The sequence below is a fragment of the Salvelinus namaycush genome, unplaced genomic scaffold (assembly GCF_016432855.1).
Source record: "Salvelinus namaycush isolate Seneca unplaced genomic scaffold, SaNama_1.0 Scaffold237, whole genome shotgun sequence".
In the NCBI taxonomy this organism is placed as follows: Eukaryota; Metazoa; Chordata; class Actinopteri; order Salmoniformes; family Salmonidae; genus Salvelinus; species Salvelinus namaycush.
This window is the reverse complement of record NW_024059197.1, coordinates 39,861-184,039: the sequence shown is the minus strand read 5'-3', so window position 1 is coordinate 184,039 and position 144,179 is coordinate 39,861.

The following is a 144,179-nucleotide window of genomic DNA, read 5'->3' as shown; positions in this document are numbered from 1 at the left end:
AAGAGAAAGGCTGGGTAGTTTATTGCAGGAGAAGAGAAAGGTGGGGTAGTTCTATTGCAGAGAGAAGAGAAAGGCTGGGTAGTTCTATTGCAGAGAGAGAGAAAGGCTGGGTAGTTTATTGCAGAGAGAAGAGAAAGGCTGGGTAGTTCTATTGCAGAGAGAAGAGAAAGGCTGGTGCTGGGTAGTTCTATTGCAGAGAGAAGAGAAAGGCTGGGTAGTTCTATTGCAGAGAGAGAAGAGAAAGGCTGGGTAGTTCTATTGCAGGAGAGAGAGAAAGGCTGGGTAGTTCTATTGAGAGAGAGAGAAAGGCTGGGTAGTTCTATTGCAGAGAGAAGAGAAAGGCTGGGTAGTTCTATTGAGAGAGAGAGGAAAGGCTGGGTAGTTCTATTGAGAGAGAGAGAAAGTGGGTAGTTCTATTGCAGAGAGAAGAGAAGGCTGGGTAGTTCTATTAGAGAGAGAGAAAGGCTGGAGTTCTATTGCATAGAGAAGAGAAAGGCTGGGTAGTTCTATTGGAGAGAGGAGAAAGGCTGGGTAGTTCATTTTAGAGAGAAGAGAAAGGCGGGTAGTTCTATTGTAGAGAGAGAGAAAGGCTGGGTAGTTCTATGTAGAGGAAGAGAAAGGCTGGTAGTCTATTGTAGAGAGAGGAGAAAGGCTGGGTAGTTCTATTGAGAGAGAAGGGAAAGGCTGGGTAGTTCTATTTGAGAGAGAAGAGAAAGGCTGGGTAGTTCTATTGAGAGAGAAGAGAAAGGCTGGGTAGTGTTAGTTCTATTGAGGTGAGAGAAGAGAAAGGCTGGGTAGTTCTAGCAGAGAGAAGAGAAAGGCTGGGTAGTTCTATTGAGAGAGAAGAGAAAGGCTGGGTAGTTCTATTGAGAGAGAAGAGAAAGCTGGTAGTTTGTGTAGAGAGAGAGAAAGGCTGGGTAGTTTAGTGTAGGAGAAGAGAAAGGCTGGGTAGTTATTAGTGTAGAGAGAAGGAAAGGCTGGGTAGTTCTATTGCAGAGAGAAGAGAAAGGCTGGTAGTTCTATGTAGAGAGAAGAGAAAGCTGGGTAGTTCTATGCAGAGAGAAGAAAAGGCTGGGGAGTTCTAGTGTAGAGAGAGGAGAAAGGCGGGTAGTTCTATTGTAGAGAGAAGAGAAAGGCTGGGTAGTTATAGTGTAGAGAGAAGAGAAAGCTGGTGGTAGTTCTATTGTAGAGAGAAGAGAAAGGCTGGGTAGTTATATGTAGAGAGAAGAGAAAGGCTGGGTTAGTTGTTTAGTGTAGAGAGAAGAGAAAGGCTGGTAGTTCTATTGTCAGAGAGAAGAGAAAGGTGGGTAGTTCTATTGTAGAGAGAAGAGGAAAGGCTGGGTAGTTTATTGAGAAGAGAAGAGAAAGGCTGGTAGTTCTATTGTAGAGAGAAGAGAAAGGCTGGGGTAGTTCTATTGCAGAGAGAAGAGAAAGGCTGGGTAGTTATAGTGTAGAGAGAAGAGAAAGGCTGGGTAGTTCTATTGTAGAGAGAAGAGAAAGGCTGGGTAGTTATAGTGTAGAGAGAAGAGAAAGGCTGGGTAGTTCTATTGTAGAGAGAAGAGAAAGGCTGGGTAGTTATAGTGTAGAGAGAAGAGAAAGGCTGGGTAGTTGTAGTGTAGAGAGAAGAGAAAGGCTGGGTAGTTCTATTGCAGAGAGAAGAGAAAGGCTGGGTAGTTCTATTGTAGAGAGAAGAGAAAGGCTGGGTAGTTCTATTGCAGAGAGAAGAGAAAGGCTGGGTAGTTCTAGTGTAGAGAGAGGAGAAAGGCTGGGTAGTTCTATTGTAGAGAGAAGAGAAAGGCTGGTTAGTTCTATTGCAGAGAGAAGAGAAAGGCTGGGTAGTTATAGTGTAGAGAGAAGAGAAAGGCTGGGTAGTTCTATTGTAGAGAGAAGAGAAAGGCTGGGTAGTTCTAGTGTAGAGAGAGGAGGCTGGGTAGTTATAGTGTAGAGAGAGGAGGCTGGGTAGCTATAGTGTAGAGAGAGGAGGCTGGGTAGCTATAGTGTAGAGAGAGGAGGCTGGGTAGCTATAGTGTAGAGAGAGGAGGCTGGGTAGTTGTAGTGTAGAGAGAGGAGGCTGGGTAGCTATAGTGTAGAGAGAGGAGGCTGGGTAGCTATAGTGTAGAGAGAGGAGGCTGGGTAGCTATAGTGTAGAGAGAGGAGGCTGGGTAGTTGTAGTGTAGAGAGAGGAGGCTGGGTAGCTATAGTGTAGAGAGAGGAGGCTGGGTAGCTATAGTGTAGAGAGAGGAGGCTGGGTAGCTATAGTGTAGAGAGAGGAGGCTGGGTAGTTATAGTGTAGAAGAGGCTGGGTAATTATAGTGTAGAGGAGGCTGGGTAGTTGTAGTGTAAAGAGAGGAGGCTGGGTAGTTCTAGTGTAGAGTAGGCTGGGTAGTTGTAGTGTAGAGAGAAGAAAGGCTGGGTAGTTCTATTGTAGAGAGAGGTGAAAGGCTGGGTAGTTGTAGTGTAGAGAGAGGAGGCTGGGTAGTTGTAGTGTAGAGAGAGGAGGCTGGGTAGTTGTAGTGTAGAGAGAGGAGGCTGGGTAGTTCTAGTATAGAGAGAGGAGGCTGGGTAGTTCTAGTGTAGAGAGAGGAGACTGGGTAGTTCTAGTATAGAGAGAGGAGGCTGGGTAGTTACTGTATAGAGAGAGGAGGCTGGGTAGCTGTGTTATAGTGAATAGAAGCTGGGTAGTTATGGTATAGAGAGCGGAGGCTGGGTAGTTCTAGTGTAGAGTGATGAGGCAGGCTGGGTAGTTCTAGTATAGCGAGATGAGGTTTAAGACTGGATGGTTATAGTGTAGAGAGAGGATGTTGGGTAGTTCTATTGTAGAGATAGGAGACAGGCTGGGTAGTTTTAGTGTGGAGAGAGGAGGCTGGGTAGTTCTAGTGTAGAGAGAGGAGTCTGGGTAGTACTAGTGTAGAGAGAGGAGAACGGCTGTGTAGTTATAGTGTAGAGAGAGGAGTCTGGGTAGTTGTAGTGTAGAGAGAGGAGGCCGGGTTGTTCTAGTGTGGAGAGAGGAGGCTGTGTCGTTTTTTTGTAGAGATAGGAGAAAGGCTGGGTAGTTTTAGTGAAGAGGGAGGAGGCTCTGTAGTCCTAGTGTTGAGAGAGGAGGCTGGGTAGTTCTAGTGTAGAGAGAGGAATCTGGGTTGTTTTAGTGTAGAGAGAGGAGAAAGGCTGGTTAGTTTTAGTGAAGAGGGAGGAGGATCTGTAGTTCTAGTGTTGAGAGAGGAGGCTGGGTTGTTTTAGTTTAGAGAGAGGAGAAAGGCTGGGTAGTTGTAGTGTAGAGAGAGGAGGCTGGGTAGTTGTGGTGTTGAGAGATTATGCTGGGTAGTTATAGTGTAGAGATAAGAGAAAGACTGGGTAGTTTTAGTGTAGACAGAGGAGTCTGGGTAGTTCTAGTGTAGAGGGAGGAGGTTGGGTATATCTAGTGTAGAGAGAATAGGCTGGATAGTTCTAGTATAGAGAGAGGAGGCTTGGTAGTTGTAGTGTAGAGGAGGCTGGATAGTTCTAGTATAGAGAGAGGAGGCTTGGTAGTTGTAGTGTAGAGGAGGCTGGGTAGTTCTAATGCAGAGAGAGGAGAAAGGCTGGGTAGTTCTTTTGCAGAGAGAAGAGAAAGGCTGGGTAGTTCTATTACAGAGAGTAGAGAAAGGCTGGGAAGTTCTATTGTAGAGAGAAGAGAACGGCTGGGTAGTTCTATTACAGAGAGAAGAGAAAGGCTGGGTAGTTCTTTTGCAGAGAGAAGAGAAAGGCTGGGTAGTTCTATTGTAGAGAGAAGAGAAAGGCTGGGTAGTTCTATTGTAGAGAGAAGAGAAAGGCTGGGTAGTTCTATTGTAGAGAGAAGAGAAAGGCTGGGTAGTTCTATTGCAGAGAGAAGAGAAAGGCTGGGTAGTTCTATTGTAGAGAGAGGAGAAAGGCTGGGTAGTTCTATTGTAGAGAGAAGAGAAAGGCTGGGTAGTTCTATTGCAGAGAGAAGAAAAAGGCTGGGTAGTTCTATTGTAGAGAGAAGAGAAAGGCTGGGTAGTTCTATTGTAGAGAGAAGAGAAAGGCTGGGTAGTTCTATTGCAGAGAGAAGAGAAAGGCTGGGTAGTTCTATTGTAGAGAGAAGAGAAAGGCTGGGTAGTTCTATTGTAGAGAGAAGAGAAAGGCTGGGTAGTTCTATTGTAGAGAGAGGAGAAAGGCTGGGTAGTTCTATTGCAGAGAGAGGAGAAAGGCTGGGTAGTTCTTTTGCAGAGAGAAGAGAAAGGCTGGGCGTTCTATTACAGAGAGAAGAGAAAGGCTGGGAAGTTCTATTGCAGAGAGAAGAGAAAGGCTGGGTAGTTCTATTGCAGAGAGAAGAGAAAGGCTGGGTAGTTCTATTGTAGAGAGAAGAGAAAGGCTGGGTAGTTATATTGTAGAGAGAAGAGAAAGGCTGGGTAGTTCTATTGCAGAGAGAAGAAAAAGGCTGGGTAGTTCTATTGTAGAGAGAAGAGAAAGGCTGGGTAGTTCTATTGTAGAGAGAAGAGAAAGGCTGGGTAGTTCTATTGCAGAGAGAAGAAAAAGGCTGGGTAGTTCTATTGTAGAGAGAAGAGAAAGGCTGGGTAGTTCTATTGTAGAGAGAAGAGAAAGGCTGGGTAGTTCTATTGCAGAGAGAAGAGAAAGGCTGGGTAGTTCTATTGTAGAGAGAAGAGAAAGGCTGGGTAGTTCTATTGTAGAGAGAGGAGAAAGGCTGGGTAGTTCTTTTGCAGAGAGAGGAGAAAGGCTGGGTAGTTCTTTTGCAGAGAGAAGAGAAAGGCTGGGCGTTCTATTACAGAGAGAAGAGAAAGGCTGGGAAGTTCTATTGCAGAGAGAAGAGAAAGGCTGGGTAGTTCTATTGCAGAGAGAAGAGAAAGGCTGGGTAGTTCTATTGTAGAGAGAAGAGAAAGGCTGGGTAGTTATATTGTAGAGAGAAGAGAAAGGCTGGATAGTTCTATTGTAGAGAGAAAGGCTGGGTAGTTCTATTGTAGAGAGAAGAGAAAGGCTGGGTAGTTCTATTGCAGAGAGAAGAAAAAGGCTGGGTAGTTCTATTGTAGAGAGAAGAGAAAGGCTGGATAGTTCTATTGTAGAGAGAAAGGCTGGGTAGTTCTATTGCAGAGAGAAGAAAAAGGCTGGGTAGTTCTAGTATAGAGAGAGGAGGCTGGGTAGTTCTAGTGTAGAGAGAGGAGACTGGGTAGTTCTAGTATAGAGAGAGGGAGGCTGGGTAGTTACTGTATAGAGAGAGGAGGCTGGGTAGCTGTGTTATAGTGAATAGAAGCTGGGTAGTTATGGTATAGAGAGCGGAGGCTGGGTAGTTCTAGTGTAGAGTGATGAGGCAGGCTGGGTAGTTCTAGTATAGCGAGATGAGGTTTAAGACTGGATGGTTATAGTGTAGAGAGAGGATGTTGGGTAGTTCTATTGTAGAGATAGGAGACAGGCTGGGTAGTTTTAGTGTGGAGAGAGGAGGCTGGGTAGTTCTAGTGTAGAGAGAGGAGTCTGGGTAGTACTAGTGTAGAGAGAGGAGAACGGCTGTGTAGTTATAGTGTAGAGAGAGGAGTCTGGGTAGTTGTAGTGTAGAGAGAGGAGGCCGGGTTGTTCTAGTGTGGAGAGAGGAGGCTGTGTCGTTTTTTTGTAGAGATAGGAGAAAGGCTGGGTAGTTTTAGTGAAGAGGGAGGAGGCTCTGTAGTCCTAGTGTTGAGAGAGGAGGCTGGGTAGTTTTAGTGTAGAGAGAGGAATCTGGGTAGTTCTAGTGCAGAGAGAAGAGAAAGGCTGGGTAGTTCTATTGCAGAGAGAAGAGAAAGGCTGGGTAGTTCTATTGCAGAGAGAAGAGAAAGGCTGGTTAGTTCTGGTGTAGAGAGAGGAGAAAGGCTGGGTAGTTGTAGTGTAGAGAGAAGAGAAAGGCTGGGTAGTTATAGTGTAGAGAGAAGAGAAAGGCTGGGTAGTTATAGTGTAGAGAGAAGAGAAAGGCTGGGTAGTTATAGTGTAGAGAGAAGAGAAAGGCTGGGTAGTTATAGTGTAGAGAGAAGAGAAAGGCTGGGTAGTTCTAGTGTAGAGAGAAGAGAAAGGCTGGGTAGTTCTAGTGTAGAGAGAGGAGAAAGGCTGGGTAGTTCTAGTGTAAAGAGAGGAGGTTGGGTAGTTATAGTGTAGAGAGAAGAGAAAGGCTGGGTAGTTATAGTGTAGAGAGAAGAGAAAGGCTGGGTAGTTCTAGTGTAGAGGAGGCTACGTAGTTGTAGTGTAGAGAGAGGAGGTTGGGTGTTTATAGTTTAGAGAGTCGAGGCTGGGTAGTTATAGTGTAGAGAGAGGAGACTGGGTAATTATAGTGTAGAGAGAGGAGGCTGGGTAGTTATAGTGTAGAGAGAGGAGGCTGGGTAGCTATAGTGTAGAGAGAGGAGGCTGGGTAGTTATAGTGTAGAGAGAGGAGGCTGGGTAGCTATAGTGTAGAGAGAGGAGGCTGGGTAGCTATAGTGTAGAGAGAGGAGGCTGGGTAGCTATAGTGTAGAGAGAGGAGGCTGGGTAGTTATAGTGTAGAAGAGGCTGGGTAATTATAGTGTAGAGGAGGCTGGGTAGTTGTAGTGTAAAGAGAGGAGGCTGGGTAGTTCTAGTGTAGAGTAGGCTGGGTAGTTGTAGTGTAGAGAGAGGAGGCTGGGTAGCTATAGTGTAGAGAGAGGAGGCTGGGTAGCTATAGTGTAGAGAGAGGAGGCTGGGTAGCTATAGTGTAGAGAGAGGAGGCTGGGTAGTTATAGTGTAGAAGAGGCTGGGTAATTATAGTGTAGAGGAGGCTGGGTAGTTGTAGTGTAAAGAGAGGAGGCTGGGTAGTTCTAGTCTAGAGTAGGCTGGGTAGTTGTAGTGTAGAGAGAAGAAAGGCTGGGTAGTTCTATTGTAGAGAGAGGTGAAAGGCTGGGTAGTTGTAGTGTAGAGAGAGGAGGCTGGGTAGTTGTAGTGTAGAGAGAGGAGGCTGGGTAGTTCTAGTATAGAGAGAGGAGGCTGGGTAGTTCTAGTGTAGAGAGAGGAGACTGGGTAGTTCTAGTATAGAGAGAGGAGGCTGGGTAGCTGTGTTATAGTGAATAGAAGCTGGGTAGTTATGGTATAGAGAGCGGAGGCTGGGTAGTTCTAGTGTAGAGTGATGAGGCAGGCTGGGTAGTTCTAGTATAGCGAGATGAGGTTTAAGACTGGATGGTTATAGTGTAGAGAGAGGATGTTGGGTAGTTCTATTGTAGAGATAGGAGACAGGCTGGGTAGTTTTAGTGTGGAGAGAGGAGGCTGGGTAGTTCTAGTGTAGAGAGAGGAGTCTGGGTAGTACTAGTGTAGAGAGAGGAGAACGGCTGTGTAGTTATAGTGTAGAGAGAGGAGTCTGGGTAGTTGTAGTGTAGAGAGAGGAGGCCGGGTTGTTCTAGTGTGGAGAGAGGAAGCTGTGTCGTTTTTTTGTAGAGATAGGAGAAAGGCTGGGTAGTTTTAGTGAAGAGGGAGGAGGCTCTGTAGTCCTAGTGTTGAGAGAGGAGGCTGGGTAGTTCTAGTGTAGAGAGAGGAATCTGGGTTGTTTTCGTGTAGAGAGAGGAGAAAGGCTGGTTAGTTTTAGTGAAGAGGGAGGAGGATCTGTAGTTCTAGTGTTGAGAGAGGAGGCTGGGTTGTTTTAGTTTAGAGAGAGGAGAAAGGCTGGGTAGTTGTAGTGTAGAGAGAGGAGGCTGGGTAGTTGTGGTGTTGAGAGATTATGCTGAGTAGTTATAGTGTAGAGATAAGAGAAAGACTGGGTAGTTTTAGTGTAGACAGAGGAGTCTGGGTAGTTCTAGTGTAGAGGGAGGAGGTTGGGTATATCTAGTGTAGAGAGAATAGGCTGGATAGTTCTAGTATAGAGAGAGGAGGCTTGGTAGTTGTAGTGTAGAGGAGGCTGGATAGTTCTAGTATAGAGAGAGGAGGCTTGGTAGTTGTAGTGTAGAGGAGGCTGGGTAGTTGTAGTGCAGAGAGAGGAGACTGTGTAGTTATATCAAATCAAATGTATTTTTAAATCCCTTCTTACATCAGCTGATGTCTCAAAGTGTTGTACAGAAATCCAGCCTAAAACCCCAAACAGCAAGCAATGCAGGTGTAGAAGCATGTTGGCTAGGAAAAACTCCCTAGAAAGGCCAGAACCTAGGAAGAAACCTAGAGAGTAACCAGGCTCTGAGGGATTGCCAGTCCTCTTCTGGCTGTGCCGGGTGGAGATTATAACAGAACATGGCCAAGATGTTTACTACTTCCGGCGCCGACCAAGATGGCCGCCTCGCTTCGCGTTCCTTGGAAAATATGCAGTATTTTGTTTTTTTATGTGTTATTCCTTACATTGGTACCGCAGGTAATCTTAGGTTTCATTACATACAGTCGGGAGGAACTACTGAATATAAGAGCAACGTCAACTCACCATCGTTCCAACCAGGAATATGACTTTCCCGAAACGGATCCAGTGTTTTGCCTTCCACCCAATACAACGGATCTGATCCCAGCCGGCGACCCTATGCGACGCCGTAAAAGGGGCAAACGTAGCGGTCTCCTGGTCAGGCTTCGGAGACGGGCACATCGCGCTCCACTCCCTAGCATACTACTCGCCAATGTCCAGTCTCTTGACAATAAGGTTGATGAAATCCGAGCACGGGTAACATTCCAGAGGGACATCAGAGATTGTAACGTTCTCTGCTTCACGGAAACATGGCTAACTCAAGAGACGCTAACGGAGTCGGTGCAGCCAGCTGGTTTCTTCACGCATCGCGCCGACAGAAACATACATCTTTCTGGTAAGAAGAGGGGCGGGGGGGTATGCCTTATGATTAACGAGACGTGGTGTGATCATAACAACATACAGGAACTCAAGTCATTCTGTTCACCTGATCTAGAACTCCTCACAATCAAATGTCGACCGCATTATCTACCAAGGGAATTCTCTTCGATTATAATCACAGCCGTATATATCCCCCCCCAAGCAGACACAACGATGGCCCTGAACGAACTTTATCTGACTCTTTGTAAACTGGAAACCACACACCCTGAGGCTGCATTCATCGTAGCTGGGGATTTTAACAAGGCCAATCTGAAAACAAAACTCCCTAAATTCTATCAGCATATCGATTGGGTTGAGTGGGTTGAGTGGTCCTAGCGGTGGTCCTAGCGGTGGTCCTAGCGAAGGCATGGAAGAGCACCAGTAAGCCAGTGACTCAGCTCCTGTAATAGGGTTAGATGCAGAGAATCCCAATGGAGAGAGGGGAATCGGCCAGGCAGAGACAGCGGTTCGTTGCTCCAGTGCCTTTCCGTTCACCTTCACACCCCTGGGCCAGACTACACTTAATCATAGGACATACTGAAGAGACGAGTCTTCAATAAAGACTTAAAGGTTGAGACCGAGTCTGCGTCTCTCACATTGGTAGGCAGACCATTCCATAAAAATGGAGCTCTATAGGAGAATGCCCTGCCTCCAGCTGTTTGCTTAGAAATTCTAGGGACAGTTAGGAGGCCTGCATCTTGTGACCGTAGCGCACGTATAGGTATGTACGGCAGGACCAAATCGGAAAGATAGGTAGGAGCAAGCCCATGTTATGCTTTGTAGGTTAGCAGTAAAACCTTGAAATCAGCCCTTGCCTTAACAGGAAGCAAGTGTAGAGAGGCTAGCACTGGAGTAATATGATCACATTTTTTGGTTCTAGTCAAGATTCTAGCAGCCGTGTTTAGCACTAACTGAAGTTTATTTAGTGCTTTATCCGGGCAGCCGGAAAGTAGAGCATTGCAGTAGTCTAACCTAGTAATAACAAAAGCATGGATACAGTTTTCTGCAGAAGTTTTTGATTTTTGCAATGTTACTTAGATTGAAAAAAGCTGTCCTTGAAACAGTCTTGATATGTTCGTCAAAAGAGAGATCTGGGTCCAGAATAACGCCGAGGTCCTTCACAGTTTTATTTGAGACGACTGTACAACCATCAAGATTAATTGTCAGATTCAACAGAAGATCTCTTTGTTTCTTGGGACCTAGAACAAGCATCTCTGTTTTGAGTTTAAAAGTAGAACATTTGCAGCCATCCACTTCCTTATGTCTGAAACACAGGCTTCCAGCGAGGGCAATTTTGGGGCTTCACCATGTTTCATCGAAATGTACAGCTGTGTGTCATCCGCATAGCAGTGAAAGTTAACATTATGTTTCCGAATGACATCACCAAAAGGTAAAATATATAGTGAAAACAATAGTGGTCCTAAAAGGAACCTTGAGGAACACCGACATTTACAGTTGATTTCTCAGAGGATTAACCATCCACAGAGACAATATCTTTCCGACAGATAAGATCTAAACCAGGCCAGAACTTGTCCGTGTAGACCAATTTGGGTTTCCAATCTCTCCAAAGGAATGTGGTGATCGATGGTATCAAAAGCAGCACTAAGGTCTAGGAGCACGAGGACAGATGCAGAGCCTTGGTCTGACGCCATTAAAGGGTAATTTACCACCTTCACAAGTGCAGTCTCAGTGCTATGATGGGGTCTAAAACCAGACTGAAGCGTTTCGTATACATTGTTTGTCTTCAGGAAGTCAGTGAGTTGCTGCGCAACAGCTTTTTCGTTTTTTTGAGAGGAATGGAAGATTCAATATAGGCCGATAGTTTTTCATATTTTCTGGATCAAGGTTTGGATTTTTCAAGAGAGACTTTATTACTGCCACTTTTAGTGAGTTTGGTACACATCCGGTGGATAGAGCGCCATTTATTATGTTCAACATAGGAGGGCCAAGCACTGTGTCATGGCTGTCCTGATCAGGTCAGGTTACAGGAGACCACAACCCTACAGATGATCTCTAACCCCCAACAGAGGAGGAGAGATCTAGGGGTATGAAGATGTGAGGGGTTTATGACGCCCCACGGCCATTGTAAATCTTAGGCAACAGACAAAATTCCTTTGTCCTCTCACTATGGAGAACTGGCCTCAGAACATTAAACATTCAATAAATGGACTTTGGAACAATGGTTTCCGTCAGCCACAATGGTGTTAATGACGATAGATGGAATATGAAAATGAATGTCATTTTTGTTTTGTTATTAAAGGTTAAAGGACGACGTTATTATGAAAACATTGTAACTTTAAGAGTTTTCCTAGTATATGCTTGATGTTTATACATTGTACGTTGTGTGGAAATGTCCAAATCAAAGAGAATGTTTTGGTAAAGATGAAATGTGAAGTTAGTTGTCTAAAATTGGATTTGAGTAAAATCTAGATCTTGCCTCTTAACTTGGTACGCCCAGAGAATTGCCCTAAAGGCGGTTACGCACACTTCTGACCCAAGGATATAAGACATGTGAGTTAAGAATTAACATATCAGACTAAGTGACCCGAGCTGCAGCAAAGGTCTGAGTAGTCAACGAACCCAAAACGCAACACGAGGTTGAAGACAAAGGAACCTTATTCTATACATGCTACGGAGGAGTAGCTGCGTCTAAGCGTGTGAATTCAAGCCGGACCACCCGGCCTCCGATCCCCATTGAATCGTATCTACACTGTTTCATTCCTACGCTGGCTGTCCTCAGAAGACCCCTTTCAGAACGAGGGCGAGGAATCAGACTATTAAGCCAAAAGGACATTGACATTGTGAGGACAACCAGAGAGTTGCACCAGAGAAGTGCGCCATCCGAGAAGACGAAACGGTCCACGCAGAGACCCACAGTGGAGACCTTCAACACGTAATTACGTGTTGAAGGTTATATTCTGACCCATAAGAGCGGCAGTTCGGGGCAAGGTTAGGGTTAAAATAAGCATAGCTGACAAATGCACCCAAATGTATATTTCTCTCGTGTACTTTCTCTTTTTCTCTCTCTTTTAAATCCCCATTTTGGGTAACACGCATCATAGTGTGTTGGCCCGTTATACTAAGTTCTAATAAATAGCCTAGACTGTGTTTTTGTGTATGTGTACTTTTTATTATCATTTTAGCTTTCTAGTAAATAAATAATCAACTAAAATTGGTGTGGTACGAACTCATTGGTGGGACTCGGGTTTGTGCAGATTTCCGGATTATGCGACGTTCAGAATGAGACTGTAGAGGAAATTGATTAATTAGCGACTGTTGTAAAATAAATATTCTGATATTCTTTGAGATAATTTGGGAAATAGAAACTCAATAAAATGAAATTTCCCATGGTGCCCCAGGTTAATGAGTTAATAATTGCCTGGTTCATTTAATCACACAATTATAAATATTTAATCAATCGATGAACAGCAGTCGTCACATTAACTAATACAACGTCACGACAACAGGAAGCAGCACTTTCAGTAGTTTAGTTGGAATAGGGTCCAGTATGCAGCTTGAAGGTTTAGAGGCCATGATTATTTTCATCATTGTGTCAAGAGATATAGTACAAAAACACCTGAGTGTCTCCCTTGATCCTAGGTCCTGGCAGAGTTGTGCAGACTCAGGACAACTGAGCTTTGGAGGAATACGCAGATTTAAAGAGGAGTCCGTAATTTGCTTTCTAATGATCATGATCTCTTCCTCAAAGAAGTTCATGAATTTATCACTGCTGAAGTGAAAGCCATCCTCTCTTGGGGAATGCTGCTTTTTAGTTAGCTTTGCGACAGTATCAAAAAGAAATTTAGGATTGTTCTTATTTTCCTCAATTAAGTTGGAAAAATAGGATGATCGAGCAGCAGTGAGGGCTCTTTGATACTGCACGGTACTGTCTTTCCAAGCTAGTCGGAAGACTTCCAGTTTGGTGTGGCGCCATTTCCGTTCCAATTTTCTGGAAGCTTGTTTCAGAGCTTGGGTATTTTCTGTATACCAGGGAGCTAGTTTCTTATGACAAATGCTTTTTGTTTTTAGGGGTGCGACTGCATCTAGGGTATTGCGCAAGGTTAAATTGAGTTCCTCAGTTAGGTGATTGACTGATTTTTGTACTCTGACGTCCTTGGGTAGGCAGAGGGAGTCTGGAAGGGTATCTAGGAATCTTTGGGTTGTCCGAGAATTTATAGCACGACTTTTGATGATCCTTGGTTGGGGTCTGAGCAGATTATTTGTTGCGATTGCAAACATAATAAAATGGTGGTCCGATAGTCCAGGATTATGAGGAAAAACATTAAGATCCACAACATTTATTCCACGGGACAAAACTAGATCCAGAGTATGACTGTGGCAGTGAGTAGGTCCGGAGACATGTTGGACAAAACCCACTGAGTCGATGATGGCTCCGAAAGCCTTTTGGAGTGGGTCTGTGGATTTTTCCATGTGAATATTAAAGTCACCAAAAATTTGAATAATATCTGCCATGACTACAAGGTCCGATAGGAATTCAGGGAACTCAGTGAGGAACGCTGTATAATGGCCCAGGAGGCCTGTAAACAGTAGCTATAAAAAGTGATTGAGTAGGCTGCATAGATTTCATGACTAGAAGCTCAAAAGACGAAAACGTTTTTTTGTTGTTGTAAATTTAAATTTGTTATCATAAATGTTAGCAACACCTCCGCCTTTGCGGGATGCGCGGGGGATATGGTCAGTAATGTAACCAGGAGGTGAGGCCTCATTTAACAGAGTAAATTCATCAGGCTTAAGCCATGTTTCAGTCAGACAAGATTATGATCAGTGATTAGTTCATTGACTATAACTGCCTTGGAAGTGAGGGATCTAACATTAAGTAGCCCTATTTTGAGATGTGAGGTATCATAATCTCTTTCAATAATGGCAGGAATGGAGGAGGTCTTTATTTCAGTGAGATTGCTGAGGAGAACACCACCATATTTAGTTTTGCCCAACCTAGGTCGAGGCACAGACACGGTCTCAATGGGGATAGCTGAGCTGACTACACTGACTGCACTAAGCTGGCAGGCTGGCTAACACCCTATCTCATTGTGGAGCTACGGGAGTTAGAGCCCTGTCTATGTTTGTAGATAAAAGGAGAGCACCCCTCCAGCTAGGATGGAGTCTGTCACTCCTCAACAGGCCAGGCTTGCTCCTGTTTGTGGGTGAGTCCCAGAAAGAGGGCGATTTACTACAAATTCTATCTTTTGGGAGGGGCAGAAAACAGTTTTCAACCAGCGATTGAGTTGTGAGACTCTGCTGTAGAGCTCATCACTCCCCCTAACTGGGAGGGGGCCAGAGACAATTACTCGATGCCGACACATCTTTCTAACTGATTTACACGCTGAAGCTATGTAGCGCTTGGTGACCTCTGACTGTTTCATCCTAGCATCGTTGGTGCCGATGTGGATAACAATATCCCTGTACTCTCTACACTCGCCAGTTTTAGCTTTAGTCAGCACCATCTTCAGGTTAGCCTTAACGTCGGTAGCCCTGCCCCCTGGTAAACAGTGTATGATCGCTGGATGATTCGTTTTAAGTCTAATACTGCGGGTAATGGAGTCGCCAATGACTAGGGTTTTCAATTCGTCAGAGCTAATGGTGGGAGGCTTCGGCATCTCAGACCCCGTAACGGGACGAGTAGAGACCAGAGAAGGCTCGGCCTCTGACTCCAACTCGCTGCTTAATGGGGAGAACCGGTTGAAAGTTTCTGTCAGCTGAATGAGCGACACCGGTTGAGCATTCCTACAGCATTTCCCTCCAGAAGCCATGAGAAAGTTGTCCGGCTGCGGGGACTGTGCGAGGGGATTTATACAACTAGCTGTACTTATTGGTGTCACAGACGCTGTTTCATCCTTTCCTACACTGAAATTACCCTTGCCTAACGATTGCATCTGAAGCTGGGCAGTACAGCGACTGTACAGCGACTGCAATTAGAAGGCATCATGTTAACCTCACTAGTGTACGTGGGACGTTAGCGTCCCACCTGGCCAACATCCAGTGAAATTGCAGAGCGCCAAGTTCAAAGACAGAAATACTCATTATAATAATTCATAAAACATACAAGTGTTATACGTCGGTTTAAAGATTAACTTCTTGTTAATCCAACCACGGTGTCAGATTTCAAAAAGGCTTCACGGCGAAAGCATACCATGTGATTATCTGAGAACAGCGCCCAGCAGACAAATCATTACAAACAGTTACCAGCCAAGTAGAGGAGTTACACAAGTCAGAAATAACGATAAAATGAATCCCTTACCTTTGATGATCTTCATATGGTTGCACTCACAAGACTCCCATTTACTCAATAAATGTTTGTTTTGTTCGATAAAGTCCCTGTTTATATCCAAAAACCTCCGTTTTGTTCGCACATTTTGTTCAGTAATCCACAGGCTCAAACGCAGTCACAACAGGCAGACAAAAAATCCAAAGAGTATCCGTAAAGTTCGTAGAAACATGTCACACGATGTTTATAATCAATCCTCAGGTTGTTTTTAGCCTGAATAATCGATAATATTTCAACCGGACAATAACGTAGTCAATATAAAAGGTAAACAAGAAAGCCCCTCAGGTTATTTTTAGCCTAAATAATCGATAATATGTCAACCGGACAATAACGTAGTCAATATAAAAGGTAAACAAGAAAGGCGTGCTCTCGGTCGTGCGCATGAAAAACCTCTGGGACACTGTAGGGTCCACTCATTCAGAGTGGTCTTACTCTCTCATTTTTCAGAATACAAGCTTGAAACAATTTCTAAAGACTGTTGACATCTAGTGGAAGCCATAGGAAATGCAATTTGAGTCCTAAGTCAATGGATACTGTAATGGCATTCAATAGAAAACAACAAATATAAAAAAATCCCACTTCCTGGATGGATTTTTCTCAGGGTTTTGCCTGCCAAATCAGTTCTGTTATACTCACAGACATTATTTTAACAGGTTTGGAAACTTTAGAGTGTTTTCTATCCAAATCCACCAATTACATGCATATCCTAGCTTCTGGGCCTGAGTAGCAGGCAGTTTACTTTGGGCACGCTTTTCATACGGAAGTAAAAATAAGGGCCCCCTACTCTAGTGAAGTTAATGTTACTACTTAGGTTCTGTAACGGCTTTCCTCCTCCTCTTCATCCGAAAGAGGAGGAGCAAGGATTGAACCAAAATGCAGCTTCTTGAGATGACATGATTTATTAACAAAACGGAAAAAACACGAAAACACTTTAACAAACTACAAAACAACAAACGACGTAGACGCACCTGAACATAAGAACTTACATATAACGAAGAACGCATGAAACAGGAACAGACTACATAAACCGAACAAACGAACAAACAAACCGAAAACAGTCCCGTGTGGCGCAACGTACACAGACACAGGAGACAACCACCCACAAACAAACAATGTGACAACACCTACCTTAATATGATTCTCAATCAGAGGAGATGAAAACCACCTGCCTCTAATTGAGAACCATATTAGGTACCCATTAACCAACATAGAAACAGAAAACATAGACTGCCCACCCAAACTCACGTCCTGACCAACTAACACATACAAAAACTAACAGAAAACAGGTCAGGAACGTGACATAACCCCCCCCTTAAGGTGCGAACTCCGGGCGCACCAGCACAAAGTCTAGGGGAGGGTCAGGGTGGGCATCTGACCACGGTGGTGGCTCAGGCTCTGGGCGAGGTCCCCACCCCACCATAGTCAATCCCGGCTTACTTCTCCCCCTCAGAATGACCACCCTCTTATTCCACCCACCTAATATAAGAGGCAACACAAAAATAAGGGACAGCTCCGGGACAAGATAGCTCAGGACAGAGAGAGAGGTCAGGATAGAGAGGTAGCTCAAGATAGAGAGGTAGCTCAGGATAGAGAGGTAGCTCAGGATAGAGGGGCAACTCCGGACTGAAGGGCAGCTCCGGACAGAGAGACAGCTCTGGACTGAGGGGCAGTTCTGGATACATGGCAGCTCTGGACGCTCATGACTAGCTGACGGCTCTGGACGCTCATGGCTGGCTGACGGCTCTGGACGCTCATGGCTGGCTGACGGCTCTGGACGCTCATGGCTGGCTGACGGCTCTGGACGCTCATGGCTGGCTGACGGCTCTGGACGCTCATGGCTCGCTGACGGCTCTGGACGCTCATGGCTCGCTGACGGCTCTGGACGCTCATGGCTCTCTGACGGTTCTGGCTGCTCATGGCTGGCTGACGGCTCTAGACGCTCATGGCTGGCTGACGGCTCTGGACGCTCATGGCTCACTGGCGGCTCTAGCAGATCCTGTCTGGTTGGCGGCTCTGGCAGATCCTGTCTGGTTGGCGGCTCTGGCAGATCCTGTCTGGTTGGCGGCTCTGGGAGATCCTGTCTGGTTGGCGGCTCTGGTAGATCCTGTCTGGTTGGCGGCTCTGGCAGATCCTGTCTGACGAATGGCTCTAGCGGCTCCTGACTGACTATCGGCTCTGACGGCTCGGGACAGACGGGCGGCTCTAATGGCTCGGGACAGACGGATGGCTCAGACGGCACTGGGCAGACGGATGGCTCAGATGGCGCTGGGGAGACGGATGGCTCAGATGGCGCTGGGGAGACGGATGGCTCAGATGGCGCTGGGGAGACGGATGGCTCAGATGGCGCTGGGGAGACGGATGGCTCTGGCCGGATAAGGCGCACTGTAGACCTGGTGCGTGGTGCCGGAACTGGAGGCACCGGGCTAAGGACACGCACCTTCATGCTAGTGCGGGGAGCAGGGACAGGGCACACTGGACTCTCAAAGCGTACTATTTGCCTGGTGCGTGGTACCGGCACTGGTGGCACCGGGCTGAGGGCACGCACATCAGGACGAGTACGGGGAGAAGGAACAGTGTGTACAGGGCTCTGGAGACGCACAGGTGGCTTAGTGCGTGGTGCCGGAACTGGAGGCACTGGGCTGGAGACACGCACCATAGGAAGAGTGCGTGGAGGAGGAACAGGGCTCTGAAAACGCACTGGAAGCCTGGTGCGTGGTGTAGGCACTGGTGGTACTGGGCTGGGGCGGGAAGGTGGCGCCAGAAATACCGGACCGTGTAGGCGTACTGGCTCCCTTGAGCACTGAGCCTGCCCAACCTTACCTGGTTGTATGCTCCCCGTCGCCTGACCAGTGCGGGGAGGTGGAATAACCCGCACCGGGCTATGTAGGCGAACCGGGGACACCATGCGTAAGGCTGGTGCCATGTAAGCCGGCCCAAGAAGACGTACTGGTGGCCAGATATGTAGAGCGGGCTTCATGGCACTTGGCTCAATGCTCAATCTAGCCCTACCAGTGCGGGGAGGTGGAATAACCCGCACCGGGCTATGCACACGTACAGGAGACACCGTGCGCTCTACTGCGTAACACGGTGTCTGCCCGTACTCCCGCTCTCCACGGTTAGCCTGGGAAGTGGGCGCAGGTCTCCTACCTGCCCTAGACCCACTACCTCTTAGCCCCCCCCCCCAAGAAATTTTTGGGGTTTCTTCTCGGGCTTCCTTGCTAGCCGCGTACCTTCATATCTGCGGTTTTGAGCTTGATTCTCCGGCTTCCAGCCACGTCTCTTTGCTGCCTCCTCATACCACCGCTCCTGGGCTCTCGCTGCTTCCATCTCCTCACGAGCGCGGCGATATTCCCCAATATGAGCCCAGTGTCCTTTTCCCTCCAATATTTCATCCCATGTCCAGGATTCCTGTGTAGCAGGCCACTGCTCGAATTCACACCGCTTGGTTCTGGTGTGGTGGGTGGTTCTGTAACGGCTTTCCTCCTTTCCTGAACATAAGAACTTACATATAACGAAGAACGCATGAAACAGGAACAGACTACATAAACCGAACAAACGAACAAACAAACCGAAAACAGTCCCGTGTGGCGCAACGTACACAGACACAGGAGACAACCACCCACAAACAAACAATGTGACAACACCTACCTTAATATGATTCTCAATCAGAGGAGATGAAAACCACCTGCCTCTAATTGAGAACCATATTAGGTACCCATTAACCAACATAGAAACAGAAAACATAGACTGCCCACCCAAACTCACGTCCTGACCAACTAACACATACAAAAACTAACAGAAAACAAATCAGGAACGTGACAGCTTCGGCTGGTGGAGGTCCTGATGAACCACGTCCAGATAAAGCGTCCGGAGTGAAAAAGTTGAATGATAAAAAGTTGAGCGAGGGAAAAACAAAAAATATAAACGAAATTAAAAAGGAAAAACCGTAAACTTGTCAGGTAGAAAAGTAAGGTTAGTTGTGACCAGAAATTACGTGTAGAGAGAGGAGGCTGGGTAGTTATAGTGTAGAGAAAGGAGGCTGGGTAGTTCTCGTGTAGAGGAGGCTGGGTAGTTGTAGTGTAGAGAGAGGAGGCTGGGTAGTTCTAGTGTAGAGGAGGCTGGGAAGTTGTAGTGTAGAGAGAGGAGGCTGGGTAGTTCTCGTGTAGAGGAGGCTGGGTAGTTGTAGTGTAGAGAGAGGAGGCTGGGTAGTTCTAGTGTCGAGGAGGCTTGGTAGTTGTAGTGTAGAGAGAGGAGGCTGGGTAGTTATAGTGCAGAGAGAGGAGGCAGGCTGGGTAGTTCTAGTGTAGAGACAGGAGAATGGCTGGGTAGTTCTAGTATAGAGAGATGAGGAGAAAGGCTGGGTAGTTATATTGTTGAGAGAGGAGGCAGCTGGGTAGTTCCGTTCTAGAGAGAGTAGGCAGGCTGGGAAGTTCTAGTGTAGAGAGAGGAGGCTGGGTAGTTCTAGTGTAGAGAGAGGAGGCTGGGTAGGTATAGTGTAGAGTGAGGAGGCTGGGTAGTTATAGTGTAGAGTGAGGAGGCTGGGTAGTTATAGTGTAGAGGAGGCTGGGTAGTTATAGTGTAGAGTGAGGAAGCTGGGTAGTTATAGTGTCGAGGAGGCTTGGTAGTTGTAGTGTAGAGAGAGGCAGCTGGGTAGTTGTAGTGCAGAGAGAGGAGGCAGGCTGGGTAGTTCTAGTGTAGAGACAGGAGAATGGCTGGGTTGTTCTAGTATAGAGAGATGAGGAGAAAGGCTGGGTAGTTATATTGTTGAGAGAGGAGGCAGCTGGGTAGTTCCGTTGTAGAGAGAGTAGGCAGGCTGGGAAGTTCTAGTGTAGAGTGAGGAAGCTGGGTAGTTATAGTGTCGAGGAGGCTTGGTAGTTGTAGTGTAGAGAGAGGAGGCTTGGTAGTTGTAGTGTAGAGAGAGGAGGCTGGGTAGTTATAGTGTCGAGGAGGCTTGGTAGTTGTAGTGTAGAGTGAGGAGGCTGGGTAGTTATAGTGTAGAGTGAGGAAGCTGGGTAGTTATAGTGTAGAGTGAGGAGGCTGGGTAGTTATAGTGTCGAGGAGGCTTGGTAGTTGTAGTGTAGAGAGAGGAGGCTGGGTAGTTATAGTGTAGAGGAGGCTGGGTAGTTGTAGTGTAGAGAGAGGAGGCTGGGTAGTTATAGTGTAGAGTGAGGAAGCTGGGTAGTTATAGTGTAGAGGAGGCTGGGTAGTTGTAGTGTAGAGAGAGGCAGCTGGGTAGTTATAGTGTAGAGGAGGCTGGGTAGTTGTAGTGTAGAGTGAGGAGGCTGGGTAGTTATAGTGTAGAGGAGGCTGGGTAGTTGTAGTGTAGAGTGAGGAAGCTGGGTAGTTATAGTGTCGAGGAGGCTTGGTAGTTGTAGTGTAGAGAGAGGAGGCTGGGTAGTTATAGTGTAGAGTGAGGAGGCTGGGTGGTTATAGTGTCGAGGAGGCTGGGTAGTTGTAGTGTAGAGAGAGGAGGCTGGGTAGTTGTAGTGTCGAGGAGGCTTGGTAGTTGTCGTGTAGAGAGAGGAGGCTGGGTAGTTGTAGTGTCGAGGAGGCTTGGTAGTTGTAGTGTAGAGAGAGGAGGCTGGGTAGTTGTAGTGCAGAGTGAGGAAGCTGGGTAGTTATAGTGTCGAGGACGCTTGGTAGTTGTAGTGTAGAGAGAGGAGGCTGGGTAGTTATAGTGTAGAGAGAGGAGGCTGGGTAGTTGTAGTGTAGAGAGAGGAAGCTGGGTAGTTATAGTGTAGAGTGAGGAGGCTGGGTAGTTTTAGTGTAGAGGATGCTGGGTAATTTTAGTGTAGAGTGAGGAGGCTGGGTAGTTATAGTGTAGAGTGAGGAGGCTTGGTAGTTGTAGTGCAGAGAGAGGAGGCAGGCTGGGTAGTTCTAGTGTAGAGAGAGGAGGCTGGGTAGTTATTGTTTAGAGGAAGCTGGGTTGTTATAGTATCGAGGAGGCTTGGTAGTTGTAGTGTAGAGAGAGGCAGCTGGGTAGTTGTAGTGCAGAGAGAGGAGGCAGGCTGGGTAGTTCTAGTGTAGAGACAGGAGAATGGCTGGGTTGTTCTAGTATAGAGAGATGAGGAGAAAGGCTGGGTAGTTATATTGTTGAGAGAGGAGGCAGCTGGGTAGTTCCGTTGTAGAGAGAGTAGGCAGGCTGGGAAGTTCTAGTGTAGAGTGAGGAAGCTGGGTAGTTATAGTGTCGAGGAGGCTTGGTAGTTGTAGTGTAGAGTGAGGAGGCTGGGTAGTTATAGTGTAGAGTGAGGAGGCTGGGTAGGTATAGTGTAGAGTGAGGAAGCTGGGTAGTTATAGTGTAGAGTGAGGAGGCTGGGTAGTTATAGTGTCGAGGAGGCTTGGTAGTTGTAGTGTAGAGAGAGGAGGCTGGGTAGTTATAGTGTAGAGGAGGCTGGGTAGTTGTAGTGTAGAGAGAGGAGGCTGGGTAGTTATAGTGTAGAGTGAGGAAGCTGGGTAGTTATAGTGTAGAGGAGGCTGGGTAGTTGTAGTGTAGAGAGAGGAAGCTGGGTAGTTATAGTGTAGAGGAGGCTGGGTAGTTGTAGTGTAGAGTGAGGAGGCTGGGTAGTTATAGTGTAGAGGAGGCTGGGTAGTTGTAGTGTAGAGTGAGGAAGCTGGGTAGTTATAGTGTCGAGGAGGCTTGGTAGTTGTAGTGTAGAGAGAGGAGGCTGGGTAGTTATAGTGTAGAGTGAGGAGGCTGGGTGGTTATAGTGTCGAGGAGGCTGGGTAGTTGTAGTGTAGAGAGAGGAGGCTGGGTAGTTGTAGTGTCGAGGAGGCTTGGTAGTTGTCGTGTAGAGAGAGGAGGCTGGGTAGTTGTAGTGCAGAGTGAGGAAGCTGGGTAGTTATAGTGTCGAGGACGCTTGGTAGTTGTAGTGTAGAGAGAGGAGGCTGGGTAGTTGTAGTGTAGAGAGAGGAAGCTGGGTAGTTATAGTGTAGAGTGAGGAGGCTGGGTAGTTGTAGTGTAGAGGATGCTGGGTAATTTTAGTGTAGAGTGAGGAGGCTGGGTAGTTATAGTGTAGAGTGAGGAGGCTTGGTAGTTGTAGTGCAGAGAGAGGAGGCAGGCTGGGTAGTTCTAGTGTAGAGAGAGGAGGCTGGGTAGTTATTGTTTAGAGGAAGCTGGGTTGTTATAGTATCGAGGAGGCTTGGTAGTTGTAGTGTAGAGAGAGGCAGCTGGGTAGTTGTAGTGCAGAGAGAGGAGGCAGGCTGGGTAGTTCTAGTGTAGAGACAGGAGAATGGCTGGGTTGTTCTAGTATAGAGAGATGAGGAGAAAGGCTGGGTAGTTATATTGTTGAGAGAGGAGGCAGCTGGGTAGTTCCGTTGTAGAGAGAGTAGGCAGGCTGGGAAGTTCTAATGTAGAGTGAGGAAGCTGGGTAGTTATAGTGTCGAGGAGGCTTGGTAGTTGTAGTGTAGAGTGAGGAGGCTGGGTAGTTATAGTGTAGAGTGAGGAGGCTGGGTAGGTATAGTGTAGAGTGAGGAAGCTGGGTAGTTATAGTGTAGAGTGAGGAGGCTGGGTAGTTATAGTGTCGAGGAGGCTTGGTAGTTGTAGTGTAGAGAGAGGAGGCTGGGTAGTTATAGTGTAGAGGAGGCTGGGTAGTTGTAGTGTAGAGAGAGGAGGCTGGGTAGTTATAGTGTAGAGTGAGGAAGCTGGGTAGTTATAGTGTAGAGGAGGCTGGGTAGTTGTAGTGTAGAGAGAGGAAGCTGGGTAGTTATAGTGTAGAGGAGGCTGGGTAGTTGTAGTGTAGAGTGAGGAGGCTGGGTAGTTATAGTGTAGAGGAGGCTGGGTAGTTGTAGTGTAGAGTGAGGAAGCTGGGTAGTTATAGTGTCGAGGAGGCTTGGTAGTTGTAGTGTAGAGAGAGGAGGCTGGGTAGTTATAGTGTAGAGTGAGGAGGCTGGGTGGTTATAGTGTCGAGGAGGCTGGGTAGTTGTAGTGTAGAGAGAGGAGGCTGGGTAGTTGTAGTGTCGAGGAGGCTTGGTAGTTGTCGTGTAGAGAGAGGAGGCTGGGTAGTTGTAGTGCAGAGTGAGGAAGCTGGGTAGTTATAGTGTCGAGGACGCTTGGTAGTTGTAGTGTAGAGAGAGGAGGCTGGGTAGTTGTAGTGTAGAGAGAGGAAGCTGGGTAGTTATAGTGTAGAGTGAGGAGGCTGGGTAGTTGTAGTGTAGAGGATGCTGGGTAATTTTAGTGTAGAGTGAGGAGGCTGGGTAGTTATAGTGTAGAGTGAGGAGGCTTGGTAGTTGTAGTGCAGAGAGAGGAGGCAGGCTGGGTAGTTCTAGTGTAGAGAGAGGAGGCTGGGTAGTTATTGTTTAGAGGAAGCTGGGTTGTTATAGTATCGAGGAGGCTTGGTAGTTGTAGTGTAGAGAGAGGCAGCTGGGTAGTTGTAGTGCAGAGAGAGGAGGCAGGCTGGGTAGTTCTAGTGTAGAGACAGGAGAATGGCTGGGTTGTTCTAGTATAGAGAGATGAGGAGAAAGGCTGGGTAGTTATATTGTTGAGAGAGGAGGCAGCTGGGTAGTTCCGTTGTAGAGAGAGTAGGCAGGCTGGGAAGTTCTAGTGTAGAGTGAGGAAGCTGGGTAGTTATAGTGTAGAGTGAGGAGGCTGGGTAGTTATAGTGTCGAGGAGGCTTGGTAGTTGTAGTGTAGAGAGAGGAGGCTTGGTAGTTGTAGTGTAGAGTGAGGAGGCTGGGTAGTTATAGTGTAGAGTGAGGAGGCTGGGTAGTTATAGTGTCGAGGAGGCTTGGTAGTTGTAGTGTAGAGAGAGGAGGCTTGGTAGTTGTAGTGTAGAGAGAGGAAGCTGGGTAGTTATAGTGTCGAGGAGGCTTGGTAGTTGTAGTGTAGAGTGAGGAGGCTGGGTAGTTATAGTGTAGAGTGAGGAGGCTGGGTAGTTATAGTGTCGAGGAGGCTGGGTAGTTGTAGTGTAGAGAGAGGAGGCTGGGTAGTTATAGTGTAGAGTGAGGAAGCTGGGTAGTTATAGTGTAGAGGAGGCTGGGTAGTTGTAGTGTAGAGAGAGGAAGCTGGGTAGTTATAGTGTAGAGGAGGCTGGGTAGTTGTAGTGTAGAGTGAGGAGGCTGGGTAGTTATAGTGTAGAGGAGGCTGGGTAGTTGTAGTGTAGAGTGAGGAAGCTGGGTAGTTATAGTGTCGAGGAGGCTTGGTAGTTGTAGTGTAGAGAGAGGAGGCTGGGTAGTTATAGTGTAGAGTGAGGAGGCTGGGTGGTTATAGTGTCGAGGAGGCTGGGTAGTTGTAGTGTAGAGAGAGGAGGCTGGGTAGTTGTAGTGTCGAGGAGGCTTGGTAGTTGTCGTGTAGAGAGAGGAGGCTGGGTAGTTGTAGTGTCGAGGAGGCTTGGTAGTTGTAGTGTAGAGAGAGGAGGCTGGGTAGTTGTAGTGCAGAGTGAGGAAGCTGGGTAGTTATAGTGTCGAGGACGCTTGGTAGTTGTAGTGTAGAGAGAGGAGGCTGGGTAGTTATAGTGTAGAGAGAGGAGGCTGGGTAGTTGTAGTGTAGAGAGAGGAAGCTGGGTAGTTATAGTGTAGAGTGAGGAGGCTGGGTAGTTGTAGTGTAGAGGATGCTGGGTAATTTTAGTGTAGAGTGAGGAGGCTGGGTAGTTATAGTGTAGAGTGAGGAGGCTTGGTAGTTGTAGTGTAGAGAGAGGAGGCTGGGTAGTTGTAGTGTAGAGAGAGGAGGCTGGGTAGTTATTGTTTAGAGGAGGCTGGGTAGTTATAGTATAGAGGAGGCTGGTTATTAATAGTATAGAGGAGGCTGGGTAGTTGTAGTGTAGAGGAGGCTGGGTAGTTATAGTATAGAGGAGGCTGGGTAGTTATAGTGTAGAGGAGGCTGGATAGTTATAGTATAGAGAGTGGAGGCTGGGTAGTTATAGTTTAGAAGAGGCTTGGGAGTTGTAGTGTAGAGGAGGCTGGATAGTTATACTATAGAGAGAGGAGGCTTGGTAGTTGTAGTGTAGAGGAGGCTGGATAGTTATACTATAGAGAGAGGAGGCTTGGTAGTTGTAGTGTAGAGGAGGCTGGGTAGTTATTGTGTAGAGGAGGCTGGGTGGGAACAGCAGGAGACCTATCAAGGCTGTAGTAATACAGTAGTGTAGAGGAGGCTGGGTGTGAACAGCAGGAGACATATCAAGGCTGTAGTAATACAGTAGTGTGGAGGAGGCTGGGTGTGAACAGCAGGAGACATATCAAGGCTGTAGTAATACAGTAGTGTGGAGGAGGCTGGGTGTGAACAGCAGGAGACATATCAAGGCTGTAGTAATACAGTAGTGTAGAGGAGGGTGGGTGTGAACAGCAGGAGACATATCAAGGCTGTAGTAATACAGTAGTGTGGAGGAGGCTGGGTGTGAACAGCAGGAGACATATCAAGGCTGTAGTAATACAGTAGTGTAGAGGAGGCTGGGTGTGAACAGCAGGAGACATATCAAGGCTGTAGTAATACAGTAGTGTAGAGGAGGCTGGGTGTGAACAGCAGGAGACATATCAAGGCTGTAGTAATACAGTAGTGTGGAGGAGGCTGGGTGTGAACAGCAGGAGACATATCAAGGCTGTAGTAATACAGTAGTGTAGAGGAGGCTGGGTGTGAACAGCAGGAGACATATCAAGGCTGTATTAATACAGTAGTGTAGAGGAGGCTGGGTGGGAACAGCAGGAGACCTATCAAGGCTGTAGTAATACAGTAGTGTAGAGGAGGCTGGGTGTGAACAGCAGGAGACATATCAAGGCTGTAGTAATACAGTAGTGTAGATGAGGCTGGGTGAGAACAGCAGGAGACATATCAAGGCTGTAGTAATACAGTAGTGTGGAGGAGGCTGGGTGAGAACAGCAGGAGACATATCAAGGCTGTAGTAATACAGTAGTGTAGAGGAGGCTGGGTGTGAACAGCAGGAGACATATCAAGGCTGTAGTAATACAGTAGTGTGGAGGAGGCTGGGTGTGAACAGCAGGAGACATATCAAGGGTGTAGTAATACAGTAGTGTAGAGGAGGCTGGGTGTGAACAGCAGGAGACATATTAAGGCTGTAGTAATACAGTAGTGTGGAGGAGGCTGGGTGTGAACAGCAGGAGACATATCAAGGCTGTAGTAATACAGTAGTGTAGAGGAGGCTGGGTGAGAACAGCAGGAGACATATCAAGGCTGTAGTAATACAGTAGTGTGGAGGAGGCTGGGTGTGAACAGCAGGAGACATATCAAGGCTGTAGTAATACAGTAGTGTAGAGGAGGCTGGGTGTGAACAGCAGGAGACATATCAAGGCTGTAGTAATACAGTAGTGTAGAGGAGGCTGGGTGTGAACAGCAGGAGACATATCAAGGCTGTAATAATACAGTAGTGTAGAGGAGGCTGGGTGAGAACAGCAGGAGACATATCAAGGCTGTAGTAATACAGTAGTGTAGAGGAGGCTGGGTGTGAACAGCAGGAGACATATCAAGGCTGTAGTAATACAGTAGTGTAGAGGAGGCTGGGTGTGAACAGCAGGAGACATATCAAGGTTGTAGTAATACAGTAGTGTGGAGGAGGCTGGGTGTGAACAGCAGGAGACATATCAAGGCTGTAGTAATACAGTAGTGTAGAGGAGGCTGGGTGAGAACAGCAGGAGACATATCAAGGCTGTAGTAATACAGTAGTGTAGAGGAGGCTGGGTGAGAACAGCAGGAGACATATCAAGGCTGTAGTAATACAGTAGTGTAGAGGAGGCTGGGTGAGAACAGCAGGAGACATATCAAGGCTGTAGTAATACAGTAGTGTGGAGGAGGGTGGGTGTGAACAGCAGGAGACATATCAAGGCTGTAGTAATACAGTAGTGTGGAGGAGGCTGGGTGTGAACAGCAGGAGACATATCAAGGCTGTAGTAATACAGTAGTGTAGAGGAGGCTGGGTGTGAACAGCAGGAGACATATCAAGGCTGTATTAATACAGTAGTGTGGAGGAGGGTGGGTGTGAACAGCAGGAGACATATCAAGGCTGTAGTAATACAGTAGTGTGGAGGAGGCTGGGTGTGAACAGCAGGAGACATATCAAGGCTGTAGTAATACAGTAGTGTAGAGGAGGCTGGGTGTGAACAGCAGGAGACATATCAAGGCTGTAGTAATACAGTAGTGTAGAGGAGGCTGGGTGTGAACAGCAGGAGACATATCAAGCCTGTAGTAATACAGTAGTGTAGAGGAGGCTGGGTGAGAACAGCAGGAGACATATCAAGGCTGTAGTAATACAGTAGTGTAGAGGAGGCTGGGTGTGAACAGCAGGAGACATATCAAGGCTGTAGTAATACAGTAGTGTGGAGGAGGCTGGGTGAGAACAGCAGGAGACATATCAAGGCTGTAGTAATACAGTAGTGTAGAGGAGGCTGGGTGTGAACAGCAGGAGACATATCAAGGCTGTAGTAATACAGTAGTGTAGAGGAGGCTGGGTGAGAACAGCAGGAGACATATCAAGGCTGTAGTAATACAGTAGTGTGGAGGAGGCTGGGTAGTTGTAGTGTGGAGGAGGCTGGGTGAGGACAGCAGGAGACATATCAAGGCTGTAGTAATACAGTAGTGTGGAGGAGGCTGGGTGTGAACAGCAGGAGACATATCAAGGCTGTAGTAATACAGTAGTGTAGAGGAGGCTGGGTGTGAACAGCAGGAGACATATCAAGGCTGTAGTAATACAGTAGTGTAGAGGAGGCTGGGTGTGAACAGCAGGAGACATATCAAGGCTGTAGTAATACAGTAGTGTGGAGGAGGCTGGGTGTGAACAGCAGGAGACATATTAAGGCTGTAGTAATACAGTAGTGTGGAGGAGGCTGGGTGTGAACAGCAGGAGACATATCAAGGCTGTAGTAATACAGTAGTGTGGAGGAGGCTGGGTGTGAACAGCAGGAGACATATCAAGGCTGTAGTAATACAGTAGTGTAGAAGAGGCTGGGTGTGAACAGCAGGAGACATATCAAGGCTGTAGTAATACAGTAGTGTAGAGGAGGCTGGGTGTGAACAGCAGGAGACATATCAAGGCTGTAGTAATACAGTAGTGTAGAGGAGGCTGGGTGTGAACAGCAGGAGACATATTAAGGCTGTAGTAATACAGTAGTGTAGAAGAGGCTGGGTGTGAACAGCAGGAGACATATCAAGGCTGTAGTAATACAGTAGTGTAGAGGAGGCTGGGTGTGAACAGCAGGAGACATATCAAGGCTGTAGTAATACAGTAGTGTAGAGGAGGCTGGGTGTGAACAGCAGGAGACATATCAAGGCTGTAGTAATACAGTAGTGTAGAAGAGGCTGGGTGTGAACAGCAGGAGACATATCAAGGCTGTAGTAATACAGTAGTGTAGAGGAGGCTGGGTGTGAACAGCAGGAGACATATTAAGGCTGTAGTAATACAGTAGTGTAGAAGAGGCTGGGTGTGAACAGCAGGAGACATATCAAGGGTGTAGTAATACAGTAGTGTAGAGGAGGGTGGGTGTGAACAGCAGGAGACATATCAAGGCTGTAGTAATACAGTAGTGTAGAGGAGGCTGGGTGTGAACAGCAGGAGACATATCAAGGCTGTAGTAATACAGTAGTGTAGAGGAGGCTGGGTGAGAACAGCAGGAGACATATCAAGGCTGTAGTAATACAGTAGTGTAGAGGAGGCTGGGTGTGAACAGCAGGAGACATATCAAGGCTGTAGTAATACAGTAGTGTAGAAGAGGCTGGGTGTGAACAGCAGGAGACATATTAAGGCTGTAGTAATACAGTAGTGTAGAGGAGGCTGGGTGTGAACAGCAGGAGACATATTAAGGCTGTAGTAATACAGTAGTGTAGAAGAGGCTGGGTGTGAACAGCAGGAGACATATCAAGGCTGTAGTAATACAGTAGTGTAGAAGAGGCTGGGTGTGAACAGCAGGAGACATATCAAGGCTGTAGTAATACAGTAGTGTAGAAGAGGCTGGGTGTGAACAGCAGGAGACATATCAAGGCTGTAGTAATACAGTAGTGTAGATGAGGCTGGGTGAGAACAGCAGGAGACATATCAAGGCTGTAGTAATACAGTAGTGTAGAAGAGGCTGGGTGTGAACAGCAGGAGACATATCAAGGCTGTAGTAATACAGTAGTGTAGAAGAGGCTGGGTGAGAACAGCAGGAGACATATCAAGGCTGTAGTAATACAGTAGTGTAGATGAGGCTGGGTGTGAACAGCAGGAGACATATCAAGGCTGTAGTAATACAGTAGTGTAGAGGAGGCTGGGTGTGAACAGCAGGAGACATATCAAGGCTGTAGTAATACAGTAGTGTAGATGAGGCTGGGTCAGAACAGCAGGAGACATATCAAGGCTGTAGTAATACAGTAGTGTGGAGGAGGCTGGGTGAGAACAGCAGGAGACATATTAAGGCTGTATTAATACAGTAGTGTAGAGGAGGCTGGGTGAGAACAGCAGGAGACATATCAAGGCTGTAGTAATACAGTAGTGTGGAGGAGGCTGGGTGAGAACAGCAGGAGACATATTAAGGCTGTAGTAATACAGTAGTGTAGAGGAGGCTGGGTGTGAACAGCAGGAGACATATCAAGGCTGTAGTAATACAGTAGTGTAGAGGAGGCTGGGTGAGAACAGCAGGAGACATATCAAGGCTGTAGTAATACAGTAGTGTGGAGGAGGCTGGGTGTGAACAGCAGGAGACATATCAAGGCTGTAGTAATACAGTAGTGTGGAGGAGGCTGGGTGTGAACAGCAGGAGACATATCAAGGCTGTAATAATACAGTAGTGTGGAGGAGGCTGGGTGTGAACAGCAGGAGACATATCAAGGCTGTAGTAATACAGTAGTGTGGAGGAGGCTGGGTGTGAACAGCAGGAGACATATCAAGGCTGTAGTAATACAGTAGTGTGGAGGAGGCTGGGTGAGAACAGCAGGAGACATATCAAGGCTGTAGTAATACAGTAGTGTGGAGGAGGCTGGGTGAGAACAGCAGGAGACATATCAAGGCTGTAGTAATACAGTAGTGTGGAGGAGGCTGGGTGAGAACAGCAGGAGACCTATCAAGGCTGTAGTAATACAGTAGTGTAGAGGAGGCTGTGTGTGAACAGCAGGAGACATATCAAGGCTGTAGTAATACAGTAGTGTAGAGGAGGCTGGGTGTGAACAGCAGGAGACATATCAAGGCTGTAGTAATACAGTAGTGTAGAGGAGGCTGGGTGAGAACAGCAGGAGACATATCAAGGCTGTAGTAATACAGTAGTGTAGAGGAGGCTGGGTGAGAACAGCAGGAGACATATCAAGGCTGTAGTAATACAGTAGTGTAGAGGAGGCTGGGTGTGAACAGCAGGAGACATATCAAGGCTGTAGTAATACAGTAGTGTGGAGGAGGGTGGGTGTGAACAGCAGGAGACATATCAAGGCTGTAGTAATACAGTAGTGTGGAGGAGGCTGGGTGTGAACAGCAGGAGACATATCAAGGCTGTAGTAATACAGTAGTGTGGAGGAGGCTGGGTGAGAACAGCAGGAGACATATCAAGGCTGTAGTAATACAGTAGTGTAGAGGAGGCTGGGTGTGAACAGCAGGAGACATATCAAGGCTGTAGTAATACAGTAGTGTAGAGGAGGCTGGGTGTGAACAGCAGGAGACATATCAAGGCTGTAGTAATACAGTAGTGTAGAGGAGGCTGGGTGTGAACAGCAGGAGACATATCAAGGCTGTAGTAATACAGTAGTGTAGATGAGGCTGGGTGTGAACAGCAGGAGACATATCAAGGCTGTAGTAATACAGTAGTGTAGAGGAGGCTGGGTGTGAACAGCAGGAGACATATCAAGGCTGTAGTAATACAGTAGTGTAGAGGAGGCTGGGTGTGAACAGCAGGAGACATATCAAGGGTGTAGTAATACAGTAGTGTAGAGGAGGCTGGGTGTGAACAGCAGGAGACATATCAAGGCTGTAGTAATACAGTAGTGTAGAGGAGGCTGGGTGTGAACAGCAGGAGACATATCAAGGCTGTAGTAATACAGTAGTGTAGAGGAGGCTGGGTGTGAACAGCAGGAGACATATCAAGGCTGTAGTAATACAGTAGTGTAGAGGAGGCTGGGTGTGAACAGCAGGAGACATATCAAGGCTGTAGTAATACAGTAGTGTGGAGGAGGCTGGGTGAGAACAGCAGGAGACATATCAAGGCTGTAGTAATACAGTAGTGTAGAGGAGGCTGGGTGAGAACAGCAGGAGACATATCAAGGCTGTAGTAATACAGTAGTGTGGAGGAGGCTGGGTGTGAACAGCAGGAGACATATCAAGGCTGTAGTAATACAGTAGTGTAGAGGAGGCTGGGTGTGAACAGCAGGAGACATATCAAGGCTGTAGTAATACAGTAGTGTAGAAGAGGCTGGGTGTGAACAGCAGGAGACATATCAAGGCTGTAGTAATACAGTAGTGTGGAGGAGGCTGGGTGAGAACAGCAGGAGACATATCAAGGCTGTAGTAATACAGTAGTGTAGAGGAGGCTGGGTGTGAACAGCAGGAGACATATCAAGGCTGTAGTAATACAGTAGTGTGGAGGAGGCTGGGTGAGAACAGCAGGAGACATATCAAGGCTGTAGTAATACAGTAGTGTGGAGGAGGCTGGGTGAGAACAGCAGGAGACATATCAAGGCTGTAGTAATACAGTAGTGTGGAGGAGGCTGGGTGAGAACAGCAGGAGACATATCAAGGCTGTAGTAATACAGTAGTGTAGAGGAGGCTGGGTGTGAACAGCAGGAGACATATCAAGGCTGTAGTAATACAGTAGTGTAGAGGAGGCTGGGTGTGAACAGCAGGAGACATATCAAGGCTGTAGTAATACAGTAGTGTGGTTAATACTCACAACAACCCAACCATCTTAGTCAGCTCATCTCCTGGTGTTTCTACTGACACACTTACGGCTGTTTGTGTGCTCATAACCTAGACAGCACCAACAGCTATTGACTATTGTCATTTTTACAATTCATGGCACATAATAGATTTTTCTCACATTGCATATATTTTAATTTCTGCTTTATTTCACACCGTAAACCTTTAGTCATAAACCTTACCTGTCCGTAAGAAGAAAATTCCCAGGTGAATAGCTTTTGACTACATCAAATATTTGTTTTCTAGAACAGTGTTTCTATAATATAGATGGCATTATTTTTCCAGCTTATCTGAATCTTCCCTTACGAAGTGAACCAAGACAAACGTGTTCATTACATCTGTTAACGTGTTAAGTTTTGTCCAGAACAGACACACACACACACTGCTCCATCCTTTGGTCCTCTCTTAGTTTGCATAATGTTGGGTAGTTACAGCGAGCGCAGGGTGAATCATCCCTCTCTCTCTCCTTGAATGCCGATCAACCTGCTGATAGATGCATCAATCCCTCTCCAGTGAGAGCTGTGTGCGTGTGTCTGTGTGTGGGGTGTTTGTGTATGTTTCCTCCATGTGTGTGTGTGCACACATGCGTGTATGTTTGTGTGTGCCTCCTTCATGCAGACCCAGGCTGGCTGTGGTCAGGTCAGGGGGATGGAGTGGGTTTAACAGTTCTCCTATCTGACCTTGCCCCCCACCTTTAAACAGATCCATATATTACCCCAGCCATCCCTCAGGCAGCCCAGCCGCATTATGTCTCCACAGCAGTTTTAACCTTCACACCCCAGAGGTCCATATGGAGCATCATCAGGGCCATCACTGAACATGGCTTGGGGAAATATATAGCTGCTGGACTGGACGGGAGAGTGTGTGTGTGTGTGTGCACTGCCCTTTATGTTTTTGAAATCATTTGTATATCTCAATGTGTTTATGTAGTGTACGGTATGCGTGCATGCCTTATGGACATGTAGCTTTTGATATTTCTCTGTTAGTGCAAAGCAGTACCCACTCAATGAACTGTCTAATATCTCCTTTACTGACACATCCCTCCACTCAGACCTCCTCCCCCACTCCACTCCCTCTTCATGGAAATGTCTCTGGTCCTCCAGACTATGTTCTCTTCCCAAACACTGGTGATTATACACCCTGATACACATCACTCACAATCAGCCAGGACACTTCAACTTATATGTTTAAATGGCTCCCAACAGTATCCTTAATCTGACCAAAATCAATAGCGCTTTTACTGTCACGTCGTAAGGAGAGAGGGGAGGAGACTGGTATTGATGTTCACATGTCATTTCAGGAGGAGTTGATGCCTGGCTGCATCCCAAATGGCACCCTACTCTCTATAGAGTGCACTACTTTTGGCCCGGGCTCATAGGGCTCTGGTCAAAAGTAGTGGACTATTTAGACAATAGGGTGTCACTTGGGATGCAGACTCCATCCTCTGTCTGCTCTGAGGAGATGGTGTGATAGATCAACTGATGGTGTCCGGGTATTCAGCCAGGGTTAGTGAAACTTTGCGCTGGTTAGATTGAAAAAGACTGTTTACCTGAGCGACTAGAGAAACAGTGGCGCTGGAGAGAAGATGCTATTGATTGTCATTTCAAAGAAAAGCTCTTTGAATTAAAAACAGCCATCTTAATGGGTTATCACTGTAAGTTCCTGACACAAGCCGACGCCTGTAAAAACAACCATCTTAATGGGTTATCACTGTAAGTTCCTGACACAAGCCGACGCCTGTAAAAACAACCATCTTAATGGGTTATCACTGTAAGTTCCTGACACAAGCCGACACCTGTAAAAACAGCCATCTTAATGGGTTATCACTGTAAGTTCCTGACACAAGCCGACGCCTGTAAAAACAACCATCTTAATGGGTTATCACTGTAAGTTCCTGACAGAGGTGACCATGTAAAAACTACCATCTTAATGGGTTATCACTGTAAGTTCCTGACACAAACCGACGCCTGTAAAAACAACCATCTTAATGGGTTATCACTGTAAGTTCCTGACAGAGGTGACCATGTAAAAACAGCCATCTTAATGGGTTATCACTGTAAGTTCCTGACACAAACCGACGCCTGTAAAAACAACCAATTTAATGGGTTATCACTGTAAGTGTCACGTTCCTGACCTGTTTTCTGTTGTTTGGTATGTGTTTATTGGTCAGGGCGTGAGTTTTGGGTGGGCAGTCTATGTTTTCTGTTTCTATGTTGGTTTTGGGTTGCCTGGTATGGCTCTCAATTAGAGGCAGGTGTTTGACGTTTCCTCTGATTGAGAGTCATATTAAGGTAGGTTGTTCTCACTGTTTGTTTGTGGGTGATTGTCGTCCGTGTCTGTGTCTGCGCACCACACGGGACTGTAGCGTTTGTTCGTTCGTTTGTAATTAGTCTGTACCTGTTCCTACGTGCTTCGTGTTGTATGTAAGTTGTCATGGTTTAGGTCAGTCTACATTCGTTTTTGTTATTTTGTATTTCTAAGTGTTATTTCGTGTTTCGTCGTTTTTGTTTAATAAATCAGTATGAATTCACACCCCGCTGCACGTTGGTCCAATCCTTGCTACTCCTCTTCGGATGAAGAGAAGGAGGAAGCCCGTTACAGAATCACCCACCAAACCCAGATCAAGCAGCGGGTTAACGGACAGCAACGACAGCGCAAGAAGGAGGAATGGACATGGGAGGATGTTTTGGACGGTAAGGGTTGCTACACATGGGAGGAGATCCTGGCTGGAAAGGATCGCCTCCCATGGGAACAGCTGGAGGCAGCTCGGAGAGCGGAGGAAACCGGAGAGAGGAACCGGCGTTATGAGGGGACACGTCTAGCACGGAAGCCCGAAAAGCCCGTGAGTACTACCCAAAAATTTCTTGGGGGGGGGCTAAGAGGTAGTGGGCCGAGGGCAGGTAGGAGACCTGCGCCCACTTCCCAGGCTAACCGTGGAGAGCGGGAGTACGGGCAGACACCGTGTTACGCAGTAGAGCGCACGGTGTCTCCTGTACGTGTTCATAGCCCGGTGCGGGTTATTCCACCTCCCCGCACTGGTAGGGCTAGATTGGGCATTGAGCCAAATGTCATGAAGCCGGCCCTACATATCTGGCCACCAGTACATCTCCTCGGGCCGGCTTACATGGCACCAGCCTTACGCATGGTGTCCCCGGTTCGCCTACATAGCCCGGTGCGGGTTATTCCACCTCCCCGCACTGGTCAGGCGACGGGGAGCATACAACCAGGTAAGGTTGGGCAGGTTCAGTGCTCAAGGGAGCCAGTACGCCTACACGGTCCGGTATATCCGGCGCCACCTTCCCGCCCCAGCTCAGTACCACCAGTGCCTGCACCACGCACCAAGCCTCATGTGCGTCCTCAGAGCCCTGTACGCACTGTTCCTCCTCCACGCACTCTCCCTGTGGTGCGTGTCTCAAGCTCAGTGCCTCCAGTTTCGGCACCACGCAGCAAGCCTCCTGTGCGTCTCCAGAGCCCTGTACGCACTGTTCCTCCTCCACGCACTCTCCCTGTGGTGCGTGTCTCAAGCTCAGTGCCTCCAGTTTCGGCACCACGCAGCAAGCCTCCTGTGCGTCTCCAGAGCCCTGTACGCACTGTTCCTTCTCCCCGCACTCGCCCTGAGGTGCGTGCCCTCAGCCCGGTACCTCCAGTTCCGGTACCACGCACCAGGCCTATAGTGCGCATCGAGAGTCCAGTGTGCCCTGTTCCTGCTCCCCGCACTAGCCTTGAGGTGCGTGTCTCCAGTCCGGTACCACCAGTTCCGGCACCACGCACCAGGCCTACTGGGCGCCTCAGCGGGTCAGAGTCGGCCGTCTGCCCAACGCCTTCTGCACTGCCTGTCTGCCCAGCTCCGTCTGAGCCATCCGTCTGCCCAGTGCCATCTGAGCCATCTGTCTGCCCAGTGCCATCTGAGCCATCTGTCTGCCCAGCGCCGTCTGAGCCATCTGTCTGCCCAGCGCCTTCTGAGCCATCCGTCTGCCCAGCGCCTTCTGAGCCATCCGTCTGCCCAGCGCCTTCTGAGCCATCCGTCTGCCCAGCGCCTTCTGAGCCGCCCGTCTGTCCCGAGCCATTAGAGCCGTCCGTCAGTCAGGAGCCGCTAGAGCCGTCCGTCAGTCAGGAGCTGCCAGAGCCGCCAGCCAGTCAGGAGCTGCCAGAGCCGCCAGCCAGTCAGGAGCTGCCAGAGCCGCCAGCCAGTCAGGAGCTGCCAGAGCCGCCAGCCAGTCAGGAGCTGCCAGAGCCGCCAGCCAGTCAGGAGCTGCCAGAGCCGCCAGCCAGTCAGGAGCTGCCAGAGCTGCCCTACAGTCATGAGCTGCCCTACAGTCATGAGCTGCCCTTCAGTCATGAGCTGCCCTCCAGTCATGAGCTGCCCTCCAGTCATGAGCTGCCCTCCAGTCATGAGCTGCCCTCCAGTCATGAGCTGCCCTACAGTCATGAGCTGCCCTACAGTCATGAGCTGCCCTACAGTCATGAGCTGCCCTACAGTCATGAGCTGCCCTCCAGTCATGAGCTGCCCTCCAGTCATGAGCTGCCACTCAGTCCGGAGCTGCCACTCAGTCCGGAGCTGCCACTCAGTCCGGAGCTGCCACCCAGTCCGGAGCTGCCACCCAGTCCGGAGCTGCCACCCAGTCCGGAGCTGCCACCCAGTCCGGAGCTGCCACTCAGTCTGGAGCTGCCATTAGTACAGAGTTGTCCCTCTGTCCTAAGCTACCTCTCAGTCCGGAGCTACCTCTCTGTCCGGAGCTACCTCTCTGTCCTGAGCTACCTCTCTGTCCTGAGCTACCTCTCTGTCCTGAGCTACCTCTCTGTCCTGAGCTACCTCTCTGTCCTAAGCTGTCTCCTCTATGTAGGAGGGGCCTTAGTGAAGGTTCCTGGACCATGGTCGGGGGCGAGGGTCGCCACTCAAAGGACGCTAAGGAGGGGGACAAAGACAGTGGTGGAGTGGTGTCCTCGTCCACCGCCGGAGCCGCCACCGCGGACAGATGCCCACCCAGACCCTCCCCTTGAGTTGTAGGGGTGCGCCCGGAGTTCGCACCTTGAGGGGGGGGTTCTGTCACGTTCCTGACCTGTTTTCTGTTGTTTGGTATGTGTTTATTGGTCAGGGCGTGAGTTTTGGGTGGGCAGTCTATGTTTTCTGTTTCTATGTTGGTTTTGGGTTGCCTGGTATGGCTCTCAATTAGAGGCAGGTGTTTGACGTTTCCTCTGATTGAGAGTCATATTAAGGTAGGTTGTTCTCACTGTTTGTTTGTGGGTGATTGTCGTCCGTGTCTGTGTCTGCGCACCACACGGGACTGTAGCGTTTGTTCGTTCGTTTGTAATTAGTCTGTACCTGTTCCTACGTGCTTCGTGTTGTATGTAAGTTGTCATGGTTTAGGTCAGTCTACATTCGTTTTTGTTATTTTGTATTTCTAAGTGTTATTTCGTGTTTCGTCGTTTTTGTTTAATAAATCAGTATGAATTCACACCCCGCTGCACGTTGGTCCAATCCTTGCTACTCCTCTTCGGATGAAGAGAAGGAGGAAGCCCGTTACAGTAAGTTCCTGACACAAGCCGACGCCTGTAAAAACAACCAACTTAATGTGTTATCACTGTAAGTTCCTGACACAAGGTGACGCCTGTAAAAACTACCATCTTAATGGGTTATCACTGTAAGTGTCAGAAGGTGGGTGTAGCTGGTGCATGAAGTCAGACGCAGGAGAGCAGAATGAGTGAGCAACGTACTTTACTCAAAATAAAGGCACAAGGTAACAATAAACTTGACCAACAATAAACGGTAATCAATTACGCACGGGTGAAAACAGCACCCGTCGAAAACCAGCCATAACGTACCGAATGAACATAGAAACAATCACTCACAAAAACATGGGGGAAACAGAGGGTTAAATGAACATGTAATTGGGGAATGAAACCAGGTGTGTAGAAAACAAAGACAAAACAAATGAAAAATAAAAAGTGGATCAACGATGGCTAGAAGACCGGTGACGTCGACCACCGAACGCCGCCCGAACAAGGAGAGGGACCGACTTCGGCGGAAGTCGTGACAGTAAGTTCCTGACACAAGGCAACACCTCTGAAAACAACTATCTTAATGGGTTATCACTGTAAGTTCCAGACACAAGGCGACGCCTGTAAAAACAACCATCTCAAATCAAATCATATTTTATTTGTCACATACATATGGTTAGCAGATGTTAATGCGAGCGTAGCGAAATGCTTGTGCTTCTAGTTCCGACAATGCAGTAATATCCAACGAGTAATCTAACCTAACAATTTCACAACTACCTTATACACACAAGTGGAAAGGAATTAATAAGAATATGTACATAAAATATATGAATGAATGATGGTATAGAACGGCATAGGCAAGATGCAGTAGATGGTATAGAGTACAGTATATACATATGAGATGAGTAATGTAGGGTATGTAAACATTATGTGAAGTGGCATTGTTTAAAGTGGCTAGTGATACATTTATTACATCAATTTTTCCATTATTAAAGTGGCTGGAGTTGAGTCAGTATGTTGGCAGCACCCACTCAATGTTAATGATGGATGTTTAACAATCTGATGGCCTTGAGATCGAAGCAGGGTGAACAGGCAGTGGCTGGGGTGGTTGTTGACCTTGATTATCTTTTTGGTCTTCCTGTGACAATGGGTGGTGTAGGTGTCCTGGAGGGCAGGTAGTTTGCCCCCGGTGATGCGTTATGCAGACCTCACTACCCTCTGGAGAGCCTTACGGTTATGGGCGGTGCAGTTGGCGTACCAGGCGGTGATACAGCCCAACAGGATGCCCTCGATTGTGCATCTGTAAAAGGTTTTGAGTGTTTTTGGTGACAAGCCGAATATCTTCAGCCTCCTGAGGTTCTTCACCACGCTGTCTGTGTGGGTGGACCATTTCAGTTTGTCCGTGATGTGTACCCCGAGGAACTTAAAACTTTCTACCCTCTCCACTACTGTCTCGTCGATGTGGATAGGGGGGTGCTCACTCTGCTGTTTCCTGAAGTCCACAATCATCTTCTTTGTCAGGTTATTTTCCGGACACCACATTCCGAGGGCCCTCACCTCCTCCCTGTAGGCCGTCTCGTCGTTGTTGGTAATCAAACCTACCACTGTAGTGTCGTCTGCAAACTTGATGATTGAGTTGGAGGCGTGCATGGCCACGCAGTCGTGGGTGAACAGGGAGTACAGGAGAGGGCTGAGAAAGCACCCTTGTGGGGCCCCAGTGTTGAGGATCAGCGGGGTGGAGACGTTGTTACCTACCCTCACCACCTGGGGGCGGCCCGTCAGGAAGTCAAGGACCCAGTTGCACAGGGCGGGGTCGAGACCCAGGGTCTCGAGCTTGATGACGAGTTTGGAGGGCACTATGGTGTTAAATGCTGAGTTGTAGTTGATGAACAGCATTCTCACATAGGTATTGCTCTTGTCCAGATGGGATACGGCAGTGTGCAGTGTGATTGCGATCGCGTCATCTGTGAACCTATTGGGGCGGTAAGCAAATTGGAGTGGGACTAGGGTGTCAGGTAGGGTGGAGGTGATATGGTCCTTGACTAGTCTCTCAAAGCACTTCATGATGACGGAAGTGAGTGCTACGGGGCGGTAGTCATTTAGCTCAGTTACCTTAGCTTTCTTGAGAACAGGAACAATGGTGGCCCTCTTGAAGCATGTGGGAACAGCAGACTGGGATAAGGATTGATTGAATGTGTCCGTAAACACACCAGCCAGCTGGTCTGCGCATGCTCTGAGGACGCGGCTGGGGATGCCGTCTGGGCCTGCAGCATTGCGAGGGTTGACACGTTTAAATGTTTTACTCACGTCGGCTGCAGTGAAGGAGAGCCCGCAGGTTTTGGTAGCGGGCCGTGTCAGTGGCACTGTATTGTCCTCAAAGCGAGCAAAGAAGTTGTTTTGGCTGTCTTGGAGCAAGACATCCTGGTACGCGACGCGGCTGGTTTTCCTTTTATAGTCCGTGATTGACTGTAGACCCTACCACATACCTTTCGTGTCTGAGCCGTTGAATTGCGACTCTACTTTGTCTCTATACTGATGCGTAGCTTGTTTGATTGCCTTGCGGAGGGAATAGCTACACTGTTTGTATTCAGTCATGTTTCCGGTCACCTTGCTCTGATTAAAAGCAATGGTTCGCGCTTTCAGTTTTGCATGAATGCTGCTATCAATCCATGGTTTCTGGTTTGGGAATGTTTTAATAGACGCTGTGGGTACAACATCGCCGATGCACTTGCTAATAAACCCGCTCACCGAATCAGCGTATTCATCAATGTTGTTGTTCGACGCAGTGCGGAACATATCCCAGTCCACGTGGTCGAAGCAATCTTGGAGCGTGGAATCCGATTGGTCGGACCAGCATTGGTCTTAATGGGTTATCACTGTAAGTTCCTGACACAAGCCGACACCTGTAAAAACAACCATCTTAATGGGTTATCACTGTAAGGTCCTGACATAAGGCAAAACCTGTAAAAAACAACTATCTTAATGGGTTATCACTGTAAGTTCCTGACACAAGGCAAAACCTGTAAAAAACAACTATCTTAATGGGTTATCACTGTAAGTTCCTGACACAAGGCAAAACCTGTAAAAACAACCATCTTCATGGGTTATCACTGTAAGTTCCTGACACAAGGCAAAACCTGTAAAAACAGGTTACCGCCAACCCGGACCGGAGGGCGACTCTGGCTGCTCCGGACAGGAGAGCGACTCTGGCTGCTCCGGACAGGAGGGCGACTCTGGCTGCTCCGGACAGGAGGGAGACTCTGGCTGCTCCGGAAAGGAGGGTGACTCTGGCTGCTCTGGACAGGAGGGAGACTCTGGCTGCTCCAGACAGGAGGGCGAGGCTGGAGGCTCCGGACTAGAAGGGGTTGCTGGAGGCTCCGGACTGACGTCCTTCGTTGGAGGCCTCATGCCACAACTCCTCACTGGAGGTTTCGTGCCATGGATCCTCACTGGAGGCTTCGTGCCATGGATCCTCACTGGAGGCTTCGTGCCATGGATCCTCACTGGAGGCTTCGTGTTATGGATCCTCACTGGAGGCTTCGTGCCATGGATCCTCACTGGAGGCTTCGTGCCATGGATCCTCACTGGAGGCTTCGTGCCATGGATCATCACTGGAGGATTCGTGCCATGGACCATCACTGGAGGCTTCGTGCCATGGATCATCACTGGAGGCTTCTTGCCAGGGATCATCACTGGAGGCTTCTTGCCATGGATCATCACTGGAGGCTTCGTGCCATGGATCATCACTGGAGGCTTCATGCCATGGATCATCACTGGAAGCTTTGTGCCATGGATCATCACTGGAGGCTTCGTGCCATGGATCACCACTAGAGGCTTCTTGCCATGGATCATCACTGGAGGCTTCGTGCCATGGATCACCACTGGAGGCTTCGTGCCATGGATCATCACTGGAATGGAGAGACACACAGGAGGCCTGGCTCTGGGAGAAGGCACAGGACTCACCAGGCTGGGGAGACATGCAGGAGGGTTAGGGCTTAGCACAGGCACAGAACTCACCAGGCTGGGGAGACATGCAGGAGGCCTTGTCCTTGGCCGAGGCACCGGATGCTCTGGACCATCTTAATGGGTTATCACTGTAAGTTCCTGACACAAGGCAAAACCTGTAAAAAACAACTATCTTAATGGGTTATCACTGTAAGTTCCTGACACAAGGCAAAACCTGTAAAAAACAACTATCTTAATGGGTTATCACTGTAAGTTCCTGACACAAGGCAACACCTGTAAAAACAACCATCTTAATGGGTTATCACTCTAAGTTCCTGACACAAGGCAAAACCTGTAAAAACAGGTTACCGCCAACCCCGGACAGGAGGGCGACTCTGGCTGCTCCGGACAGGAGGGCGACTCTGGCTGCTCCGGACAGGAGGGAGACTCTGGCTGCTCCGGACAGGAGGGCGACTCTGGCTGCTCCGGACAGGAGGGAGACTCTGGCTGCTCCGGACAGGAGGGTGACTCTGGCTGCTCTGGACAGGAGGGAGACTCTGGCTGCTCCGGACAGGAGGGCGACGCTGGAGGCTCCGGACTAGAAGGCGTTGCTGGAGGCTCCGGACTGACGTCCTTCGTTGGAGGCCTCATGCCACAACTCCTCACTGGAGGTTTCGTGCCATGGATCCTCACTGGAGGCTTCGTGCCATGGATCCTCACTGGAGGCTTCGTGCCATGGATCCTCACTGGAGGCTTCGTGCCATGGATCCTCACTGGAGGCTTCGTGCCATGGATCATCACTGGAGGCTTCGTGCCATGGATCATCACTGGATGCTTCGGTCCATGGATCATCACTGGAGGCTTCGTGCCATGGATCATCACTGGAGGCTTCGTGCCATGGATCATCACTGGAGGCTTCATGCCATGGATCATCACTGGAGGCTTCTTGCCAGGGATCATCACTGGAGGCTTCTTGCCATGGATCATCACTGGAGGCTTCGTGCCATGGATCATCACTGGAGGCTTCGTGCCATGGATCATCACTGGAATGGAGAGACACACAGGAGGCCTGGCTCTGGGAGAAGGCACAGGACTCACCAGGCTGGGGAGACATGCAGGAGGGTTAGGGCTTAGCACAGGCACAGAACTCACCAGGCTGGGGAGACATGCAGGAGGCCTTGTCCTTGGCCGAGGCACCGGATGCTCTGGACCATCTTAATGGGTTATCACTGTAAGTTCCTGACACAAGGCAAAACCTGTAAAAAACAACTATCTTAATGGGTTATCACTGTAAGTTCCTGACACAAGGCGACACCTGTAAAAACAACAATCTTAATGGGTTATCACTGTAAGTTCCTGACACAAGGCGACGCCTGTAAAAACAACAATCTTAATGGGTTATCACTGTAAGTTCCTGACACAAGGTGACACCTGTAGAAACAACAATCTTAATGGGTTATCACTGTAAGTTCCTGACACAAGGCGACACCTGTAAAAACAGCCATCTTAATGGGTTATCACTGTAAGTTCCTGACACAAGGTGACACCTGGGAGAGCTTCCCACACACACACTTCAGATACTTTATCTACCATTCAATCAGTAGAGAGATAGTTGTCTGTAGCAGCTCTCTCTAGGAGATTCAAGAAGAGGATGAGGACGAGCTAGAGAGAGGCATAGAAACACTGCTGATGGGGGGTGAGGGGAACAGAGGAATGGGGAGAGAGAGACAAAGAGAGAGATGATGAGGTGGTTATAGAGGCCTAGTGTGACAGAGAGAGGTGGGGGGTCAGGCCTGCTGGAGGAGGAGGGGATGAACAGTCTAACAGGTGGAGGAGTGGAGGGGTGGGACTGTAGGGCTATGATGTGTCCTGTCCTCCTTTCATTCTCTCTGTCCCTCTCTATCTATCTATCTATCTATCTATCTATCTATCTATCTATCTATCTATCTATCTATCTATCTATCTATCTATCTATCTATCTATCTATCTATCTATCTATCTATCTATCTATCTATCTATCTATCTATCTATCTATCTATCTATCTATCTATCTATCTATCTATCTATCCCTCCCTCCCTCTCTCTCTGGAGTCATTCTCCCTCCACCCTAGCTGACAGCCCCGGAGCCTTAGAGTCACATTACAGGCCTGGGTGGTAGTTAAAGGCCCATAATCTGCCTGTGAGCGGCCTAGGCGCTGCTGCGCGGCCCAAGCGGAAGGAAGCACATTATTGGCTTTAAGGACTCCTGCTGCTGTGGGACCCAAGACTAGTGGCTGGTGCTGCCTGTGTGTGTGTGTGTGTTACACAGAGAGAGAAAGTGGAGCATTATTTATTTAGTTGTTAAGTGTTTAAAGCAGAGGAGTCTACTGGGATAAAGCACAGCTGATGAAAATATTCTGTGGATTATTCTGTAGGGAGAGGGACGTGAATGGAGATTCAGAGTGGTTTCATATCGCTGTGATGATATGGTAACCCGCTGCCTGTGATATCAGTATATATTGGACAGAAATATTCCCTCTTCATTCTGATGTGTGTCTGCGATTGTGTGTGCTTGCATGCGCCTGTCTGTATCACAGTAACAGACCAGTGGGAACAGTCCTAACATATTTGTTTTATGTGTGTGTGGAATGGGAGTTAGCTTTACCATTAATAAATTATCTTGGGGTGGCGGCCCCCTAAGATGAAGGACCAGGAGCAATTGGCCCCATTAATAACACCATTACTGGACTGGAGGGGCTGGTGGTGGCTCCTGGTCAGGTTTACCTCTGGGAGATGCTCTGTCTCTTCATGCCCTCAGCCCTGATCACAATAGAGAGATTGTCCATTTCACCACAGCATAGAGTAATGGAGAAAACACACAAGTCAGGGTAGGGTGGTATGTGGCTTGTAAGGCTACTGTGTGTGTGTGTTTGCATGAGCGTGTGCGAGTGTTTGTGAGTGTGTGTGAGTATGTGTGCGGGCGCATACAAGAGCCTGTGCATGTGTGTTTGCAAGAGTGTGTGATCCATTCCTGTAAAGAGACCAGAGAGAGAGAGAGAGAGAGAGAGAGAGAGAGAGAGAGATAGGTATACATATAAAATGAGAGAGAAAGAGGGAGAGAGAGATAGACAGACAGAGAGAGAGGTACAGAGAGGGGTATAGAAAGAGAGGGAGAGAAAGAGAGAAAGAGAGAGAGAACAGATCGAATGGCTAATGAAATGGGTACCTCCAGGCCTGAATAAATTCTCTGGTCTGGCGAGTAGAGCCCCCTGGATGCAGCCTGGCAGCCCTGGGAGATGAATGACCACTGGGCTCTGGCATAATGAGGTAGTGAAGCCTGTGTTTGTGTGTGTGTGTGTGTGTGTGTGTGTGTGTGTGTGTGTGTGTGTGTGTGTGTGTGTGTGTGTGTGTGTGTGTGTGTGTGTGTGTGTGTGTGTGTGTGTGTGTGTGTGTGTGTGTGTGTGTGTGTGCGTGTGCGTGTGCATGTGTGTGTCTTGGCATTGCACTTGTGAATACATCACTTTGTCCACAAGTGGGCTGGCCCGAGCAGAGCGTGACATCTTTATAAATCCCCCTCTTTCTCCACTCCTGCTGCTCTAGCTGATTTATGATTCCCCCCTCCCTCCCTACCTCTCTTCCTCCCCAGTTTGGCCCCTCTCTCTCTGGGCCCTACCCTGCCCCTCTTGTCCTGCCTGGCCAGCCCACACAGAGCACTAATCCAGGTCAGTGCACTGATGGAGGGGAAATGAGAAGCTAATTAGATAATGGGAGGTGAAAATGGGCAAGAGTAAGCTGGAATCTCTCATCTCTCATCTCTCTGTCTCTGTCTGACTCCTGCTCTCACACACACATAGGCAGGCAGGCAATGTGCTCACACATGCGCATACACTACAAGTACACACACATGCGCGCACACACACACACATAAACACACACACACACACACACTCTTTTACAGGTTGATTTATTTGATCACCCACAGTCACTTTTCTATGTGTGGGCACTGGTGGTCATTGTATGACTACAGAGGAGGAGCCACAGTTTCTGCTCACACCAAACAACCACCGACAAAAAGCTGAGTAACACACAATCACTGTCAATATAGTGCATCCGAATGGGGGCAGGGGACAGGGTTGGGGAGTAACCGATTACATGTAATCAGTTAAATGTAATCTGATTACAAAATCTGTAACTGGAATCAGTTACGATACCTGCATTAATATTGTAATCACATTACAGATACTTGGATTACTTTTAAAATCCGGGAATAATGTTTATAAAAAAAATATACATTATGACACCTTTCTGTTTTTCCAATTCAGCATTGAAAAAAGGTGCAAGTTTAAGGTCCACCTTTTCCACCTGTTCCACTTGTGAGAGTCTAACCGCAAGTCAAAGACCACTGTGATGACACACCACATGCGTGTGATGGATCCTTTTTGTCTTCTTCTAATGCCTCTTAAAGGAAAAGTAATCCAAAAGTAACTGAAGGTAATCAGATCATGTTACTGAGTCATGATTACAATTTTGGACAAGTACATTACATTTACATTTAAGTCATTTAGCAGACGCTCTTATCCAGAGCGACTTACAAATTGGTGCATTCACCTTATGATATCCAGTGGAACAACCACTTTACAATAGTGCATCTAAATCTTTTAAGGGGGGGGGGGGGGATTAGAAGGATTACTTTATCCTATCCTAGGTATTCCTTAAAGAGGTGGGGTTTCAGGTGTCTCCGGAAGGTGGTGATTGACTCCGCTGACCTGGCATCGTGAGGGAGTTTGTTCCACCATTGGGGTGCCAGAGCAGCGAACAGTTTTGACTGGGCTGAGCGGGAACTGTGCTTCCTCAGAGGTAGGGAGGCGAGCAGGCCAGAGGTGGATGAACGCAGTGCCCTTGTTTGGGTGTAGGGCCTGATCAGAGCCTGAAGGTACGGAGGTGCCGTTCCCCTCACAGCTCCGTAGGCAAGCACCATGGTCTTGTAGCGGATGCGAGCTTCAACTGGAAGCCAGTGGAGAGAGCGGAGGAGCGGGGTGACGTGAGAGAACTTGGGAAGGTTGTAGCTAGCAACTGGTTGTAGCTAGCAAGTAACTAGCAACTGTAACAGATTACATTTAGAAAGTAACCTAGCAACCCTGGCTGGGGACAACATCAAACAAAAACGCGTCCACATTCAGTAGGATTTCGGAGACACGTAAATATGTCTATACAACAGTTTTGTGTAAAATCACATGTGCCTTTTATATCACATCAAATGTGATGTAGCTTAACTGTGTTCCCACCAAATGCAGTTGCTAGTTACAGGTCTTCCGTAATCAGCTCTACCCCTGTTCCACTGCTAATGCACTACCACCACTGCCTTGTATAGCAGTGATAATACAGTAATACCCAGTGACTGATGAGGCCTGTACTGCTCTATTGAGCCCATACAGTCTGTCTAGTTTAGCTGATAACTGGGAGTCAGTCCATATGGAATAGAAGCTAGCTGGGAAATTACTCCCATTAAAGGCATTTAATGGGGTTCTCACTCAGTACACTCCATGTGTGTGTGTGTGTGTGTGTGTGTGTGTGTGTGTGTGTGTGTGTGTGTGTGTGTGTGTGTGTGTGTGTGTGTGTGTGTCTGTGTGTGTGTGTGTCTGTGTGTGTGTGTGTGTGTGTGTGTGTGTGTCTGTGTCTGTGTGTGTGTGTGTGTGTGTGTGTGTGTGTGTGTGTGTATGTGTGTGTGTGTGTGTGTGTGTGTGTGTGTGTGTGTGTGTGTGTGTGTGTGTGTGTGTGTGTGTGTGTGTGTGTGTGTGTGTGTGTGTGTGTGTGTGTGTGTGTAAAAGTTATCATGATGTGTCCATTCTCCTGGTGCCTCTCTATGCTAAGCTAAATTATGTTGTGCCAGGGACTTAATGTAACGTAACCTGGTAAAGATTATTAATGAGCTCAATATTAAAGCAACCAAATTATACAATGGGGAAGTTATGAAGAAGAAATAGCAGGAAGTCTAATGAGTATTTAGTTTGTTTACCTAGTGTGATTAGTCCTTGTCTGTTCTCTACTAGATATTTTGGCTAATTATCTAATGTCAAGACTGTCATTCTGATGAAGGCCATTGACGGCTGAAAAATCATGGTTTTAACTTGAATTAGATGAATAAAGCATCAATATTTTCCATTGTGAGCTAGAGTCACGTCTATTCCTTCCAAGAGGCTTGAATTTCTTTCCCTCATTCTTTAGGAATGTCTTATCTTAATCTTCAGTGTCTTATTTTCTTGGAAGAAGGGATGAGGGATGAGTTGAATAATTGTACAGTTGACATCAGCTTTGACAACATCATCCCCTTAGTTTCCTGCTAATCCTACACCAAGATAACAATAATGGGAAAAAGAGGGGAGATGGTTTATATAAAGGCAGATATGGACTTTAATTCATAATTAGCCACAGAGGTCAAAGAGTGGATCTGGTTGCTAGACGAGAGGATTTCATTTGAAGGTTATCCCTGCTTTCTTTTCTTATTTTTTCCCCTCTGTTTTCCTGTTGTGAACCTTGTGAGTCAGATTATGACCTTCCAGTCCGAAGTCAAACGTTATTAGAGAGAGAGAGAGAGGGGGGGGGGGGGGGTAAGGGAACCTCTGATATGTTACGCTCATGATTGCTTTGACAGGTCGAAAGGAAAGGTATATGTTTTGTGGTGATTGTAAGTGTAATTTATTTAGGGGGGTTATGCCCCCGGACCCCCTCCCATCTGTCCTCCCTAACTACCCCACCCCCCTTCAAAACCAGCCTTGGGTGCCTTGCAGTAGCAGGAGTAGCCCAACCACTCTCGCTCTCCCTCCCTCCCTCTTGCTGGTGTCTGTATTGATCCCTCCTCCCAGCCCATAATGAAGTGGAACTACAGCTCCATTACTGCCTGCTCTCTGATTGGCTAGAGGTAATATGAAATTAGCCAGCGTGCAGTGAGCCTGTCAGTATCGATTTCACCAGCCAGATTACTTGTTACAAAAGAATAGAGCTGTCTGTGCCATAATTGAACAAGTTAACTCCTTGTCTCATAAAATGTAAGCCCATATTGATTGTATTGTAAGGGGAGCTTGGTTATATGCAGAAAGAGAGAAAGTTGTATCGGTGTTAACTCTGGAGAGGTGCTGATGTTTTTCTTTTCTTCCTCCAGTGATGCGGGGTGACATATGAATCAAGGCATTCTTGCTGAATTGCACAGAAAGAACAACAAATTAGATGTTATCTTCTATCAGGTGGGTCTGTGTTACATTGTATGTCTTCAGAGCAAAATCAAGCAAACCCAGGTCCTTTTTCCCTTACAGTCTTTATTCTGGAATTGAATCCGAGTTGTATCTCAGATATTTTCCAATTTATTTGTCACTGATACATTTGTCAGTCCAGATATTGTGTGTGTGTTAGTGTGCATGCTGTTTGTCTCTGTGCTGTGAGTGAACTACAGTACCTACCTGTAAAGTAGGCCACCACCATGCCTCTGCTCTGCTCTGGGTGGGTTAGATGGATGATGAGAAATGATGGTTGATGATGATGGTGGCTGTACTGTAGCCCGGTTCTCTCCTTCTCTCTCCTGATGAATGGTAGCCTGCTGGCCTGGCTTCGCTTTAATCACTGTTGGCAGATCTGTGCCATGGAAAGAGAGGTGTTTAACAGGCGTCCTGCCTCATTCATTAGCGTCTCCTCAGAAACAAGATGGAAGGAGGAGAACTGTGGTTAATAATTTAGATGAGATAAAGGCAGGTGTAAGAGCCTGGACCAGAGAGTGGAGATGATCTCTGGTCTTAGTGGATAGAGGGAGAGAGTGGATATGATCTCTGGTCTTAGTGGATAGAGGGAGAGAGTGGATATGATCTCTGGTCTTAGTGGATGGAGGGAGAGAGTGGATATGATCTCTGGTCTTAGTGGATGCAGGGAGAGAGTGGATATGATCTCTGGTCTTAGTGGATGGAGGGAGAGAGTGGATATGATCTCTGGTCTTAGTGGATGCAGGGAGAGAGTGGATATGATCTCTGGTCTTAGTGGATGGAGGGAGAGAGTGGATATGATCTCTGGTCTTAGTGGATGCAGGGAGAGAGTGGATATGATCTCTGGTCTTAGTGGATGAAGGGAGAGAGTGGATATGATCTCTGGTCTTAGTGGATGCAGGGAGAGAGTGGATATGATCTCTGGTCTTAGTGGATGGAGGGAGAGAGTGGATATGATCTCTGGTCTTAGTGGATAGAGGGAGAGAGTGGATATGATCTCTGGTCTTAGTGGATGGAGGGAGAGAGAGAGTGGATATGATCTCTGGTCTTAGTGGATGGAGGGAGAGAGTGGATATGATCTCTGGTCTTAGTGGATGGAGGGAGAGAGTGGATATGATCTCTGGTCTTAGTGGATAGAGGGAGAGAGTGGATATGATCTCTGGTCTTAGTGGATGGAGGGAGAGAGTGGATATGATCTCTGGTCTTAGTGGATGGAGGGAGAGAGTGGATATGATCTCTGGTCTTAGTGGATGGAAGGAGAGAGTGGATATGATCTATGGTCTTAGTGGATGGAGGGAGAGAGTGGATATGATCTCTGGTCTTAGTGGATGGAGGGAGAGAGTGGATATGATCTCTGGTCTTAGTGGATGCAGGGAGAGAGTGGAGAGAAGAGAAGGATGCTGTGAGAGTACGTACGCACACATACACGCACACCCCACACCCATTCTGCACAGACACCTAGCCCCAATCCCAGCTGCAGTGTTTCAGCTCTGCAGTGTAGTCAGTCAGTGAGGGAGTGTACCCAGCCCAGAGCCCCAGTCATTGAGAGCTGTGAGCAGCGAGCAATGTAGTGCTCCATAAACCTGCTCTCTCTAAGCAGATGACTGCTTATTCCACACAGTTATTCCTAACGGGTAATTAGGAAATGGAACCCAGTCAACAGTAAAATGGATGGTTTATTGAAACAAATTCACCCAAAGTGTTCATTAGGGGTTAAATAAAATGACGCCCCTCTTTGACCCAGGAGGAGGGGGGCTAGCGGGGAGCTGAAGGGGGTAATACATTGTTTCATCTGCGAGTTTAGCTGTTATGTTGTCCCTAACACAGACATGGAAGGTAACAGTGTTTTCCCCAGATAGGGTGAAGGGTTAATGAAATGCTCTCTTCTTTCCTCCTGCTCTCTCTCTTCTGCTGAGTGATAAGTAGCTAACCAACCAAGCCTGTAATTACAATCTTACAGAAACCGGCCCGATCTGTATATAAATCTCACCATCCAATTACAAGATGTAATAATTCTGCACTCAGGCTGGTAATGAGGTCTAATACTGGTCCATGTGATAATCCCCTCTGGATGCTGGCTTGATCAGATGTTGGCTTTGTAATTAGACTGGCAGAAAATCATTATTTCGTGTTCAGGAAAAAATGAGGTTGGTGGGAAGTTAATTTTCTCTCCATTCTCTGAAGCGTAGACAAGAATTTAATGATTTAATCATGATTGTTAGCTATTTTGCAATCAATTGGTAATGATTGTGTCGCAACAGAGGGTTTCTGGGAAGAGGGCCCTGTTAAGATTGAACGTGTCACTGTTATGGCACGGCTGTGTTGTCAGATTGGCTCAGTTTAACAACCATACTGTTTAGGCTGCTGCACGTGTGTTGTGTGTGTGTGTGTGTGTGTGTGTGTGTGTGTGTGTGTGTGTGTGTGTGTGTGTGTGTGTGTGTGTGTGTGTGTGTGTGTGTGTGTGTGTGTGTGTGTGTGTGTGTGTGTGTGTGTGTGTGTGTGCATGTGTGTGTGTGTGTGTGTGTGTGTGTTTTACATGCTTTCTATTTCATCTATCTACATCTCTCCCCTGTTGTTGAGCAAGCCAAACCTGAAGACAAACACTATTCTCTATTGTGTTCATATCAGAATATGCATTTCTTTTAAAACATTTACAACTGTCAACACACACAGTATTTAATTTAATATCTCCAAAAGACTGCTTTTGCCATACTGTAACCATCTTGAAAATAGGGTTCTATTAAACTATCCAACTATAAAACACATAAACTAATAAACTATAAAACACAACCTTCAATGATATAGTTACAATATTAACATTTCCCTCAAATGTCCTGGAGGATTTGGAATAGGGTAAACTTTCCCACTGCAGTACATTTCTCTCCCTCACTTTAAAGTTTTCTGGTTCAGCATTCCAAGATTAAGGAACGTGTTCAAAAGGAAACTTATTGAAAGTGACTGAATAATCAAACTTCAGTAAGAAGAAACGGTCTAAAACACCCTCGTATCCTCCTCCTGCTGTTGTATGTAATCAGAGAATACCCACAGAGAGAAGACTGGAGAATAAACACAGAGAAAGAGAGAGAGAAAGAAAGAAAGAAAGCGAGAGAGAAAGTACACTGAAAGTATACACTCTTAGTCGAGCCAGCTCACAACACAATGCCGTCTCCCGTTTCCTATGCTATGTGTGCCATCTCCCTAAGATACATCCTTGTTTGGGGTATTGAACCGTAGCCGTGCCACAGCAATACATTTAGATGTTATTATAAGACTATAAAGGCAGAACTTTCAGTGCTGTGTTTTCATCAAATGCGTCAGTGGAGGCTTAGCTAGCTAATTCCCTAATGACAGAACACCGTATTAGCAGAAGTGTGAGTAATTCCCTAACCACAGAACACTGTACTACGAGCAGTGTGAGTTCCAGTACAGTAGCTCTATGCATAGCGTTTGATTGGAATGCCTTGTGTTTGATCATCAGGAGTTTGCCGGTGCGGAGCGAGGCAGTAGATTTAGACAATCCAGTGGGTTTTGCACTCCGGCTCCGCTCATCTCTCCACTAATCTCCAGGGTGATACTACGGTGAATTCTTTATTGATAGAGAATTGACTCTCTGGTCCTCTGAGGCTGTTTATAATTGATACTGTTTGAAGTGGATCCCAGAGGGCCTGGCTGTTCAAAGGGATGATGCTTTTTGATCAATTATAATAAAGCACTATCTTTAAGAATCTTGACTGCGCCAATACTACCTTCCAGGCCCGTTTTATTTAGCAACGTTCTGCAGGCTACTGTCCACATAGAGAGTGGTATATCGCATAGGAAGATGCTCAAATGAAGGGCACTCAATAATAATGTTGACGCTCTGCTTTAGCCCTTGAGACTTATAGTTAGCCCTTCATGTTGATACCCTATATAGCCTGTAAATAAATCTCTATTTACGTATGCTTATCTCTTGTTTATATGGGTTTTCCATCTTTCTACGTATGTGGTGTGTAGGCCTATTTTTGTGTGTAGGTTTGTTTCTATGTGTGTAAACTTGCACATGACTGTCCAGCCATTCGTTCAACATGGGCTTTTTAGGCAGCTTTTGAGGTTAGCCTGCTGCCCAGCCCCAATCCATCCAGCCCCGGCTCTAATCCATCCAGCCCCGGCCCAGGGGGAGCCCTCTGGAGAGCAGCCTGATGGGGCTGAGGGGCTCTGGGCCTTTGGGCCTCTGGGTCATCCTCCTCCACTCAATGCTTTGAGAGAGAGATTGAGGGACGAAGAGAAGGAGCGACTCACCCCTGCCCATTCAGCCTCATCCCCTCTCTTTCTGCACTCTTCCCACCTGTTCAATACCTCAGAAGGACTTTCAAGTGCTCTTTGAAAAAAAACACAGAAATCAGAGAGCGTGTTCTTCCAGGCGCTCAATAGCAATGGCAACGCTAGCCCTCTCTGCTCCCATGACACCTCCCTCCCTCCTCTGCTCTTTTATTTTTCACTCCATTTCGCTCTCGCTCTCTTTTCTTTTAACATAAAGTGCACCTCCCTTCCACCTGACTGACCCCCCCCCCCCCCCCCATCCCCCCGTCTCCTCCCTGGTCTATTGGCATTCGCTGAGTGCTGTCACCATCAGCCAGCCCAGTGGTTCTACAGACAGCAAGAGGGAAGGAGGGAGAGAGAGAGAGAGAGGAATAGAAAGAGACAAGGATAGAGAAAGAAACAAAGAAGCAAAGAGAGAGAGATAAAGAGAGAGTGAGAACAATAGAGAGAGAGAGTACAGAAAGAGCCAGGTCTTATGTACAGTATCAGACCATGCTACTATACAGTTACAGTCAGACCAGAATAAGTGGCCAGTTCACCAAGGCTTTTTTGTTGGGATATAACAACAGAATGAATAAATCATAGCAGGGAATTACCTCCGTCATTTTGGCTATTGGGGGGAAATCAGAGACGAACTGGACTCTCTCTCCACTGGGAATAAATCTCTCCTCTGTGCTCGTGGTGCTATGCTGCCCGCCGGCCAAGCTGGATCTTGCTGGGCCCAGCCCAACGATGCTCAACTTAAATAAAATATTACTGTGGAGCCATAAAGATAATTAGTCTTGTCTCATCTCGTCTCTCCATCGCAATTAAATGTGACCCGTATGTTTTATGTATGCCTGAATAAACCCCACGCACCCAGAAAATATATCGTCGACAGAATGAAAGGGAGGGTTGTGTGTTGGAAAGTAATTACGACTTGATAGGACAATATTAACTTCAGGGCAGAGGGATGATATTGTTTGTGGCCTGGTGTCTTGTCCATCAGACAAACACATACACACGCGCATGGACACTCACATTCACACACACAGCGAGAGCCAATAGTCTCCTCCTCTCTCTCAGATATCTTCACCAGTGTAAAGTCAAGGGCTTGGGAAAGCTGTAAATTGCGACATAAGACATAAGCCTCAGGCTTCTCATTTCAGCTCTACCAAGACACATTATAATGTCACTCCCCATAGCGATGGTCTTATCTTCCCTGCTATAACACTATCTGAGGAAAGTAGGACAGGGTTAAAGTTTGGAGTAATCCTTTTCCTTTTATTATTTTCTGAAACATATGCCCACTGTGGTAACAAGGGAGGAAGTCATTCTAGACGTGTAATGGAAAGATAATGGTGTTGTACTGATTGCGTTGTGCCCAGGCCTGGGTTCTGTGTGAACAATAGTGGTTCTAATGACAGCTTTATCTGGCGCACTGTTCCTGCCAACCTAAAACCCATCATTATGTAAGATGCCCGCAGAGCAGTGGGCATGTTGGGAGCCAGCCAATGCCAGGGAAAGGAATAGCCTTTTACCATGTGTGTTTGGGTAAGGTGGGTACATCTGTCTGTACTGGGTATTTCTGGCATGTGATTCATCCACTTGCCTACAGTAAAAACATACACAACACAAATAAATATGCTACAAGGTTTATTTGCCTTGGATTGCTAAATTATAACCCTCAGTGCCCTCTGTTGAATTGAGAACTAAAATGATTAAGCAACAATTATACTGAATTCTACACAGGTAGGGATCTACACTGCTCAAAAAAATAAGGGGAACACTAAAATAACACATCCTAGATCTGAATGAATGAAATATTCTTATTAAATACTTTTTTCTTTACATAGTTGAATGTGCTGACAACAAAATCACACAAAAATTATCAATGAAAATCAAATTTATCAACCCATGGAGGTCTGGATTTGGAGTCACACTCAAAATTAAAGTGGAAAACCACACTACAGGCTGATCCAACTTTGATGTAATGTCCATAAAACAAGTCAAAATGAGGCTCAGTAGTGTGTGTGGCCTCCACGTGCCTGTATGACCTCCCTACAACGCCTGGACATGCTCCTGATGAGGTGGCGGATGGTCTCCTGAGGGATCTCCTCCCAGACCTGGACAAAAGCATCCGCCAACTCCTGGACAGTCTGTGGTGCAACGTGGCGTTGGTGGATGGAGCGAGACATGATGTCCCAGATGTGCTCAATTGGATTCAGGTCTGGGGAACGGGCGGGCCAGTCCATAGCATCAATGCCTTCCTCTTGCAGGAACTGCTGACACACTCCAGCCACATGAGGTCTAGCATTGTCTTGCATTAGGAGGAACCCAGGGCCAACCGCACCAGCATATGGTCTCACAAGGGGTCTGAGGATCTCATCTCGGTACCTAATGGCAGTCAGGCTACCTCTGGCGAGCACATGGAGGGCTGTGCGGCCCCCCAAAGAAATGCCACCCCACACCATGACTGACCCACCGCCAAACCGGTCATGCTGGAGGATGTTGCAGGCAGCAGAACGTTCTCCACGGCGTCTCCAGACTCTGTCACGTCTGTCACATGTGCTCATGTGCTCAGTGTGAACCTGCTTTCATCTGTGAAGATCACAGGGCGCCAGTGGCGAATTTGCCAATCTTGGTGTTCTCTGGCAAATGCCAAACAGGTTTGCACGGTGTTGGGCTGTAAGCACAACCCCCACCTGTGGACGTCGGGCCCTCATACCACCCTCATGGAGTCTGTTTTTGACCGTTTGAGCAGACACATGCACATTTGTGGCCTGCTGGAGGTCATTTTGCAGGGCTCTGGCAGTGCTCCACCTGCTCCTCCTTGCACAAAGGCGGAGGTAGCGGTCCTGCTGCTGGGTTGTTGCCCTCCTACGGCCTCCTCCACATCTCCTGATGTACTGGCCTGTCTCCTGGTAGCGCCTCCATGCTCTGGACACTACGCTGACAGACACAGCAAACCTTCTTGCCACAGCTCGCATTGATGTGCCATCCTGGATGAGCTGCACTACCTGAGCCACTTGTGTGGGTTGTACACTCCGTCTCATGCTACCACTAGAGTGAAAGCACCGCCAGCATTCAAAAGTGACCAAAACATCCGCCAGGAAGCATAGGAACTGAGAAGTGGTCTGTGGTCACCACCTGCAGAACCACTCCTTTATTGGGGGTGTCTTGCTAATTGCCTATAATTTCCACCTTTTGTCTATTCCATTTGCACAACAGCATGTGAAATTTATTGTCAATCAGTGTTGCTTCCTAAGTGGACAGTTTGATTTCACAGAAGTGTGATTGACTTGGAGTTACATTGTGTTGTTTAAGTGTTCCCTTTATTTTTTTGAGCAGTGTATATCATTCACATAGAATAGAATGATTCAAACTTGTCACGCCCTGACCACAGAGAGCTGTTTATTCTCTATGTTTGTTGGGGCGTGATAGTGTCTAGGGTGGGTCATCTAGGTGAATTGTATTTCTATGGTGGCTTGATATGGTCCGCAATCAGAGGCAGCTGTTTATCGTGGTCTCTGATTGGGGATCATATTTAGGCAGCCATTTCCTCATTGTGTTTTGTGGGATCTTGTCTACAGTTAGTTGCCTGTGTGCACACCAGTAGCTTCACATTTCATTTGTGCTTGTTTGTTTTGTTTGGTGAGTTTCTATTAATTAAAAGATGTGGAACTCTACGCACGCTGTGCCTTGGTCCGATCATTACTATGACGAACGTGACAAAACTGGGTCATGGATTACATGTTCATATTGCTAGTTGCATTATGGACCTTTTTCCGACTGTCATTGTAAATAAGAATTTGTTTTTACCTGGACAAATAAAGGTGATATAAAATAAATAAATGACAATGTAAATGAATATAAATTATGGAATTGATGCCGTAATGTGAGTATGGTGGTTCACTAAGCTAAGAGTAAATGAGTTGGAATAGTGTTAATCTCTCCTTGTTTTGTTGTTGTATACTGTTCCTCAGGGATAGTTATCTATTGTAATTTCTAATTGGACCCACGGCTGGGTAGACTATAGTCCATGCTGTAAAAACCCACCTGTTAAAGTCCTCAAATGAGAGGGGGAATAGTCAGATGAGTCTGTGTGTCTACATCGTGTCCATGCTTTTGTTAATGCAACCAGTGCTCTATCAGTCCATCATCAGCTGCCCAGCTGTTGCTCCCAGACATCAGAGTGTTGAGTGTCTCTTCTAGATGGGTCAAGAGTACATTGTATCTCCCTGTAGAGCCTGTACAGTGCTGAAAGCTTTTCTCTAACCCAGTAGGACCACAGCACAGTAGAGTATAGCAGCAGCATCGCTCAGCATCACCCAGCCGTGAGCAGCTGAAGGTCAGGTAGACACACACACACACACACACACACACACACACACACACACACACACACACACACACACACACACACACACACACACACACACACACACACACACACACACACACACACACACACACACACATAGCAGCCCTCCATTAGCAGGGTTCACCCTGGGTTAGGGCTGCATGGGGGCACATACGCCAGGGACCTTGTGGCGTATGCTGCAGCCCCTAGCAGCCCGTGACAGAGCACTTAGTAGGACCAGGGCCCAGCGAGGGACCGCCCAGAGGCTGTGTCCCGGGGCATCGCTGCCGGGCCGGGAGCGTTCATAACCCCCCTGACACCCTCCAACGCTATAGGGACGCACTATAGTACATCTGCCTGAGCATCACATTAGTACATCTGCCTGAGCATCACTATAGTACATCTTCCTGAGCATCACTATAGTACATCTGCCTGAGCATCACTATAGTACATCTGCCTGAGCATCACTATAGTACATCTGCCTGAGCATCACTATAGTACATCTGCCTGAGCATCACTATAGTACATCTGCCTGAGCATCACTATAGTACAGCGTTTCCTAAACTCGGTCCTGGTGACCCCAATGGGTACACGTTTTGTTTTTTGCCCTAGCACTAAACAGCTAATTCAAATGATCAACTAATCGTCAAGCTTTGATCGTTTGAATCAGCTGTGTAGTGCTAGGGCAATAACCAAAATGTGTACCCATTGGGGTCCCGGGGACCGAGTTTGGGAAACCCTGGTCTATTCAGTTGTATTAGAATTGGAGAATACTTTTATTTAGCACATGTCGTATAATGATTATATTTTGTTCAAATCAGGAAACACAAATGTACAGTATATCTTCGGCTCCATCTCAGTTTGTTTTTCAGTTATCTCCACAAATTCCCTCTTTACCCAAACAAGTGCATATTTTTCTCTGAGAGAAGCGTTTAGCTAGGAAAGTAAAACTGTTGAAACTCCCTCCGTATCCCAATGTGCATATGCATATTTTATGACTTCGTTAAGCTGTCATTCCTCTGCATTATTAATAATATGGAAAGAGATTTGCAAATAGCAGCACATCCCAATTTCTATAAAGAGTATGTTGGGAAAATGAACGTGAATGAATAAAATGTGTTATGTAGCAGGGATACCATGTATAAATGAAGCCCCGAACAAGTTCTCGCCTCCGGACATTATCCTCTCTAAATGTTGTGGGCAAAGTTAGCTTCACCTAACAAAGTTCCATGTTTTCCTTCTTTCCTATTTCCTCAGAAAATATATTCAGCAAATGTACTTGGTAAAGTTAGCTTCTCTCAAAGTTAGATGTTTGTTATTTCTCTTTCGTATTGTTTTCCCTTCCAGTGGGTGAATAGGCCACAGTAAGGGCTTATTACAGTATCAGTATGTCTGCTCCACCATGTTTCTAGACACCTTAGTGCCAAGCCATCTTCATTACAGTGCACTGGGCCTGAGTTCACCTGGCTGTCTGAGCGACTGGTCTGGATGAAGCTCTATTAGTTGGCAATATATAGAGCTCTCAGCTGGCTGCTTATTTACTGAGTAGGCTACACTACCCTGACCTCTCTCTCTCTCTCTCTCTCTCGTTCTTGTTCTCCCTCTCGCTCTTTCTCTTTCTCTCTCTTGGCTCCCTCTCCCTCTCTCTCTCTCTCTTTCCCCCACTCCCTCCCTCCCTCCCTCTCTCTCTCTCTCTCTCTCTCTCTCTCTCTCTCTCGCTCTCTCTCTCTCTCTCTCTCTCTCTCGCTCTCTCTCTCTCTCTCTCTTTCTCCCACTCCCCCCCCCCCCTCTCTCTCTCTCTCTCTTTCTCCCACTCCTTCCCCCCCCCCCCCCCTCTCTCTCTCTCTCTCTCTCTCAGCAGCTAGCTAACCCCCAGGGCCCCCTTATCTTTCAGTGGTGGAGAGAGAGCAGGGCCAATAAGACATGATGATGTTAGACTGGTCTCAGAAGCCCTTCAGTGAAGATCTGACATAGACCCTGTCCAGTCCGGTACAGTTCAGTCAGTGATTAGCAGGTAGTTCAGTTCAACTCACTGTTGTGTTGGTTTAAAGACAGGAACTTTGGTCACCACACGTGTTGTTCCTGATACAACGTGACAACTACATATTTACAGAGTATTAAGAGGTCATTTAGTGGTTATTGTGGTACATATTAGTGTAACTTCTCAGGTTTTGATATGGTTGTGAGAGTGATTTGTCAACCAGTCCCATTATGATCAAGCTGAACTAAGCCACGGATAGTGAGGAAAGATTTTTCAAACCTCTGACCTGCACTCTTAAATAAAAGGGTTCCAAAAGGGTTCTTCGGCTTTCCCCATAGGAGAACCCTTTTTGGTTACAGGTAGAACCCTTTTGGGTTCCATGTATAACCCAAAAGAACCAAAATGGTTCTACCTAGAACCAAAACGGGTCCTTCAAAGGGTTATCCGATTGGGACAGCCGAAGAACCAATTAAGGTTCTAGTCCGTGGCCGACATGAGTAAGACATTTAAACGTGTTAACCCTCGCAAGGCTGCTGGCCCAGACGACATCCCTAACCGCATCCTCAGAGCATGAGCAGACCAGCTGGCTTGTGTGTTTACGGACATGTCCAATCGCTCCCTATCCCAGTCTGCTGTCCCCACATGCTTCAAGACGGCCACCATTGTTCCTGTACACAAGAAGGCAAAGATAACTGAACTAAATGACTATCGCACCGTAGCACTCACTTTTGTCATCATGAAGTGCTTTGAGAGACTAGTCAAGGATCATATCTCCTCCACCTTACCTGCCACCCTAGACCCACTTCAGTTTGCATACCGCCCCAACAGGTTCACAGACGATGCAATCACCATCGCAATGCACACTGCCCTATCCTATCTGGACAAGAGGAATACCTATGTAAGAATGCTGTTCATTGACTACAGCTCAGCATTCAACACCATTGTACCCTCCAAGCTCACCATAAAGCTTGAGGCCCTGGGTCTCAACCCCGCCCTGTGCAACTGGGTCCTGGACTTTCTGATGGGTCGCCCCCAGGTGGTGAATGTAGGAAACAACATCTCCACTTCGCTGATCCTCAACACTGGGGCCCCACAAGGGTTCGTGCTCAGCCCCCTCCTGTCCTCCCTGTTCACCCATGACTGCATGGCCATGCACGCCTCCAACTCAATCATCAAGTTTGCAGACGACACAACAGTAGTGGGCCTGATTACCAACAACGACGAGACAGCCTACAGGGAGGAGGTGAGGGCCCTCGGAGTGTGGTGTCAGGAAAACAACGTCTCACTCAACGTCAACAAAACAAAGGAGATAATCGTGGACTTCGGGAAACAGCAGAGGGAGCACCCCCCTATCCACATCGACGAGACAGTAGTGGAGAAGGTGGAAAGTTTAAAGTTCCTCGGGGTACACATCACGGACAAACTGAAATGGTCCACCCACACAGACAGTGTGGTGAAGAAGTGTTGTGAAATTGTTAGATTACTTGTTAGATATTACTGTGCTGTCGGAACTAGAAGCACAAGCATTTCGCTACACTCGCATTAACATCTGCTAACCATGTGTATGTGACCAATAAAATTTGATTTGATTTGAGATAGCACCTTTTTTTTAAAGTGTGGGAGCTTCTGAACACACACAGGCACACACAGTGTCAATCTGCATCAGTTTGATATAACGGAGAGTTTAGCCAAACACCTCCGTCCGGCTTTCTAAGTCTGTTTTGAGATGCTCAGACAGGCATGGGGGACATTGTTATCATCCTAAATCAGGCCACTATCCTTCCTGCTCTGTGGCCTGGTCTGTGATGGCCTGTCCACTACAGTTCATACCCATGCCCACAATCCATCCTAGAAAATAACAAAAAAGTGACATCCTCCTTTCCTTAAAAGATAATGCTCTTTAAAGCAAACTGTATAAAACGATAAAACAAGTCAGGGGAAAGCTACTTATAAACCCTCACTTCACCTGATGGAGGTCTTGGTCAAGGTTATGCTGTACTAAAAGGATGTATACTAGAGTTGAATGAATGTGTTTTGATTTCTTCTGTGACACACTTTCATGGGGAAAATGGCGTATGTGGCATCGAGCTAGGCTAGGAAGTATCCAGAGTATTTTGGTGTGAAGAGGTTAGCTGCATGTGTATGTTTGATTGGATCATGCTAGATTGGCCAGTTTAGCGCTGCCTGATGTCGCGTATCGAGGGTCGCACTGCTGAGTGCCCATCAAGCCCCTTCAAGTCAATAAGCTGCCGTCACCTCTCCTTGGCTGCTTAGAGTGATGCGCCATGGGAGAGGCGGCAGAGGCCCAAACCACATTCCCTCTGTCCTCACCTGACAGCCCACACCAGCTCTACTGGGAATCAGCTGCTTCTCTCTTCCCTTCACACTCCAAACAATAGAACCCAGACGTCTAATATTGACAGGCTCCAAACCTGCACTTTTTAAAGTGTATTATCCTCTCATTCTGATGTGATTGAGGGGGCCTCTCCAGAGTGGCTTTTATTGCGTCAGTCTGTATCTGCTCCGTTGGTGCTGTGGTGAAAAGTCCAATAGCTGTTTTTCTCTTGCAGTATAAGAGGAAAGGCTTATGACTGACAGGGACTAACAGCATTTCACAACAAACAGTGTTTCTCCCAGCTCTGGTACACAATCTTCAAGTGCACAAGGGAGGGAATGCAACCTGGAACCAAGAGGCCTTAGCTCAGCAGAATCTACTGTAGCCGTCGCTGAAGTTTCAACGATGGGCCTGTCTGTCTGACAACAACTACTATAGGATTGAATCTTGGGACATGGAAAGGATTTATTAGCAATTGAAATGAGACCAAACGGTCCAGTCCTGTGTGTCTGTACTCTGTACTGAGACAGAAGTGATGAGTGGACTTTTATTTTACAAGGGAGGGATACATACTGTACATTGTGGTGTAGTCTGAGGGATACATACTGTACATTGTGGTGTAGTCTGAGGGATACATATTGTGCATTGTGGTGTAGTCTGAGGGATACATACTGTACATTGGGGTGTAGTCTGAGGGATACATACTGTACATTGGGGTGTAGTCTGAGGGATACATACTGTACATTGGGGTGTAGTGTGAGGGATACATACTGTACATTGTGGTGTAGTCTGAGGGATACATACTGTGTATTGGGGTGTAGTCTGAGGGATACATACTGTACATTGTGATGTAGTCTGAGGGATACATACTGTACATTGGGGTGTAGTCTGAGGGATACATACTGTACATTAGGGTGTAGTCTGAGGGATACATACTGTACATTGGGGTGTAGTCTGAGGGATACATAATATACATTGGGGTGTAGTCTGAGGGATACATAATGTACATTGGGGTGTAGTCTGAGGGATACATACTGTACATTGGGGTGTAGTCTGAGGGATACATACTGTACATTGTGGTGTAGTCTGAGGGATACATACTGTACATTGTGATGTAGTCTGAGGGATACATACTGTACATTGGGGTGTAGTCTGAGGGATACATACTGTACATTGTGATGTAGTCTGAGGGATACATACTGTACATTGGGGTGTAGTCTGAGGGATACATACTGTACATTGGGGTGTAGTGTGAGGGATACATACTGTACATTGTGGTGTAGTCTGAGGGATACATACTGTACATTGGGGTGTAGTCTGAGGGATACATACTGTACATTGTGATGTAGTCTGAGGGATACATACTGTACATTGGGGTGTAGTCTGAGGGATACATACTGCACATTGGGGTGTAGTCTGAGGGATACATACTGTACATTGGGGTGTAGTCTGAGGGATACATACTGTACATTGTGGTGTAGTCTGAGGGATACATACTGTACATTGGGGTGTAGTGTGAGGGATACATACTGTACATTGTGGTGTAGTCTGAGGGATACATACTGTACATTGGGGTGTAGTCTGAGGGATACATACTGTACATTGGGGTGTAGTCTGAGGGATACATACTGTACATTGGGGTGTAGTCTGAGGGATACATACTGTACATTGGGGTGTAGTCTGAGGGATACATACTGTACATTGGGGTGTAGTGTGAGGGATACATACTGTACATTGGGGTGTAGTCTGAGGGATACATACTGTACATTGGGGTGTAGTCTGAGGGATACATACTGTACATTGGGGTGTAGTCTGAGGGATACATACTGTACATTGGGGTGTAGTCTGAGGGATACATACTGTACATTGGGGTGTAGTCTGAGGGATACATACTGTACATTGGGGTGTAGTCTGAGGGATACATACTGTACATTGTGGTGTAGTCTGAGGGATACATACTGTACATTGTTGTGTAGTCTGAGGGATACATACTGTACATTGGGGTGTAGTGTGAGGGATACATACTGTACATTGTGGTGTAGTCTGAGGGATACATACTGTACATTGTGGTGTAGTCTGAGGGATACATACTGTACATTGTGGTGTAGTCTGAGGGATACATACTGTACATTGGGGTGTAGTCTGATGGATACATACTGTACATTGTGGTGTAGTATGAGGGATACATACTGTACATTGGGGTGTAGCCTGAGACATACATACTGTACATTGGGGTGTAGTCTGAGGGATACATACTGTACATTGTGGTGTAGTCTGAGGGATACATACTGTACATTGTGGTGTAGTCTGAGGGATACATACTGTACATTGTGATGTAGTCTGAGGGATACATACTGTACATTGTGGTGTAGTCTGAGGGATACATACTGTACATTGGGGTGTAGTCTGAGGGATACATACTGTACATTGTGGTGTAGTCTGAGGGATACATACTGTACATTGTGGTGTAGTCTGAGGGATACATACTGTACATTGTGGTGTAGTCTGAGGGATACATACTGTACATTGGGGTGTAGTCTGAGGGATACACACATTGGCTGGTGTAGTCTGAGGGATACATACTGTACATTGTGGTGTAGTCTGAGGGATACATACTGTACATTGGGGTGTAGTCTGAGGGATACATACTGTACATTGGGGTGTAGTCTGAGGGATACACACATTGGCTGGTGTAGTCTGAGGGATACACACATTGGATGGTGTAGTCTGAGGGATACACACATTGGCTGGTGTAGTCTGAGGGATACACACATTGGCTGGTGTAGTCTGAGGGATACACACATTGGCTGGTGTAGTCTGAGGGATACACACATTGGCTGGTGTAGTCTGAGGGATACACACATTGGCTGGTGTAGTCTGAGGGATACACACATTGGCTGGTGTAGTCTGAGGGATACACACATTGGCTGGTGTAGTCTGAGGGATACACACATTGGCTAGTGTAGTCTGAGGGATACACACATTGGCTGGTGTAGTCTGAGGGATACACACATTGGCTGGTGTAGTCTGAGGGATGCACACATTGGCTGGTGTAGTCTGAGGGATACACACATTGGCTGGTGTATGTATAGAGTTGGCAGTACTTTGGAGACTGTGAGTCAATAGTGTAAAGAAAAACAAAACATGGATCCAGTCTCTCTGGAATGGCTTTGAACATTTCCTCTTCAGGTCAGACATGGTGAAATGCTGTAACTGTCTCTGTGGTACACAGCACCCCCTCTTCTCTCTCTCTCTCCCTATTGGTCTCTCTCTCTCGCTCTATTTTTCTTTCTCTCTCTATCTACCCCCCCTCTTTCTCTCTCTCTCTCCCTTTCCACTTTGGGAACTCTCCCTCCATCAAACTCGACCCCTGTCTGTTACTGTGCCAGAGTCTTCCTCTCCTCCTCCTCTTCCTCCCTCCCGCCGTCCCTCTTCTACCCTGCACCACATCTGTGGGATAAAAGGTGGATTCTGCATTTATTTTGGACAGCTCTCCTCGTCCTTTAGCCCTTGTAGTCCATCAAAGGCATGGAAGAGAGGGAAGAGAGGAAGAGAGGAAGAGAAGGAGGAGAGGAAGGAGAGAGGAACAAACGGTTGGCTTGCTGTGACAGTGATAGCAGACGGTCAGTCTTGGCTCTAGATGGTTGTTTCAGCTCTTTGTTGTTCAGCCTGTTCTGCTCAGGGACCATTGCTGTAAGGTACTACTTCTTAGCATCTTAACAGGCTTTCACAACTCCCTGTTTTATAGAGAAATACCAGCAGGAACTGTAAAATCCCATTTAAACACATCAAAATAGAAAGAGTATTTATAGGGCCAATGAACGTTCAGACAAAATACAGTATATAAAGTTTTCCTTTGGCACAAGCTTACCTATGACTGTAATGTAGCCTTTTTTAAAGGAAATTGAACTCAACTTAACGTTGTAAGTGAACATAAAAACTACAGTAGGTACACCAGGATGGCTTTCATTTTCAACATGGTCATAAAGGGTTATTTATTGCAATAGGCAGGAAGGTTTTCAGTTGGAATTCTCCAAGGCGTTAACAGGCTAGCTACATGCCCAGATACATGATCCTTTAAGGGGTTAATTATCTTCTCTAAGGTCATAGCTTTCCTCCAGGCTGCACGTTTTAAACTGTATTAATTCTCAATATGTATGCTATAAGCACGTCGATTGACTGACTGACTGTAGATTCCTTGTCTTTCTCAGCCATGAAAGTCCTTCAGTACTTTGACGGGCCCATGCTGGAACTTGAAACTGATTATCTCAATATAGGAGATAAAATCCCCCCCTTCCTTCAAACTTCAAGCTCATAAATTACTAGTGCATCACCCTGAACGTGTTATTCTATCAAGCCTGAATTTGTCTGGGCTTCTCCTCTTTCACCGGAGACAATCCTCACAGTCAAAACAGATTCTCTGTTTAAGGAGTAGCGCTATGCGTTCGCGTTGGGGATCTACTCCCCAGCTGCCTACAGTATGAGCGGGGATCTTAGGCTTTGACTTCAACCGTGGGGTTGAGTAGAGTAGTGAACGCTGTCTGAATGTATCTAACTTCTGTCTCTGTCTCTGTCTTCTCTGTCTCTGTCTCTGTCTTCTCTGTCTCTCTCTTCTCTATCTGTCTCTGTCTCTGTCTTCTCTGTCTCTGTCTTCTCTGTCTCTGTCTTCTCTGTCTCTGTCTCTGTCTTCTCTGTCTCTCTCTTCTCTATCTGTCTCTGTCTTCTCTGTCTCTGTCTCTCTCTTCTCTATCTTTCTCTGTCTCTGTCTTCTCTGTCTCTCTCTTCTCTATCTTTCTCTGTCTCTGTCTTATCTGTCTCTCTCTTCTCTATCTTTCTCTGTCTCTGTCTTCTCTGTCTCTGTCTTCTCTATCTGTCTATGTCTCTGTCTTCTCTGTCTCTCTCTTCTCTATCTGTCTCTGTCTCTGTCTTCTCTGTCTCTCTCTTCTCTATCTGTCTCTGTCTCTGTCTTCTCTGTCTCTCTCTTCTCTATCTGTCTCTGTCTCTGTCTTCTCTGTCTCTCTCTTCTCTATCTTTCTATGTCTCTGTCTTCTCTGTCTCTGTCTTCTCTGTCTCTCTCTCTTCTTTGATTCACTCTCTCTCTCCTTCTTTCTCTCTCTCTCTCATGAGGCCTGCTCACCTGGCACAGTTCCCATATATTCAGGCTCAACCCGGTGGTGCTTCGTTCTCATTCTAATTCTCTAGCGTCCATTCCCTGAGCTATAGGGTCAGACTGGGGTTGGTGTTTATATTGATATGTTATGATGTTAGGCCTTAGTTCTGGTGCTGGACCATGAATTGTCTTTCCACTGTAGGCTTTGGGTCTCTGTACTACATTAGAAAGTGTCTGGTTTGTGTATCGTATCTATTCTGTATACCTTTCAGCTCTCTAAAAAGGCAGTCTCCTGGACATCTAACTGAACAGGGTGATGATCGACTGTTCCATTCCTGTTAACTTGACCTGACTAGGAACATCTCCAGGCCCTAATTGAAGACTATAACTAGAGTGTTTCTTGGTGTGTCTGTTTGAGGCCGTTGGCTGTCTGTGTGTGTTGTGTTGAAGGATTAAGACTGACTGCTCAGTGGTCAGACTGACACCACCCTGTGGTAGAAGACGCCACTGCAGCTGCTTGCATCCTTCACATTCACACACACACACACACACACACACACACACACACACACACACACACACACACACACACACACACACACACACACACACACACACACACACACACACACACACACACACACACACACACACACACACTGTGCCCACAGTTTGTGCCAGCTGACAGTTTTTCCATCGTAGTCCATCAAAGTATGATATTAATCACAATTCTATCCATAATATTTTCTGGTGGCGGCCAGCCGAAGACGTTCAGGCTGAGAGTTCACCTTGCAAGGCCAGGACTCCACAGTGTTTCTTGACAGGCAGCTGGCAGGCAGGAGGGCAGGCAGGAGGGCAGGCAGGCATCATCTACTGTCTGCCCGTTCCAAACTGCCTCCAAATGGGCCTGTTTGACCGGGTGCCAGGGCCCTCTGGAGCTCTGGCCTCCAGGTTACTGCAATGTATCACAAGAGCTTCAGTACATTGGCCTTCACATGGATTTATGAGATGGAACCAAACAGTGTTCTCTCCTTCTTCCTTTTTAAGTTTAGTAGTTTGATGTTCCTGGACTGTCACCAGCATACGACCTGCAGGTAAAGGGTTATTATCTTTGTAAGTTTAGTAGTTTGATGTTCCTGGGCTGTCACCAGCATACGACCTGCAGGTAAAGGGTTATTATCTTTGTAAGTTTAGTAGTTTGATGTTCCTGGGCTGTCACCAGCATACGACCTGCAGGTAAAGGGTTATTATCTTTGTAAGTTAGTAGTTTGATGTTCCTGGACTGTCACCAGCATACGACCTGCAGGTAAAGGGTTATTATCTTTGTAAGTTTAGTAGTTTGATGTTCCTGGACTGTCACCAGCATACGACCTGCAGGTAAAGGGTTATTATCTTTTTAAGTTTAGTAGTTTGATGTTCTTGGGCTGTCACCAGCATACGACCTGCAGGTAAAGGGTTATTATCTTTGTAAGTTTAGTAGTTTGATGTTCCTGGACTGTCACCAGCATACGACCTGCAGGTAAAGGGTTATTATCTTTTTAAGTTTAGTAGTTTGATGTTCCAGGACTGTCACCAGCATACGACCTGCAGGTAAAGGGTTATTATCTTTGTAAGTTTAGTAGTTTGATGTTCCTGGACTGTCACCAGCATACGACCTGCAGGTAAAGGGTTATTATCTTTGTAAGTTTAGTAGTTTGATGTTCCTGGACTGTCACCAGCATACGACCTGCAGGTAAAGGGTTATTATCTTTTTAAGTTTAGTAGTTTGATGTTCCTGGGCTGTCACCAGCATACGACCTGCAGGTAAAGGGTTATTATCTTTTTAAGTTTAGTAGTTTGATGTTCCTGGGCTGTCACCAGCATACGACCTGCATGTAAAGGGTTATTATCTTTGTAAGTTTAGTAGTTTGATGTTCCTGGACTGTCACCAGCATACGACCTGCAGGTAAAGGATTATTATCTTTGTAAGTTTAGTAGTTTGATGTTCTTGGGCTGTCACCAGCATACGACCTGCAGGTAAAGGGTCATTATCTTTGTAAGTTTAGTAGTTTGATGTTCCTGGACTGTCACCAGCATACGACTTGCATGTAAAGGGTTATTATCTTTGTAAGTTTAGTAGTTTGATGTTCCTGGACTGTCACCAGCATACGACCTGCATGTAAAGGGTTATTATCTTTGTAAGTTTAGTAGTTTGATGTTCTTGGGCTGTCACCAGCATGCGACCTGCAGGTAAAGGGTTATTATTGCAGGAAGAACATTGGACTTGTTAAGAGAGCTTGTTTGATAAAAGACAGTAAGTTGTGTGATTGGAATGTTTTACTGGCTGTGTCACGCCCTGATCTGTTTCACCTGTCCTTGTGCTTGTCTCCACCCCCTCCAGGTGTCGCCCATCTTCCCCATTATCCCCTGGGTATTTATACCTGTGTTTTCTGTCTGTCTGTGCCAGTTCGTCTTGTTTGTTCAAGCCTACTAGCGTTTTGTCTCAGCTCCTGCTTGTCCCTAGTCTCTCTTTTTCTCGGTTTTTGACCTTCGCCTGTCCTGACCCTGTTCCTGCCCGCCTCTGACCCTGCCTGCCGTCCTGTTCCTTTGCTCCTGCTCTGGATTACCGACCTCTGCCTGACCTGACCTGTTGTTTGCCAGCCCCGGTGGTTACAAAAAACATTGTTACTTCACACAGTCTGCACTTGGGTTTTACCTTGATTCCTGACAGGCTGACCCTTTAAGACATCGTCTGGGAAAAGGTGGCCGTTGCTACAGTACAACTCAGCTCATGTTTTTGATTCCAGAAACCAGGTATCTTGGTTGTAAAAAGTAACAAAATGTGTTCGGCTCTTTACAGGGGGCTAACTATAATGGACACAAATATTGAGGCCATGTTTACTGTTCATAACATACTCTGTTTTTCATTGTTCTCTCAATGCTTGTCCAGGGTTAGTCCATGTGTTCTAACTCTGTCAATCTGAATAAACCTCTCAGAGAGAGAGAACCTGACCACTCCGACTGACCCGAACTTTAGGGAAGCTTTGACGATGTACAGACTCAGTGGGCCTTGCTATTGAGAAAGGCTGCCGTAGGTAGACCTGGCTCTCAAGAGAAGACACACTGCCCACAAAATGAGATGGAAACTGAGCTGCACTTCCTAACCTCCTGTCAAATGTATGACCATATTAGAGACATATTTCCCTCAGATTACACAGATACACAAAGAATTTGAAAACAAACCCAATTTTGGGTGAAATACCAGTGTGCCATCGCAGCAGCAAAATGTGTGACCTGCTGCCACAATAAGATGACAACCAGTGAAGAACAAACACCTTTGTAAATATTTTCCCTTTTGTACTTTAACTATTTGCACAGAATATAACATTTGAAATGTCTTTATTCCTTTTGTAACATTTGTGAGTGTAATGTTTACTGTACATTTTTGTTGTTTATTTCACTTTTGTTTCTTATCTAGTTCACTTGCTTTGGCATTGTTAACATGTGTTTCCCATGCCAATAAAGCCCTTACATTTAATTGAGAGAGAGAGGGGACAGTGGATGTATCGGACTGTCAGTGATGTTTTTGATCTGATCTGAGGCGTTGCTGGTGTCAGAGGTTAAAGGGCAGGATCAGGGTTTTTCCTGCATGTTAAGTTTCAGGCAGCAGGCTCTTCCTAGCGGGCCTTAGTACCTGTTACTCCTCAGGGGGCTCCCTGTCTCACCCCTCCATCCCTCCTCCGTCCCCGGGCTCGCCACTCCAACACTCCTGGCTCACTCCCCCCCCCCCCCCCCCCCCTAGCTCGGGGGCTCCCCACCTCACCTCCTACCCCAGCCCCCGCCCCCCAGCTTGCACCTCTAATCAGCATTCAGCCCACTACCTCAGTCCTCTCATCACAAACCCTCCTGGATTTATTTTCATACTATGGGGGTATGATAGCCACTTAATAATTCATATTTAGAGTGAATACCCGTGCACTGAGAAATTCTGATTCATCCTGTCTTCCAGTAGCTTGGTTTGTCCACAGCATTCTCTTCTTGCATCATTTAAGCCTGATGGTTTTGCTCGTGTGGCTTGGGTAAGCTTGATTTGCGCCCTTTGCAGTACGGTTGTTCAGTTGAGCCGTCTCCATTTTGTTGGTTGGAAAGTTTGGGATGGAAAGGCGGATGGGAGGATGGGGCGGCAGACAAGGTCTTTCTTCTTTCAAACAACATTAAAGCATTTCAACAGATTCCCAGATCCCTGATCGTACCTATAAAGTTTAAAGAGAAACAAGAACACAGGCAGAAGCCAGATATGATCTGACCCATGACTGATGACCAGGGAGAACAGACTGATCCAGCCAGCCAGCCAGCCAGCCAGCTCCCATTTTCAGATGTGGCTGTGTGTGAGATTAGAGGGGAATGTTCTGTGAAGGTGTTTGCGTGTGAAGGTGTTTGCGTGTGAAGGTGTTTGTGTGTGAAGATGTTTGCGTGTGAAGGTGTTTGCGTGTGAAGGTGTTTGCGTGTGAAGGTGTTTGCGTGTGAAGGTGTTTGCGTGTGAAGGTGTTTGCGTGTGAAGGTGTTTGCGTGTGAAGGTGTTTGCGTGTGAAGGTGTGTGAGAAGCAGCCTGAGTAGCAGAATTCTTTCTATTCTTGTCCTAACCATTACAAGCATGACATGGACAAATCAACACTGAATAGATCACAGGAACTTTGTCTTTACTTGTCACAACACCAAACATCATTCCTCTGACTTCTTAGATCATGCAGGAACATTGTGGGCCAATAGGAGAACTGGGTCTTGCCATGCTGAGAACCAATAGGAAAGCAGGTTGTTAACACTCGCTAATCCAATGAGAGAACAGGGTGTAGATGGGCTCCGGGCCAATGACAGGAGAGCGTCTGTCTTTGTTACATGTGGTGTCCAGATTGATGTAAATGCTTTAACCTGTGTGAACAACATGGATAGGTCACACATCATTTACTCACATGGAATGACTTTCAGATCGTTCCTTTTAGTTTTTTATGTTTTAGTTCAGAATGTCAGATTGTTATTTACGTGTGTGTGTGTGTGTGTGTGTGTGTGTGTGTGTGTGTGTCTGTGTGTGTGTGTGTGTGTGTGTGTGTGTAGTCTTTGTGAGCCCCGTCTGCATGAACCCAGGCTATTTTTCCTGTTAGTTTTGCTTTCATGTTGCCATTTGAAGGCGATCAGAACTAAATCAATCTAAATGATGGGGTGGTATGTATACTTCTTAGGATCAGGCAGAGAGAGACATTTACCTTTTCTCTTTAAGCATGTTCTTTTTGGAGTTCCACTTGTCAGGAGGGAGATAAATATAGTTTAGGGTAAACCAAAATAAATGGGTGGGTTCAGCAATGGTGAGCAACAAGCCACAGAGGAAGATGTTACCTAGCAGCCTACACCGGCTTCCTGCCTTTCACTGTTATGGAAACAAAATGTCTGTGTGTGTCCTAGCCTGTACTGTACTTTTACAGCTCCACCACTAGACAGGAGCGCTATCCAAACAGGGGAGGAAGTAGCTGCTGCACCACCACATTAACCGGAGGAGGAGACGGTGTTAAGAATGATTAGTCACCCTGCTATAATGTGTGTCTCACTTCCTGGTTACATACTTCCTGGTTACAGAGTGGCGAGGCGGACTGTAGGCCCTAGTTACCACTAGGCAGGGCAGTCTGTGGAAGAGCTTAATTCTACCTTTACGCTGTGTGACTCATTCAGGTTAAATAAAGATAGGTGCCATTTTAGTTTAGTCCTGATGGTGTTGTGCTGAAACATGTATTACACCCTGAGGACTGTGACTCCTGTAGGGTTTTTATGTATGGAAATGTCATTTCACCAAGCATACACTGTCCTCTCTCTCCACACAGATGTGTCCTGTAAAATGTTTAATATAGCACATTACAGGGAGAGGAGAAAATCATATGAAGATATTACAGGTATTAAAACACAGACTAGGATTAAATGAAGGGAATGTATAGTATGTTACCTGCAGGGTGGGAAACATCATCTTGACTGAAAGGGGTAATAACTTTAGAAGAGGTAAACATATGGTCATTCCATTGAGGGGTTTGTTAGTAACTTCGTCCCCAGGCTATTGCACACAGTACATATAAAACTAGGATATCAACGATTCACCGTTTAATTAGTGGGAGGGACAATGTAATTCTATGGGAGAGACCAACTGGGTAAAGTATTTGTCTTCATTTCATTTTTGTGAATCACACAACTGCAAGGCGTTATTTGGGAGATGATTGGTTGGTAGATTAAGCCAACACCTATGCACCGGGAGTTTCTCCCGGTCTTTCTGTATTGGCTAACAAAGGCCAAGTTTGACGTGTCTGGGAACAGGATTAGGTTTGTAGTGCTCTTTTTTGCCATTATCATGGGATGTCCAATCCAAAATCAACACACACAAACACGGCTCTGCTCACAGGTAGGTTGTGTAAATGCAGCAGATAGGCCTAGCTCTCTCTTTTCTTACAGATGTGTCTGTGTGCATAGAGTATTATTTTTATTAATTTAACTAGGCAAGTCAGTTAAGAACAAATTACAATGACGGCCTACCCCGGGCCAATTGTGCGCCGCCCTATGGGACTCCCAATCACAGCCGGATATGATGCAGCCTGGATTCGAACCAGGGACTGCAGTGACGTCTCTTGCATTGAGATGCAGTGTCTTAGACCGCTGCACCACTCTGGAGCCCTTTTCCAGACTGTCACTGTCAGTATAGATGCAGTGTCTTAGACCGCTGCACCACTCTGGAGCCCTTTTCCAGACTGTCACTGTCAGTATAGATGCAGTGCCTTAGACCGCTGCATCACTCTGGAACCCTTTTCCAGACTGTCACTGTCAGTATAGATGCAGTGCCTTAGACCGCTGCACCACTCTGGAACCCTTTTCCAGACTGTCACTGTCAGTATAGATGCAGTGCCTTAGACCACTGCGCCACTCGGGTAGAGTCAAATGTAGAACAGAGCCCTGCAAAAAGAGGAGAAGAAGGAGAGGGAGGAGGATGAGGAGAGGGAGGAGAAGAGTGAGAAAGAAGAGGGAGTGGAGGAGGTTGGAAAGGAGGAGAAGGAGAAGGAGGTGGAGAGGAAAGAGAAAGAGGAGGAAAAGGGAGTGGAGGAGCTGGGAGAGGAGGAGGAGAAGGAGGAGGAAGAGGAGAGGGAGGAGAAGGAGGAGGGGGTGGAGGAGGTGGGAGAGGAGACGGAGGAGGAGGAGGAGAGGGAGGAGGCATAGGATGAGGAGAGGGAGGAGGAAGAGGGAGTGGAGGAGGTGGGAGAGGAGGTGGAGGAGGGGGAGGAGGAGGAGGAGGACGAGAGGAGGAGAAGGTGGGAGAGGAGGAGGAAGATGAGAGGGAGGAGGTGGGAGAGGATGAGGAGAGGGAGGAGGAAGAGGGAGTGGAGGAGGTGGGAGAGGAGGTGGAGGAGGGGGAGGAGGAGGAGGAGGAGAGGAGGAGAAGGAAGAGGAGGAGGAGGTGGGAGAGGAGGAGGAAGATGAGAGGGAGGAGGTGGGAGAGAAGGAGGAGGAGGTGGGAGAGGAGGAGGTGGGAGAGGAGGAGGAAGAAGAGGAGAGGGAGGAGGAAGAGTAGAAGGTGGAGGAGGTGGGAGAGGAGACGGAGGAGGCAGAGGAGGAGGTGGAGGAGGTGGGAGAGGATACGGAGGAGGAGGAGGAGAGGGAGGAGGCATAGGATGAGGAGAGGGAGGAGGAAGAGGAGGAGGTGGGAGAGGAGGAGGAAGATGAGAGGGAGGAGGTGGGAGAGGATGAGGAGAGGGAGGAGGAAGAGGAAGTGGAGGAGGTGGGAGAGGTGGAGGAGGAGGAGGAAGAGGAGGAGGAGGAGGAGGTGGGAGAGGAGGAGGAAGATGAGAGGGAGGAGGTGGGAGAGAAGGAGGAGGTCTTCCTAGAGATAGCTGCCCAGAGGAGACACGATGAGGAGGTGAAGCAGTCAAATGCTCTGCTCCTGATGTGCTGGCACGCCATCATAACCCCAGGCTGTTACTGTGCTGTTGTAGAGAGGGGGGAGAGGTGGGAAGAGTAGAGGAGAGGAGAGAGGGAGAGGAGGAGACTGACAGCAGCTCCTTGTGGCTCACTTCAGCCTGCTTATTCATCACAGCACAGCCCCAACCCATCTGACAGGATACACGCACACACACACACAACACATACACAGCTTACAGTTTATCTTCAGGAGCCCACAGCTAACAACCAATAACCCAGTACTAAGTCTGGAAGCACACACACTGAGCTGACATGGTTAGAGACTATGTCAGGACTGGGCCTGATAACACTGTGTGTCCAACTGTCTGACACAAGAGCAAACTTTATTACATGTACACACACACACACACACACACACACTAACACACACACACCATCCTAAATGTGCCGTGCTGGGCTCCTGAGAGACCGAAGAAGCACCTGGTTGCCCTCGGTGGTTATCTTTCATATAATTCAGCGTGTCTCAGATGACAAAACGGCCAGCTTTATGGAAACACCTTGGTGTTAACACCACTGAATGGAACCTTTGTTTTTGCATTCCTGTGTTGTGTGAACAATGTTATGGTTTCCTTGACTGATAATTACTAGAGACTGAAGACTCTGGGCTGTTCTTTCTCGCTCTCTCTCTCTTTCTCTGCCTCTCTCTCTTGCTCTCTCTCTGCTTCTCTCTCTTTGTCTGTCTCTGTCTCCCTCCCTCTATCTCCCTCTCTCTTCTTCTCTTCTGCTCCTGCCTGACAGGCTTATCTTCACAGTCGGTCGGTGTGTGTGTGTGGACCATGACAGTAATGGTACCTGACACCTACTTTAGCGCCTTTCACACACATTGAGACTATCATTTGCCAAACTTTCTTTTCTTTACTCTGGGGAGAGAAAAACAACCCATTTGGAGCAAAAGTTTTTAGTTTTTCTTCTCTGATAATTTGAGCCAGGTCAGAAAATGAGCGTGTTCTTCTATAATTGTCAGGTAAGTGTTAAATGAGGCCCATGGGCTGTAGGGTTGTTGTTCTTCCCTCGGGGGCTGGGACTGTGAGACCTTGATGGAACCTAATGTAACACATATTTATTGTGTTAGGTTGAGCTGAGGTGTGACGGGTTTGATGCTGCCTCCATTAGAGTCATTAGTGGGGATGAAACAGCAAGCTAGCGGCCACTGAAAGCTGCTCTCTCTCCCCTGTCATCATCTCTCTGTGTTCAAAGCACAAGCTGCTGAAACTGAAATGGCCATATGGGAAATTGCCCTTTGGCTTCATGGTGAACGGATGATTGAGGCTTGATCTGTCAGTTGTCCTAGTAACATAACGCTGTGACAGTAAAGTACCAGGGTGTAAAAGCATTGGAGAGGAGAGGGCATGAAAGCACCCCTTCAGTAGACTGTCTAGAGTTTCTAGATCTTGCAGGTGACTACAATCTTATCTTGACACTTGCTTTACTGATGCCTGAATATGAGCAGTCACGGACAGCACGCTTGAGTGTTAAGACCTGACGATATAGGAGAGAGTTGTGGTAGTGCTGTGATATGGAGGCCTGTTCTGTTGCCTGATCCGTTTCAGTGTGTCTAACCCTGTGATCCGTGTGCTAACATGACCCACTGGGGTAAGATAACTGCCTCAGCTCCCAGGCTTTGTCCTCAGTGATGGCTTATAGCACAGACCCCCTGTTTACCCTGGCCAACACAATGGCCAAGTCTAAACTCCTTTTGTGGGGCGGATTATGAGGCAGATTTACCTCAATTTGATCTGGGAGGGCGCCCTTTCATCAGCCTGGAGGTCTAATGCCCTTAACTGGCTTAACCTGACTCCCCTCGTAGGGACCAGGCCCCTCCAGGGCCCCCATACCCACACCTCTCACCCCCTTCAAATACCCCCACCCTCCCTCTCATCGCCCTGTCACCCTTCTCTCCCTCATGCTTCCTCATCTCCTCTCATTGCATCTCACCCCCTTCTCCCTCCACTCCAAAGGCCCATGGGAGCCACAGTGTCACTGGGGCTTGACCATGGCAAAGGCTTCTGGGACGACAAGACCCAGCTAGGGACGACATCACAGAGCTCATGTTTTAATGTTCTACACGTCATAAACACACCAGGAATCAACATACAACACACATTCAGTATCTCAACAATGTGTCAACACTATGATCCCAGATTGATAGACTTGGGTAGCAACAAGATATCCTTTTAGTGTTCTTGGATGTTTTGAATATGAATAAAACAGATAATTGTCTCTATTTGCTATTGATGGGATGGTTTTACCATTGCTAAGAGTGTTACGTTGTGAGTCTTGTCATGAATATCCATGACCAGAGTGATGGTGTTGTTTATGTGAACCCTAGCTCAAAGGTCATGCCGAAATTGAACAGAAAAGTGCCCTTTCAGACAAGAGGTGTTTCTCCAGAAAACATGTTCTTTTTTTAAAGATAGGACAGTGATAAAAGTGTATGTCTTAGCATGCCTTTTATCAGAGCTGTCACGGATCAGCATACACTTTTTATAGGAGATACTGTAGCAGCCTCATCCTGAGTTGGCGTGTGGTCATCCAGACATGACCTTCTCATATGAATATAAAAATATGAGAGAGAGAGAGAGAGAGAGAGAGAGAGAGAGAGAGAGACAGAGAGAGAGAGAGAGAGAGAGAGAGAGAGAGAGAGAGAGAGAGAGAGAGAGAGAGAGAGAGAGAGAGAGAGAGAGAGAGAGAGAGAGAGAGAGAGAGAGAGATAGATAGCCCCAGGACAGCAACACAATTAGACCCAACCAAATCATGCGGGGGGAAAAGATAATTACTCGACACATTGGAAAGAATTAACAAAAAAATGGAGCAAATTAGAATGCTGTTTGGCCCTAAACAGAGAGTACACAGTGGCAGAATACCTGACCACTGTGACTGGCCCAAACTTAAGGAAAGCTTTTTCTATGTACAGACTCAGTGAGCATATCCTTGCTATTGAGAAAGGCCTGGCTCTCAAGAGAAGACAGGCTATGTGCACACTGCCCACAAAATGAGGTGGAAACTGAGCTGCACTTCCTAACCTCCTGCCAAATGTATGACCATATTAGAGACACATATTTCCCTCAGATTACACAGATACAGAAAGAATTAAAAAACAAACCTAATTTTGGGTAAAATATCACAGCAACAATATTTGTGACCTGTTGCCACAAGAAAAGGTCAACCAGTTAAGAACAAACAGCATTGTAAATACAACCCATATTTATTTTCCCTTTTGTATTTTCTCTATTTGCACATCGTTACAACACTGTATATAGCCATAATATGACATATGAAATGTCTCTATTCCTTTGGAACTTTTGTGAGTGTAATGTTTACTGTTCATTTTACATTGTTTATTTCACTTTTATTTATTATCTATTTCACTTGCTTTGGCAATGTAAACATATGTTTCCCATGCCAATAAAGCCCATGCCAATTGAATTTAATTGAATTGAAAGCGAGAGAGAAAGAGAGAGAGAAATCGAGAGAGGGGGGGAAGAGAGAGAGCGAGAGAGAGAGAGAGCGAGAGAGAGAGAGCGAGCGAGAGAGAGAGAGGGGGGGGAGAGAGCATGAGAGGGAGAGAGAGGTAGAGGTAGAGAGAGAGAACGAGAGAGAGCGAGAGAGAGAGAGAGAGTTTTTTTTACTTTTGGTCTTTCTTTACTGAAACATTCTCATTTCATTTAAAACTCACCCCCCCCCCCCCTTAAAAATTAAAAAACAAAATATATCCTGTACTGCATACATGTACCATACTCACCTTTCCATCTACCACATGATACAAACCACCAGCACAATACCCAAAACAATACCCTCTCCTACAACCGTATATCCAAAACATCTTCCCCAGCTATACAGACAGCCCCCCCAACACACCATGTCTCCTCAAACATCTCCACACATTTTATCATTTTATAGAACTCAAACTCAACCCTAAGGCGCGCAGAGACCATCCCATTAAACAATAGTAAAGGGTCTGTTATCCCACCACCTTTGACCCTGTTCCTCCTTGTTAGCCAAATAGCTAACTTTGCCTGAGCAAACAGAAAATTTAACAAAACACATTTGGCTTTCTCCTTACTCGAATACCTGTATCCCATTATAAACATCCCAACAGCAAAAACCACCCCCAACCTCTCACACAGACATTCCAGCAGAGACATTAATGGCATTAACCTGGTGCACACAGAAAACACATGAATCACAGTTTCTTTCATTTGACAGAAAGGACACCCCGGCCCGATTCCCGGTTCAACCCGTGCCAACCAGCTGTTAGTGGCCAGGGCTCCATGAAGAACCCTCCACTGGAGGTCCCCTGACCTCTTTGGTACTGGGGGTTTGTAGAGCCCCCTCCATCTAAACCCCACCATACTCTCCACCCCACATACCCCCTGCCACTGATGTGCCTTCACTCCTGTTAGGCTCCTAATGTTCCTAACCTTAACGCAGAGGTTGTAGAGGGCTTTACCTCCCACACCCTCAAACTCCCCCAGGTTCGGAGTGTTAAAATCTAACAAGTCCTCCAGACCCCCTTGCCAGTCTCCAGTCTCTGCCGTCACCTGCAGTGGCGGAAACATTGGTGGCCCCTCTCCCTTTGGCCTCTCAAACACCCCCCTTACCGGCTCAGACAGTGCCTCCTGGACCTCCTCCAGGAATCTCTCCAGCAGCCTAAGAGACGTTATTCCTGTTTGTTGCGCCAAGACTTCCGGGGTTTTCCACCCCTCCTCTCCCTGCAGTCTCAGGTCACCCAGCCTTTGTAAACCCCCTGCCATCAGTTGCCTCTGCAGGGTGGCAGACTGAACCGATCTCAAAGGGATGGCTGGGTTGTGGAAGATAGGCTCCTCCCACACCCACAGCCCAGGCTCCACACCCCCTTCTCGTGTGGGCCTTAGCAGCTGCCAAGCCCTCAGCATTGCAGAGTAAAAATCTGAGAGACCTGCTGTACTCAGCCTCTCCAGCTTCATGAGGAACAGCTGCCGGTCCAACCCTAATCCGCCAGCTCTCCTCAGCAGCGCGCATGCTGGTTCCCTCCAGCCAACATCAGTATGGTACAGCAGTCTCTGCACCGCCTTTAGCCGGAATGCAGCCATCCTGCTCTCCAGTTCCACCAGGCCCTGTCCTCCTTCGTGGACGGTCATGTACAACACTACCGCCCTCAGCCAGTGATGGCCCGACCAAAAGAAGTCCACCAGCTTGCGTTGCAGGTCTGCGAGCAGACCGGCGGGGGGGTTGAGGACAGCCAGTTTATGCCATAGGGAAGATGCCACCAGGTTGTTAATTATCAGCACCCTCCCTCTATATGACACTTGGGACAGGAGCCACCTCCATCTGGCCAGTCTTGACACCACTGCCGGTGACAGCCCCTCCCAGTTCTACCTGACCCACCTCTCCGAGCCCAGGTACACCCCCAACACTTTCAAATCAAGTTTATTTTATATAGCCCTTTGTACATCAGCTAATATCTCGAAGTGCTGTACAGAAACCCAGCCTAAAACCCCAAACAGCAAGCAATGCAGGTGTAGAAGCACGGTGGCTAGGAAAAACTCCCTAGAAAGGCCAAAACCTAGGAAGAAACCTAGAGAGGAACCAGGCTATGAGGGGTGGCCAGTCCTCTTCTGGCTGTGCCGGGTGGAGATTATAACAGAACATGGCCAAGATGTTCAAAATGTTCATAAGTGACAAGCATGGTCAATTAATAATCAGGAATAAATGTCAGTTGGCTTTTCATAGCCGATCATTAAGAGTTGAAAACAGCAGGTCTGGGACAGGTAGGGGTTCCATAACCGCAGGCAGAACAGTTGAAACTGGAATAGCAGCAAGGCCAGGTGGACTGGGGACAGCAAGGAGTCATCATGCCCGGTAGTCCTGACGTATGGTCCTAGGGCTCAGGTCCTCCGAGAGAGAGAAAGAAAGAGAGAAGGAGAGAATTAGAGAGAGCATACTTAAATTCACACAGGACACTGGATAAGACAGGAGAGGTACTCCAGATATAACCAACTGACCCTAGCCCCCCGACACATAAACTACTGCAGCATAAATACTGGAGGCTGAGACAGGAGGGGTCAGGAGACACTGTGGCCCCATCCGATGATACCCCCGGACAGGGCCAAACAGGAAGGATATAACCCCACCCACTTTGCCAAAGCACAGCCCCCGCACCACTAGAGGGATATCTTCAACCACCAACTTACAATCCTGAGACAAGGCTGAGTATAGCCCACAAAGATCTCCACCACAGCACAAACCAAGGGAAGGACTTTAAGCCCTTCACAACCCCACTGCAAACCCCCTGGAAGCAGAGGGGCCCTATCCCTCCATGCCCCACATAACAGAGCTTTGCTCTTACCCCAGTTTACCTTGGCTGATGAAGCTCCCTCGTACACCTTCAGACTGATCTCTAGTGCCAGCATATCTTGACCATCACAGAAACATCATCTGCATATGCTGACACTGCTATTCCTGTCACCACACCCATGCCTGTCCAGCACACTCCCTGCAGTCTCCTGCGTAGCAGTCCTAAAAACGGCTCAATGGCTAGCGTGTATAACTGCCCAGATAGAGGGCATCCTTGTCTAATGCCCCGTCTCACCCAGACTGGCCTACTGAGCCCCCCTCCCACCTTGACCATACATGACGCCCCAGCATACAACAGCTTCACACAGGTCACAAAACTCTTCCCAAACCCAAACACAGACATCACATTAAACAGATACTCATGATCCACTCTATCAAAAGCCTTCTCTTGATCTAAAGAGACCAGTCCAAAGTTCACATTAGAACCTCTCGACAAGTCCAACATGTCCCTAATTAAGAAACAAAGTTGTCCGTGATTGAGCGTCCCGGTACACAATATGTTTGGTCCTTGTGTATTATCGAGTCCAGATGGGTCTTCAGTCTGTTAGCGAGGACCTTGGAAAATATCTTGTAGTCCGCACAGAGTAATGCCACAGGCCTCCAGTTCTTAAGTCCCCTTTTTTGGGCAGGAGAGTCAGAGCCGCCCGACGGCAGCTCATCGGCAACTCTCCTTCCCCGACGCATTCACGCAACACGCAAAAGAAGTCCTGTCCAATTGTTCCCCAGAATTTTTTGTAAAACTCCACTGGGAGTCCATCGACCCCCGGTGCACGACCGGGGGATATCTGGGTTACGGCCTCTGCCAGTTCATGTGACAACAGAGGAATGTCCATTTCATCCCTCTGTGCCCGAGAGAGCTTAGGGAGTCCTGCGAACAAGACCTGAGCACACATAGGATCACACACTTCTGCCCTATACAATTCAGTATAAAACTCCACAGTCCGCTCCCGTATCTCGCCCAGCACAGAGGTCACCCGCCCATCAGACAGCCGCAGACAATGCATACCCTTAGCTTCACTGCTCTGTCTTACCAAACCAAAGAAGAAGGAGCTGGGAGCATTCATCTCCTTGAGCATGGAGAACCTAGCTCTTACAAGTGCTCCCTTTGCTTTAACCTGGAAAAAACTGCCCAGGTCCCTACGTAATTCGGCTAAATTAGCCTGGAGGCATAGATTGCCTTGCCCTCCCATCTCTACCTCCATCTCACTAATACACCGCTCTAGTTCCTCCAATACTCTCCTAGCCTCTGAGGATGAGAAAAGCCGAATTTGCACTTTCCCCACATCCCACCATTGACTCAGAGACTCATACTCCTCTCTTCGCTGCCCCCACCTTTCCCAAAAAGTCTGGAAACCTGAGCAAAAAGTGGCATCTTGTAAGAGCTTTACATTGAACTTCCAATAAGATGCCTGCCGGGGCCCTGGTGAAATAGACAGCCGAGCCATGGTTATGTGATGATCCGAAAAACCCACCGGGAGAATGGTAGCGCCTAGCAGCCTATTGCTCCGATTCCTAGACATGTAAAACCGATCTAGTCGGGCTGCACCCACCCTAGCCCCAAAAACCTTCACCCATGTATATTGTCTTGTGTTTGGATGTTTAGTTCTCCAAACATCCACTAGGTCAAACTGATTAATGATGTCCCTTAACACTCCCACTGACACTGAATGAGGCTCTTCCCCATTTCTGTCTTTTGTAAAATCCATTGTACAGTTCCAGTCCCCTCCGACCACCAGCGTCTCCTCAGGCGCTACCTGTGAGAGTTCCTGTCTAAGACTCCCAAATAGAACCCCTCTTTCTCTCCCTGTGTTAGGCGCATAAACATTTATAAAGACAAAACCCATGCTGTTAATTTCTGATTTTACAACAAGCAGCCTACCCTTACACACCTCCTTTGAGGAGCAAATTTTTACAGACAGACCCGGTACAAAAAGGACTGCCACCCCTGCACTAAGATTTGTCCCATGGCTCAACACACTTGCCCCTTTCCACCAGAGCCCCCAGTCGACTTCATTCACCACATCACTATGTGTCTCCTGCAGAAACAACACCTGTACTTTTTTTGTTTTACATATTCACCCAACACACTCCTCTTTCCCGCATCTCTGGCGCCATTTATATTGAGCGAGCCTACCCGAAGAGTCTCCATAAGAAGTGGGAGAAAAGCCAGCAGAGAAGTAGACCAATAGCAAAGCTCAAAAAGCCCCAGTGTCAGAAAGAAATTAAACATTTAAACAGTGTCTGAAGGTAAACCTTTACGCACTGTTGTGACCCACTTCCTCAACCTAAACCGTTTCTTGGGTGAGAGGACACCATGCCCCTCATTTCTCATAGCATGTTGTACTGATCTTACAAACTTTCTAGGATCAGAAAAAAAAAGCCTCAAGATTAACTTTTTTCCCCTTAGTCTCATTCAGGAACCTTGTCAATTCTCTCAACGTGTACTTAGACCCCTCTGCTTGTCTGGCTGTCAGCTCCGGGCCCATTGAAGAGGAGTCTGAAAAAAATAACTCCTCATCCTCTTCCTCAGACTCACTTTCATCCTCATCTCTATCTCCCACCCTGACCACCTGCCCATTCTCTCTGGTTAGGGCCTCACCCACAGCAACAGGCAACATTTCCATGGTGCCTTTGTCCACACCCTTTTTCCTTTTCCGCTTGACACCCTCCTCCAACTTCCCCACTATACTCTCCTCATCCACTAGAATAACCTGACTAGACCCAGTATCATCTACACCACCCTCCATAGCATGACTAGGCCCAGCATCATCTACACCACCCTCCATAGCATAACTAGGCCCAGCCTCAGCTACCCCACCATCTCTAGCCTGACTAGACCCAGCCTCCGCTTCCCCACCATCTCTAGCCTGACTAGACCCAGCCTCCACTTCCCCACCATCTCTAGCCTGACTAGACCTAGCCTCAGCTACCCCACCATCTCTAGCCTGACTAGGCCCAGCCTCTGCTGTCTGCATCTCCTTACCCTCTGCACTTTGACCTCGATTTCCCCCACTGGCGCTTGTACCCTCACCTTGTCTACGGCCTTTATGTGGGCACGCAAAGCTCTTATGCCCCAAATCCCCACATTCAAAACACCGTAGACTATCTGTGCTGGCAAACCCTGCATAGAGCCCCTCCCCATGCCTCACTTTAAAATGCACATTTAGCTGTTGCTCATTGTTGTTCAGAAACATAAACACTTGCCTCCGGAACGAAACAACGTGCTTAACGGCATCTGACTGAAAGCCTGCTGACAGTACACGGAAACCACTAGCAAACTTACCAAAATGACTCATTCCTGATTTGATCATCCATAATAAACGGAGGCAAATTTGCCACTACCACTCTTGTTGAAGGGGTAGAGAAAGGTGAAATTGACACCAACACATCCCTTACAAATATTCCGCTAGCAATTAGCCTACCAACCAAATTAGCTCTTTTCATGAACACAACCACAGCTTTGTTCATTCTAGAAGCAGAATGTATAAATTCAGCTCCTACCTGTTCACCGACCGCGAGCAGAACCTCCTCCACCTTAACTCCGTTCTCAGGAACACACCTGAATCCATGCCGTATCGACAGCGTCTCCTCCGCGCTAGGCTGAGAAGCCATCGCGCACACCACACCTTCCAAACCCCAGGAAAGTTACTCTGTCCTGTTCCACCCTAACTTTGAAAAAAACTTTGGATACCGCTAAAACAAATATTGCATTAACCTTCCACCATAGAAAATAACATGTAAAGAAAAGAATCAAGAAAGTTAGTTAGGATAGAGCCCTCCACACCAAACACTCAAACTCCAAAAACACCCAGCATGCACTGCGAGAGACAGAGCGAGAATGAGAGAGAGAGAGAGAGAGAGCGAGAGAGAGAGAGAGGGAGAGTGAGAGAGAGCGAGAGAGAGAGAAATATTCTCTCCCCATAGACCCCATCTTATCATCCTTTGTCCCCAATCAACCACATCATCCACCACAAAATGAGCTCTCTGTACTACTACTGTCACCTGTGCAATACAGCACTACCCCAAATCTGTATTCATGAGAGAGAAAATATTATTTTCAAAAAAGGTTGTTATGAATTGCAAATTTGATCCAAATCGGGCTTCGCAATTTGGTGGAGTAGACTAGGCCAGGACACTGCCTGGTGCTTATCCCTGTCCCTATATAAGCTTAGTGAAGGCAGGGAGACTGGCTTGTGGCGTCTTTCCTGCCTGCCTACCACACTCTGACATACGTGCCCAAATTATCATGGCATAATTATGTAACCTAAAACCCTCCAGATTATTCAAATAGGGACGGGAAGTGTCATCTCAAGTGTGCCTGAGATGTGAGACATGTCACAGTGTGAATTCGAAATGGTTAAATAAAATCCAGACTGGGTCCCCTCTCTCTCCCCCCTCTCCCTCTCTCCCTCTCTCTCCTCCCTCCCCCGCCTCTGCCGTGGCCTAATCCAGAGGCGTAGCGTCACCACCACGCGTCTGTGTTACCTTTGATGGACAGGATTAAAGCAACTCTCCATTCTTTTCTGGATTTCAAACAGGGCCTGAACAATGATGCCAGCCAGGGGAGAGGTAATGAGGCCTGTACTGCTCTGCTGCTGATGGACTGACTGACTGACTGGTAACCACTCCACAGAGTGACTTTAAATCAAACTGATTAAAGAGAAAGAGAGGGAGACAGATATTTCCCCTCCTCTCTCTCTCTCTCTCTCTCTCTCTCTCTCTCTCTCTCTCTCTCTCTATCTTATTCATCTCTCTTCACCCTTTTTCCCTCCTCTCCTCGAGTCCCCATCTCTTCCCATCTCGTATTCCCTCTTTACCTCTCTTTCTCCCCCTCGCCGCCTTCCTCTCTCTCTCTCTCTCTCTCTCTCTCTCTCTCTCTCTCTCTCTCTCTCTCTCTCTCTCTCTCTCTCTCTCTCTCTCAATTCAATTAAATTCAAAGAGCTTTATTGGCATGGGAAACATATGTTTACATTGTGAAAGCAAGTGAAATAGATAATAAACTCTCCATCTCCCTGATAGCATCCACTGTGGTGAGTGAGCCCTGTCATAATTACTGGGCTGGAGTGGGAATGTGCCTTTCACAGGGTGTTAATGAAAATATTTGCGCTCTCTCTTTCAGTGTATTATTGACTCCCTCCCTCCCTCCCTCCCTCTTTCAGTGTATTATTGACTCCCTCCCTCCCTCCCTGACCAGAGGGATCTGTGTGTTATTACAGAGGCTGTTGACTCTGCAGCTTTAGGCTCTAGCTCTCTTGTTGTGCTGGATAATATCTTAATTAAACATGCAAATCGCCTCATCTACCACGTTTACATCACTCTCTGTGTGTAGCCACCGTGTAATGTCAGATGGGTTTGTGTTATGTTGTCATTGCCTAGTGTAATTCTCTTGGATGAACACGTTTGAGCTTGTATTTTCCCTGCTAACATTTTGATGTTGAAAATCCCAACGAATTTAAATGACTACATCATCTGTGTCAGATTACACCAAAGATGCAGATCATCAGAGCACTTTATCATGTTCACATTGTTCCTTTGTTGTGGGATAGATCCTCCCAGGAGTTACCTCTGCCACCACATAGTGAGTAGCAACACCATTCCATTTGTCCCGTTTTCCATTTTGACACAGTGTGCAGGTGTGTCTCTATCACATAGACAGTGTTTGATGTAGCTGGTAGAGTGGATGTTCAGGGTAACACAGGACTGCATTGTTTCTCCATGACTATGACCCATTCAGAGCACACAGTAGATTTATGCCAGTCATCTCTCCTAGAGTCTACGTCAGTACTGCTGTCACCCTAGGCTTGCTTCATGGAAGAAATGCTTTAGGTGCGTTATCCAAACAGAAGTGATGGATTGAGGGTCTTGGTGTGGGTCTTGGTGTGGTAGTTTGAGGATAGATAACAAAAGATGGATTGATAAGGGTCTTGGTGTGGTAGTTTGAGGACAGATAACAAAAGATGGATTGATAAGGGTCTTGCTGTGATAGTTTGAGGACAGATAACAAAAGATGGATTGATAAGGGTCTTGGTATGGTAGTTTGAGGATAGATAACAAAAGATGGATTGATAAGGGTCTTGGTGTGGTAGTTTGAGGATAGATAACAAAAGATGGATTGATAAGGGTCTTGGTGTGGTAGTTTGAGGACAGATAACAAAAGATGGATTGATAAGGGTCTTGGTGTGGTAGTTTGAGGATAGATAACAAAAGATGGATTGATAAGGGTCTTGGTGTGGTAGTTTGAGGATAGATAACAAAAGATGGATTGATAAGGGTCTTGGTGTGGTAGTTTGAGGATAGATAACAAAAGATGGATTGATAAGGGTCTTGGTGTGGTAGTTTGAGGACAGATAACAAAAGATGGATTGATAAGGGTCTTGGTGTGGTAGTTTGAGGATAGATAACAAAAGATGGATTGATAAGGGTCTTGCTGTGATAGTTTGAGGATAGATAACAAAAGATGGATTGATAAGGGTCTTGGTGTGGTAGTTTGAGGACAGATAACAAAAGATGGATTGATAAGGGTCTTGGTGTGGTAGTTTGAGGATAGATAACAAAAGATGGATTGATAAGGGTCTTGGTGTGGTAGTTTGAGGACAGATAACAAAAGATGGATTGATAAGGGTCTTGGTATGGTAGTTTGAGGATAGATAACAAAAGATGGATTGATAAGGGTCTTGGTGTGGTAGTTTGAGGACAGATAACAAAAGATGGATTGATAAGGGTCTTGGTGTGGTAGTTTGAGGACAGATAACAAAAGATGGATTGATAAGGGTCTTGGTGTGGTAGTTTGAGGATAGATAACAAAAGATGGATTGATAAGGGTCTTGGTGTGGTAGTTTGAGGATAGATAACAAAAGATGGATTGATAAGGGTCTTGGTGTGGTAGTTTGAGGATAGATAACAAAAGATGGATTGATAAGGGTCTTGGTGTGGTAGTTTGAGGACAGATAACAAAAGATGGATTGATAAGGGTCTTGGTGTGGTAGTTTGAGGATAGATAACAAAAGATGGATTGATAAGGGTCTTGCTGTGATAGTTTGAGGATAGATAACAAAAGATGGATTGATAAGGGTCTTGGTGTGGTAGTTTGAGGACAGATAACAAAAGATGGATTGATAAGGGTCTTGGTGTGGTAGTTTGAGGATAGATAACAAAAGATGGATTGATAAGGGTCTTGGTGTGGTAGTTTGAGGACAGATAACAAAATATGGATTGATAAGGGTCTTGGTGTGGTAGTTTGAGGACAGATAACAAAAGATGGATTGATAAGGGTCTTGCTGTGATAGTTTGAGGACAGATAACAAAAGATGGATTGATAAACTAGAGAGAGGTAAGAGTTATTTCTCCTCTTGTCTTACTGTCAGAGAGCCCACAGAGCTCACCTCACCTCTCAGATCATACTGTACTCTACCACACCCAGACCCCTATCAATCTGGCCCTCGTAACATAATGGCCATCTAATCATCCTCAGCTTCCAATTGGCTCATTCATTCCCACTCCTCTTCACCTGAGTGAAGGATTTATGGTTGGAAATAATGAAGAAAGAAGTACAGACTCTTAGCGCATAAGAAACACATTGAGTAGACCTCCAGTACCAGAGACTGTACATGGTACTGGAGGGGATGCTGCCCCCGGGAAGAGGATGTTGGCATTGAAACAGAGGTATAACCCATCTCTCCCAGTCTCTGGTGCTGCTTGATGAAGCTGTCTCTCTTCCCAGACCCTCTCATGGCAGAACCCCAATAACAGAACACACTAATCCCATGTTGGAGAGGTGTATAATGATATCTTAAGGCAGTATGGATGTCTCCTCTCCATGTGGTGCCAGTTCCCTGGGCCATGAGGAGCCTACCCCCTCCACCTCTCCCCCCAGACTCAGTCACCCAGTCCCAGCAATAGCCCTAAGGCAAGCGGCAGGCTTGTAGGGCCCTAGCCTCCATCACATGCCACAAAGGAAAACACTAAGCATTGACACAAAGAGACACTTCTTCGTCATCTCTTACTATTGAGCTAATTGAGAAAGGAGGGTGTCTGTGTGTGTAGGACTTGGGGGGGGGGGGGGGGGGGGGGGGTGAGAAAGTCAGGGAGTTGTCAAGGTGGTGTGTGTTTGCGTGTGTGTATGATTCTCTCTCCTTGATTGGTGGCGGGGTCCAGGCGGGACGGGGGAGGATGGGGGAGGCGGGGATAGAAGGAGGCACTTGTGTGTGGGGCTAATCCAGGAGAATCTCCCCTCTCTCCCTTTGAAGGGGAACAGATGTAGATTTACATATGTGGAGGTCCCTGGTCCCTGGCCTCTGATGAGATTAGCTGGGTGGTGTGGTTTCATGGCGACTGGAAGGTGCATATTTAATCAATGCCTGAAGCTAAGGCTGGGGCTGGCTGGGCTGGGCGTCGCGGGCCAGGCCCTCAGAGGGGAGAGGGAGTCTATGGGACAATGGCAGACGAGACTCCATGTCAGCCGGGCCCAGACGGGAACAGGGCGGCTAACAGATTGCGCTGGCCTTTGAGTGGGCCTGAGAGGGTCTAGGAGGAGCTGTGAGGGCCTGGGACAAGGATTTAAGGGTTTACATACAGGCAGGGAGTGTTTGGGGAGACACTTCTGCTGGATCTACAGTACCACAGTTAATAAAGGGGTTTAGGGCTTGTAGCACCTCATCGGCACATTTGTTTGTTTGAGCCGCACATGCATGCCTTTTGATGCAGAGAGAGGAGTGTGTGTGTGACTGAGGGGTGTTTGTGTTGTGTGTGGGAGCTATGGTGACATCACCCTGGAGCTCAGTGGATGATATTCAGAAGGAATAATAGATTATTCTGTTGATGTCACCAACGCATCTGTCAATTGTGTTTGTTGTTAATAACCAGGTGTTAATGACTGAAAGGTTAACTAAGCCACAGATCTCTACTGACAGAATGAGTGGACATGACTTTGTATTGTACAAGACATCTGCAGGCTTCTCCATTCATAGCTTATCTGGCAGGACAGGCTAGTAGGAATTTAGCTGTTTTTTGAAGTTACTGTTGTTAAAAATTGTGCTTACACATATTGAAGCAAATTCACGTGTAGTCTTTTTACGTACAAGTCAGAAGACAAGTAATACAAGTAATACGACAACCCCAAAACTTTACTTTACCAAAACTTAGCTACCCACTATGTCATTCATTTCTTCAGATGCTGACATCTTTACATAGATGTTTTTGTTCAATACAAGCAGAACCAAGATACAAACATTTCCTCTATTCATTCTTGTACTTACTGACTTTCTCAATAAACTATTCCCTATTCCGCTAAAACAGCTCCATGCTTGTATTCAGAGATGGGAATGAAGAGGTTTGGGAGAGTGGGTACTCTTTCTTTATCTCTCCCTCGTTCCCTCTCCTTCTCTCTCTGCTCTCTGAAGACATGTGTTTCAGGTTGGACTGAGTGTGTCCACTCTTCATAGTTTGATCATCTCTCTCTCTCTGAGGGAAGAGAGAATGAGAAGGAGAAGAGAGGTATGGGAGAGAAAATGAGAACAAGACAAGAAGAAGAGAGGGCTGGACCCTCCCAGTGGTATATGCGAGCCCGGTGCAGCCCGGCATAATTCCAACATTTGTCTAAATATGAAGTGTTTTCCCTCACAAAGATAGTCTCCCAGGGTAAAGCTATGAGTTGCCCGTGGCGCTCAGGCCCTGCTTGTTTACCATGGAGCCACGGAGCTACAGAGCCAGGCTGGGAGCTACAGAGCCAGGCTGGGAGCTACAGAGCCAGGCTGGGAGTTACAGAGCCAGGCTGGGAGCTACAGAGCCAGGCTGGGAGCTACAGAGCCAGGCTGGGAGCTACAGAGCCAGGCTGGGAGCTACAGAGCCAGGCTGGGAGCTACAGAGCCAGGCTGGGAGCTAAAGAGCCAGGCTGGGAGCTACAGAGCCAGGCTGGGAGCTACAGAGCCAGGCTGGGAGCTACAGAGCCAGGCTGGGAGCTACAGAGCCAGGCTGGGAGCTACAGAGCCAGGCTGGGAGCTACAGAGCCAGGCTGGGAGCTACAGAGCCAGGCTGGGAGCTACAGAGCCAGGTTGGGAGCTACAGAGCCAGGCTGGGAGCTACAGAGCCAGGTTTGGAGCTACAGAGCCAGGCTGGGAGCTACAGAGCCAGGTTGGGAGCTACAGAGCCAGGCTGGGAGCTACAGAGCCAGGTTTGGAGCTACAGAGCCAGGCTGGGAGCTACAGAGCCAGGCTGGGAGCTACAGAGCCAGGCTGGGAGCTACAGAGCCAGGCTGGGAGCTACAGAGCCAGGCTGGGAGCTACAGAGCCAGGCTGGGAGCTGGGGGCTGTTATCTCTGAGCTCAGAGCTCCTCATCTGGAGGAACATTAACTAGAACAACACACAGCACCCAGGGGAGCAGCACGCCCACCTGGGACCTGACTACAGGGGAGGAGAGGAGTACAATAAAGAATAAAGGGCAGGGAGAGACCTGGGGTAGAAAGGCAGGAAGAGTGAAGGGGATGGGGAGAGAAATTAAGGGAAAGGGAGGCAGGGAGAGAGATAGAGGGGGAGAAAGGTAGAGGGAGGCAAAGAGGGGCAGACCCAGTGGTTCTCAGTGGAGAAGGAAAGCCTCTATGGATTTCTAAACAGAGACACCCTCCATCTCTCTCTTAATGAAGCAGCAGACCTGGCTGGGGCTGGGTTGGGCTGCCTGGGATCCTCCTCCTGTAGTCTCAGGATGACATGTCTCTCCCCTACGCAGCTCCCAGAACAAAGCACAGCACCATTAATATTGGAGTGTTCTTTTTATCTCTATGCTAACGCCGCTCAACATGGTTTTTGTTAGGACATGAGAGACAGAGAGAAGCAGAGAGAAAGAGAGACCCAGAGAGAGAGAGAGAGATTAGATTGAGTCCTGTGTTTCTTATGGGGTTTGTCTGTTCTGCCAATTAGTCCCACTGCGTGAAGAGTAGTGGTCTCTGTAGACCAGGCCTGCTCTGTGTCGGAAAGACCACAATACCCTAACCCTTGTCCACTGCTCAAACCCCTGTTTACATGGCCCAGTGTTTGTCAGATGCCTGAAAGGATCTCCATTTATGCCATGCTGTCTCATTACTGTATATATGAGTGTATTTTGTGTTTTTGGTGTCATTGTGTGTGTTTGCGCCTGATTTTGCGTATTTTACTTGTTTATCTCTTATATATTGTCTTCTTATATGATACACACCACTGCCATTGAAGGAAGAATCCATTGGTCTCAGTCAGCACTCCTATTGCTTAGCGTCCTAGCAGACTGTGTGTTGAACCGTCTAAGGCACTGGAGCATCTGTACTCTTATCAGATACTGCTGATTTATATTTGGGGAGGCTGCTGATCTTCACATTTTTTATATTTCTGGAGGCTGATCTGAAAGTTTGAAAGTCCCATCTCATGTTTAGTTCCTATCTTTCCCAGTATACATACCTCCTCAGAGACTGGAGTGACTTTCTCTCTGGCTTTCCCTCCTTCTCTCTCTCTCTCTCTCTCTCTCTCTCTCTCTCTCTCTCTCTCTCTCTCTCTCTCTCTCTCTCTCACTCTCTCTCTCTCTCACACACACATCACTGGAGGAAGGTAGTTGGATAGACTCCCATCTAGCCCTCTCCTCTCCTAGATGGTAACCACACCAACCAACATCCCATAATTGCCTTTCTAATTGAATTATCACACCTCAGTTCCTCAGGGATGGAGAGCATCCTAATAAACTACAGCAGCGAGGTAATCCATAAGAAAGTGCAGAGAAGAACAGCGGGGAGACGTTTAGCCATGCCTATTAGATACCATAGACACTTAATACAATTCATCTAGTATTAAATTAAATGTATTATTTTTACACATCCCCAGAGAGGCTCGCTCTGTAATCACCTCATAGGTAGCATTACATTACAAAAGAAAGTCATTAAAATTGGACATGTATTCCACACATTACTGTACTGGGTAACAAAGGTCTGGGGAGTGTGAGCTGTGGATTGACAATGAGAGGCCTTCCTCCTACATACTGTCCCACCACACACACATTAATTGCTTCTTTGTACGCTGAGATGGGGAGCAGAGCGTTACCTGTGTGATGTTGGCAGGCAGGGCCAGGAGGGGAGGTAGAGGAGGGAGTCAGGGGCCCCCAGGGAGGGTGGAAGAAGAAGAGGTTTGGCTCTTTTTAGGGGTGTCGAGACTGGGGCGGGGCTGGGTGGGGGGGGGGGGGGGTGGTAGGGTGTAGGTGAGAGGTAGACAGAAGATCCCGGGGCGAGCGGGCGTGGGCAGTCGGCTGTGAAAAGCCATTCAGAGGGAAAACGCTAGGCATCCTTTATTTATTTGCGTGTTGAAATATTTATCTGTCACGCGGGCCGTTTATAATGGGGCTGTCAGTCTCCTCTGCCCAGTGAAGGATACGGACATGTTGCCCTGAACGGAGCCGGAGCAGAGCGCCCGCTGTAGATCTCCCGTGAATAATTGGTGGAATTTCACTTTTGGGAGTGTTGCTCTCTGACCCTAAAGCTTGTTTTTATTCTGCATCAAGAGAAAGGTAGAAAGGTAGAATACTCAAAGTATTTACTGTTTGATGGGCTTTTCAGGCATCACACAAACAGGAGAGCATCCAACCACACACACACACAGCCTTCCATACCCATGCCCCCTTCATCACACCCCCCTCCCAAACACCAACACATGCAAGGTAGCTAGGAAAGATATAATGCATCTCTTTACTCCAAGATGGAAACTCAATCAAGCTGAAAATCCCTGTCCTGCTACACCCCTGTGCTGCCTGCCTGACATACTGTGGCTATGGGTTGATGTGCTGCCTGCCTGACATACTGTGACTATGGGTTAATGTGCTGCCTGCCTGACATACTGTGGCTATGGGTTAATGTGCTGCCTGCCTGACATACTGTGGCTATGGGTTAATGTGCTGCCTGCCTGACATACTGTGACTATGGGTTAATGTGCTGCCTGCCTGACATACTGTGGCTATGGGTTAATGTGCTGCCTGCCTGACATACTGTGACTATGGGTTAATGTGCTGCCTGCCTGACATACTGTGGCTATGGGTTAATGTGCTGCCTGCCTGACATACTGTGGCTATGGGTTAATGTGCTGCCTGCCTGACATACTGTGGCTATGGGTTAATGTGCTGCCTGCCTGACATACTGTGGCTATGGGTTAATGTGCTGCCTGCCTAACATACTGTGGCTATGGGTTAATGTGCTGCCTGCCTGACATACTGTGGCTATGGGTTAATGTGCTGCCTGCCTGACATACTGTGGCTATGGGTTAATGTGCTGCCTGCCTGACATACTGTGGCTATGGGTTAATGTGCTGCCTGCCTGACATACTGTGGCTATGGGTTAATGTGCTGCCTGCCTGACATACTGTGGCTATGGGTTAATGGGCTGCCTGCCTGACATACTGTGGCTATCGGTTAACGTGCTGCCTGCCTGACATACTGTGGCTATGGGTTAATGGGCTGCCTGCCTGACATACTGTGGCTATGGGTTAACGTGCTGTCTGCCTGACATACTGTGGCTATGGGTTAATGTGCTGCCTGCCTGACAGACTGTGGCTATGGGTTAATGTGCTGCCTGCCTGACATACTGTGGCTATGGGTTAATGTGCTGCCTGCCTGACATACTGTGGCTATGGGTTAATGTGCTGCCTGCCTGACATACTGTGGCTATGGGTTAATGTGCTGCCTGCCTGACAGACTGTGGCTATGGGTTAATGTGCTGCCTGCCTGACATACTGTGGCTATGGGTTAATGTGCTGCCTGCCTGACATACCGTTTTGGAACGACTGTTCTAATTCAGAGTGTTGTCTGTCGACTCTCACAACAGAACAGCACCCACCTTATGTCTAAAGGAGTCATGCAGTCCTGAACATCAATGGGAGTTTTAATCTGCTGTAATCTTCTAAATGAAAGCCTACTGTGGTCTGCTCTGAAACTATCTGTGTTCTGTAATTCATACAGAGAATGAGGGGAATGGAAGAAGAGGATCCCTCTTGTCTCAGTCTTTTAATTGTTTCATCACTGCTGTGTCCTCGGGGAGCTGCTGTGAGGTTTGAAGTGTTGTCATGCGGATAAATAGACTACGTAAACAACAATAATGGAGGTGTGTTTGTGGCGAACAGCACGGTGCTGTAGTTGGCTGTGAGTAGAGGAGGGTCAGGTGGGATCCCTGTGTGTCATGGCGTATCTTGTCATCACATTGAAGAAACGCTTACCTAACGTCAACTTCGTGTTGCTCAAGCATATTGCACCCGTCACATGTTGTACTGTAGCTTCATTCAGCTGACTTCACTTGCCATATGTACCTATTATCTTCAAAATGAAGATGTTTTTTCATGTTCAAGATCGGCTTTTGTATGGTGTCTCGCAGGTGCCATCTACGCATGTGCACACACACACACACGCACGCACGCACACACAGAAATGCAATGCCTGTAGTCTGAGCATGCATAATTAAGGTGTACCTTGTTTGGAGAGAGTGCATGTCACCTCTCGATGTGCACGCCACATCCCCAGAAAGAAGCTTTGAATAATGAAGAGTGTCACCTATGCAAAATGCAGGAGATGAGGAGGCCTGCTTTAGAATGTGTGTGTGTGTGTGTGTGTGTGTGTGTGTGTGTGTGTGTGTGTGTGTGTGTGTGTGTGTGTGCGTGCGTGCGTGCGTGCGTGCGTGCGTGCGTGCGTGCGTGCGTGCGTGCGTGCGTGCGTGTGTGTGTGTGTGTTTCTGCATGCATATGTATATGTGGCAATGTGTGTGTGTGTCTACATAATGTCTGTGCACATGTGTGGGTGTGGCAAGGTGTATGTGTGGTAAGGTGTGTGTATGTGGCAAGGTGTGTATGTGGTAAGGTGTGTGTATGTGGCAAGGTGTGTGTGTGGTAGGTGTGTGTATGTGGCAAGGTGTGTGTGTAGGAGGAGGGCTCCCTGTCATTTAACACAGCACAGCCAGGACACCCGGCCATATGTGATTGTAGTGAGCTGACAGCTGGGCCACATGCTCCCCTCGCCTCTCTCACCCCTCTCATCGGCCTTCTCTGACTGACGGCTCCTGTCCCGGGGAGCGGGGCATAAATGGAGACATGGTCTGGGGCATCTGTCGGAGCTGTGTCTTCATCACAGCCTTTGTGCAGCAGCAGGAGCAGCAGCAGCAGCTCTGGACGGGCCCACTAGACTAGAGTAGTAGACGAAGCCTGCTGTTACTGCTGCTGTTACTGCCCCTCTTAACTTACCTTAATTTACAATAGAGGAACATCTTTAAATGGAACTTGAATTGTACATTTCAGCTTCACAGTGCTGGGGTAGTGTTCAAATGTCTTATTTCTTTCTGAATTGATGTTCAGTTAGTGTTTGTGATGGTAGTTAATGGCTTATCTTGTTGTTATAGCCTTGATACAGTATTGTTGCAGATGACATTTCTAATCCTACACTAGGGAAATAGGATTGATACATGTAGTGTGGGACCTGAGTGTTAGTACAGGGATGAATGGATAGTACAGTACAACACATACACAAAGACAAGATGTCACCAGTCATGTCCCTTGTCCCCTGCAGTCAATCTATCTTCCCTGGGGCCTTGACTGTTCCAAAATGGGCTAGCGATCCCCTGGCTAGCGATCCCCTGGCTGGACAGAACAGGACAGGACAAGATGCCCCCCCCCCCTCTCTCTCTGTCTCTCTCTCCTCCTTTTCTCTCTCTCTCTCTCTCTCTCGATCTCTTAGAGTAGAAAGAGAGAGAAATATTAATTATTTACACCACAAGCTTAAGATGAAACGAACCAGAGGAACAGGAACCCCACCAAACTGAGACCCTTTTGATGCTACAGCGGGCCCACTAGTGCAGTAATTGGTTTTCGGGGTGCAGCACTATTGGGCCCAGTGGTGCAGGAGCAGGCTCCCTGGTGAATCAGGGGGTCCACTCGTGCAGGAGTGCAGCAGTGCAGTAAAGGGCCCCCTTGTAGTTGGAGTGGGCCGCCTGATGGAGGAGAGGCCCTTTGGTGCAGGAGAGGTGCAGTAATAGGAACTGGAGTCCTTGCTGAAGCTAGCTGGGAGAGGGTCTGTATCTGAGGAACAACAACAGAGACAGGGGCAGAGATACGGAGGTAGCTGAATGGTGGCCTCAGCGCTCAGGGGGTAAGTTGGCCATGAATTAGTAAAGTGGAAAAGTAGCTAATCATGTTCAGGAACTGGCTGGCTCTCAGCAGCATGTGGAGAGAACCAGAAGTGTTGAACACTGAGCAGAGCAGAGCCAGGTAAGAGCCTGGACAGGACAGGCCAAGACAGGACTCCATTTAGGCCATACAGTAGAGACACAGGGAGAACCACACCCTCCCACTGGTATAAACAGACCAGACCTACAGTACATCTATGGCAAAGAGAACATGTAAGGGTTAGTAGTGGTTGACTGTTTTTAGTTTGACCCTAGAATAAAATATTGCATTGGTCAATTCTGACTAGGTGGTAAACTGGACCTGTTCACATACACTACCGTTCAAAAGTTTGGGGTCACTTAGAAATGTCCTTGTTTTTGAGAGAAAAGCAAATTTTTTTACCATTAAAATAACATCAAATTGATCAGAATATACAGTGTAGACATTGTTAATGTTGTAAATTACTATTGTAGCTGGAAACGGTTGATTTTTAATGGAATATCTACATAGGCGTACAGAGGCCCATTATCAGCAACCATCACTCCTGTGTTCCAATAGCACATTGTGTTAGCTAATCCAAGTTGATCATTTTAAAAGGCTAATTGATCATTAGAAAACCCTTTTGCAATTATGTTAGCACAGCTGAAAACTTTTGTCTGATTAAAGAAGCAATAAAACTGACCTTCTTTAGACTAGATGAGTATCTGGAGCCTCCGCGTTTGTGGGTTCGATCTCAATCCCATTGAGCACATCTGGGACCTGTTGGATCGGAGAGTAAGGGCTAGGGCCATTCCCCCCAGAAATGTCTGGGAACTTGCAGGTGCCTTGGTGGAGAGTGGGGTAACATCTCACAGCAAGAACTGGCAAATCTGATGCAGTCCATGAGGAGGAGATGCACTGCAGTACTTAATGCAGCTGGTGGCCACGCCAGCTACTGACTGTTACTTTTGATTTTGACCCCCCCTTTGTTCAGGGAGACATTTTTCCATTTCTGTTAGTCACATGTCTGTGGAACTTGTTCAGTTTATGTCTCAGTTGTTGAATCTCGTTATGGTCATACAAATATTTACACATGCTAAGTTTGCTGAAAATAAACGCAGTTGACAGTAAAAGGACGTTTCTTTTTTGCTGAGTTTATATATGTAGGCTTCACCACAGAGCAGTACTAATGTGTTTTTGCTTGTTTGAACCCCGGTACTAAGTGCTAGCTGTTAGCTACTAACCCTGGGGTGTTTACCACTTCTTTAATCTCAACCATTTAACCGAGAGAGAGGCTCTCCGCTGCCCAGAGGTGCTTGCTGATGAAAATGGAGGATAAATGTTTATTTTTCTCTTTAACTTGGTCAGCAGGGAATGGTAATAACATTAATTAGACATAAGAGCAAACAAGGAAGTTAAAGCAAGCAGCTAGGCTAATGATCTCTCTCTCTCTTTCTCTCTCTATCTCTCTTGCTCTCTCTCTCTCTCTCTCTCTCTCACTTCCTCTCCTCTTGTTTAATGAAAAACAACGTGGGTCATTGTCCTGGTCCAAAGAGAGAGCAATAGATGGGGGTAGAGACAAAGAGATTCATGGAGAGAGAGACAGATAGAGAAAGCCACAGCAAAGTGTTAGCATTACCATTCCATTAGCATGCTGTTATGTGTTAGGCTTATTGAGAATCAGTGCTGAGTTTAAGGTTCAGTGTGTAGCCGACACCATGGTGAGCCTACCTTGGCTCAGATGTGAGATCCCATCTTCTGTCCTCTTTCTGTGATGTTTTATATCACCATACATACGGGTCATTCCATTAGGGGACCCCCCCCCCCCAAGCCCCTCCCGCCAGGCCTGGATGTGATGTGGCAAATATCTTATCTAATTAAGTTTTAGAGCTGCATTTTCATATGTTAATCACTTAAGTCCTTCCAGGATAACCTGATATCCAAAGGTCTGGTCCCAGTAGCTTCAAATGTCAAAATGCAATTATATGCATGATTAGCTTGACCCGTTTCCAGAGCCCCCTCCGCCTCCCTCCCTCCGTTAACCCCCCTTTGCCTCCCTACGTCTCCCTCTACTGCTTCCCTACGCCTCCATCTCCCCTCCACCTCCCCTCCACCTCTCTGGCCAGAAAAACTGACAACTGCTGGCATGTTTATTTTGATGAGATTAGGTGTGGAGGTAGGTTAGACGTGAACAGCAGGGCACGGCACCCCCATCTGGCCAACAATGGAACTAACAACTAACCGCCAGCGAATAGAAGGAGCGAGAGATCGAGGGAGGGAGGGATGGATGGAGGGCGGCAAATAAGCGCAGGTGAAGAGGAAAGATTCAGACAATCTTTCTCTAATGTCGCCTCAGGAGCTAAAAAATAAATATGTGGGGGAAAAAAAGAATAAAACAATTTATGCTGCTTAAAGGATAATATGATCAGAAATGTTTAATCAAATCATCTTGATCCGGGGCGGGCAGGGCTTTACTTTGTGGTTAGCGCTTAGCGTAGCAGCAATCCGCTCTAATCTGATTGTGTGTAAGATAAGACTAAGGCTTTAGCCCCTCTGTTGTTGCTACGCTGATTAGGGCCATGGTGGCACTCAGGGCCAAGTTGGGCTACACATACAAAATACACATCAACGAAACACAGGTTTGCACACAGACACACACACTCACACATACACATGTATGCAATTACACAGACACACACACAGGCATGTACACACGCACGCACACTCGCACATACAAATGAACAGATACACACACACACACACACACACACACACACACACACAAATGATCACACATTCACACACATTTCCATACATATAGAACGCTATGTTTTATATATCCAGATACTTTGAATTTCTATACCTAAAACAAGTAAGAGTACCTCGCCATTAAACAGATGGGACAAGGTGTTTATTTAAACATGACTTTTACCATTACGTTTACCTTTTACTGAAAAGCCTCAGTGCTTTTCCATTCTTTTCTTTGGTCTATATTTGGGACAGTTAGGTAAAGTTGCTAAAGCAAGTCCTTCAGCAGAGAAGTGCAAATGCAGTCCGTCTGCCAGGCAGCCATGCTGCAACTGCTTTGTCTCTGTGTGGGGTGGTCTGGCTAGAGGACAATACAGAAATATAAATCTACACACACTCTTACGTAAACAAATGTAGTCACGCACACTACAAAAACATTCCTATCGCTGGTGTCTAATGTCTTATACAATTCCTATGAACATGGCCTGCTTGTCTTAATTGGTACGGATCTATGTTTGTAGTTAATGCTATTGAAAAAGAATAACAGAGGAAGTGTGCATTTTGGCAAAGGCAGGAGAAGGATGGAGGACAGTGATGTATGGAGACTATGTGTCTCCAGAGATAGTGACTGGTCCCTGGGTAGCCCATTAGAGCACCCCACTAGTTTTCTCTTTCCCATGCTGGGATGGTGAAACCATGCTATGAAGAATATTCATGTACATGCTTGCACACAGGTATACATGCACAGGGGCAAATGTGTCACTCTCTGTTTGTCTGTTTGGCTGGGCATCATAGACCAAATTAAAGGGCCTCTCTCTCCCACAGGAAAGCCTTCAGAGGTGTCTAAAGGCCAACAGACGTTTTACAGTGACAGACTAAAGAGAGAGAGAGGGGCGCTTGACCTCTGACTAAAGCTATTTTCACCCTCTCCTCAAAGGGACCACCTGGAAAAGCAATGCCCCACCACCGGTGGGTAGCTAGAGTACTGTATAACCACCACATTCACGTCTCAGTCCCTCATTAGAACAGCCCCTCATATGAGCACTGTTGAGTGGATACTCATCTGCTAAGCGAATCAATATACAGTAGGAGTTGAATTATAGCTGTTTCATTTCATACTCTGTTTGAAGAAATGTTTAGACAGTCTGAACTTTTCTGCATCTCAGAAATGCACATATTCAAGCATACAGTACTGCTGTTATAATGACAGCTCCCTTCAAGTTACATTAGAGCAGACGCTCTTATCCAAAGCGACTTACAGGAGCAGTATGGCTAAGTGCCTTGCTCAAGGGCACATCAACAGATTTTTCACCTAGTTGGCTTGGGGATTCAAACCAGTAACATTTTGCTTACTGGCCTAACACTCTTAACTGCTAGGCTACCTGCCGCCCCTAAGGTTTGTGTTGACTTACAGTACCAGTCAAAAGTTTGGACACACCTACTCATTCAAGGGTTTTTCTTTTTCTACATTGTAGAATAATAGTGAAGACATCAAAACTATGAAATAATACATATGGAATCCTGTAGTTACCAAAAAAGTGTGAAACAAATCAAAATATATTTTAGATTTTAGACTCTTCAAAGTAGCCACCCTTTGTCTTGATGACAGCTTTGCACACTCTTGGCATTCTCTCAACAAGCTTCATGAGGTAGTCACCTGGAATGCATTTCAATTAACAGGTGTGCCTTGTTAAAAGTTAATTTGTTGAATTTCTTTCCTTTTTAATGTGTTTGAGCTAATCAGTTGTGTTGTGACAAGGTAGGGGTGGTATACAGAAGATAGCCCTATTTGGTAAAAGACCAAGTCCGTATTATGGCAAGAACAGCTCAAATAAGCAGAGAAATGACAGTCCATCATTGCTTTAAGACATGAAGGTCAGTCAATCCGGAACATTTCAAGAACTTTGAAAGTTTCTTCAAGTGCAGTCGCAAACACCAAAAAAGCGCTAGAATGAAACTGTCTCTCATGAGGACCGCCACAGGAAAGGAAGACCCAGAGTTACCTCTGCTACAGAGGATAAGTAGATTAGAGTTACCAGCCTCAGAAATTGCAGCCCAAATAAATGCTTCACAGAGTTCAAGTAACAGACACATCTCAACATCAACTGTTCAGAGGAGACTGCGTGAATCAGGCCTTCATGGTCGAATTGCTGCAAATAAACCACTACTAAAGGACACCAATAAGAAGAAGAGACTTGCTTGGGCCAAGAAACACGAGCAATGGACATTAGACCGGTGGAAATCTGTCCAACCGCCATGTCTTTGTGAGACGCAGAGTAGGTGAACGGATGATCTCCGCATGTGTGGTTCCCACCTTGAAGCATAGAGGAGGAGGTGTGATGGTATGGGGGTGCTTTGCTGGTGACACTGTCAGTGATTTATTTAGAGTTCAAGGCATACTTAACCAGCATGGCTACCACAGCATTCTGCAGTGGTACGCCATCCCATCTGGTTTACGCTTAGTGGGACTATCATTTGTTTTTCAACAGGACAATGACCCAAAACATCTCCAGGCTGTGTAATGGCTATTTGACTAAGAAGGAGAGTGATGGAGTGCTGCATCAGATGACCTGGCCTCCACAATCACCCAACCTCAACCCAATTGAGATGGTTTGGGATGAGTTGGACTGCAGAGTGAAGGAAAAGCAGCTAACATGTGCCCAGCATATGTGGGAACTCCGTCAAGACAGTGAAGCTAGTTGAGAGAATGCCAAGAGTGTGCAAAGCTGTCATCAAGGCAAAGGGTGGCTAATTTGAAGAATGTAAAATATAAAATATATTTTCATTTGTTTAACACTTTTTTAGTTTCTACATGATTCCATGTGTGTTATTCCATAGTGTTGATGTCTTCACTATTATTCTACAATGTAGAAAATAGTAAAAATAAAGAAAAACCCTTGAATGAGTAGGTGTGTCCAAACGTTTGACTGGTACTGTATTGCTGTATGCTGCCACTGTAGTGTCAGTAGATGGCATGGGTTTCCTCAGTGACCTCATCGTGTTCTATAGTGTGTGTAAAACTGTGTCTGTGTTCTGGTCGGTATTCCTGGGCTGACACTTCACACTGGAAGAGACACACGCTGTGGGACACTTAACATCTGTAACACAGCATTCTGACTTCCTCTGACTGCTTTGAGGCTCTGCACACACACAGACATGGTCCTCAGCGGTCTGGGCACAGCACAAACTAACTGTACGCTGGTGTGTGTGTAGTCCTGGGTGTGTGGCAGTGTGAGGACACACTAGCTCTTCTCAGCTCATATGTAGAACCAGATGTTTTTCCCGGTCAAGACATGGCTACATGCCCTAGTATATATCTGATGAATTTGTGCCCTATATGTGCAGTCCCCTGCTCCAAACCTCTCTTGAGTCGCTATAGAATAACTGTACCCCTAATCTAGTCTCCTCCCTAAACCACAGGCCGTGAAACACCAGGGTTGCAAAATTTCGGGAACTTTCAATAAATTCCCTGATTTTTCCCAAATCCCAGTTGGAGGATTTCCGGAATCCGGAGGGAATAAGCAGGAAATCTGTAATTTCTGGAAAACCAGGGAATTTATGGAAAGTTCACGGAATTTTGCAACCGTATGGAACACTCAGTGTGACTGGAGGTAAATCAGACCTACAGCATGACAAACTCTACTGGATGTTTCCACACACTTTTCAATCACTATTGACTACACTGTTGATTTTCTCTTTTTTTTCTTTTGTTGGGTGTGTGTCTGTAAATAAGCAACCTTTGTAGTGAATTCAGTAGAAACATGTTTTATTAATTGCCATATGTTTATTGACTTCTCTTTCATGTCAGTTCTTTTGTTCTTTCTTTGTAGTGATCTCTGTGCATCATCGTTTGTGAGCTATCTGAGATGTCAAAGGTGTCCTTCTGATGTGGAGTACAGACCTCATGTGAGGCAGCACCTGTGCCATTCTCAGAGTAGATGAGTGTGTGTGTAGATTAGGATGACACGCACAATGTGTGTGTGTGTGTTGTGACTGTCAGGCAGCCCCTGCTCCATTGGGACACGGCGGAAGAGAATCCATCACTATTATTCTTCTCTTCTTCTACCTAATGACTCTGGTAATTCTGGAAGTCTGACGCTCATTGGCGGCATGTGTTGCTGCCTTTCATCCTGGCCTAGGCACACACGTTCACACACATTCTCCGACGTGTTCGCACATATTTACACACACACGTTCACACATGTTCTCAGAGCCCCTAACCTCAGCCTGGCTACTCTGTGTGGCATCATGCCTCCAGCGGATGATTTCACTGTCACTCACTGGAGGTGAGGGAGATAATAGTATTAGTGTTTTCTTAATGAAGGGAGAGCTCATGGAATGTGATACGCACGCACGCACGCACGCACGCACGCACGCACGCACGCACGCACGCGCGCGCACACACACACACACACACACACACACACACACACACACACACACACACACACACACACACACACACACACACACACACACACACACACACACACACACACACACACACACTGTGTAATCTACCATCACTCCACCTGCTGGACAATTAGTAAAACACACACACACCGCAGAGACGAATAGGCTCTGCCTTCCGCTGTTGCATTGTTATGAATGTACAGTAATAGTTTATTTGTTCATTGCTCACATGAACAAAAATCTGGTGACAGATTTTCAACTGTGCCATCGGGCTTTCTGTCTCTTCTTGTCCTTTGAAAATAGGAAGAAAGGGGACAGCTTCTTACTCACATATTGATGTTTGTTAAATAATTACTGGTAAATTATTATCTTAGAAAATACCACATTAATGAGTAGTACTAAATATATTTATAACATGTTTCCCCAACCCATGTTTACTGAAGCACAAACAAGCCCCAAGAATAAAGTGTGACATTTTAAATGAGGCTGGTTTGTTTGTGCTGAACATCTACAAATTATATTTTAAACATGCCACTGGTGGAACTTCTCACAAGTCACTCCAGAAAACAGACTTTGGGTTTGTCCCAAATGGTATCATATTCCCTATTATGTTCACTACTTTTGACCAGTGCCCATGGGGCTTTGGTAAAAAATAATGCACTAAGTAGGGAATAGGGTGCCATTTGGTATGAATCCACACGCATACCTGGAGGAATTCCTCGAGTTTCTTCTAATCAAAAGATGAGGGTAAAACAGAAAATGTTTTTAATTCTCCTGGCCTTTGTTTTGCTTGATTATGGCGCTACGCAACGGGCCCTGTCTCTGGCAGTTTGGGAAAGCACAGAGAGGAGACAAAAAATAGTTCACCCAAATTTCAAAATTACTCATTGGTTTCCTTACCCTGTATGCAGTCTATGGACAAGGTATGACAACAATCCATGCTTTGGTTTAGTTTACCTGGCAGTGGTTGGCACTGTTTCCAAATGCTAACGTTTTAACATTTATGGCACAAATCCCATTCAGGTAATGGGACCGATATTAACATTTTTCAGATCATGTTCAAATCCTCTGTAAGTGACTTTGTTGAGCTTCACAATACATTTGAGATACTTTTCAAATAATTTGGACATGATGCGCATAAAATGCTAATATTGCTAATATTATGCTAATATTGGTCCCATTACTTGAATGGCATTTGTGCCACAAACGCTAAACAATACCATGGAAACTAAACCAAAGCATGGATTGCTGTCATACCTTGTGCTTACAAGGTAAGTAAACCAATATGTAATTTGGGTGAACTATCCCTTTAATAGAGGGAGCTTGTCTTTAGCATGTGTGCCAAAGTGCCGCTAACGCAGTGACACTGTCCACATGGCCCATCTGTTCCTCTCTCCTCTTTCTGATTTTTTGGTTTGCTAGACCTCCCCCCAACACTCAAGGAGATGGAGGGGAGAGTCACAGGGGACCTCAGTCGTCTTCCCTCCTCCCCCCTGTCCCCTCCCTGTCAAACAACCATCCTCTCCTCTCCCCTCCCTCCCCCTGTCCCCTCCCTGTCAATCAGCCATCCTCTCCCCTCCCTCCCCCTGTCCCCTCCCTGTCAAACAGCCATCCTCTCCCCTCCCTCCCCCTGTCCCCTCCCTGTCAAACAACCATCCTCTCCCCTCCCTCCCCCTGTCCCCTCCCTGTCAAACAACCATCCTCTCCCCTCCCTCCCCCTGTCCCCTCCCTGTCAAACAACCATCCTCTCCCCTCCCTCCCCCTGCCCCCTCCCTGTCAAACAACCATCCTCTCCCCTCCCTCCCCCTGTCCCCTCCCTGTCAAACAACCATCCTCTCCCCTCCCTCCCCCTGTCCCCTCCCTGTCAAACAACCATCCTCTCCCCTCCCTCCCCCTGTCCCCTCCCTGTCAAACAACCATCCTCTCCCCTCCCTCCCCCTGTCCCCTCCATGTCAAACAACCATCCACTCCCCTCCCTCCCCCTGTCCCCTCCCTGTCAATCAGCCATCCTCTCCCCTCCCTCCCCTGCTTGTGCCACCTCCACCATGGGAAAAGGCCACTGATTAGAACAGTCCCCATCACTAAGAGCCATCCGTCATCATCTAAGCAGACCCTCCCCTCTGATCTAACCCTCCTCCCAGCCTCCCTCCCAGTCTCTCCCTCCCAGTCTCTCCCCACCTCAGCCTCCCTCCCTCCCAGCCTCCCCCAGCCTCTCCCTGGACACAGTCATTAATTGAATCAGGATTAATTAGCTTTAAGGTAATCAAATCAAATCAAATTGTATTGGTCACATACACACATTTAGCAGATGTTATTGCAGGTGTAGAGAAATGCTTGTGTTCCTAGCTCCAGCAGTGCAGTAATATCTAACATTTCACAACAATACACACATATCTAAAAGTTAAATAATGGATTTAAGAAATATATAAATATTTAAACGAGCAATGTCGGAGTATAAATATATATATATATACAGGCCTCCTTGCTCGCATACGCCCTTTTCAGTTCTGCCCACACATTTTCTATAGGATTGAGGTCAGGGCTTTGTGATGGCCACTCCAATACCTTGACTTTGTTGTCCTTAAGCCATTTTGCCACAACTTTGGAAGTATGCTCGGGGTCACTGTCCATTTGGAAGACCCATTTGCGACCAAGCTTTAACTTCCTGACTGATGTCTTGAGATGTTGCTTCAATATATCCACATAATATTCATGATGCCATCTATTTTGTGAAGTCCACCAGTCCCTCCTGCAGCAAAGCACCTCCACAACATGATGCTGCCACCCCAGTGTTTCACGGTTGGGATGGTGTTCATCGGCTTGCAAGCATCCCCCTTTATACTCCAAACATAACGATGGTCATTTTGACCAAACAGTTCTATTTTTGTTTCATCAGACCAGAGGACATTTCTCCAAAAAGTACAATCTTTGTCCCCATGTGCAGTTGCAAACCGTAGTCTGGCTTTTTTATGGCGGTTTTGGAGCAGTGGCTTGTTCCTTGCTGAGCGGCCTTTCAGGTTATGTCGATGTAGGACTTCTTTTACTGTGGATATAGATACTGTCACGATCGTCTTCGTGAGAGAGAGTGGACCAAGGCGCAGCGTGTGCAAAATACATCTCTTTTATTTTAGAGAAGGGAAAAAACATGCAACGAACACTATTACAAAAACGAAAACAAAACAACCGTGAAGCTAAATACGTAAGTGCAACCACAAGCTACAAACGTACAACATAGACAACACCCCACAAAAGCCTACTGCCCATGGCTGCCTTAAATATGGCTCCCAATCAGAGACAATGAATGACAGCTGTCTCTGATTGAGAACCAATCTAGGCAGCCATAGACATAACTAGACAACATTACTGTAACGGTATTCCTCCTCCTCTACAACCGAAGAGGAGGAGTAGTGATTGAACCAAGGCGCAGCTTTGTGAAATGACATGATTTAATAAAGACACGACAAAACAACTAAGACAGAAAAACGAACTAGACTTGAATTAACTAACAAAATAACAAAACGAATGTGTAGACAAACCTAGACATACGAACTTACAATAAAACACGAAGAACGCACGAACAGGGAAAAATAGACTACACAAAAATGACGATGTACAAACATACCGAACAGTCCCGTATGGTGCGACAAACACTGACACAGGAGACAACCACCCACAACGAACACTGTGAAACAACCTACCTAAATATGACTCTCAATTAGAGGACAACGCAAAACACCTGCCTCTAATTAAGAGCCATACCAGGCAACCCTTAAACCAACATAGAAACAGAAAACATAGAATGCCCACCCAAACTCACGTCCTGACCAACTAACACATACAACAAACTAACAGAAATAGGTCAGGAACGTGACAATTACTCTACTCTGCCCCATACACATAAAACACCCCTAGACACTACAAAACACATACATTCCCCATGTCACACCCTGACCTAGCTAAAAAACATAAAGAAAACAAAGAATACTAAGGCCAGGGCGTGACAGTACCCCCCCCCCAAAGGTGCGGACTCCGACCGCACAACCTGAAATAGAAAGGGGAGGGTACAGGGTGGGCCCCATCATGGCGGCGGCTCGGGTGCGGGACGTGGCCCCCACTCCACCATTGTCAATACCCGCTTTGGTAGCCTCCTCCAAATGGCCACCCTCCAAATTAACCCCACCGGACTAAGGGGCAGCACCGGACTGAGGGGCAGCACCGGACTGAGGGGCAGCACCGGACTGAGGGGCGGATCCGGACTGAGGGGCGGATCCTGGCTGGCTGGCGGATCCTGGCTGGCTGGCGGATCCTGGCTGGCTGGCGGATCCTGGCTGGCTGGCTCTGGCGGATCCTGGCTGGCTGGCTCTGGCGGATCCTGGCTGGATGACGGCTCAATGCTGGATGACGGCTCTGGCTGGTCATGGCTGGATGACGGCTCTGGCTGGTCATGGCTGGATGACGGCTCTGGCTGGTCATGGCTGGATGACGGCTCTGGCTGGTCATGGCTCGCTGACGGCTCTGGCTGGTCATGGCTCGCTGACGGCTCTGGCTGGTCATGGCTCGCTGACGGCTCTGGCTGGTCATGGCTCGCTGACGGCTCTGGCTGGTCATGGCTCGCTGACGGCTCTAGCTGGTCATGGCTCGCTGACGGCTCTGGCTGGTCATGGCTCGCTGACGGCTCTGGCTGGTCATGGCTGGCGGAAGGCTCTGGCTGGTCATGGCTGGCGGAAGGCTCTGGCTGGTCATGGCTGGCGGAAGGCTCTGGCTGGTCATGGCTGGCGGAAGGCTCTGGCTGATCCTGTCTGGCGGAAGGCTCTGGCTGATCCTGTCTGGCAGAAGGCTTTGGCTGCTCCTGTCTGGCGGACGGCTCTAGCGGCTCCTGTCTGGCGGACGGCTCTGAAGGCTCATGGCAGACGGGCGGCTTTGCAGGCTCATGGCAGACGGGCGGCTTTGAAGGCTCAGTACAGACGGGCAGTTCAGGCGGCGCTTGGCAGACGGACAGTTCAGACGGCGTTGGGCAGACGGGCAGTTCAGGCGCCGTTGGGCAGACGGCAGATTCTGGCCGGCTGAGACGCACTGTAGGCCTAGTGCGTGGTACCGGAACTGGAGGTACCGGGCTAAAGACACGCACCTTCAGGCTAGTGCGGGGAACAACAACAGGGCACACTGGACTCTCAAAGCGTACTATAGGCCTGATGCGTGGTACCGGCACTGGTGGTACCGGGCTGAGGGCACGCACATCAGGGCGAGTACGGGGAGAAGGAACAGTGCGTACAGGGCTCTGGAGACGCACAGGAGGCTTGATGCGTGGTGCCGGAACTGGAGGCACTGGACTGGATACACGCACCACAGGGAGAGTGCGTGGAGGAGGAACAGGGCTCTGGAGACGCACTGGAAGCCTGGTGCGTGGTGTAGGCACTGGTGGTACTGGGCTGGAGCGGGGAGGTGGCGCCGGAAATACCGGACCGTGCAGGCGTACTGGCTCCCTTGAGCACTGAGCCTGCCCAACCTTACCTGGTTGTATACTCCCCGTCGCCCGACCAGTGCGGGGAGGTGGAATAACCCGCACCGGGCTATTTAGGCGAACCGGGGACACCATGCGTAAGGCTGGTGCCATGTAAGCCGGCCCGAGGAGACGCACTGGTGGCCAGATGCGTTGGGCCGGCTTCATGACATCCGGCTCAACGCTCAATCTTGCCCGGCCGATACGAGGAGCTGGTATGTACCGCACCGGGCTATGCACACGTACAGGAGACACCCTGCGCTCTACTGCGTAACACGGTGTCTGCCCGTACTCTCGCTCTCCACGGTAAGTATAGGGAGTAGGCGCAGGTCTCCTACCTGACTTCGCCACTCTCCCTTCTAGCCCCCCCCCCCCCCAATACATTTTTGGGGTTTACTCACAGGCTTCCTTGCTAGTCGGGTACCCTCATAACTCCGGTTCCTCTCTCCGGTTGCCTCTGCTCTCCTAATCGCCTCCAGCTGTTCCCATGGGAGGCGATCTCTTCCAGCCAGGATCTCCTCCCATGTGTAGCAACCCTTGCCGTCCAAAACATCCTCCCATGTCCACGAGTCCTGTTTTTTTCCCCTCTGTTGCTGGTTCCTCACACGCTGCTTGATCCATGGTTGGTGGGGTGTTCTGTCACGATCGTCTTCGTGAGAGAGAGTGGACCAAGGCGCAGCGTGTGCAAAATACATCTCTTTTATTTTAGAGAAGGGAAAAAACATGCAACGAACACTATTACAAAAACGAAAACAAAACAACCGTGAAGCTAAATACGTAAGTGCAACCACAAGCTACAAACGTACAACATAGACAACACCCCACAAAAGCCTACTGCCCATGGCTGCCTTAAATATGGCTCCCAATCAGAGACAATGAATGACAGCTGTCTCTGATTGAGAACCAATCTAGGCAGCCATAGACATAACTAGACAACATTACTCTACTCTGCCCCATACACATAAAACACCCCTAGACACTACAAAACACATACATTCCCCATGTCACACCCTGACCTAGCTAAAAAACATAAAGAAAACAAAGAATACTAAGGCCAGGGCGTGACAGATACTTTTGTACCTGTTTCCTCCAGCATCTTGACAAGCTCCTTTGCTGTTGTTCTGGGACTGATTTGCACTTTTCGCACCAAAGTACGTTCATCTCCAGGAGAGAGAACGCTTCTCCTTCCTGAGCGGTATGATGGCTTCGTGGTCCCATGGTGTTTATACTTGCGTACTATTGTTTGTACAGATGAACCAGACTTGTAGAAGTCTACCATTTTGTTTCTGAAGTGTTGGCTGATATCTTTTGATTTTCCCATGATGTCAAGCAAAGAGGCACTGAGTTCGAAGGTAGGCCTTGAAAAACACCCACAGGTACACCTCAATTGACTCAAATGATGTCAATTAGCCTATCAGAAGCTTCTAAAGCAATGGCATCATTTTCTTGAATTTTCCAAGCTGTTTAAAGGCACAGTCAACTTAGTGTATGTAAACTTCTGACCCACTGGAATTGTGATACAGTGATTTATAAGTGAAATAATCTGTCTGTAAAGAATTGTTGGAAACATTACTTGTGTCATGCACAAAGTAGATGTCCTAACCGACTTGCCAAAACTATAGTTTGTTAACAAGTGTATGCAAACTTCCGACTTCAACTGTATATGTGTGATGGGATGTATAGAAATGCATAGACATGTATAATCATTGGCTGCAAACAAGGCTTTACATCTGGGGAGGTTGGGAGGAGGCATTCAGAAGACAGGAGGTTGGGATGAGGCCTTCAGAAGACAGGAGGTTGGGATGAGGCATTCAGAAGACAGGAGGTTGGGATGAGGCATTCAGAAGACAGGAGGTTGGGATGAGGCCTTCAGAAGACAGGAGGTTGGGATGAGGCATTCAGAAGACAGGAGGTTGGGATGAGGCATTCAGAAGACAGGAGGTTGGGATGAGGCATTCAGAAGACAGGATGCTGGGATGAGGCATTCAGAAGACAGGATGCTGGGATGAGGCCTTCAGAAGACAGGATGTTGGGATGAGGCCTTCAGAAGACAGGATGTTGGGATGAGGCATTCAGAAGACAGGATGTTGGGATGAGGCATTCAGAAGACATGATGTTGGAATGAGACCTTCAGAAGACAGGAGGTTGGGATGAGGCCTTCAGAAGACAGGAGGTTGGGGAGAGGCATTCAGAAGACAGGATGCTGGGATGAGGCCTTCAGAAGACAGGATGCTGGGATGAGGCCTTCAGAAGACAGGATGTTGGGATGAGGCATTCAGAAGACAGGAGGTTGGGATGAGGCCTTCAGAAGACAGGATGTTGGGATGAGGCATTCAGAAGACAGGATGTTGGGATGAGGCATTCAGAAGACAGGATGTTGGAATGAGACCTTCAGAAGACAGGATGTTGGGATGAGGCCTTCAGAAGACAGGATGTTGGGATGAGGCATTCAGAAGACAGGAGGTTGGGATGAGGCCTTCAGAAGACAGGAGGTTGGGATGAGGCATTCAGAAGATAGGATGCTGGGATGAGGCCTTCAGAAGACAGGATGTTGGGATGAGGCCTTCAGAAGACAGGAGGTTGGGATGAGGCCTTCAGAAGACAGGAGGTTGGGGAGAGGCACTACTACTGTGTTGAAAGGCTGGATCTACACTGTAGATATTCGACTGTATGGCTCTGACTTCATTTAGTTATGGTTCCATATGTAACCGGTGTGAAATGGCTAGCTAGTTAGCGGGTGCGCGCTACTGGCGTTTCAATTGGTGACGTCACTCGCTCTGAGACCTTGAAGTAGTTGTTCCTCTTGCTCTGCATGGGCCGCGGCTTTTGTGGAGCGATGGGTAACGGTGCTTCGTGGGTGACTGTTGTTGATGTGTGCAGAGGGTCCCTGGTTCGAGCCCAGGTAGGGGTGAGGAGAGGGATGGAAGCAAAACTGTTACATTGGTGCTGTTGACCCGGATCACTGGTTGCTGCGGAAAAAGAGGAGGTCAAAAGGGGGGTGAGTGTAAACGGTGTGAAATGGCTAGTTAGTTAGTGGGGTGTGCGCTAATAACGTTTCAATCGGTGACGTCACTCGCTCTGAGACCTTGAAGTAGTTGTTCCCCTTGCTCTGCAAGAGCTGCGGCTTTTGTGGAGCGATGGGTAACGATGCATCGTGGGAGACAGTTGGTGATGTGTGCAGAGGGTCCCTGGTTTGAGCCCAGGTAGAGGCGAGGAGAGGGATGGAAGCAAAACTGTTACACATACACAGGGTTTTTCACTGTTTCAGTAACTGAGTCATGCTTTAATGTCATTGTTTACAAGACAAATTACTAGAGCGGTTAGTGTTGCCACTGGCATTCAACTGATTTATACTGTAGGCTACCTATAGCACACAAACACACTCCTCTAGGATGAGTCCATTTAGGCTCATTACTCCTCTGAAAGCAGTCATCCCAGTGATGGGGCTATGAGGAGGTTCTGCGATAACATGGCTGATGAAGATAGATCTGTCAGAGCAGAGCAGTGGAGGAATGGGAGAGGAGAGGGAGGGCCATCCATACATCAGTCCTCAGCCCTGGGGTCAGGGGTGTCATCGTCATAGAAACAGCGATAATTCAGAAGGTGGTGTGGGGCCAGTTTGTCCAGATTATTGTCTGCAGGGGAGGGATAGAGAGAGAGGGAAGGAGGGAAGGAGAGATAGATGGACGCTCGGGCAGCTGCATCTATAGTACGTTGGTGTGCATGTGTGTGTGTGCGTGTAACTTGTGTGTGTGTAGCTTCGTGTGTGTGTGTGTGTGTGTGTGTGTGTGTGTGTGTGTGTGTGTGTGTGTGTGTGTGTGTGTGTGTGTGTGTGTGTGTGTGTGTATGTGTGTGTGTGTGTGTGTGTGTGTGTGTGTGTGTGTGTGTGTGTGTGAGAGAGAGGTTTAATGATCCACATACACCCTTGACCACTTAACCGTAGGCCCTGTGGCAGCAGGTGAGCAGTGAACAGAGCAAAGTAGACAATGAATATTGATGAAACAAGCAAGAAAGGCTTTGACTTCACTGAGGCACGGGACCACACACTGGTCCTGCCAATATGATCAAGTCATTATAGCCTGTATACATATTTCATGATGTTATAATAGGATGGTGTTATTATGATGTAATTATATGATTCTAAAAAATACTTTTCATTGACAAATGTGACTGATATTTCTTTTAAGATTTTCTATTCCTATTTATCTGCAAATATGTTGTTGGTGGGCTAACACACTAGCACAACAAGCTAATATAAAGCATGCTAAACCACTAGCACAGTGAGCTAATACAAAGCATGCTAACCCACTAGCAAAACGAGCTAATACAAAGCATGCTAACCCACTAGTACAAGGAGCTTAAACAAAGCATGCTAACCCACAAGCACAGCGAGCTAATACAATCGATGCTAAACCAATAGCACCACAAGGTAATACTGCTAACCCACTAGCACGGTGAGCTAATTGTATCGCTCTTAATTATTCAACAGTGACATGCTCCGAATTAAACACTGTTTTCTTTTTCTGTGGTCCACTGTGTCTTTAAACGACCACACGCAGAGGGACCTCCGGATCCACAGCAGCAAAAGAATTTATAGCCATCAATATTTCATAGTTAATTATGATCACAAACCTCAGCCTTTATTATTCATCCAGACGAGATGAAGCTGCGGAGGGTTTTTGCATATCATTGTTGTGGTTTGACCCGACGGGCCAGGGAGATGACGGAGGGATGAATGATTAAATTCTGAGGGATAGAGAGAGCCCTTCTTTCTGCCTCTTTTGCTCTATCACTACACTCATTCACCCAGCCACATCTCTATCTCTCTTCCAAAGCATCTGACCCAACATCCATGCAATATAGACAGTCAACTGTTCAGCTCTTATTTCATCCAAGATGACAGTATGAATCGGTATTATTGAGAGGATAAGCTGACAGGCTTAATAATCAATGTATAAAGCTATTTGTTTTAGGCCGGCCTGTGGGACTAATTATCCAATGAGGGCGTTACAGGGGTGAGTGCAGTCACTGTGTGAGTGAGGGCACTATGAGTTACTGCGCATGCGTGTGTCAATATTTATGTGGGGCAGGTGGGAGCCCATAGCTGTGGCCCCAGAGAGAGAGAGGGGAGCTGGGGGACTAGAAGATTGGGAGGAGGGCCAGAGGAAGGCCTAGGGCCTTATAGGCACCAGTCAGAGGGGTGCTTGAGCTGTGATGGATATACTGCCCCAGGGAAAATGGCTCCAGAGAATGGTCCAATGGGCCATGAAAACACACACACAGCTAGACACAGACAAAGCTATAGACACACACACACATACGCACGCACGCACGCAAGCAGACACACACACACACACACACACACACACACACACACACACACACACACACACACACACACACACACACACACACACACACACACACACACACACACACAAAGCCAGATACATTAAGATAGACATGGGGTGTTTTGCTTGATGGTGCGTGACATCTGTAATTCTCTCTAATTCTCCCCATTGGACCAGTACGATTTAGAATGATTGATGATATTGTTTCAATGCCTTGTAAACAGCTTGCTAAGTGAAGGTTACCGATTTAAAATGCAGACAATGTTTTCACCACTTGCAATTCCTTGACTTTGTAGTGAAACACGGTGACATTACATTCATATGTGTAGGTGTGTAGTAATACCCCTATGTGAAGAGGCCTTCTGCCTTCTATGTTTGATAAAGGCTGTCTGATCGTCTCACTGTCTGCTCAGTGAACTGCTCTGAGGGAACGTGACACCAGACTACACAGTCATTTCAGCATGATCAGTAGCTGTGCAGACAGCATTATTACAGATGTGGTTGGAGCTGTGCTGTTATTATCATTACTTAACCCCAGTGTATTGCTCTGCACGTAACCCTATCATTAACATGAAATGTTAATCATCCATGCAACCAGCCGCCCAGGCTGGGGAGGGAGTCTTAGTCTGTGTGTGTGTGTGTGTGTGTGTGTGTGTGTGTGTGTGTGTGTGTGTGTGTGTGTGTGTGTGTGTGTGTGTGTGTGTGTGTGTGTGTGTGTGTGTGTGTGTGTGTGTGTGTGTGTGTGTGTGCTCCTAGTGTGTTTTACAAGGCAGCCCAGCCGCCTGCCATGCCTTTTAATTGAATCCAGTTGTAATCAGTGAGATATTTGAAAGAGACAACATGTAAAGACTGTGTGGCACACTCCATTAAAACTGCTCTTCTCCTCACAGCTGCTCACAGCCAGGCTGATCACACCGGATCTCTAGTGAAGCCTGTAGTTATGCTGATGCAGACACACAAGAGGTGTGGGTGTGTGTGTGCGTGGGTGTGGGTGTTTGTGTGTGTGCTTGTGTGTGTGTATGTGTTTGTGTGCGTGTGTGTGTGTTTGTGTGTGTGCAAGGAATCTTGTACTGTATAACAATGTTGGAAAAGCAGAAGTCTCCAGCTCACCTTTGTAAACAGTGCTCCATCTCTGAAATTTGAAATTGTTTGTGCTTCTTTGTCCTCTATTTCAATTCATATTCTACCTGGCACTGTATAGTCATAGACCTAATATGTATGTTGGTTTTCTTCATAAAGTATTTTCCCAACATGTATCTACAGTAGGATGACAGTACAGTCTACCCCAGAGACATGACCTGACCTACAGTAGTCTGGGGCCGGATTCACAAAACCTTCTTAATCATCCGGACGTGAAAATACTGCCCCCTATCCCCAAGAAGTTAATGGTTACAAAAGTATCAATTCGTCTCAAGACAAGGGTTTAGCTGTCCTAAAGTTAAGTACATTTCAAAGAAGAAATCCTAAAACATTATTTTCAAGAATCCAATTTCTTCTTTCCTTTTTTCTTAGGAAGAAACATGGGGAAAGAATTAAGAACATTTCTAATGACTGTGTTGAGGAATAGCAACTTAGCTTAACTTTCTTCATAATTCAGTTAAGAACACATTTCTTCTTAACGCTTTCTTGCGCCACAGACACAGTTGGCTACCGCAAAACAAATTAAACACGCATTATCTAGCTAGCTAGTAATTAACAATATATTACAATATTCTAGAAGTGTTAAATAGCTAGCGCTATCTTGTCAATTTGTAAAGAAGAACTTGACTAACTTAGCTAACGTTAACGTAGTTAGTTATGTTGGCTATAATGTCAATACTCGTTAGCTAGCTAACGTAGCTACCTAACTTACCGGTTGCGCAGGTCCTCTACCACCGTCTCTCCTATGACGACGATCTCCTCCATCTGGTCCACATGAGTGGTCTCTCAGCTCCCTTCTTCTTAGCAGCCGACTTGATGTCAGGCCTCTTATTTTTTACAGCGTCACTGTCCCTTGCCATACCCCTGACGGCAGAGACAGACTCGGCCACTCTCGCCCATCCTCTCTTTTTGGTCTCTGCAGTGACCCCGCAGTTATCAAATCCCCCCAACAGCAACCTTTTCCTGGCTGCTATTTCAAATAAATCTAATCAAATTTTATTAGTCACATGCGCCGAATACAACAGGTGACCTTACAGTGAAATGCTTACTTACGAGTCCCTAACCAACATAGCAGTTTCAAAAAATAAGAGATAAAAGTATCAAGTAATTAAAGAGCAGCAGTAAAAAATAACAATATATAGGGAGGCACAGAGTCAATGTGCGGGGGCACTGGTTAGTTGAGGTAGTATGTACTACCTTAATTAAAGTGACTATGTATAGATGACAACAGAGAGTGGCAGTGGTGTGGAGAGGGGAGGGGAGGGGGGGGGCAATGCAAATAGTTTGGGTAGCCATTTGACTAGATGTTCAGGAGTCTTGTGGCTTGGGTGGTAGAAGCTGTTTAGAAGCCTCTTGGACCTAGACTTGGCGCTCCGTACCGCTTGCCGTGTGGTAGCAGAGTGAACAGTCTATGACTAGGGTGGCTGGAGTCTTTGACAATGTTTAGGGCCTTCCTCTGACATCGCCTGGTATAGAGGTCCTGGATGGCAGGAAGCTTGGTCCCAGTGATGTACTGTGCCATTCGCATGGTGTTGATGTGAGTCATGACCAGCCTTTCAAAGCACTTCATGGCTACAGACATGAGTGCTACGGGTCGGTAGTCATTTAGGCAGGTTACCTTAGTGTTCTTGGGCACAGGCACTATGGTGGTCTGCTTAAAACATGTTGGTATTACAGACTCGTACAGGGAGAGGTTGAAAATGTCAGTGAAGACACTAGTTGGTCAGCTCGTGCTCGCAGTACACGTCCTGGTAAACTGTCTGGCCCTGCGGCTTTGTGAATGTTGACCTGTGTAAAGGTCTTACTTACATCGGCTGCGGAGAGGGTGATCACACAATCTTCCGGTACAGCTGGTGCTCTCATGCATTTTCAGTGTTATTGTCCTCGAAGCGAGCATAGAAGTAGTTTAGCTCATCCGGTAGGCTTGTGTCAGTGGGCAGCTCTCGGCCGTGCTTCCCTTTGTGGTCTGTAATGGTTTGCAGGCCCTGCCACCTCCGATGAGCATCAGAACCGGTGTAGTACGACTCGATCTTAGTCCTGTATTGACGCTTTGTCTGTTTGATCGTCTGTCGGAGGGCAAAGCGGGATTTCTTGTAAGCTTCCGGGTTAGAGTCCCACTCCTTGAAAGTGGCAGCCCTAGCCTTTAGCTTAGTACGGATGCTGCCTGCAATCCATGGCTTCTGGTTGGGGTATGTACGTACGGTCACTGTGGGGACGACGTCATCGGTGCACTTATTGATGAAGCCAATGACATATGTGGTGTACAGGGAGCCATTGGAGGAATCCCGGAACATATTCCAGTCTGTACTAGCAAAAAAGTCCTGTAGCTTAGCATGTGCTTCATCTGACCACTTTTTTATTGATCTTGTCACTGGTGCTTCCTGCTTTAATTTTAGCTTGTTAGCAGGAATCAGGAGGATGGAATTATGGTCAGATTTGCCAAATGGAGGGCTTTGTATGCATCTCTGTGTGTGGAGTATAGGTGGTCCAGAGTTATTTTCCCTCTGGTTGCACATTTAGCATGATGATAGAAATTTGGTAAAACGGATTTAAGTTTCCCTGCATTAAAGTCCCCAGCTACTAGGAGCGCCGCCTCTAGGTGAGCGTTTTCTTGTTTGCTTATGGTTGAATACAGCTCATTCAATGCTATCTTAGTGCCAGCCTCTGACTGTGGTGGCATGTACAGCTACAAAGAATATAGATGAAAACTCTCTCGGTATGTAATGTGGTCTACATCTTATCGTGAGAAACTCTACCTCAGGCGAGCCATAGTTCGAGACTTCCTTAGATATCATGCACCAGCTGTTGCTTACAAAAATAAATAGACTGCCGCCCCTTGTCTTACCAGACGCCGCTGTTCTATCCTGCCGGTACATCGTATAACCAGCCATCTCTATGTTGGTATTGTCGTCATTCAGCCACAACTCTGTGAAGCATAAGATGTTACAGTTTTTAATATCCCGTTGGTAGTTTAATCTTCCCAATATCAATATCAATGTTATTGTCCAAAGATTGCATGTTTGCTAGCAGAACTGAGGGAAGTGGGGGTGTATTCGATCACGTCCGACTTCTCAGCAGGCAGCCCGCTCTCCGGCCTCTCTTTCTCCTTCTCCTCTTCACACAGATCAAGGGGCTCGGGGCCTGTTCCCAAGGGAGTCATACATCCTCCACCTCGGGCTCGTCAGAAAGAAGAAAAAGGATTCTGCTAGTCTGTGGTGAGTAATCGCAGTCCTGATGTATAGAAGTTATTCTCGGTCAAAAGAGACGGTAGTGGCAACATTATGTACAAAAAGAGTAAAAAAATAAGTTACAAACAACACAGATAAACAAACAAAAAACGCAATCGGTTGGGAGCACGTAAAACGTCTGCCTTCTGCTCCGGCACCATCTTCCACCATAACTTCAAGCTCTTGTTTGCTGAAGATTTTATTGCGCTTTCCTTGGTTATCCATTTCTGGTTTTGATATGGCTAGCCTGATGGCTATAATGTGTGAAAGATAATGAAATAACCAAATCCTATCATCCTGCCACATAGGCTTATTTATTGGTTTCAAGCACATCACTAATGTCAATGCCACATAAGAAGTTCTTAAGAAAGATATTTACAAAGTTCCTAAGTAAACTACGAATTCCTAAGAACATTTTGAGGAATTGCACTGACGAACTATCTTATGAACTTCTTATTTTTTTCCTTAAGAAACTTCTTACGTTTTTTCATAAGTAATGTTTTGTGAATCCGGCCCCTAGTCCTCAGAGAGACCGATAGGAGGCTCCATAGATGTTTAGGAGAGGAGGCCCCATAGATGTTTAGGAGAGGGGCCCCATGGTTGTTTAGGAGAGGAGGCCCCATAGATGTTTAGGAGAGGGGCCCCGTGGATGTTTAGGAGAGGAGGCCCCATAGATGTTTAGGAGAGGAGGCCCCATAGATGTTTAGGAGAGGAGGCCCCATAGATATTTAGGGGGGGAGGCCCCATAGATGTTTAGGAGAGGGGCCCCATGGATGTTTAAGAGAGGAGGCCCCATAGATGTTTAGGAGTAGGGCCCCATGGATGTTTAGGAGAGCAGGCCCCATAGATGTTTAGGAGAGGAGGCCCCACAGATGTTTAGGAGAGGAGGCCCCATAGATGTTTAGGAGAGGGGCCCCATGGATGTTTAGGAGAGGAGGCCCCATAGATGTTTAGGAGAGGGGCCCCATGGATGTTTAGGAGAGGAGGCCCCATAGATGTTTAGGAGAGGGGCCTCATAGATGTTTAGGAGGAGATGCCCCATAGAACCAAAATGGAGGCCCTGCAGTGCACTGTGACATCAGAGAGAACTCTGAGCCTGCTCCGCAGGGAACCTGATCCTCCACATAGTAATGATACAGGCTCCTATGGGCTGAGAGGGGAGATGGTGGGGGTGTACCACTTTAGTAGGTAGGAGAGGGGTGTATCACCTGTCAGATGACCTCTTCACTCTCCCATTGGACAAAACTTAGCAAAACTCTTTGAAACACATTATAATAACATCATTTCAGCACGCACAGTTGGCCTAGCGTCGTCCGGGTTTGGCCAGGGTAGGCCGTCATTGTAAATAAGAATTTGTTCTTAACTTCTTTGGGCTGCAAGCCCAAGCCGGGCACAATATGACAACAGCCACTTCAAGTGCAGGGCGCGAAATTCAAAATATATTTTTTAGAAATATTTAACTTTCACACATTAACAAGTCCAATACAGCATATGAAAGATAAACATCTTGTGAATCCAGCCAACATGTCTGATTTTTAAAATGTTTTACAGCGAAAACACCACATATATTTATGTTAGCTCACCACCAAATACAAAAAAGGACAGACATTTTTCACAGCACAGGTAGCATGCACAAAGCCAACCTAACTAACCAAGAACCAACCAAACTAACCAAGAAACAACTTCATCAGATGACAGTCTTATAACATGTTATACAATAAATCTATGTTTTGTTCGAAAAATGTGCATATTTGAGGTATAAATCAGTTTTACATTGCAGTTACCATCACAGCTACCGTCACAAATAGGACCGAAGCAGCCAGAGTAATTACAGACACCAACGTCAAATACCTAAATACTCATCATAAAACATTTCTGAAAAATCGATGGTGTATAGCAAATTAAAGACAAACATCTTGTGAACCCAGCCAATATTTCCTATTTTTTAAGTGTTTTACAGCGAAAACACAATATACCATTATATTAGCTTACTACAATAGCCTACCACACTACCGCATTCATTCATCAAGGCACGTTAGCGATAGCAATAGGCACGTTAGCGATAGCGAATAAACCAGCAAAAGATATATAATTTTTGACTAACCTTGATAAGCTTCATCAGATGACAGTCCTATAACATCAGGTTATACATACACTTATGTTTTGTTCGAAAATGTGCATATTTAGAGCTGAAATCAGTGGTTATACATTGTGCTAACGTAGCATCTTTTTCCCAGAATGTGCGGATATTTTTATGGCACTCAACTATTCTGACCAAATAACTATACATAAACGTTACTAAAAAATACATGTTGTATAGGAAATCATAGATACACTAGTTCTTAATGCAATCGCCGTGTTAGAATTCTAAAAATAACTTCATTACGACATCCAGCTTAGGTATAGCGAGAGAGTACCCAAAATCTGGGCGCAAACGACTATTTCACATGTTCGACAGATATATGAAATAGCATCATAAAATGGGTCCTACTTTTGATGATCTTTCATCAGAATGTTGTACAAGGGGTCCTTTGTCGGGAACAATCGTTGTTTGGATTTAGAATGTCCTCTTCTCCAGTCAATTAGCACCGAAAGCTAGCAAATTGGCGCGAAGCTCTCCTTCCTGAACAAAGGCACACAACGCAACACGCCTAACGTCCCGAAAAAATTTCAATAATCTAATAAAACTATATTGAAAAAACATACTTTACGATGATATTGTCACATGTATCAAATAAAATCAAAGTCGTCTATAACGACAGCTTATCAGAAGGCAAAACCAGGTCCCTTCACTCGCTCTCCAGAAAACAGGAAACTGGTGACACGTCATGCCGAGAGCTTTTATTCGACCCCAGATCAAGTTACACACTCCATTTCTTCTCTCACTGCCTGTCGACATCTAGTGGAAGACGTATGAAGTGCATGTATTCTAATAAATATCAAGGACATTTATAGGCAGGCCCTAGAACAGAGCATCGATTTCAGATTTTCCACTTCCTGTCAGGAAGTTTGCTGCAAAATGAGTTCTGTTTTACTCACAGATATAATTCAAACGGTTTTAGAAACTAGAGAGTGTTTTCTATCCAATAGTAATAATAATATGCATATTGTACGAGCAAGAATTGAGTATGAGGCCGTTTGAAATGGGCACCTTTTATCCGGCTACTCAATACTGCCCCTGCATCCCAAACAGGTTAACTGACTTGCCTAGTTAAATAAAGGTTACACACACACACACACCACACTGACAAAACATGTATTTTGTTGGCATTTATGTCCCTGTTACCAGTAAAACATAATCAAAACCTATTTCTTTCACTTACTTGCTGTGCTGTTTCGTTGTTCATTTGTTCAGTCGTTTCATTGTCAACCAGGATTTAATCATACATGTCAAGCAGTGAAGTTTTAGCTCTGTCTGTATGAGGCCTCTCTTCCTCGGTGCGCACTGTCAATGTGTCCGTTTCCATCTTATCCAGCTGTGTATGTAACATTTCACGTAAACCCTGTTTCTTGTCTGCATCGAAGTAGCGATCCTTGTACCTAGCATCGAGCATGTTGGCGACACAGTAAAGACAGAATGCCACCGATTCGCTTGTTCACAGCCTGTGTCGGCAGTTTTGTTGAGCGGGCGTTTCAATGCCATGACAGAGGGTATCATGTCTGCTGCAGGCGCAGTTGATGAGCTTTTTTCTCGAGTCAGTTGTTCGAATGGAGCTAGCTAGTGTGTTCATGTTTCAAACATGTTCTCAAATGCCATTGAAATGGCAGCAGCGGTATGACAACCAGCACATTCATGAGCATGCAATACTACTTTCCTCAGTACAAAATCCTTGACAATTCACTGTGCTGTCATACTCAGCATGCTCATGGGTCTGATATCGCTAGTCCAAATGTCAGTCGTGAAGCTAATAGCAGTGACGCTATTACTGTGTAACTCCGGTAGGGCAACATCTGAAAAATAGTTTCATAGTGTGTACCGGTGCTCGACCAGTCGGCGAAGGCCAACATCACCCACGACAGAGAACGATTGATTGTCAAGGGCAATGAATTACATTATCTTGGCGTTAATGGATTTTACCTTTTGAATTTTCTTACTCTTTCAAATGACTGCTCGACTTGTTGACTGCTCGATCCACACAGCAGACGTTGTGGGCTAGGTTAGGAATGCTGTGTTGCACGTGTAGCGCAACATTTCTACGTGGCGTCATTACGTCATGTACCTACATTATATAGGTATGCACGGTAGCTTTGACATCGGTTTCTAACATCGCCGTTAAAATAGACATCGGGCCGATGCCGATGTTGGCATTTTTAGCTAATATCGTCCGATTCCGATATGTTTACAGATATATCGTGCATCCCTAATTTCAACCAGTTCTTACCACTGGGCTGCATGTTGGGATTTAAAAAAAAGTTATTATGGAGGGAACATGGATGGATGATGCACAAAAACGAATTTCCTGCCTCGGTGTTTTTGTTTGATCGGTTTCAGCTCAGTGGCAGTGTACTTTTTTCAGATAGAGATTACAAAAAGTAATCATTCCCCATGTGGCATTTCTAGTTTTAATAGAGCTCTATTCGCTGTTAAATCTTATCCACCATGGCTAAGCAGAGGGTGAACTGTCCCGTTAAAACAGCCCCATAACTTCTGGAGAAAGTAGCAGTTTCTTCAAACAGAACCAGCCTGTGTTTAGTGTTTGTCTGCAGGAGATGTGAGACGTCCACTCCTGACGTGCACCACTGCCTGCCAGTCCTGCAGTGTCTCTCTCCCTCTCTGCTCCTATCCTCTCCAGATCATAGACTCCATTAACTTCTCTAGGATATGTGGGACGCTACCGTCCCACTTGGCCAATAGCCATGGAAAATGTAGAGCGCCAAATTCAAAAAAATTATATAAAATCAAACTTTCATTAAATCACACATGTAAGATACCAAATTAAAGCTACACTCGTTGTGAATCCAGCCACCATGTCAGATTTCAAAAAGGCTTTTCGGCGAAAGCATAAGATGCTATTATCTGATGATAGCGCAACAGTAAACAAAGAGAGTGTAGCATATTTCAACCCTCCCGGCGCGACACAAAACGCAGAAATAAAGATATAATTCATGCCTTACCTTTGACGAGCTTCTTCTGTTGGCACTCCAATATGTCCCATAAACATCACAAATGGTCCTTTTGTTCGATTAATTCCGTCGATATATATCCAAAATGTCCATTTATTTGGCGCGTTTGATCCAGAAAAACACCGGTTCCAACTTGCACAACGTGACTACAAAATATCTCTAAAGTTACCTGTAAGCTTTGTCCAAACATTTCAAACTACTTTTGTAATACAACTTTAGGTATTTTTTAACGTAAATAATCGATAAAATTGAATACGGGATGATCTGTGTTCAATACCGGAGGAAAACAATGTGTAGCATGCTTTCTGGTCATGCCCTCTAACAAACAGTACACTTCACTGGAGCCTCATTCTGAACATGGCTACTTCTTCATTTCTCAAAGTAAAAACCTCAACCAATTTCTAAAGACTGTTGACATCCCGTGGAAGCGATAGGAACTGCAGGAAGGTCCCTTAAAAATCTGGATTCCCAATAAAACTCATTAAAAAGAGAGTGACCTCAACAACAACAAAAAATCTGAATGGTTTGTCCTCTGGGTTTTGCCTGCCAAATAAGTTCTGTTATAGTCACAGACATGATTCAAACAGTTTTAGAAACTTCAGAGTGTTTTCTATCCAATACTAATAATAATATGCATATATTAGCATCTGGGAGGATGGAGGCAGTTTAGGAGGCAGTTTACTCTGGGCATGCTTTTCATCCAAATGTGAAAATGCTGCCCCCTATCCTAGAGAAGTTAACATCCCAGGCAGTTGGGGAAAACAAAGCTAACATGTGCCAACAGAAGTGTAATGTGAAGAGAGGAGACACTCCTTTTAAATGACAACCACATTTCAATGGTAGGGTAGAAAAACTGAGACAGACAGTCGAAGAGGCAACTTGCTAGCTGCTGGGACATTTTCCAGCTACAAAGGTGTAACAGACTAACAAATTAAAAATACGTGATGCCAATGTGACTACAGATGTTTTGCCTTTAGTGTCGATCCTTGGCATAATCCCAAGCTGAAGAAACCAAGGAAAATGCACTAGATGAAAGTCCAGGTTTTCCAAGAACACTAGCTGGCTTATTAAATCCACTTTGATCCTCCTGTCTTTGATATTCATAGTCTCATAAAGAATTCACTTTCAGCGGTAAATATAGGTAGTTCAGTGAGCTGAGATGACATACACCCCTCATTCCTTCACAGTCTGTTTAAATTATCCAAAACAATCAGAGAAAATATGGGGAGAATAAAAAACACATTAAAACAGTACTCGGTTGTGAACCCTCAGTCCTCCTGCTTTGCTGAACAGGGAGGGTTTCATTTTGGGGCACTGCGCTACAGTTTCACCATTTCATTATGAAATACTATGGCTCTTCAAACTTTTTGCTAGAGCACAATGGAAGTGTCTCTTAGTGAGTAATGTTGGCTCTTGGGATCAGAAGGGTACAGGTCTTATAGTTGAAGGAATGGAAATGTCAGGAAGTGTCACTATACAACAGTCTACTTTTTCAATACGAGGTAGCGACACAGCTACCATGTGACAGAACATTAGACAAGTGACATTAGTCACAGGCCAGAGCCACATCCATTAGATAGGAGTTGTTGGTTGTGACAGTCATGTGTGACCTGGTGTAGCTACAGGATACAACCCCTCTGTTGTAAACACAGACACATAGTTCATCTCATCTCTCCTCCTTTTACCCCTCGCCCAGTTCTCTCTGTCCTCTGGGCATGGATGAATAACCTCTCCCCTCATCCCCTCCTCTCTGTGTTTGTAATTGTCCTCTGTTTCTGGGGTTAAAATAATGAGCAGCATCAATCAGACTATGGAGGAGGGAGGGAGATAGGGGTAGCGTGACCTGGCAGTGCCACCCTGCAGAGCCGGAGGCCAGTGTGTGTGTGTGTGTGTGTGTGTGTGTGTGTGTGTGTGTGTGTGTGTGTGTGTGTGTGTGTGTGTGTGTGTGTGTGTGTGTGTGTGTGCGGTGTGTGTGTGTGTGTGTGTGTGTGGTGTGGTGTGGTGTGGTGTGGGGTGTGTGTGCGGAGTGTGCGGGGTGTGTGTTTCTGTGTGAGTCTGTGCGTGTGTGTGTATGTGTGCCCTGTTTGTTTGGCCTGCCCGGAGGGTGACATGGTGCCTCGGTGATGGGGAGGTCACTGCCGTGTCTGACCTGACCTCTTACACTGCCGCCTGCTTCATGACACTGTGTGGGGAAACATGATGGGTCACACACACACACGCACACATACACACACACACACACACACACACACACACTTAAAATAAACACACACACACATGCATGCTCACACACAGATGTTCTTTCTCTTCTTCCTTTCTCTCTCTTCCTTCCTCTCTCTTTCTATCTACTTATTTTTGTCTCTCAATCTACCTCTTTCTCTCTCTCTCTCCCTCTCTCTCTCTCTCAATCTACCTCTCTCTCTCTCTCTCTCTCTCTCTCTCTCTCTCTTTCTCTCTCTCTCAATCTACCTCTCTCTCTCGTTCTCTCCCTCTCTCTCCTGCCCCCCCTCTCTCCCTTTCTCTCCTTCTCTCTTTCTTTCTCTCTCTCTCCCTTTCTCTCCTTCTCTCTCTCCATCTCTCTCTCTCTCTCTCTCTCTCTCTCATTGACACAGACACACATGTTCTACCAAATGACTGGAGCCCTTACCTCATCTCTCAGACAATATACTATCCTAGAGATGGGAGGTAGTTTGGAGTATAACACTGTAGACACATCCTCATGTTTAGAAGAGTTTTGTCTGAGAACAACAGCAACAACAGACAGTCCTCTCATAACAACAAAGACATGAGTTTCTCTCCACAGTTGAAGTGAAAGTCTCATAATTGGACCTATAATCTCCTTTGGTAGAGAAGCTGGGAGTTACAAATCCCTCTGTCCTCATTAAAAAGTACAACCCTACTTTTGAACACTGAGTTACAGCATTGATTAGAAAGCCTATCGCCTGGTGTGTTTTCCATTTCTTTCATTGTTCTTTTCTGGGTTGAAATAAGACAGGCATTTTCACTGTGTATTCCAATTACAGCAGGGCAGATGAAGAAAGGTGCGGTATTAACTAGAGAAACCTTGCTAACACAAAGAGAATTCCTAACTTAACAAGATGTCATTTTTCGTTGATAACTCCCCATCAAACATGTCTGCTCCATTTGAATATATATATATACAGACAGACTTCAGGAGTAGTTGGATACAGTAGGCTTATGAAATTCTATATTTAATATTTCAGATATTTTTTCAGTTGAAGCCATACAAATCTGTGATGGGTTTTAAGTAATTCTCAGTGTATTGCTGATATAAAAGTACACCCAGATTCATTATTTAACTTACCACTACCACGATGTAACATTCTTTATGGGATAATGAGAAACTATAGTACTAGTAACCAGACCTTAGTAGCTCAGACCCACATAATTAAAGGCATTTTGATAGCATTTATAGAATAACATAAGTATAGCTGTGTACTTCTATAGAATACCGTTAAGTGTGACTTGAACTAAATTGACCATCCCACCCTTTACGACCACATAATAAGTGGTGGTCTGTTGTGTCATGGTCCTTTAACTGTGGCAGTGTGGGGAATTCAGACTCCTAATAGGCATCAAGGGACCATCGAGGCAGAGATCCAGATTATTAGTATCGAGGTTGTTAGCATAGTTAGCTTTGTTGGACACTTCTGTATTGTAGATTTGAGGCACATGGAGCTCCACTACTGTCCATTTTCTCTGTGTCTCTCATCCCCAACCTGCTCAGTGAGAGCATTAAAGCATAAGTGGCCCCATTGAAGCTACCTAAAAGGTCTCGCATCATAATTACCATTACCCTTGCCTGTATGCTAATTGACATCAGGCATTTTTCTCCTCAAATGAGTTTCCCAAGTAATGTCTTCTAGGAATGGAGACTCTTCAGTAGAAAGGAGGGGATGCACAGAGAAAACACAGACACCACGCTATTATCACTCTCCAGGCCAGGTAAAGTCTTGTTAATAATCACTGTTTTTTCATCTCTCTGTTCTTCTTCTTCTTCTTTCTTCTTCATTCCAAAGGAGAGTAGCTCATGAACAATTCAGCCATGCCTTCCTGATGATGTTTCACATGGCTCTGTGGGAAGTCTTTTATACATCAATGAGGCCACTTGACTGTTTAAGTGTGAAAGCACTGAGTGTCGCCAGCTCTGCTCAGCCCTGCTGCCCTGCTCTGTTCAGTATATCTCTATCTCTCTGCTGTACTGTTTTGCTGCCCTGCTCTGTTCAGTATAGATCTATCTCTCTGCTGTACTGTACTGCTGCCCTGCTCTGTTCAGTATATCTCTATCTCTCTGCTGTACTGTTTTGCTGCCCTGCTCTGTTCAGTATATCTCTATCTCTCTGCTGTACTGTACTGCTGCCCTGCTCTGTTCAGTATATCTCTATCTCTCTGCTGTACTGCTGCCCTGCTCTGTTCAGTATATCTCCATCTCTCTGCTGTACTGTACTGCTGCCCTGCTCTGTTCAGTATATCTCTATCTCTCTGCTGTACTGTACTGCTGCCCTGCTCTGTTCAGTATATCTCTATCTCTCTGCTGTACTGTACTGCTGCCCTGCTTTGTTCAGTATAGATCTATCTCTCTGCTGTACTGCTGCACTGCTCTGTTCAGTGTATCTCTATCTCTCTGATGTACTGTACTGCTGCTCTGCTCTGTTCAGTATATCTCTATCTCTCTGCTGTACTGTTTTGCTGCCCTGCTCTGTTCAGTATATCTCTATCTCTCTGCTGTACTGTACTGCTGCTCTGCTCTGTTCAGTATATCTCTATCTCTCTGCTGTACTGTACTGCTGCCCTGCTCTGTTCAGTATATCTCTATCTCTCTGCTGTACTGTTTTGCTGCCCTGCTCTGTTCAGTATATCTCTATCTCTCTGCTGTACTGTACTGCTGCCCTGCTCTGTTCAGTATATCTCTATCTCTCTGCTGTACTGCTGCCCTGCTCTGTTCAGTATATCTCTATCTCTCTGCTGTACTGTACTGCTGCCCTGCTCTGTTCAGTATATCTCTATCTCTCTGCTGTACTGCTGCCCTGCTCTGTCCAGTATATCTCTATCTCTCTGCTGTACTGTTTTGCTGCCCTGCTCTGTTCAGTATATCTCTATCTCTCTGCTGTACTGTACTGCTGCCCTGCTCTGTTCAGTATATCTCTATCTCTCTGCTGTACTGCTGCCTTGCTCTGTTCAGTATATCTCTATCTCTCTGCTGTACTGTTTTGCTGCCCTGCTCTGTTCAGTATAGATCTATCTCTCTGCTGTACTGCTGCACTGCTCTGTTCAGTGTATCTCTATCTCTCTGATGTACTGTACTGCTGCTCTGCTCTGTTCAGTATATCTCTATCTCTCTGCTGTACTGTTTTGCTGCCCTGCTCTGTTCAGTATATCTCTATCTCTCTGCTGTACTGTACTGCTGCTCTGCTCTGTTCAGTATATCTCTATCTCTCTGCTGTACTGTACTGCTGCCCTGCTCTGTTCAGTATATCTCTATCTCTCTGCTGTACTGTTTTGCTGCCCTGCTCTGTTCAGTATATCTCTATCTCTCTGCTGTACTGTACTGCTGCCCTGCTCTGTTCAGTATATCTCTATCTCTCTGCTGTACTGCTGCCCTGCTCTGTTCAGTATATCTCTATCTCTCTGCTGTACTGTACTGCTGCCCTGCTCTGTTCAGTATATCTCTATCTCTCTGCTGTACTGCTGCCCTGCTCTGTCCAGTATATCTCTATCTCTCTGCTGTACTGTTTTGCTGCCCTGCTCTGTTCAGTATATCTCTATCTCTCTGCTGTACTGTACTGCTGCCCTGCTCTGTTCAGTATATCTCTATCTCTCTGCTGTACTGCTGCCTTGCTCTGTTCAGTATATCTCTATCTCTCTGCTGTACTGTTTTGCTGCCCTGCTCTGTTCAGTATATCTCTATCTCTCTGCTGTACTGTACTGCTGCTCTGCTCTGTTCAGTATATCTCTATCTCTCAGCTGTACTGTACTGCTGCCCTGCTCTGTTCAGTATATCTCTATCTCTCTGCTGTACTGCTGCACTGCTCTGTTCAGTATATCTCTATCTCTCTGCTGTACTGTTTTGCTGCCCTGCTCTGTTCAGTATATCTCTATCTCTCTGCTGTACTGTACTGCTGCTCTGCTCTGTCCAGTATATCTCTATCTCTCTGCTGTACTGTACTGCTGCCCTGCTCTGTTCAGTATATCTCTATCTCTCTACTGTACTGCTGCTCTGCTCTGTTCAGTATATCTCTATCTCTCTGCTGTACTGTACTGCTGTCCTGCTCTGTTCAGTATATCTATGTCTCTGTGTGCTATACGGCCTGCTGAATTACTCTGTTTACAATACCTCTATTTCTGTCTCTATCTGTACTGTACTGCTGGATAGATGAAAGATTTACACCCCTTGACACAAGATGGCACTCCAGCCTCGCTGACCTCCTGGGGATAACGCCCCCCACCCCTCCCTCTTTTGCCCGGCTGGGACTGACGTGGCTGGGTCTGGGGCAGCCGTACACAGCTGGCAGCATTAGAAGCCTAACCCCTGATGGTAATGTGGCTCCGCGGCGCAGGGTGGGCACACTGAGCTGGGCAGGCTGGGCAGAAAGGGGCTATTCCAGGGTAGGATTAGTGGACAGCCTGGCCAGGGCAGACCACCAGAGGATCCCACTGTTCCAAGCATGGGCTGGCCAACCGGGTACTCCCTCACAGATGCCAATCACTGCCATGATTGTTGTGCACAAGCCCATACATAGCCGTATAGTCTGAATGTGGCACAAGCTAATGGAGACGTTTGACCTGGTGGATAATAACACCATTCATGTGACTGTGTGGTTGGGCAGTATTGCTATGGAAAATAGTTGTCTTTGATGACAATCCTTTGTCACTACATTCTCTTTGGGAAAAATCATACCGCTAGCTGACATTCTTCCCTCCTGTAATATTTATTCAGTCTGGGGTTGTCATGGAGAAGCCTTGGCCTCTACCAGCGCACCACAATTTCCCAGTCCAAGTGAACCAGTGCCCTTTGGCCCAGAACTACATTATCCAGCCTATATCACCATCTCCTCCATTTCTCTCTCTGCCAGCCATCCCTCTTTATTCCTCTCCTCCTCTCTTTTGGTTTTCTACTCGGTCTTCCTCCTCCAGAGGGACGTCACCAGCTGCTGAAGCAACATGGCCGATGCTGACCTGAGGCCAGCAGCCTTTCTGCCTGCCGGTCGGGTTCCCACACTACCTCCAAACCTCTGTTTATGAAGACGAACGATCAGGGGCTTATATTTATAACCGCACCACCATGACCACTGTTCAGTCCTGCAGCATCGGGGTAATCACCACTGTTGCTTTGAGGCTGAGTGGAGTGGAGCAGATCTGATCCAGATGGGCCTCAGCCAACTTGGCCCCTCAGAGCTGCTGGGCTGAAATCATAGAGGAAGCTGCCACAGAGTGCCAATGCTCGGCTCGTTGGACGGACTGACTGGCAAACCAGTTATTCTGACAGGGGAGAGAGAGAAAAGGGAGAGAGAGAAAGTGATGTTAATGTTTCAGCTTAATTATATAAAAGGTCAGATTGCTTTGTTCAATCATTTCTTTTGTACAGGGATTTGTTACTACTGTGCTTTCCATCTCAGGACAAATACTGGTGTTTTGTAGAGCCAGATATCGTGGCAGGGTATTGGGCAGAATCCATAATTGATGATACCAGAAACTGATTCAGTTCAGGGAATGCCGAAATTGGGCATTCTTTTAAGGCACATATGTCAGAGTCAAGGCCCGCGGGCCACATCCGGCCCGCGAGAAGGTTTTTTACGGCCCCTGGGATGATCTTGATTTATTATTAGAACCGGCCCGCAGACCGCAGCAAGCCGGCAGCCCGCAGATCTTTTACACGCACCAATACTACATTTCCCACAATGCAACAGTGACGCACCGAGCAGTAGGCTGCTTCATTTCAATATTTATTGGCACAGCAGTCGTCAGCATCACAGTAAAATTAACTTTCAGATACCCATCAAAAATGGCAAAACGGAAGGTGGACACTGAGAACCGGGGGTTTCAAACAGGGAAAGGTGCTTCAAAGATGTTTCGAGCTTCGTGAGGAGATTTGTCTGTTCTTGGACAGCAAAGGGAAAGACACAACACAACTCCGAGACGAAATGTTTCTGTGTGAAATGGCTTTTCTGTGTGACATTACGAGTCATCTGAATGCAATGAACTTGCAGCTGCAGGGTCGGGATCATGTCATCTCTGATATGTACAGTACAGTGAAGGCATTTAAAACCAAACTGACTCTGTGGGAGACGCAGATGCGGAAAGAAAATTTGAGCCACTTTCCCAGCTGCCAGACCATGAAAGAGAAGCTCTCTACCAGTGCGTTCCCGAGCGCACAGTTGGCTGATAAAATAGGTATGCTTGCCGCTGACTTTCGACGCCGATTTGCTGACTTTGAAGCACAAAAAAGCAGGTTGGAACTGCTCGGTAACCCATTTGCTGTTGACGTGGAAAGCTCACCACCAAACCTCCAAATGGAGTTGATTGACCTCCAATGCAATGATGCACTGAGGGCAAAATATGCGGCAGTGGGTGCTGCGGAGTTCGCCCGTTTCCTCCCCGACACAATGCCCCAGCTGCGCATCCAGGCTGCTCAAACGTTGTCTATGTTTGGCAGCACATACCTGTGTGAACAACTGTTTTCTTTGATGAACCTGAACAAAACATCACACAGAAGTCGACTTACTGCTGAACACCTCCACTCAATTCTGAGGATTTCCTCAGCTCAGAGCCTTACCCCGAACATTGATGAACTTGTGGAAAAGATGGGACACCACCAAGTATCACCCTCAACCTCAAACAAGTGAACATTACTGTGCAATCACATATTTAGAGTTTTTACTCAGTTCAAGTTTAAAAGTTAAAGTTTAATATTTGTTTTCACTGCATGTTACTTCTCCTTAAACAAAGTGTTGTTTTTGATTAATAGATTTTTGCACTTTATTTTATTGTATTTCAATCCAATTATATTTTAAAAATATTTCAGTTGAGTGGATGATAGAAAATTGCTATTATTGTTTTTTTCTTTGAAGTAAATTTAGCCCACTTTTGCTAAAATAGAAAATATAGGCTACTGATGGTGCCTTGAATACCGGTTTCTTTCATTTAATGTTCATGTTATGGGGATTTTTATATAAAGGAAATTTGTCTTTTGTGTCTGTTGAAAATTAAAGATTACTGACAGAGCCATAAGAAAATATTGCTTTATTTATCTGATCATATTGGAATATATTTGTTAGGTTTTCAGTAGGTTCAATTAGGTTCACTAGACTATATGCGTCATTTAAAAATTTTTCAATGAACATTCGAACAGTCCGGCCCTCGGCTTGTAGCTAAATTTTTTATTTGGCCCTCCGTCCATTTGACTTTGACACCCCTGTTTTAAGGGATAATAAGGCTTAGCTTGTGCCTTAATTTACAGACTTAAAGGCAAGCATCTGTATTCCTCTAAATACTTAACCCACTGAAATGTAACTTAAATTATTTATTTACCTGATATGTCTCCAAAATCTCTTCATTTGAACTGATGGAACTGTTCTCATCAAATCAAATCAAATGTTATTTGTCACGTGAGCCGAATACAACAGGTGTAGACCTTACAGTTAAATGCTTATGAACAAGCCTTTAACCAACAATGCAGTTTTAAGAAAATCAAAAGTAAGAGATAAGAATAACAAATAATTAAAGAGCAGCAGTAAATAACAATAGCGGGGCTATATACAGGGGGTACCGGTACAGAGTCAAAATGTCAATGTGCGGGGGACACCAGTGTCGAGGTAATTGAGGTAATTATGTACATGTAGGTAGAGTTATTAAAGTGGCTATAGATAATAACAGAGAGTAGCAGCAGCGAGGGGGGGGGGCAATGCAAATAGTCTGGATAGCCATTTGATTAGATGTTCAGCAGTCTTATGGCTTGGGGGTAGAAGCTGTTTAGAAGCCATACCAGACAGTGAGGGGCCCCCGTGTTGAGGATCAGCATGGCGGATGTGTTGGTACCTACCCTTACCACCTGGGCACGGCCCGTCAGGAAGTCCAGGATCCAGTTGCAGAGGGAGGTGTTTAGTCCCAGGGTCCTTAGCTTAGTGATGAGCTTTGAGGGCACTATGGTGTTGAACGCTGCGTTGTAGTCAATGAATAGCATTCTCACATAGGTGTTCCTTTTGTCCAGGTGGGAAAGGGCAGTGTGGAGTGCAATCGAGATTGTATCATCTGTAAATCTATTGGTGCGGTATGCAAATTGGAGTCGGTCTAGGGTTTCTGGGATAATGGTGTTGATGTGAGCCATGACCAGCCTTTCAAAGCACTTCATGGCTACAGATGTGAGTGCTACGGGTCGGTAGTCATTAAGACAGGTTACCTTAGTGTTCTTGGGCATAGGCACTATGGTGGTCTGCTTGAAACATGTTGGTATTACATACTTAGACAGGGAGAGGTTGAAAATGTCAGTGAAGACACTTGCCAGTTGGTCAGTGTATGCTCGGAGTACACGTCCTGGTAATCTCTCTGGCCCTGTGGTCTTGTGAATGTTGACCTGTTTAAAGGTCTTACTCACATCGGCTGCGGATAGAGTGATCACACAGTCATCCCGAACAGCTGATGCTCTCATGCATGTTTCAGTGTTACTTGCCTCAAAGTGAGCATAGAAGCTATTTAGCTCGTCTGGTTGGCACATGTCACTGGGCAGCTCTCGGTTGTGCTTCCCTTTGTAGTCTGTAATAGTTTGCAAGCCCTGCCACATCCGACAAACGTCGGAGCCGGTGTAGTACGATTCGATCTTAATCCTGTATTGATGCTTTGCCTGTCTGATGGTTCATCGGAGGGCATAGCAGGATTTCTTACAAGCTTCCGGGTTAGAGTCCCGCTCCTTGAAAGCGGCAGCTCTACCCTTTAGCTCAGTGCGAATGTTGCCTGTAATCCATGGCTTTTGGTTGGGGTATGTACGTACAGTCACTGTAGGGACGACATCCTCAATGCACTTATTGATAAAGCCAGTAACTGATGTGGTGTACTCCTCAATGCCATCGGAAGAATCCTGGAACATATTCCAGTCTGTGCTAGCAAAACAGTCCTGTAGTTTAGCATCTGTTTCATCTGACTACTTTTTTTTTAGACCGAGTCACTGGTTCTTCCTGCTCTTATATCAGTCAAGCGCTTTTCTCAAGCTCTTATCCTTTATTTTTCTGATGTTTTCTCTTTCTACCCCATCTTTCTTGCTCTTTCTTTTCTTTTCCCATCCTGACCCCGTAAAAACATGTCATTGTGGTGGTGGTGGTAGTGGCTCGGGGGAGATGCGTGGACTGTGGACTATTCCCACCATGCCACGACAACCTGACAACACTGTTCTCCACAATCCCACTGGTGTTCCAGACACGTTAGATGTAGCAGAAGATCAGCAACACCTCCCTAAAACCCTGTCTATTGTTTGTGGATGTTGGAACCAACCAAACGGTGCAGGCTACAGCAAAGTACACTTCACGGTGCCAGTTTAAACTTAGCCCACACTGACATGTCGATTTGGGTTTTTTAGGTCGCCTTTCTATGTTTTTCCGCGGACGGAGGTGTTCCTTGAAAATATGCATGGGGTAGAATTAATGTGGGCTTAGCTGGTACTACAGAGCCACAAATAGGTGAAAGGCAAAGGGAGCATCCAGACCGTGCATGTCACCCAAGCAGCTGTGGATGGATAGTGCTAGCTTCTAGCTAGTTAGCAGGCTCAGAGTTGGAGCCTTGGCCGGTAGTACATGCTGGTTTTGGCTGGCCATGTTGAACTCCATGGCCATTGGGAACGAGGGTGAGACTGGGAGAGAGAGAGAGGGTTCCCTGCTGTGATTATAAAGTCACCAGTGATCTCACCAGTATTGTCAATACTTAACCTTCCAGTCATTCAGAATGGGATGTTGGCTCTATTGCTGGACTGGAGCGTGAAAGTATTTTAAAGAGTTAAAGAGTTCCTGTTTGAAGACGATTCCGTGGAGGATTAGTTTGATGGGCTGAAACAGATAGAGTTAAACCAACAGGCCTCAGTAAAATAAGCCAGACCATATTTCTAACTTTCTGGATGTTGTCTGAAAGACAAATAGATGTTTGACATGTGTCCATCTGACAGGTGGCACCTCAATGGTCTGGTCTGGATGGCTAACCCTGGATACTGTTAAGCATTATGGTTCTATTTCCATACCTTCTCTATCCATCTGTGTGTGTGTGTGTGTGTGTGTGTGTGTGTGTGTGTGTGTGTGTGTGTGTGTGTGTGTGTGTGTGTGTGTGTGTGTGTGTGTGTGTGTGTGTGTGTGTGTGTGTGTGTGTGTGTGTATTGTTCATGTGTCTGTGTGTTATAATAGGCCATGAGAAGAAAAGCACTAGTGTTCAGTATTCAGGGAAAGCTATGTGATTTCTGAGAGGCTTTGGCAGGTCATTGGCAAGGCCTACAGGTATAAGTGGTAGTGATGCTGATGGAATGCCTGTCTGCGAGATTCTCTCTCTCTCTCTCTGTGTGTGTGTGTGTGTGTGTGTGTGTGTGTGTGTGTGTGTGTGTGTGTGTGTGTGTGTGTGTGTGTGTGTGTGTGTGTGTGTGTGTGTGTGTGTGTGTGTGTGTGTTTCAATGGGCTTCTCTGTCTTATCTATGTCTGTCTGGGTCATGTTTCCTGTAGCCCTGTACTCATTAACCCTGTCTGTGGAGCCAGCCTGCAGTTCATACAGGGCCTCTAAAGCAGCCTCTCCAGCCTGCAGCCGCTGCTCTGGGATCAGTGTGTTGGAGAGAGAATGCGATCAGGTTACGCTAGGGATAATCCCCCCAAAGCCCTTTTGTTCTGGCCTAAAGCGCTGGATATTACCCTATCCATAAGTGATTTTAATTGGTTGTCTCATATGACACACGCGCCCGCCCACTGTTAATTCTGCCCTGTAATTGGCTGAGAGCCTTCTGTATCTGAGAGCGGCATATTAAGTTCAGATGACAATAATGGTTTAGTTTGCGTGGTGGTCAGGGGTTGGATGGTCAGTGTGTGGAGGATGGTCAGTGTGTGGAAGATGGTCAGTGTGTGGAGGATGGTCAGTGTGTGGAGGTGACCAGTACCCTGACTCAACTACACTGTCTCTGTCTGTCTGACTGTCTGGCTTTGGGGCTGTTTTCATCACTGTGAAGAACGGGAGGGAGGTTATTTAATTGTCTCAGACACGGTTTGTCTGTCTGTCCAGCTCCCTTATTGAAGGCTTGCCTCCCCAGATGACAGTAGATCCCTGGGTTACCATTGTAATCATGGGGTCTTTGATTACCACGGATGGCTGTAATGCTATCTCCTGCTAGCTCCATTCACCAGGCCTGGCCAGCACCTGGGACCCTGCCTGCCTCCCTGCCTGCCTGGTGGGCTTGTCGGCTGGCCTCACTGATTCTGCTGTCTGGCTGCCTGGCTGCCTGGCTGCTTGGCACCTCCAACACTCACAGAGCTTTACCGTGGTTGATTCAGTGTCTTTCTGTAGATGGCACATTCAAATGTTGGTAGTCTAAGACATCCCGGTCCACTGGCACTTTTAATATCTTATTTTCCAAAGGCCTCCATGGCTGCATAGCATACAGAAAACAACACAATGCTGTAATCAGTCAATCATCTGATACCTCCCCTCTCATTTCATAGCAGTTCTAAGTTCTCTCTAACATTGACACCTGACCAGACAGACGGTGGCTCACCCCAGGCTCATCCTCCCAGCCCCTCTCAACCCCATCACAGGCATCTGGTTCAGGGTGTGTGTGTGTGGGGTATGAGCATCAGTTTCTCCTCTTATCTCCTTTAGATAGATGGATGATTTATTTGGGTGAGGCCCAGGACGTGCCTCAGACAGTGTTTCACTAACAGGCTGGATTGTGTTGAAGCTCTATCACGCGTCATGTGGCCCCTCCTGACCCTGGCTCACAGGTGCTTGTGTAGGGAACTTGACCTTGGGATCAGCACAATGCTTGTCCTTATGAGGTCCTGAGACATGGCATGTCTGGCATTTAACCCACTCATCTCCCTGCCCCACCTCTCTCTCTTTCTCTCTCTCTCTCTCTCTCTCCCCCTCTCTCTCCCCTCTCTCTCTCTTTCCCTTTTTCCCCTCTCTCCCCTCTCTCCCCTCTCTCTCTCTCTCCCTCTCTCTCCCCTCTCTCTCTCTCTTTCCCTTTTTCCCCTATCCCCCTCTCTCCCCTTTCTCGCTGTCCCTTGCACTGTCTCCATAATGTTAGTTTTTTAACTCCACCGTCTCGCATTCCTAGAAATCTCCACCTGTCATTGCACTCACCTCATTTGCACTCATTGTATATAGATTATTATTTTTCCTACTGTATTATTGACTGTATGTTTGTTTATTCCATGTGTAACTCTGTGTTGTTGTATGTGTCGAACTGCTGTGCTTTATCTTGGCCAGGTTGCAGTTGTAAATGAGAACTTGTTCTCAACTAGCCTACCTGGTTAAATAAAGATAAAATAAAAATGTTAAAAAATTGCCTTCTGCCCTCTGATCCCGTAGGTAAACAGCCATTGTCAAAGGACTGGACAGTCACATACTGTTCAGGTCTAAATCTCCCTCATGCTGGGCTTTGTCACAGAGTGGGGATTTTGGCAAGGTCACTGGGCTTTGTATGGCCCAGTCTGGGTCTGGGTCTGGGTCTGGGTCTGGGTCTGGGTCTGGGTCTGGGTCTGGGTCTGGGTCTGGGTCTGGGTCTGGGTCTGGGTCTGGGTCTGGGTCTGGGTCTGGGTCTGGGTCTGGGTCTGGGTCTGCTACAGAAGATAGCTACATATATAGAAGTCAGGACCCCATATGTGAGTCAATATACTGTAGAGTGCGATGACATTGTTGGGTTTATTAGAGTTACATTTTCTTTGATGTCTTATCTGTGAAGTAGAGTATCTGTCTAAATGTGTTTTTCTTTTTGATGAACGTTGTGCTTGTGAATGTGTTGTATTGGTGTTGCTTAGAAAGAAAGGAATCCAGTACAAAGGGAGGAGAAGATGAGGAAGTAGGACAATTGTCAGTTTGGTGAAGGAAGGATAAGATTAGATCTCACCATGGTGTTAGAGGGAGGGCTGGCACCACAGAAACCATAGACATTATGCACAACTTATTGTTGTAGGTCATTCATTCCTCATGGTTGGTATCCCTCTGTGGATTATAACACAAACTGGATTTCACCTGATGATTAGCAAGAGTTAAAATGGTGTAAGGCACATGGGGGCTCATTAACATGGTAAACACACTTCCACACTATTCCATTTCCCTTCTGTGTTGTGTTAGGAGGAGGAGGAGTTGGGGTAGGAGAGGAACGGGAGGTACTGTAAAGGAGAGGGAGGAGAGGTTAGGGTGAGTTGGGGCTTAGAGACCCACAGAGACTGTGTGTGTGTGTGTGTGTGTATGAAGTACCCCATCCATACCCCTCTCTAGGTATCGGTCCTAGTAATGTGGGCTCCCCTCCTCCCCCTCCTCAGCCCCCCCCCCAGCGTGACTCTGTGGCCCACAGGGCCCCTCACTCCCCCAGCTCCCTCGCTCCCTGGGCTAACTCTGGAGTTTTACAACTCCTTCTATTACAATCATCATCCACAGACACAACCACTAACGAAGGACTGTGGAGGCAGCTGAGAGAGATCCAGGGTTAGAGAGAGAGAGAGAGAGAGAGAGTTGAAGTCAGAAGTTCACATACACTCATTTAGTATTTGGTAGCATTGCGTTTAAATTGTTTAACTTGGGTCAAACATTTTGGGTAGCCTTCCACAAGCTTCCCACAATAAGTTGGGTGAATTTTGGCCCCTTCCTCCTGACAGAGCTGGTGTAACTGAATCAGGTTTGTAGGCCTCCTTGCTCGCACAGGCTTTTTCAGTTCTGCCCACAAATTTTCTATAGGTTTGAGGTCAGGGCTTTGTGATGGCCACTCCAATACCTTGACTTTGTTGTCCTTAAGCCATTTTGCCACAACTTTGGAAGCATGCTTGGGGTCATTGTCCATTTGGAAGACCCATTTGCGACCAAGCTTTAACTTCCTGACTGATGTCTTGAGTGATGTCTTGCTTCTACACCTGCATTGCTTGCTGTTTGGGGTTTTAGGCTGGGTTTCTGTACAGCACTTTGAGATATCAGCTGATCTAAGAAGGGCTATATAATACATTTGATTTGATTTGAGATGTTGCTTCAATTTGTCCACATAATTTTCCCTTCCACATGAAGCCATCTATTTTGTGAAGTGCACCAGTCCCTCCTGCAGCAAAGCACCCCCACAACATGATGCTGCCATCTCCGTGCTTCACGGTTGGGATGGTGTTCTTCGGCTTGCAAGCATCCTCCTCTTTTACTCCATACATAACGATGGGAATTAAGGCCAAACAGTTCTATTTTTGTTTCATCAGACCAGAGGACATTTCTCCAAAAAGTACAATCTTTGTCCCCATGTGCAGTTGCAAACCGTAGTCTGGCTTATTTATGGCGGTTTTGGAGCAGTGGCTTCTTCCTTGCTGACAGGCCTTTCAGGTTATGTTGATATAGGACTCGTTTTACTGTGGATATAGATACTTTTGTACCGGTTTCCTCCAGCATCTTCACAAGGTCCTTTTCTGTTGTTCTGGGATTGATTTGCACTTTTCGCACCAAAGTACGTTCATCTCTAGGATACAGAACGCGTCTCCTTCCTGAGCGGTATTACGGCTGCGACGTCCCATGGTGTTTATACTTGTGTACTAGTGTTTGTACAGATGAACGTGGTACCTTCAGGTGTTTGGAAATTGCTCCCAAGGATGAACGAGACTTGTGGAGGTCTACAATTTTTTTCTGAGGTCTTGGCTGATTTCTTTTGATTTTCCCATGATGTCAAGCAAAGATGCACTGAGTTTGAAGGTAGGCCTTGAAATACCTCCACAGGTACACCTCCAATTGACTCAAATAATGTGAATTAGCCTATCAGAAGCTTCTAAAGCCATGACATCCTTTTCTGGAATTTTCCAAGCTGTTTAAAGGCACAGTCAACTTAGTATATGTAATCTTCTGACCCACTGGAATTGTGATACAGTGAATTATACGTGAAATAATATGTCTGTAAAAAATGATTGTTTGAAAAATTACTTGTGGCATGCACAAAGTAGGTGTCCTAACCAACTTGCCAAAACTTTATTTTGTTAACAAGAAATGTGTGGAGTGGTTGAAAAACGAGTTTTAAAGACTACAACCTAAGTGTATGTATACTTCCGACTTCAACTGTATATATAGAGAGAGAGATAGGTGGAGGAATAGGGAGAGAGAGGGATAGAGAGAGAAGGATGTATTTAGAGAGGGATATGCAGTGGCTTGCGAAAGTATTCACCGCCCTTGGCATCTTCCCTATTTTGTTGCCTTACTACCTGGAATTAAAATAGATTTTTGGGGGGGTTGTATCATTTGATTTACACAACATGCCTACCACTTTGAAGATGCTAAATATTTTTTATTGTGAGGCAAACAAGAAATAAGAAAAAAAAAACGGAAAACTTGAGCGTACATAACTATTCACCCCTCCCCCAAGTCAATACTTTGTAGAGCCACCTTTTGCAGCAATTACAGCTGCAATTCTCTTGGGGTATGTCTCTATAAGCTTGGCACGTCTATACACTGGTATTTTTGCGCATTCTTCAAGGCAAACTGCTCAAGCTCCTTCAAGGTGGATGGTTTCCTCTGGTGTACAACAGTCTTTAAGTCATACCATAGATTCTCAATTGGATTGAGGTCTGGGCTTTGACTAGGCCATTCCAAGACATTTAAATGTTTCCCCTTAAACCTATAACGTGTTGCTTTAGCAGTATGCTTAGGGTCATTGTCCTGCTGGAAGGTGAACCTTTGTCCCAGTCTCAAATCTCTGAAAGACAGAAACAGGTTTCCCTCAAGAATTTCCCTGTATTTAGCACCATCCACTTCCTTCAATTCTGAGCAGTTTCCCAGTCCCTGCCGATGAAAAACATGTCCACGGCATGATGCTGCCACCACCATGCTTCACTGTGGGGATGGTGTTCTCGGGGTGATGAGAGGTGTTGGGTTTGCGCCAGACATAGCGTTTTCCTTGATGGCCATAAAGCTACATTTTAGTCTCGTCTGACCAGAGTAGCTTCTTCCATATGTTTTGGGAGTCTCCCACATGTCTTTTGGCGAACATCAAACGTGTTTGCTTATTTTTTTCTTTAACCTCTCTTGGGCACGTGAGACGGTAGCGTCCCACCTCTTCAACAGCCAGTGAAACTGCTGGGCGCCAAATTAAAAATACAGAAATACTCATTATAACAATTCTGAAAACAAAACATATTTTACATAGGTTTAAAGATTAACTGCTTGTGAATCCAACCACGGTGTCAAATTTAAAAAATGCTTTACGGCGAAAGCATACCTTACGATTATTTGAGAACATAGCCCACTAGACAAATCATTACAAACAGTAGCCAGCCAGGTAGAACAGTTACACAATTTAGAAATAGAGATAAAATGAATCCCTTACCTTTGATGATCTTCATATGGTTGCACTCAGCAGACATTAATTTACTCAATAAATTGTATATTTGTTCGATAAAGTCTCTTTATACCCAAAAACCTCCGTTTTGTTCGCGCGTTTTCTTCAGTAATCCACAGGCTCAAACATTCAAAACAGGAAGACAAAAAAATCTAAATTGTATCCGTAAAGTTCATAGAAACATGTCAAACGATGTTTATATTCAAACCTCAGGTTGTTTTTAGCCTAAATAATCAATCATATTTCAACCGGACAATAACGTCGTCAATTTAAAAGGTAAACAAGAAACGCACTCTCTCGGTCTTGCGCAGGAAAAAGCTCTGTGACATGGCAGGGTCCACTCATTCAGACTGCTCTTACTTCTTCATTTTTCAGAATACAAACCTGAAACAATTTCTGAAAACTGTTGACATCTAGTGGAAGGCATAGAAACTGCAATTTGAGTCCTAAGTCAATGGATACTGTATTGACATTGAATAGAAAACTAAAAAAAATAACTTCCTGAATGGATTTTTCTCAGGTTTTTGCCTGCCAAATCAGTTCTGTTATACCAACAGACACTATTTTAACAGTTTTGGAAACGTTAGAGCGTTTTCTATCCAAATCTACCAGTTATATACATATCATATATTCTGGGCCCGAGATGCAGGCAGTTTAATTTGGGCATGTATTTCATCCAAAATTCCGAATGCTGCCCCCTACCCTAGAGAAGTTAAGCAATGGCTTTTTTTCTGGCCACTCTTCCGTAAAGCCCAGCTCTGTGGAGTGTACAGCTTAAAGTGGTCCTATGGACAGATACTCCAATCTCCGCTGTGGAACTTTGCAGCTCCTTCTGGGCTATCTTTGGTCTCTTTGTTGCCTCTCTGATTAATGCCCTCCTTGCCTGGTCCGTGGGTTTTGGTGGGCGGCCCTCTCTTGGCAGGTTTGTTGTGGTGCCATATTCTTAAAAAAAATGTAATAATGGATTTAATGGTGCTCCGTGGGATGTTCAAAGTTTCTGATATTTTTTTATAACCCAACCCTGATCTGTTCTTCTCCACAACTTTGTGCCTGACCTGTTTGGAGAGCTCCTTGGTCTTCGCTTGCTTGGTGGTGCC